This window comes from Pagrus pagrus (genome assembly GCF_965226575.1).
Source record: "Pagrus pagrus genome assembly, chromosome: 11".
NCBI classification, from domain to species: Eukaryota; Metazoa; Chordata; class Actinopteri; order Spariformes; family Sparidae; genus Pagrus; species Pagrus pagrus.
Genome location: NC_140195.1, coordinates 12,747,188 through 12,891,366, shown reverse-complemented (window position 1 = coordinate 12,891,366; position 144,179 = coordinate 12,747,188). Strand labels below are relative to the sequence as shown.

The window sequence follows — 144,179 nt, the reverse complement described above, 5'->3', positions numbered from 1 at the left end:
GAGCCAAACTGTCTCGACACCCAATCAGACTCGAGAATGATAATATTCGCGACCTGACAGATAGAAGACAGAGTTGTCAGGAAACTCCGGAGAGACGTGTCGGGGAGGATGTGTACATGCAAGTGTAAACGGTTCATTTTGCAGTGTGTTAGCCAAGCAGGTGTTCCCATTAACAAGTGAGCTCCGAGGGGGGATCGGGACGAGGAAAACTGGCAGAGAGATAGAGACAGAGAAGTGAATGGAGTACAAGGTTTGCTAACAGGGAACAAATGTGTCTTTATGGAGCGTTTGCCCTCTTTCGTGTATTTCTAGAGGGTGTACTCCAGATGAGATAACTTACTGTACAGTTTATTGTCATGCTGTCAGAAACACACACATGAGGGAGTAGTACGCTCCTTCCCCAAAGCAGAATAACCTGCTACCACACAGTTCAGCCCACAACCTGCATGGGAGGACTGAACACCACCTACATACCAGCAGGCTTACACACACACACACACACACACACACACACACACACACACACAGCAAAGAGGCAAGTGTCACGAGCGGCGAACCTGCCTACCACCTAAAACCAAACCCCTCTGTTTGTTTTTCTCACCCTCTTTTTTTGCACCTTACCACACCTCCAAACTCACACACCGCGTACGTGTGGACAAAATTCAGCGTTACAACCTCCAACACCTTCAACAAACACCGGCGCGCAAAGTTTGGCTTTGAGCGAGAGAAAAAAAAACCTAAAGGTAAATTTAACTCGCTGATCCTGTTTAATCAATTCTAAAAAGGCTCCATTCATGAGAGATAACACGAGTGGAAAAGTGCTTTGAATCCTCCGTTGCAATCCCACGAGCGCACGAGCAGCTAATATTTTTTCCATCTTTCGGCCGATCTCGCCTACACTCCCTCCTCCACTCATCCTTGTAGCTGTTGTCTTGGTCTGTATTATATTTTCCCCGCGGAACACGCAGATGGAGAAGGTGCTGACACACACGCACACACGCACACACACACTCATCCACACATTCATGTCCACTGCTCCTCTTAACTGTAATAACTACACATCCCCACCTCGGGGAAGCAACCTCAGTGGGGGCCACACCCCGCAGACACAAAGCATCCCGGGAGATAATCCATGCCAAGGTGGCGAGTTTATTTGTTTTAATGCTATGGTTGGTGGATATGCCATCTTCTGCTCGTGAGGACACAATGTGCGCAGATGGATGAGCATGCAAACGCGCACGCACAAGACTAATTGAATTACTGAATAAAAGACTTTGGAGGGTTTACTCTGTAGTAGGAAGGACAAAACAACCAGACAAATCCAGCGAGGCCTATAAGACAATTTGGAAAAAATCACTAGATGGTCTCTTAATCCCAAAGATCCAGTTAGCTACTTTCAAACAAAGGGAAAATGTCTTCAAAGATCTGACTGGCTGTTGAAGTTACAACCAAAGGCGACTCGCCGGGTTCTGTAACGTTCCTCGAAAATAACTTAATACAAACACTCATTAGCAGATTCCACCCTAAGCCTCCTGCAAACCGGTTGGCACTTTCATTAAAGTTACTACAACAATGGCTGAGTGTCTTCTCCACTGATGGCTTTCATTTGAAACAGCAAGGCTATAATAAGGTGCAACAATTAAAAAGCCTTATATAAAGAAAGAGCTCCCTTTGTCAATCTTAAGTTTCTGAAAAAGTTTGGAAACCCCCCCCCCCCCCCCCCCCCCCACCACCACCACCACCATCACCATCACAGCCACCAGTGCAAAGATAATCATTAGAGAGGAGGGAGACACTGATCATCTGATGAAGACACACCTGGCTGCAGAGGATCAAGTGGGGTTGTTCCCCCTCCTCGCATGGTAAAGCATGGTAGAAAATGGAGGAAGACGGAACTGACCGGTTTGAGAGGGCAGACAGCAGACATGTACACACACACACACACACACACACACACAGCTCAGGAGGAGGCAGACAGAGAAGCGGCGAGGGAGAGACGCTTTCAGCTCCAGTCGCCAGTGAACAGAAAACACTTGACGCCACACTTTTCAACTCTCAATACGGATCAGATGATGATCAACAACTACTACACACAAGAACATAAAAATGACCCGAGAGCACCATCTGCAAACAAAATCACCCCCCCACCCTCTCTCTACTCTGTCTTGTCTGGTCCTCTCGGGTTGGGTGTTGACGCAGCAGAAATTTCCAGCTGGAGAAATCCCCCTTTTGGAGGTTAATCGAGGGGAGAAGGAGGAGGAGGGTTTAAGCCCTTGTCTTTCAGCCCGTGAGCGCTTTCATTTTGAATCCCCTCCAGACGGCCGCACGGCGCATCAGCCCCGTGTTTCGTGTGGCACGATATCTGTGCGTGGCAATTTCCCTCGGGCCGATGTGGCAATGAGGTTGTCATGCTGTCCAAAAAAAAAAAAAGAAAAACTTTAACCAGGATCCGCCGGTGGGTTTCATTAAACCGGGATGAACCCCGGCAGAGAATGACTCATGTGTCTGCAAGTGTCACAAAATCCACCTGAGCACACGGAGGAGAGGGGTCTCCTGAAAAGTGTGTTCATTCATTCAGGATGATATTCTGCGAACTTGGGAGGGTTTTTCTCAGCATTGTCATCGGATCGTGGAGCAGTTTCGTTAAAGCGCACGCGAGAAAACACAAATCAGTCGCGTTTTTATTTAATTTATTTTTTTGTATATATTTTTTCTTCCTTCTTAAATTGCCTGTGTTCCCTCATCAGCTTCCATAATGTGTGAAATGTACAAATGTGCGAAATCCCGTCCGCGGGATGACAGCTTCTCCAAATATCAACAAGCGCAATAGACAGCTGGCTGTCACGTATGGAACAGGTAGGCGTACTTTCAGACTGTCGCCTGCTCACTCGCTCGGGTATTTAGCTGTCAAAATACACTCGCGCCGTGGCCAACGTGATGCCAACGGAGTGGAATCAGAAGAAGAAGAAAAAGAAGAAGAAGAAGACAGACACACAGGCCTTCGTACAGTAGCTTTTTCCCCCTCTCTCTCGCGCCCCCCCGATGGCCAACGATTGCGAAGAGTTGCATTGTGTCATGTCTCCAACCTGTGCGCGCCCACCAACTATCAGCTGGAGACGCGATGGCTCCGCGAGCCGGAGAAAACTAATTGTTGACATGATATAAAGGCATGGGAAATCCTGCCGCGTCCGCCGCCGTCATCTTCAGTGAAAGCCTCGAACATGTGAGGCTCAAACGCTGTACAATAAAACACTACTAATATAATGAGGAAGTCAGACATACCTGTTACCCCATGGGGTCTGGGGTGGACGCGGTGTCGGTCCTTCGGAGTCCAATCTGCCTGTGACAGCCTGAGAGAAGAAAGGAGGGGATGTCCAAAGCGCTAGGTACTGTCCTTCCTCTCCTCTGTGTGCTTTTCTTGAAGTGTTATTCCCCCTGTTTTCTCCCACTCCCCGCTCTTCTTCCTCCACCAGCCCCTTTTTTTTTCTTTCTCTCCCTCCCCTGCTTTTCCGTGTCTTGGTATCAGGAGCCTCCCCCTCCTCCTCCTCCTCCTCTTCTGTGCATGTCTCTCTCTCTCTCTCTCTCTCTCTCTCTCTCCGTCTCTCTCTATCTCACTCTCCCCCTACACACTCTCTCTCCGTGTCCCCGTATCTCCTCTCTCTCTCTCTCTCTCGCCCTCTCTCTCTCTCTGGGCAGAGTCAGGAAATGAGACAACGTGAACGCACACACCGCGCGTATCCATCTGATCTAGGACGAGTCCCACTCTCATCAGAGACACTCACATTTTATATAGTGATAGTGAAAAAAAAAAACGATATTAATAATATAAATCCTAAATCTAATATCAATAATAAAGATGTGTGTGTGTTGTGATGTAAGCAGGGGGGGCTGTCATGAGTCCTGTGTGGCTCATGGGGGCTTCTGGCTTGTGCGTCTGTTGCCATAGGGCTCAGTGAGGACCAGGGGCTAACTGTAACTTACCCCCTCTTGTGGCAACAACAAGAAAACACCTCAGCCAGTCACATACAGTACAGAGGAGAGGAGTGACATTTACGGGTCTGACACTGTACGGGCTGGAAAACACCTTTGAGAGGCATGTGATGTGCAGCATGCAGGCCAAATTTTGACAGAAAGTCTGGGGTAATTCCACAAAAGCCAGATCTCTCCCTCTGACGCTGGATGGATTTTTCTTTTTAACGCTTTGTTTTCAAGTTACGGGGGGAAATCATGAGGCGACAAAGTGTTTTTGAAGCTCGTGAAAGAGAATAAAAGAGAGGAAGATGTGGGAAGCGGTGTGTGTTTCTTTAACAGATACAAAACACGTATTGTAATAGGACTTCCTGATATTATACGGTCTGGACTGTACCTGAAGGCGAAGAGTAAGAGGGTGGGTATTATCAGCTAAATATTCGTATGATATTCAAAGTAAAAGTACCCTGTGACTCATATGTTTTGAATGAAGACATTTCAAGAGATTATCTAGACTTATGCATTCATTTAAGCAGCTTTCTCTGATTGTAGCTGATCAAGGTGGAGCTGTTTCAGCCACTTCATATAAAGTTTAGCCTGGTGGTTTTCAGCCCAGGGGTCACGACCCTCTGCAGGGTCAGAAAGTCGTGATATGATTGACAGGGAAGGTAAAAACAGTTACGCAAATGTATGTTCATTTTTCTCATCTTTGTTCTGTTTTGAAGTGTTGAATATTTATTTAAAGGATAAGTTCACCCCAAAATGAAAATTCAATCCCTATCTACTCACCTCCACGCAGCAAAACAGCGCTGCACAAATCTTCCAAACGACTGAAGTAGATGGGGACTTGTTTGAAAAGGTTATTAAAAATAACAGAAACAAGCATAAAGTGGCTCCGTACAGCTCGTCCGGCGTAATCCGAGTCTCACGGCCGCGCTCGTGCACCCACATCAGACGTGGTTTTCGCTAACACTTTTAGCTCAGCAGCTACAGTGAAGATTTTGGTTCATGAGAGGATGAAAATAGTATTTTTACAAATCGATCTGGGATCTCTGGGCTTCTGGAGACTTGGATTGCAGTAGACAAGCTGGATGGAGCCATTTTATGCTTTTTTCAGTTGCTTTTTTAAAAAGCGTTTGAAGAGAAGTTGAGCAGGAAAAAATCACTCTTTGTGTCATTATGGGGTGTCTTTGTTGACAATGTGTTGTATTTAATTAGTTTATCATGTGTTTTTCTAACAAGGTCATAAACAGGAGAGCAACTAGCGAGTATATCTGTCAGATAAATGTCGTGAAGTAAAAGTACAATATGTTTCCTCTGATATGTAGCATCATAAAATGTATACCTTCAAGTACTTCACTTTAGCACTTCAGTACAACACTAGAGTAAATGTGCTTTGTTTGTAAGTGAGTGTGAGTTTGAGTTCATATAGTTCCTCCTTGTGTGTGAACGTCTGCAGTAATGAGGAACTGTGGGGGGGCTTGTTTCTTAGGAAATGAGAGCATCAGCGCTGTGACCAGGAATCGTTGTAGGTTTGAGGAAGTGGGAAAAAGTTAATGCGGAAGAGAGCGGGTGGCACAGCAAAACATGCAGTGTGTGTGTGTGTGTGTGTGTGTGTGTGTGTGTGTGGAGAGAGAGTGATGTGTGGCATGACGCAGCAGGGGGTAGAGCCGTGCCTCCATCAGTCTGGGAAGTTGGCTGCCGAGGGCTGGATAACGGAGAATGTCAGGCCATGTGGATTAAGGCTGTAGGTCTGTAATGCCCAGGCACAGATCTCTCTCTCGCTCTCTCTCTCTCACACACACGCACACACACACACACACACACACTCTCCCTCTCTCTCTCTCTCGGAGTAGGGTCCGCAAACACAATCCCCGCCTGAAACAAGCTGCTTTACTCAAAGCTGTGCTCCCTCACGCCAACGTGGCCTTCCAATCCGCCTGACACGACAATCCTGACCCCGGCCTTCTCTACAACACCTCCTCAAACCCTCCCCTCCCTCCCTCGCTCCCTCCCTCCCTCACTCTCTCTCTCCCTCTGTCTGCTCATGGATGGGTTTAGGCATCATTAGGCCACTTACACATGTATTCAGTCCTAGGAACACTCATCACGGCAATCCACTCAGGAGAGAGAGGAGAGGTATGAGGGGAAAGCGAGAATTCTGTACGGTGGTGCCCCTGTGTGTGTTTGTGTTTGTGTGTGTGTGTGTGTGTGTGTGTGTGCGGTACTTGTGTTCACAAAGAGTCCTTGAAACACAAGGTGATGGGTGTGTTGCGGTGTGTTTGCATTGACGAAGGGGGTCAGTGAATCAGGCTGAATTGCTGCCGCGCACCAAAAGGGACAGTCACTCTTCCGGTGTGTTCTGCATTCCCCCACTTGAGTTTAACTTGATGAAAGTCAGCATGTTGTTGTCAGTTTTTTAAAGTTTGTCACCGAGGCCAGAGCGACTGCATAAAAAGAAAACAGACACAGATAAGAGAAGCGCGCGCACGTTTTTTTTTTGCTCGGCGCAGGAAGCGAGACCAGGTCCGTTCATGACGGCTCGTGTTTGAACGGCAACAAACGGATGAGGTATGTAAACGCACTTTAGGAAAACTTTTTGAAGTCAAGCATTAATTTGCTCTCCTGGAGTGCCCCCCTGCTGAGGAACGCAGCGGCGTAATTGGTCACATCGAATTAAACAGCAAAAAAATCTACAACTGTCATAAAAATAGCACAAGGCGCTTTCAAAGCCCCATCCACTACCCTTCACTATCAATTTACCAAGGGGAACAGCTGTGTGCTGCTTGTGCCATCCTAGCCCTGCTTGTATAGAAAGCAGAGCCTGCAGCTGAAAGCACACTATCTCTACCAGGTGCAGGCAGGGGATGGGGGAAGGCTTTACAAAGGAATATTTGGCACAAGGTGTGAGGCAACAATATGTGTGAAGGTGCAGCTTAGTGATACTCAAATCAGTATCGGGAAACGACAAGGCTTTTTATAAAGAGTCCTCCCTCGGAGAGAAAGAGCAAATTAAGAGTATGGGAGGCAATGGTAGGGAAGGAGGAGAGGACGGAAAAAAAATTGAGGGGCAAGAGGAATGGAAGGAAGGAAGGACAGCATTAATAAAGGAGGAAAGGAATCCAAAGAATGAGCAGATTTCTCAAAGAAAGTGCAAATGAATGAATTCCAATGAAGAATGTCACCGGGAGAAGCAGAATGAATCGAGGTTATTGGATTTAAAGGATGTATAATCATCTGGAGGATAGAGAAAATGTGTTTGTGCTCGCTGCCCACACATTTTGTTCCTGTGTGAAGGCGACATGCAAGGGGGGAGGACGAGGGGAGGGAGGGGAGCGGGTGGGCCGGGGCTGTTCACGCCACTGCCTGTCCTCGTGTCACCCATAGGACTTCCTGTCCTCCCTACAGCGGCGGGCCTTTGTGTCCATTGTATGCATATGATGGAAAGATGCCTCTGGACGAGGATGCAGATAGCGCGCTAGTCATCCCTCAAGTCGTTGTGTTTTTTGATAAGGACGACTCCTGGCTGACCTCGCCGTGTCCATCTGAATGTGTGCAGAAAACACATGTATTTTCCCCAGTTCAGGGCAGGAATAATCTTCCTCGCGAATAAAAAAATGGGCAGACTTAAATTCAGGCTTTTCATGGCCTGGATTTCTGAGGTTTCAGCCCCTGTCTGCCTCACTCTAACCCTCCGAGCCACTTTACTTCAGGGGAATTCAGATCTTTCCCTGTTTATCATATACTGGCTCTCAGTGTTATGAGTCTTACATTAGACCGCCCTCTCTCCCTCTGCATCTCGCTATCTCCGTCTCTCTTTCTGCATGTCTACCCTCTTGATCCCTTCCTCCACTATCCTACCCCCCTCCAAATCTCATTTACTCTATTGGAAGTAGTAGGAGAAAAGAGAGAGAGAGAGAGGAGTACAAAACAACCTTCTCTTCCCCGAAGCAAGAACATCTTCTTATTGTGGAGGTCACCGTCTCAGTGCAGCCCCACGCTCTGAACACTACTCTGCTTGTTTTAATGATGCACAGAGCGGAGGGAGAGGGAGGGAGGAAAAGAAAGAGAGAGAGAGAAGGAGACTTACAGAGAAGGAGAGAGAGAGAAGAGGGGAGTAGATGGAGATGGGCGGATTGGGCTATTTTTTTTTTTTTTTTTCAACCGACTCGGTTCACCCCCACCCCCTCTCCTACCTTCCCTCCCCCTCTTCAGCACAGAAAGTGCACCTCTCTTTCCACATCCATCTTGAAAGGTTCTTCTAAGCTGTCTAACCTCTCAGCAATATTATATATTATTGCTTGCCTCAACCCACACTGAAACCTGGGTTGCTATGCTACAATAATATGACCTCTCATCTCCTCTCCTCCACTGCATTTCCTTCCCATTGCTTCCTCTCATTTTTGCAGGGAGGCAGGGGGAAGGGGTTAACAGCATTCCCCGTTCAGCCTCCCCCCCATCAGGCCCCTCTGTCTCTTTAATGACCTCCTTGGGCTCAGTGCCGTGGTTTGATTTGACCCCGCTGACCGTGTGGGGTCACGACCCCATTTCATACCACAACAAATTATCTTTGACCTTTATGGAGGGACTAGATCTTATTTGTGTTATTCACCATCTATCTATGCTATTATGAACAGTATGTCCAGCATCTATCTATCTATCTATCTATCTATCTATGTATCTATCTATCTATCTATCTATCTATCCATCATCATGATGAACGTACAGAGGGTTATCATCTGATTCTGCAGCTCCATGAAGCTTTATGGAGCTTTAGTTTCAGCTCATTGTTTAGCTGTCCGGACCCAAAATTACTGTTTTGGTTCACTTTCACCACTCTCGTAACAATGTTTACGGTCAAAGCAGGCAGCCGTTTGCAGTGAAAAATCTCGCCAAACTGCAGACACAGTAGTTGCATTTTAGTAGTTCAGTAGTTTGCTTTTTAAACTGTAACTATGGAGTTGGTAGAGACCAAAAACAGAGCTAAAAACGGGTAAACACTGGACTTACATTCACCAGTTGGCCGGATACACAGCTCGAAGGTAATGATAATATTGTCCCATAACTCCTGGATGAGTAAAAAAGTAGTAGTTAGCAGGTAGTGAGAGTAATTCCACAAACCGATAGCTACTGGTGCACCAGCGCCACAGACTTTAAAAACTCCAGTATTATGTATAATAAAGAGATATTTAGCTGGAGGCTTAAAGTCAGAATATGTATGTCAGAACTGGACATCTGTTGAGTTCATACACCAACAAATAGGGCCAGCATATGACCAGAGTTACTGCTAACTGTACTCTGTTTATACTTCCATAACTGTAGCTACTGTTAGCTTGTTAGCTCAGTTAGCCATGCAGCTAGCCAGAATTCCAGGGGAGTGTTGATGTTTACACTGCTAGCACAGGAGCCTTGGTCCGCTAGGCGATAGAGGTTTTCAGGCCCTGTGGCTAGCGGGTAAGCATGCTAACTTCAGTAGATATGCTATTTCTTCACATTCTGTTGATAATTTTAGTTAATGGACTCTAAATCAGCTAAATCAGCATTTGGCAAGGGCTCGAAGTTGAACTACACAGATAGTAGCAAAAATATACACTTAAGGTATTTAAAGAAAAGAACAGCCCGTCTCTCCCTTTTTAAAATGTAAAATCATTCTAAGATAATGAGTAACTAAAGCTGTTAGATAACTAAAGTGGAGGAAAAAGTCCAACATTTTCCTCTGAAATATCAAGTTTAAGTACAAAGTGGCATAAAATGGAAATACTCAAGTATAGTACAAGTACCTCAAATTCTACAGTGTAGAACACATTCCCAAAGATACTCAATTACTTTGCACCACTGCTACCTACCTACCATCATTGTCCTCTTTCTTTCTGCAGAAAATAATTTGAAAATGATGGTGATAGAGATATAGATAGATACGGGCTGATATGAGCTGCTGGTTCTGAAACTCTCAACCCAAATCATAATGCACAGCCAAAATTCCCTGTTACATCATCCAATCCCTTCCTCCTCCTCCTCGTTCTCTCCCTCTGCCATCCTCTTCTTTCTCTCTTATCTCTGCTGGCCCCGTCTCTTGGGGGTCGTTCGTTTTTGTCATAATCACCTTGGAGATTGGGGACCGGTGCCCATGGCAGAGCTGAGCTGAGCGGAGGAGAGGAGAGGAGGAAAAGAGGATGAGAAAGACAGAGAGAAAGAGTCGGGGGTGGGGGGGGGATGATGAGATGAGCAGTGGAGGACAGTCTTGTGTGGGGGGGGGTGGCAGTTGACGGCTTGTCTGGCTCAGCCCTGGCTAATGTGAGGGGACAGCCTTGGCTTTGCCTTAACCACACTCGCGCCGTCGATGCCAGGCGGAGCGGGGTGGAGAGAATAGACGGATGAAACGCTCTCCTTTTCAGCGCTGCCTTCTCCCGCCCGCACTGACTGCATTTGGAGGCGCGTGGGGCCCCAATGTCACACCCTGTAGGTGTTTAAGCTGCTTACTTACACCAACAAGAGAAAGAGATGAGGCAATAGAAGACAGGGAGACAGAAAGGGAGAAGGAGCTGCAGAGAGGATGAGAGAGCGGGAGAATGGGAGAGAGTTAGAAGAGGATGGGGGCGGAGGTCACGGTTGTGGGAGGTTGTAATGTGTAAGTATACCAGTTTGACTGTCTTCACGCCGAGGAAGGGTTGTCTTATGTGGGGGGATTTTCATCACTCATTATGCTGGAGTGTCTGTCATGTTTCTGAGCGTGACGATTATACTGTACTGAGAAACCGGAGGAAGCCGAGTCATCAGGACGATAATGTGATAAGTGTTTTTCCTCCAGCTCCACCCTGCTGACTCTTCTTCGCTCTGACTTAAAACATTTCCAAGATTTTTTGAGGAGGAGAGACTGACTGGGAAGGCGTGGGATGCACCAGTCAGGAGATGCTTTTCATCGGGGAAGAGGAGGAGGGGGTGGGGGTCGCGGCGTGTTGTGTGCGTTTCCAAAAAATCCTATCTTGCTGTCAGGCGTATGTGTGTTCAGGCCTCGTCTCGCTGAGGTGTGAGGGGGTGACGATGACGCATGCCGGCGGGGGCAGGGTGTGATAAGGGTGGACACAAGTAAAGGCTTTTGTTAGGATCATTTAGGCCCCGCCATGTAAGAATAGACACTCGCAAACAAGGGAAGGGTCAGAGGGCGACGGCCGGACAAAGACGACTCGCAGCGGCACACGCGTTCGACATTGTGCGCTCGCTGGCTTTCTCTGTGAGCTGCCCTCGCTGTTTTAACTCTGATATTCTGTCCTCTCAGCAGCCTCCGTGTTGTTGCATGCTGGGTAGGTTCTCAGACACTCCCTCCTCAGGTCACTGGCTCTGTTTGTCCTAGCCCTCCTTTTCCTTCAAGCCTCCCTCCCCTCCAACTCCTCTCTGCCTCTCCTCCTCGCCTGACCAGTTCCTCTAATTTGGTTTCTAATTTTTTTTTCCCCTGTACCTCATCTCCTCTCCCTTCAGCTATGTGGGGGTAAAGTACGGCCCCTCCCCTTGGCGCTGTTTGTGTTTGCTCTGCGAGTGAGTGAGTATGTGTGTGTGTGTGTGTGTGTGTGTATTCACACTGTACACACCCGCTTGTATGTAAATCCCCTAAAGTGCTCTTTTTTTTTTTTTAGCTGCGCAGTCCTTCTTCGAAATGATGATTTAACACCGAAGGCCTTCGGGAAAAACAAGCATCACACATGCGACTCATGGTTAACGTGCAGTGGGCTTATGTCATGTGTAGACACAGACACACACACGCACACACACACACACACACACACACACAGAAATGAAACAGAGACAAGCACAGACAAGTGTTTTAAATGTGAGACGCAAGTCAGACTACAGTCGTATTTTGTTATACATCTGAGGCCGACTCATTCTTTTTTTTTTCAAACATCAACCTGACATTGTCTGCTGTGTTTGCGTGTGTGTGTGTGTGCTGGAGAGAGAGAGAAATAGAAATTGAGCTCAGCGTGGCGGTAGAGCTTACAGTAAATGGAGACATTTAGGAAAGCAGCAGATAGACAGACACAAACACACAGATCAAAGAGGTTCGAGCATTACAGTACACTGGGGAACAAAAGGAATAGAGAGAAAGAGACTCAGAGACGGAGAGAGAGAGAGAGAGGGAGGATGTGAGTGAAGGTGAATAGAAACCCCAATCAATACGCCATCCAAGAACAGCTTGAGCCAGCGAAGGAGCGGAGACTCTGAAAGAAGGGAGAGAGGGAAAAGTGGGTCAAATAATGAGACGGAAGGATGAGCGTTTGCACGGAGGACAGAGAGGAGGAGAAGGTTGGACAGAGATGTGATAGAGCAAGAGCGGGGTCAGCAGAGAGGGAGAACGAGGGATTCACGAGCTCCCGACCCCGGCTGACCCCGCAGCCAGGAGGGCCCGAGGAGAGCAGGGCAAAGGAAGGGATGGGAGGGAAGGTCTTGGGGGAGGTTATATTGATGTGTGGGGGGGGGGAGTGGGATGTAATGTGTTGAAGAGGGTGAGGGTCAGGGGGGTTGGGGGTCAGCCGATCATCCAAGGACAACATGGAGGTCTCTTCAAAAAACAAAAACCTGACAACATGCGGTCCGTCACTGTAAAGTAAAATGGAGTTCACCTCCATCCTCACATCTGTCTCATGCACCTGTTTATCTGTTTACACACAAACCACTCCGATAACTGACTGTCTTCGAGCATCTTGTGTACGTCACGCACACACTTGGCTGGAGTACAGTTGGCGCTGTTTTTCATTGAGAGCAATTTACACCGAACTGCAGTCATTCACTTTTAAATGAAAGAACGCTGCCGTTTTACAGTCACGTCTGATTCTCTCGAGAGATTTAAACGATCCCGCAATGCAACATAATTAGAAGATTAGTCGTCATTAATCAAGTGCCAACAATCACGATCCACTGATAAGGCTGGGCAACTGCCCCGCGAAGGGCCCCGAAAGCTCCAGGCCTGCTGTGTCAACTAAAGAGTTAATTTTTTTGAACTCTAATCACGCGGTCCTGTCTCGAAGAGGGTACCGGTTCCCATTTGGCACACGCGGCAAATCAGGGGCCAGCTTGTATTCAGGCACTGAAGAGGTTTATGAGAGTGGGAGGAGCAGAGGGTTGATCGGTGCCCCTGTGCGCATTAATCCATCCAGTAGGAAAATCACAGGTGTAAATAATAGAATTAATGATGGCTGAATTCCATTTAGCTGCCTCAGTTTCAGGGTGCTTTATTGCATATGCTGTCTCTCTGTCACGCTGTCGTGCCTTTCTGAGACACTTAAATAGAACAGTGAACAGAGTCACGGTTAATGTTATTAGTAACACCTGCGCTTTTCTTTACGACAAGACAGAATGTCGACTGTGAAAAAGGCCTGCTGTGCTTTCACTGACAGAAAAAGTGGTTATTTGTGGTACAGAACAGGTATAACCGACCGAAAGCAGTGTGTGATATTGTTTTTGATTTGCCGAATGACTCACTGTATTCATCTGACACTGCCAGACGACACGTACTGTAGTCAGGTATGTATGGTACCAATCAGTGAAGGTTTAGCCTCTCCAATCCCGAGCTTTGATAACTGGCATTGAAATCTACCTGAAGGTCTGGTGGTTAAAACTCACACCGTGTTCTTTTAACGTAATCGTTTTGATGGTGGTGAGGGACCTTTGTTGTATGTCACAGCCTCTCTCTCTGTCTATACACTCACTGTAAGCTGTCCAATTAAGGTGAAATGGCAAAAAAAAAAAAAAAAAAAATCTGCAGTTATAAAGGGAATGCAGCGCTGCACCCACAGGGCCGTTTCTTACATCAAATTTAGAAACTAGTTTTAGTTTGGGTACATTTGTCTCCAGAACATCTGCCAGGTTTTTTCAGTCTGAAACACAGAAGCATAGTCCAGCCAGGGAAGTTTGCTGCTGCTGCCATGACGGATATTCAGCCAAAAAGTGCCAAAACTGTTCAAAAATACTTTAATACAGCACGATGTTAAAGGTGCAATACGTAAGAATTGGACACCTTGAATTCATACTCATACTAGAGTAACTAGTAACTACTGCTGACTGTACTCTGATTATACATCCATGACTGTAGCTGCTGTTAGCTTGTTAGCTCAGTTAGCCATACAGCTAGTCAGACTATGGGGAAGGTTCTGCACTGCTGGGAGAAACAGGATGTCAGACCCTGTGGCTAGCATGTTTAGCATGCTAACTTCAATAGATAAGTGATGAAATTATCTCTCAGTGTCGTTACTACTACATTTTATTATCCTATAATATTCAGATTTTTAGGTAGGGCGCCTTACTACTGTATATATTTTGTTGTGATGGCTAATTGATATGTAGCTGCAAGTAGCAACTTATGGGTCAAACCTTTTTGTGCTCAACAGAAGGAGGCAGCTCAGTAGGTCAAAATTAAAACCACAAGCAGCAGTAAGTTGTTTTCAGGCTTCACAAAGCTGAGTAAAGTCACTTCAGCTAGTTTAATTCTCTCCAAAGGAGTGAGACAGGGCGCCCCATGTACTGAGGTTGTGTCCTCGCTGCAGTGACCCAGGGTTTGAATCCGACCTGTTGCCCTTAGCTGCATGTCATCCCCCATCTCTCTCAACCCGTTTCCAGTCACTCTTCAGTTGTACTTTCCAGCAAAGCCAGACAAAGGCCAGAAAAAAAGAAAAGAAACAAAAGGAGTGAGACAAATCACGCACTTGTATTATCATCAATAAGCTTGCGGCATTTCAATGTGCGCTCTCAAATTTCTGCCTTTTGCCCCTTCCCCCTTTGGCAGATGCGAATGAAACTCTCAGAACTTCCAGATTGCTCTAAGACAACTTGATTTATCGCCAATTTCCTGCTGAGCTCCACCCTTTGCAAAACTTTTTGATTGATGATGGTCATGTTTTTTGACCGATCTCGCTCTTTATTGTAGAATTGTGTAGCTCAGTCCCCCAAGGCTGCATACAAAATGTGATGGTCATATGGTCAAAAATCTGAAAAATTAGATGTCATAATATTGTTTTTCAGTCTATTCAAATTTTTAAAAATTGCACACTTTTAAGGTCCAACTGTCTCTTTTGAGAGCCTGACTGGTGTGTCAAATTTCAAGTCAATCAAACTCAGTATGTGGGTGTCCCGGCATTTCCATTTCCATTTTTTGGAATGTGAATTATCAATTCTGGTCATGTGTCTTCGGAGGCTCATGACCACCATTTCCAGTTAAGATTGTCCTCTTGACAGCAACAAAATGTAACTTCCTGGAGTGAGATAGTTGATCGGTGAGTCTCATCTGCAGATTCTCAAATACTGATGCTCTGAGTTGGCAGCTCGGGTTGGACGCAACCCAAAGCGTCATTTGATGACCTGCGGACGAGACTCAACAATCACTCATCTTTCTGCGGGAAGTCACATTTTATTGCTTTAAGTTGGGTTATTAACACATCTGAGTCTTTCTGGTGTCTCTCTTGTCAAGAAATACAGTATGTACACTATGGATAGACATCCTGCTGTAACAATAATCACTGGAGTGTGTCATAATCTATCATACAGTAAATATTGCTTAAAATAAAGCCTATTTTAAAATAATTCATACACAAGTTAATAAGTTTGTTTATTGACTTAAATATCACAATACATACATAACTTTACATGATCAAATACAAACATTATTTCATGTACAGTGCAGTTCTGTCAGAGCATAAACAACAGTCATGTAACCAAGACTCTCCTGTCTCTGCCAATGAATAGATAAGATCAGGTAAGTTACACTCAAATTTCTATTGACTCTTGTAAGTCTGACATTGTAAAGTACTGGTGTTTCATTCTGTATGTTAGTATCAGTACAAAGAGCGGAGTAAAAGTTGTGCTTTGGCAGGCTAATGCTAGGCATGATATACAGGGTAGAAATAAACTGTCGATGATATTGACTGAAATGTCTTTTCCTACGCCCGTGTGCACTTTTCTCTCTATCAATTCAAATCAATACATGTAGCAGGATGTCGAGTATTACTGTACGAGTGTTTAGCGTAATGACCACGAGCAACATTCCTCCCTCTGTTGCACTTCACGTACCTCCATCCTTTTCTCCCACACCCTTAATTTCAACTCTCCCTCCCTCTTCCCATCTCTTCTCTCATCCCTACTCCCTCCTCCTCTCTCTCTCTCTCTCTCTCACACACACACACACACACACACACACACTCTCCCTTTCTTCAGCCTCCTCGCAGTCCAGATGGCCTAGCTGCCCCCACACTCACTCCCCCACATACACTCACTCCATGCACTCCACCCCACTCCTCCTCTCCCCAACGGGAACAGCACTCCCTTTAGAGGAGTGGACCTCAACCACCAACCCGACACCCCCACCCCCAAAACACCACTACCACCGTGCGCACGCATTCACAATGTATACGCACACCTCCCCACACACACACACACACACTCTTCAACACATCTCTACTGTCCCTCCACAGACCACAGGCTTATATACGCCCACTCGCATACACACTGACACAGAAGATCTCGTTCAGAATTCTGCTCTTCTGCAGCTTAATGTCTGATCAGAGCGTAGTAGGAACGCTGGTACGGTACAGTAAGAAGTGGCCCTTTTTGATGTGCCTTGAATTTGTTGTTTTATTGTTTTAGTCATTTCATTCAACCACACACAAACACGAAATAAAAGATAATTCAATCTCTTCTGACAAAGGGGAATTTTGGGAACTCCAACCCAGTCGTCGAGATAAAACGTTGACGTTTAACGTTCCTGTAAACCGCTGATACGTTCACATTTGTGTGAATCATCGGCAGTACCGTATTCACATTTGTAAAAAACATGTCAGATCACGTTCACATTAGATGTCTATGACCTGGCTTTCATTTCTGGAGCTGGAGAGGCTGGTGATGGAGCTACTGTACAGGCGAGAAGGCTGCCAAGCCAGTGGCCACAGTGTGAGACAGGGTGAAACCACTGGATATTTTTGAGGAGGGACTACGACATATCAACATTTTTAAGTGTGACATCAATGCATATTTTGAAGGAGAGCTGGGGACAATTTCCAGCTGTGTTTGTGGGACAAATAATGGATATTTTTGATGCAAAGTTGGGACATCTCCAGCTGTGCTTGTGTAATCCAAAATGGGTATTATAAGCCAGAACACGACCTTTTCCCAACCCTATCCAAATGTATTTTGTGCCTAAACCTATCCAGAACAAAAAAACAGCGATGTTGCAACAAAGTTGAACACAAAGACATGTAAAGTTTCAAAATATCTGTGGCTTGCAGAAAGATACAATGCCAACATTTATTCTGGAGATTAGGTCGGGGAAATATCACAGACATCATTCAGCGGTGACTCAGCTGTTGCCGAGCAGAGACAAGATCTTCAGGGTGTCTTTCAATGAGATGTACGTTATTGGTGATACGATGAGAAACTAGCACCGGGAGGAATGACGAGTGCAGACCTACCTGCGTAGCCACGATGGCGTAAGCACACACATGCCTACGTACAGTTGTGTTCACTTCTCTTTCTGACTGGAGCTCCTGAGAGAAACTGAGAGATGGTTGTGAGGGCAGAGAGAGGTGTAACTACTACAATGTGAGGGAAGAGGACTATTGTTGGAGAGTGTGTGTCTATGTGTGTGTGTGTGTGTCGGTTGGCCAGGGAATAAAGGAGAAAGAGGGAGAGTTGGCGTATGAGCCGTGTTTTCTAGGGCCTGGTGTGTGATGGTGGTGGTGGTGTGAGGGGGTGTAGGCAAGGGGAGGAGGGTGTGGTTAACGGTTATAGTGCTCACAGGAAGCCGTGAGGCAGGGAAAGGGGAAGTGAACCACCCCCACACTGTTCCAAGGCCGCGGCGGCGCTCTCCTCGGGGCTGGAACTAACTGACCTCAGCTCGCAGCTCCCACCACACCTTTTAACCCTCACACACACACACGCACACACACACACGATGATGCATGGTCACTTGCTCGCATTAACAGCGATTGCCAAAGTAGATGTCAAACATCACACACCTATTTGTCACATGCACGTACAGAACAGCCCACGCTACGATAACTAGATAGTGACATCAAATTGAAGATGATTAAATATTTATTGCCATGTATTTATTATCTCAAGTCATTTTCATGTCTCCAGTTATTGAGTTTAGTTTTGTGGCAAAAGCAAAGGCGTCTGGAAGGCAGAAAGGCTTCCAGATGCTTCCTATGAATACATTTGTTGGAAATTGGCTAAAATATGCAAAAACACTGGTATGTTTCTCTACTTTAAATAAGAAAAGCTCTAAAACTCTTAAAGCTACAACAGATTATCTGATAATGTGCTTTCCTTTAGAACTTCGCCAGAAATATGACGAAATTCTTCACACGCACACATCAATTCGAGCACCTTTCCTCTTTCTTCCTTGACACGAGCCGACCTGAACTTCCTCCCTGAGCCTCTGACTGCGCTGCATGCCAGCCACCCTGGATCGGACTTGGCCATCGCGATCTGGCTTTCCAGTCCACGCGCATCCTCTTTCAGCTCATTCATTCCCGGCCAACTGACCCCAGGCGACGTGGCTCAAAACGCCTCAACCCTGGCCGGCTGACTCACAAACACGACGCTGCGGGGCAGCAAAGGTTAATGCCGGGAGAGCTAGCATGAAAAGGCACACGTAGACACACACACACACACATAAAACACACACACTCTTGGTGCTTTCCTTCAATTCAAGCATTTATTAATAATTGAGATAAACAAGAAAACATGAAGGCAGTTGACAAAGACAAACCTTTCCCCTTCCATTAGATAAAAGTAAGTGTGTGATATAATATGAGAGTCAGTGTTCACCCATGTGACCCTGGTCATCCTGCTTGCACATAATGTTACCGTGGTGACCGGGTTTAATCTCTCCGCAGAGAGCTGCATCCCAATCTGACCCTTGACCCTGATGAAAGAAAGGTCACAAGGGTCACACACTCCTCTGGTCCATTTTCTACACGAGCACTTTCCTCTGAAAGGCTGTTTGTAAAATGGGATTTCACGGGCAACAGAAAGCTGACGTGAATGCGTTTATTTGTAACAAAGTTGTCTTGATTCAATTACTGCAAACCAGACTGAAGATGAGTGAGATCGCGGCTGGAGGGGAACAAAACCGACAAAGCTTGCGACGCTCCATTGTCCTTTGAATATCGGCAGGGCTGCGACACGGTGCACCTGCTGTCACTTTAGACCCTTTTCAGAATCAAACACAGACTTTATGAAGGGGAGTTGTTCCTGAAAATCAAAATAGGCCAACATAACCAATAAAGGACTTTTATAGCGCACAAAACCACAAGCACATGTCGTACAGCTGTGCAGCAGCTTACATCCGTTCAGTTTTTAATCAGTCAGGCACTCATACAAACATCCCAAATACAAACATATTTCCTTGCATTTGCTCCACAAATATATCATGTAAAAAATAATAACACAAAGGCAAAGTAAAGTAATCACACATGTCTAAAACAGGAAACAGGAAAACATTTAAAAAATGAAATCTAGAATCTATATACATGCAGTTTATTTACAGTCTAGAGACAGAAACTCTATTTGCAAAATGATAGTTTTGAGATTGGATATACGAGTTTGAAATGATGTGGACCGTGCTGCAGAGAAAGAAGGGAAATGTATGACTTGTATGGAAGTGGCAAGAGCAAAATTGGATGACATGTGCAACCGATAATTAAACCAGTAATTAAATTGAATAACAGCAGAGTTGGAATCTCTAATGCTGAATCCAGTTATGTGAAATATGTGACAGTAACGAGGGATGTGCAACCCATAAGACAATAATACATTTAAGGTCACATCAGTATTTACGCTCTCTTTTTAAAAAAATCACGACATGCCTCATCTTTGCATCAGGAAAATGCCAAAGATGCCCACATATATTTAGAGGTTACATGTATTTTCCTATTTTCCTACTTTACAAACTCTCTGAGGAGGAAAATCATTTCAAAATCGTGAAGTGTTTTCACACCTTGTATGGAAACATTTGCAGGGTAAGTTTGTGAAAACAGAATAGGGAGCGATCGCGCTTAAATCGAATTTAATACAGAAAAGATCAGACTGTATATATCAAGGTTCTTTCCATTTCATTTTGCATTTTATTTTATACCGATGATTTTTAGACTGAATTATATATCAATCTGAGTGAGAGGTGAGAGTGTAAAATGAAATTGCGTTTTGTCCACTTGAATGGGTTTGCACATGCCACTGTGCTGACCTCATAAGAAATAACTTTTTAAAAAATGTCCTTCCTGGAGTTGAATGCCTGCCGACTCTCTGTTATGTTCAATTCACTTGTGAAAAAATATTTTCGCACAACTTTTGATTTTAATAAAAACTTCAGAAAGCAAAGAGAGAAAAGGCGACGACTCTCCGAGCTGACATGCTGAGCGACCAGACATTTTTTAAAGTCTTTCAAAGAATAAAAGGAGACTGAAGAGACACATCTGTGCAAGATCACGCATCTGAAAGTATTGTCTTTGGGCCATTTTTAAGAAAAAGAATAATGTATACCTCTTCAACAACTAGCTACCTTCAAGTAGCCAAAAAAACACACGTAATTATTTTATTTCATCTTGTTTTATTATATTTTAAAAAGCGTTACATTTTCACGTATCACCGATTTTGTAATCTTTACATATATGAAGAATTAGTAAATGTTTGAGCTACGTTTTAGCAAAGAAGGGGGAAAAAAGACAATAAATGAGTAAATAATTGGTTGGTTTCAAAACTCTGATTGACTGACTGATTTTACTTTTTAGCTTTTTACGACACTTACTGTGAAACCTACCGTAAAATGTGTTTCTTGAAACCAAATCAAATCAAAGGTGCGTACGGTAGCTGTGAAGCCAGAATACTATATTTGGAATGGATTTGAAAAGTTACACAGAATTTGTTCAAATTGTTTGTAGTAAAGTAAGAAAACAATATAATATTTCCCACCCTGCCTTTGTAGATTTGCGTACACGTCCCGTACACACTTTGTAAATATTAATACTCCTAATAAATAATGTAATAATGTATGTATAAATATATGAATACACTTTTTTTCACCCTGCACCTTAGGATTTCTTGTGAATGCATCATCGTTTTTTAGTCTAAAACGATATGACTGTGTACAGATATATTTTCTGCAGACGTTGAATAAAAACAGCAGAGCATGTGATCAAATAACATTCTTCACAACAGTGTTGGGAGGTTCATCACTAACAAAAATAGTATTTTTGTCTCGGTGCTTTAAGATAATATCACATTTTACCTCTGGCTGTTTGCCAGTTGTTACAATATAAAATCAGCGCGTGAGGCGAGCTTCAACACGTCTGTTTTCTCCTGTTTGCAGGAATGAAGTCGTTCTTTTCACTCTGACCTTAGAACAGAATCACTGAATTGAGGCGATTGAGCTCTGAGATTTAAATCAAAATTATCAAAGTAATTTCCACAAGCAGCAGCGGCCTCTGCTCTCTGGTAAGTGTGTGCATTGCTCCCTCTGCTGGTACAGAGGCAGTTTTCTGTGAGAGGAAAGTGTTGCTTTCTACAGTGTATCTCATCATTAAAACATCAGACTTCTGAGTGAGGGGAAGAGATTCTGTCAAAGCTCATTTATTTTGAACATTGTTATTTATTATAAGTGATAAAAAAGAGAAATATTCGCCATAACTCTGATGTACTATATTCAAGTTCATTCGATATGTTAAAGGGGAACCGGATTTAATCGGCTTTGCAGATTTCGACGATAAAGTCGGTCAATTTTAACCATGAAATGAAGTATTCATGAGTTAAACAATAAAGTACTAAAAAAAGTATTCTAGTTGTCTATCTGATGAGCAGATAATTCTGAATATCAAAACATATGCAGCACAGTCCAGACAGGTTTCAGGGATTTTTGCTGTTCCTCCTCATAATCTGTTGAGGTGAGTTTGCGTTTCATGGGCTGACGAACCTGAGATTGAGCCTGAAATCACCATTCTCAGGTTGGACAGTCCTAGAAAGAACCACTCAAGAGTTTAAGCAGGACTCGGTGTGCTCAAGAGCCTCAGCAGCTGTGTCCACGGAGAGGCAACTCGTACCTTGACCAAAAACACCTGATGGAAAGGACAGAAAATATGTCTGTTTTAGGATACTTTTAGTCCAGATGTGTTTACACATCTGCAAATGTGCACCTTGCGGGTGGTACGCTGTTGGGTGTCACCGTTTTCTACATAATTTAAAAAAAATCTAGATGCACAAATATCCACTGTAAAGCCATATAAAAAGTTGATACTGTTGGTCACTAACATTGCTAATCACCATCATCTGAAAGTTGTGTTTTTTAAACTAATCCGTCATCCTATTATTTTAGATTGTGTGCTGCGTGCACATTCACAGACGTTAGAGGAATTTGGCGCCAGAAACAATATTTATCCAGTGAGAATAAAAACCGGGAAAATACTCTCAAAATCATAGTGAACTACTTTAAAAGATTTAGTTAGGAACAGTGATTTTCAATAATTGTGGTACTCTAATTTCACTTCCTCCTGTAAAAAAAGAGATTTTAATAGGTCTTAATGTTTAAAGGAAGATACAAACACAAATATAATATCTCATTTCAATAAAATGGAGGTTTAAATCTAATGACGTGCTCCAAGAGCCACAATTAACTGCGTTTCAGTAACACATCTGGCTCATATTTGTGCAAATGCTTCTCATTCAGAAAACACTGAGCACAATGTAAGAAGGTTAACACCACGTCTGGCTCGCTGTTGTTAGCTAACCTGCACTGAAACCACTCAGAGAGCAATTAAACACTCAGCCAACGGAGCCCTAATGCACACACTGCATCTCATACTAAAAACATCTAAATCACCCCGGCCTGACTTTATGAGGACGGTCCGGTCTCTTAGAAATGTTCCTCTCATGATAAACTATGCAGATGGGGGAGAGAGAGAGAGAGAGAGAGAGAGACAGAAAGAGAGAAAAGGAGGAGAAGGAGGGAGAGAAAGGAAAAGACAATGCTGTGCCCTCTTCAACCGACTAATCCAAACCCTCTTCACATGATTCAGAAATACTTCACTGTCTGAATAATTCATCCTTGACTATCTGCATTAAAGCCACTGTATTGTGTTGGCCTACTCACACCATCACTTCACATTTACAATCCAGACACTCCCTGCCAGATAGCACATTAACCCAACAAATAACAACCATAAATACATAGTTACTCTCCATGTTTCCTCCCTTTCATCTCGCAAACAACACTCACTGAGAAGTGTGTCTTACCCACACGGCACGGCAGACCCTGTGACTCCTCAGACCCAGCCGAGCAGTCTTCATCACGTCAGAGTCGAGACCCAAAAGAAGGCACACAGGAAGAGAGCAGAGCAACCTGGAGCTGAGCTTGTGACATGAGGATGTAAAAGAAGCACAGGTCGCTGAGTTAGAAAAAAAAAAAAAGGCCACTCCTGCTTACTTTACTAAGCTGTGACCTCATCGTGCTCTGTACTACAAGACACACCACCTTCCTGTTTGTCAGTGCTGGTGGTAAACTTTCCATTGACATCTCCATTCAAAAGGCAATATGAACATTTGACGCATGTTGCTGTGAAATATATAAAAAAAACAACCGCACTCAATTGTAAATACCCAGTTTAGCTTGTGTGTGTGAGAGAGAGAGGGACTAATACAAAATGCTTTGACTTGAAAATCAATAGCAGGCAGACTTTGGCATTTATTGCATATTTAAGCCAACTCAAAATTAAATGAATTCTTAGCATTTTAATCAAAAGACAAAAAAAGTTCAAGTTTCAAAATGTGTACCAGCTGCATATTTAGCACAGGATAAACTAGAGTAGGCTGAGAATTAAAATGGTGCTTCTGAGCCTCCTGATATTCTTAGCTCTTGCACGTCTTTTGCCTGTCCTTCTCACACCTCCTCCCTCAGAAAAAAAGAAAAAAGAAAAGATGCCTCTTGTGGGTCAATATCTGCCTAATAGGCTGCCGGTTCGTAATTGTCCATCAGCCTCATCAAATGAGTGTCAATCATACTTTACCGCGGCTGGCGTCTTGACAGCTGTCAGAGTGATAATTATGGAAAGTGATGGAAGATATCAAGGTTCCTTTCCATGAGAAGAGGACAACCACAATATCCTTCCTGTTCAGTTTCAAAGTGGAGGTAATGCATTTCGGTCTTGAAATAGTTGATATAAAAAAACGCAGGTGACTCAAACACGAGTTTACTTTTAAGTGCTGTGTATGTGTTCTAATGCCTCGATCGTATTGTCCGCTATGACTCAGATGCGACCCACAATTTACATTTGACATTAATGAAATAAGGCGCTGAATGCATTTTAAAAGCTGTATTGCACTTTTATTAAATATATATATATATATAAAAAAACATGCAGCAGAAATGGCAAACACAAAACAGCACGCAGTCAAACACTGAGGCTGCAAACACAATTGATGGATTCTCAGTACAGAATGACTCACTCCCAGTTGTATTCAGCAGTATGCACATGCTGTACAGTAGAAGGTGACTGAATGGAAATGGATTGGTGAGTAGAAACAGTACTTGTAGCTAATGTCACAACAAGTTTGCAGTTATATTTTCACTTCAGTTTTTTTCCCCCTTAATTGTTAGAATAAATAAAGTTTTTTAACAAATAATATGTTGAATTTTTTACGACATTGTAACTCAGAGAACATAATGATATCAAAAATTAACTTAATATGCAAAACTCCTTCAGACGTCTGGACCAAATGGATGAATATTGTGGAGTGCCAAACATCTGGCAAACTGTCAACATGTCTCTACAAAGAACAAGGCAATATTTAACAGGCACAACTTTAGCAGACAGATCTCATTTCATTTCAATACTGAAACCAAATAGAAAGATCAGATACGGACAGGACCATGGTATTTGCACCTGTTCTGAGTTTTTATACATCCTCGACTCAACAGCCCTTTTTTGTTGAAAACAAACAATCTGCTGCAAGACATAAATCAGGGCGTCTGAAATCAACACTTAATCTGTGTTGGTTTAACTCGGATGACCCATTTTCACAGCAGTAAAAGACGTACGACTTGCCTGCCGACTGGTCAGGTCTATCCATATCCAAATATGTAAATGAAGGATGTGCTGCATAAATATACACGACGAGTGCATACTCTTAGCTGTATAATGAAAAAATGGTTTTCAACACCCATTTCAACTGGTTAGGTCAGCATCCACAGAGAAGGAAAAGAGTGAACCAGAGAGCTAAAAAAAAAAAAGACAGTTACACCTACACATTTTCCGATTGAATGGTCCTTCAGAAAGTGCTCGTGGCGATAGAAGTTGAGCAACATGAGTTCGTGTTCTGATTTAACTTTTGTGAAAGTTGCAAGGAAGGTACGGGGTAAAAATAACCTTAAAAGTTTTTCTTTTCTTTTCTTTTCTTTTCTTTTCTTTTACTGCATGTGCAAATTCACATTCAGTTGTGTCGTCCACAGTTTTAGGCGTAAGGCGAGATATATCCTTCAAAGCGACGAGCCTGCAGATTTCAAAAGAGATTGTCACAATTTAAACGCTCAAATAAAACATTTAGACTTACAGTAGTTACATACTGTACATATAAAAATATTTCAGAATTTATAACACAACCATCCACAACAGCATTTACATAAGATAAAATAATATAATTTAACATGTCAACAAGGTGGCTCTTTGCTTTGTCCGTCTTCAGTTTCTTTTTCAGGGCCCATTGTTTGCACTTGATGCCCAAACAGACGCAAAGAATATGTCCTCATATTGTCCTCTGATAGGCACAGCCCTGTTTCACCCAACAAGACAGTACACTCCATGAGAAAAATATTATAATCATAGTCCATAAAACAACAGTTTGATCAGTAACTGGGCTCATCCATCTCCTCGTCGCTCCAGTCAGGTGGTGCATCTGTTCCAAAGTATCGATCCCCGAAGTTTCCTATGATGACAAAAAAATTGTGTCAACATTAATTTAAACTAAAAATCATAGTTGACATCATGTATAAACAAAGCAGGTTATTTTTGTGCAATAATCCAAAATATCTTCTCTCCGTTGCTCACCTATGCCAGGTATGATGTGGAAGAGGTCATTGACCTTCTTGTCCACAGCTGTTGTGATGATTTTGACCTGTGGGAATGCATAGGCCACCGAATGGACTCCCATTTCTGCCATGAGCAAAGACACCAGCAGGATCTTGTCTTCCTGGACATCATGGTCCTGAAAAATAAAAACACATCCATGAAAATAAGCTACACGAGGACAGCAATTCATTGCAGACAACGTGGACTTGTAATCGATCGGGCGCACCCACCAGCAGGACTCGAACGGCCATCATGGCAGCAGCTCCAGTCGACACAGTACAGTCCATCAGAATCACGTGATCCTCGCCGATGTCTTTTGGTAGACGCAGGTAATGAAGCTGAGAATGTTTAGAGAGAGGATATGGGTTAATACCAACATGTAACCTACATGACCAGTACTGTCCTGTAGCTGTAACATTGGTGGCACGATGCAGAAATCTTTAAACCTGAGAATCTCCAAGTTAGGACATACAGATTCTTAAAAAGTATGAAAATGACGAACTACAAAAAAAATTACTCTGAGATATTATTAAAGAACGTCTTAAAGGTCCAGTGTGTAGGATTCAGGGGCACATAGTGGTGTGTTTGCAGATTGCAACCAACTGAACATGCATTCCCTATGTTGGCCGTTATAAACCGAAACATGCTTATATTCCTGGCTACTGCAACAACGATGCAACAAACCCAACAATTCTAAGTCTTGGGTGATTACACATTAATGAAAACATAATTATTAATATTATTTTCCATTTCTGCCCCTAAATTCTATATACTGGACATTTAATGTCATCAAGCACATTTCTTTTGACACATTTAAGACTTTAAGGGTGTTTATATATTTCCTATAAGTTAAATCTGTACCTCTGGTTCTCCTGTGTCCTGGTTGGTCTGGATGAGGATCTTGCCGATGCGGACGTCTTTGCAGACGGCCCTCAGAGCCGGCTCCATGGTCTCCCCGGCTCGAAGGATGGACACGCCTGTTATCTGAAGAAAAACAAAGAGAAGAAAGAAAAAATTAACAGAGGTTAATTGCATCAGTTTGGGTAGAGACAAACACTTCTGAATGGTCTTTAAAATAAAAAAATTAAAGGGTTGTGGAGACGTCAGGCTGTAAATGGAGTTCACTCACCCTCTTCCCGTGGAAAGTCCTGCCTTCATAATCCTCTCCCTGGGGGGTCTGGACTACGTGGACCTGAGATAATATTAAAAATCAGAACAGTGTGAGTACAATGCTGATAGCTGTTGTGTGCTATAGAAGTCAAGGAAATAGTTTGTGATCAATTGTGGTGAATTTCAAACTGTCAGTCACGTGTGTGTTTGTGTAATACAAACGTGAAGCTTATGGTTAAGGTATGGAAACTTTCCATTGTGGTGACTTGATCATTTTCCATTCTCATGCGTCCGTCTATCTGACTGTCATTTTTAGCAAATAAGCGCTCATTCTTTTTCCACCAATCTTTCTACATTTCAGAGCACCAAAATAAACTGTATTGCTGTGTCTTGTCAGCTTTTGTCTATCATTCAGTTATCTTGTGCTTTCTTTCTCCTACACATGTCTCTGTCTACGCTCTGGTATCTAATGTTTCAGTGTTAATGTTCTACTTATTACAAAGGATTACAGAACCTTCATGCAGTGCTGTGAATTAATTAACAGTGGATGTCAGTATTAAACACCTGCGAGGGGAGGAAGGAGAGCGCCCGCTCGATCAACAGACGCATCAGTCTCTTGGAGTAGAAGATGAACTCATCGCGGCTGGTTTCCTTGTTTCTAAATGTGGGTGATTAGGAGAAGAACAATACAAGATTTAGCTGCTGTTCACTGCACAGGGTTTAGCTGTTCATGTAACAAATGAGATCTCACAGTTTTTACCTGATAATGGTGTGCATGCCCCTGACCTGGGGTGTGCTCTCCAGAACACTGAGGGTCTGGGGGAGGGGTTGGGCCTGGTGTGCAGAAGCCAAGGCTGCCCTGTAACCACGGCAACAAATAGTAGAGCGGGGGTGGTGTAGGGTGAGACGAGTGGGAAGAGGGAAGATGGGCAGACACATGAATACAACACACGTAAAAACAATAAGTGCAACTGACGCTTCTCTGCACGCGTGTGTACAATACGTGTGCACAGTCAGAAAACACACACAAACAGACAAACACACACACACAGAAGTGTAAGTACATGCAAAACCTATCACATATTTTTCTGGAGTAGTTAAAGCACAGTTGATCATGGTAGTGTGTAACCACTGTAATATGATTACTTGGGAAAAAGCAAACGCACAACATTACAAAACACACAGTGCCAGTGTGAGTGTTTCAGTGGAAAATTACAACAGCACAGAGACCATGATGATGGAAAAGAAGTTAGAGAGATTCTTGGAAAGGTCAAGAAATAAAACAGATCTGTTTAAAAAATATGCATAATATATTAAATAAATTCTGCCTCATTTAAATAAAAGAATGATGGTTATTTTCCATGATAGGTCTCTACTACTTGCAATAATTCCCCCAGACTCCACACACTAAATGATTAGGTCTGAATATCTAGTTGGCCGAGGTCTACCCTGGGCTCTATAGAGGAACAGACACACTCAGTGATGCAGTCACGTTGACACTACATGTATCCACGATGTCACTGAGATAAACATTAGCCAGATGCAAAAAAAAAAAAAAAAAGAGAGAAATCATAGCAAATCTGCTCACATATCCCAGCGAAGTTTCCTCTATGGGGAGAGTTTTTTTGACAGACAACAACAGACACAACAGAGTGTGACACACACACAGAAAAAAAAAACATATAAGAGGAGGAAAAAATGAGAAGAGACACAACATCAGGTGGATGGAGGGATTATCACACACAGTGAAAAGTGTGACAGCCGAGACTTGAAAATGTCAAATGTCTCGGAAGTACTCTAAGCACCGAGGTAAACTGCCGTTTCAAGTAAAATAATTTTTCCTGTTATCAAGTAGTTTAAATATCATGGTTCAGAGAAGAGGCTATGCTTTAAAAGATCTTATTACAGATGCTAGAGTAAAAGAGAGAGCATTTTCTTAACAGATTTTGAGATCTATACATGTGCACGATGCATCCATTGTGTGTTTGCGTGGGAGGTGCGCAAGCTATCGTGTGGCTGTCACTCTTTCACCGTGTAGAAGACTAAAGGTTGGTATTTCAGCTCACAGGCCCCAGCACATCCTGTGTCTAAAGACAGACACCAAGCTCACTTCCTCTCTCTCTCTGTCTCAGATACTGTGGCCGACATTCAATGGAAAAACTCAGCACTTTGTAGTAGGGTATTGGAAACTTTCTCTGTGGCTGAGGTAGATAATAGTCAACAATAGCTGCAGCGAGAGCTTCCTCCCTCTCGCTTTCTGTTATAGTCATTCTCTCTCTCTTATTCTTGTTGCCCCTGAAAGGAGGGGTCAGTGACTTGACTCATTGGTGTATTTTTAGACACAGAAGGCAGGAAGAGTGTGAGTTGTCATTTCTCTAGAATGTAGAGAGAAGGAAAACCAACGTCTTTGCATCAAATGCTGGCTGCACCACACCAAATCCAACGTTTTCGTCTTGATTCGACTTCTAAATGTTGAAATTTCACGCAGTTTTTATATTCACTCAATGCAGTTGTGGAGTCAGTCTTTACCATATTTTGGCACAGTCTCGTACTGTTATGACTGATCACTAATTCAGTATATTTGCTCTATAGGCACAACAGTGCCGCCTGGTGATGTGCCACGGCAGCCAGCAGATCAGTGGAAAGTAGAGGTTGGTTTTGCTGGCCTCTTTTCCTCTCTCTCCCAGTAAGAAGCAGAACAAGTGGGGAACTGGACAGATGGTGAGGAGAGAATGATAGACAGGATAAAGGCCACTCTACCTGACGCTGAGCTCGCGCTGTGAGCCATGGAGGGGATTTGGGGTGGAGGGGAAGTGGTGGGGGAGAGAGTGAGAGAGCAGTCCATCAGCAGCATGTGTGTTAATGTGTGCTTGTGTGTGTGTGTGTGTGTGTGTGTGTGTGTGTGTGTAAAGTGGGGCGGGAACAAAGCAAACTGCATGGTGGCACAAAGTGCTCCCCACGAGCAAAAGTGTGCCTTCGGTGACATTTAGTGCATGTTGCACAACCAATCCAAAAGTGGAAACAGCACACTCTGGTTCAGTAGTCAAAAGAGCTTATTCTGACGAGGAAGCAGAACGAACCACTGAGCGAGGATTTCAAATAATTATGTATTAGGATTTACTCTTCCACAGTAATAAATGTTATATTACCAATTCAACATAATAAACTTTTAACCCCCCTAACCTAAAAGGAAATGTCTTGAAATGTGTTTGATATGGATAAATATCAATCATTGTTTCCTTTAATAAAAGCTTCAACTGTCTAGACACTAAATTAATCTTAAAGAAGTTCAACCAAATATGACAATCCAGTCAATATCTCCGCGGTTGGAAGAAGTCAGGTGAAGTTCTGTTGTCCACAAAACATTTCTGGAGCTTCACAGCAAAACAGGGCTGCAGTGTTCTCCTAAACAACTGAAGTAGCTGGGGACTTGTCTTAAAACGATCAAACGATTGAAAACGTTCATTGTAATCCAAGTCTATAGAAGCAAGAATCTTCACCGTACTTGCTAAGCTAAAAACGTTAGCCTGCGCGCCATTTAAAGAGCGTGCACAAGCTCTGGAGACTTCTGGCTTCGGGAGACAACAAACCCTCACCCGACTCTCCATCCGCATGGGGACAAGTAGATAATGACTGAATTTTCATTTTTGGATGAACTTATCCCTTAAAATGTTCTCTCTTGATTTTTGTCAGCCACCCCCTCATTTGAACTGGTGTACCAATATTCACATTCATAACAGTTGGACTTGTACGACATATTAATATAAGAAGCACAGAAACCTAACCTTCAGATTCAGACTCTTATCAGATAATGACTATCAAGTATTGATTCTGTGTCCTACCAGAGCTGTAACTGTGATCAGGATTAGTAAAGTATTAATTTGCTAAATTTAGACCCCAGTAAGACACAGAAAGCATGAGGGGACTCTCTAGTTGTCACTTCACACCAAACTAATAAAAAACCTGAGAAAACATTATTATTCTGGTCCAAATTGCAATATTTTCCCCTGAAACAAATGTTAGTGACTACACATAATGACTGCTATCACAATGCTTAACATAATAATCTATTTATCTGTCAAACTGTCTGGAGCAATCAGGCACATTCATCCTCACATTTCTATCCACTAGAGGGAGTGATGGAGCTTGTAATTACTGACAAATAATAAGGGCTGGCTGCAACTACACTCAGCAAATCATCCCAACAGTATACTAAATATCTTTTCAGCTTTAAAATTAAATTGAACAGAAACAAACAAAAATCACATCAGGTGGTTTGACTGAAGGGCTATAATTCACCGTTATGACACATTCTCTGTATGTGTGTGTCTGTGTGTGTGTGTGTGTGACAGTATGCCTGTAGGTCTGTAAGTGTGATTTCTCTTACCTCCTCCAGCTGACTGTGGACATGCTGCACGATCAAATCGATGGCCACCATGTTGCCACCACCTGACAGAAAGAAAACACAAAAACAAAGTTAATTCTCTAGTTCAACAGCAGTAAAATATTGGAAAGTTGCCTAAATTACAAACAAAATAAATTACTGTTCTGTGTCACTGTTCGTAGACAGTAATTACACGACTGCCATTTCCCTCCGAAATCACACTTACTGCTGTGTTCCTTGTTTTAAGTCCTACAAACGTAGGTAATCTGACAAATAATTAAAATTTTATCGCTTCCTGATTGATCAGCAACTAAAAAGACAATGGTTAGTGAAAATCTGGAGAGACGTAGGGCCGTATTTCAAGGTAAAAAACTTATTTGATAGCGTGTCCCACTGTTTACAAGAGATCATTTTCCACGACATTTTCAGTGATGATCTAGCTGGTATGACAGACACGGGTGGCGGTCATACACTAATATGTTCCTCTCTGTGGAAATTTATAATGAAATAAATAACTAAAATGAACTGGTAACTGGTAACTACTAAGTGGTTTCCTGCCAGGTTAGCCAGCAGTGCCAAACAATTACATTTGAAACATAATGTAACATTATTTGGAGTTTCGGCCACTTAAATTGTAACGTTATATTAATGTCACCAGCCTGCGTTGCTGCTGTGTGATGTGACTTGGGGGTGTGTTCACAGCGGGCAGCCTACTCAAAATACTCTTGTCCATTACTAATGTTACCATTTGAATGTTAATATGATTCTTCACATAACTTTGCCCTTTCAGAAGACAATGCCATGTGTTTTGGGGAGCTGTGAGTGAAAATAGGAAAATGTTTCAATAATTTTCCAGGACAACACAAGATTTTTCAGGACATTTTGCTTTTTCTCTCATTTTCCACGTGTTTTCCATGACTGGAAAATTGGTCTACTGTTTTACAGGTTTTCCAGGATTAATGGGAACCCTGTTCTGTTAGACAACAGCTAACATCAGCTGTCAACCTCAACTTCCTAGCTAACATTACGATTTGATAGTTTTATTTGATACAATTGGGAAGTCGTAAATAAAATATCAACACACATCTTGGAGTAAATTACACTGGATGTAATCAAAGGAAGTGGTTGCATGCTAACTTTTGCTGAAGTGTTGTTTTTCCTTGAAATATAGGCTGATGATCCTCCAATTTTCACTATCCACCATCTTTTCAGTCACTAATCATCTGGTAAGTGGGAAAGTAACAACAATTTGGCAGGTTCCTGATGTTTATACTGCTTACAACCTGGAACACAGCAGCATGACATTATGCCAGCATTTGAGCTTCCCACCCTGAGGGTGACATCAGAGAGAAATGGCTGACATGTGAATATAGTCTATTGAGTTCATTCCTTTCTATATTAAGAGTATGACAGTACTTGTTAAGTGATGTTAAACCTGTATACATATATGTAAACGTATGTGTATGTTGTATGCACGCACCACGTGGCACCACAATATCAGCCAGGCGCATGGTGGGTTCAATGTACTGCTCAAATGCCGGCTTGACAAACTTGTTGTACTGTTTGATGACGCCTTCAATGTCTCTGCCTCTCTCTGTAATATCCCTCCTCAGCCGACGCACCAGCCGGATGTCAGAGTCTGTGTCAACAAAAATCTTCATGTCCAGCAGCTGACAAGAGAACATGAAACAGAGAGAACAGGTTAAGCTGATGGAAAGGTTCATAACACACAACGAGGACCAGGCTAAATATACCTTCTTCATTCTTTTTGTAACTCATTCTGAGCATAATTGTGCTTACAGTTGTGTCATGATATACTATTAATGTTAAGATATTTGTTTACTGTGCTTGGAAAATGTGTCTTGAATGAGTCTGATATGAATAAATGCCAAGATTAACCATGACAAGGATAATTAACTTTTGATACGCAGTTTTCTTTTTAAATTAATGATCACATTGGAGTGTGTGGTGACTCCTAATTAATCTTTATAATGGATTCTGTTTATTTTTGTTCGCAGGGACCTCATTATGACAGGTTTAACCTACTTCTGTCCCAAAAGCAAGATTAAAAGGCCAACATGTTTTTAATTACGTAAAGTACAGTTTCTTATCAAGTAAGTAGTAGATGAAAAAGTGTTTTTGACTCGTAAATAATAACTCTAATATCAATAAACATTTTACAGCATCTGAAAGAAACGACCTTGTTGCATTAGTTTGTACATTAAAATACTTATCAATCAATTAAAAAGTAATACGCTTGGATAGAGGATAAATCCATTACAAATGTGACATTTTGCAGTGAAAAAAAAACTGGTGGACAAAGTATGTGGTGCAGACTCTTTCTCAATCACTTTAACCATATCTTTGGCAGTTCTGTGCAGCAAGGTGTTGGCCTTTATCAAAATATATGTATATAAATATCGATATGTATAGTTTGAATTCAGTGTTTTGAACTTATTTACTTAAAATTCGCTTACATTTCAATCATGGATTGAACATTTAAAACACTCGATAAGCTAGTTTTTGCATAAACGGCACAGGTGTAAGTGAATAAAATGAAAAAAAGCCCCCTCCCAGGAAAGCACAGAAAAATATGGTCGTCCACGTGTACAGATAAAAATAAACCTGACACCAGCACCTTCCACTGACCAGCTGAACATGTCAAAGGACAATAACCTTGCCCTACCTGCAGGAGCTTTTTATCTGCGAAGGCCATGATTCCCTCAAAGATGATAACACTGGCTCCATATACGGTTTTCTGTAGGGGACACACGTGCATGTAGTATTACAGGATAACGTACATAGACAGCACATGGACATACAGACAATACATGCCTAAGCATTTTGCAACTGATGAGAAAACATCTAACTGTACTTAATGGATACTCAATTATAAAAAACAGAAGACAGAATTCACAATAATGGTTTGTCAGTGACCATCTGGAGTAGCAGATTTGCAATGTGACTCTAAACCTCTAGCAAGGGAGATTAAAACCCTCTTAGGTAATCGAGAAACTGAGATTATATTCAGTAATTCTGACATGCTACTCATTAATTTACGAAGTTCAATGCCATGTGTTTGGACGTGTGCATTCATCCTTACCCACTCCTTCTGTCTCCCATGAGTTGTAAAGTCATACACAGGGATTTTCACGCTCTTGCCCTGTTTGAGCTTGCGCAGGGTGTGTGTCAGCAGATCAAAGTCAAAGGCATCGGGGTGGTCAAAGTTATAGTCGTTACTGGCAGCCAGAGTCTGCTCTTCTGGGGACAGGACCTGAAGATTGCAGCAAATATTGTAATCACATACTTTGCAGCAAACTTCACACAATAATGATTTCCAAGCACAACAAAAATGATTTCCCACGATAACAATTGTACAGTAAGAAAAAAAAAAGACTTATAAAACAATGTTACATGAATGCATTTAAATAAAACAAGTACACATGCTTTAATATTGGTTGTTAGACATAATTTACATAAGCTTGTGCAAAAACACAGATCGCTCTTCAGGAGCAGTTGAAGTTGGGAGGCCTAAATTTAGGAGATCATCATGTGCCACTGTGACGTCTGTACCAGGTGGTGTGTGTGTCTGTGTGTGTGCCCTTAGGGTAGTTAAGTATTAAAGCTCCAGATCTGGTATTTGGCAGTTTCAGAACAGCAACACCCCCTTCTCAAGTGAACCCATTACACACTTAATTTGATAAACCAGTGTAGCTGGCTCTCTGGGGACTGTGTTCAAACATGAGATACCCCCAACAGAAAAACGTAAGATATTAATTTTAAAAAGACATAAATACTAAATGAAATGTTTTGGATGCCAACCTCTGGTATCGCAGCGTGGTGAGAGCTATAGTGCCACTGGCCAGTGGTAAATCCCTCCTTCTCTGTACAGTCTAAACCACTGCTGTCAGATTGTGACGGGATTACATAACCGCAGAGTGGGTGGAGGTATAGAGGGGCAAGAATGATGGCTCTTGCTTGATTGCTCTCCACCACTCTTTTTCTCTCCCCATTCCACTCACCACTGTGCTTCTCTTTTAACTCATCCGCCTTCTAATATTATCCTGTCTCCTTTTTCTCCAGTCACTCGTCTTATCCCCATTTTCCCTCTGGGATCCAAAAGGCAATCCTATTTTCTCTCTTTCACTCTTGTCTTCTGCACTTAGTCTCACTCTTTCAAACATTTCCTTCAGGCCACTGGGAGGTTAGCAGCCATACGAGACAGAGTTGAAGTATTAATAATAATAAGGAAGAAATTATTTCTTGGACTCATTTCATGTCAAGATTTTATCTGAGAGCATTTGGATTGACATAAAGATGTGGAAAAACATGTCAAAATTCAGGTTACCTATATAGTAAAAGGCATCCAGTGTCTTAACCTGTCATTACAACATTTACAAACATGTGTGTCTGCATGCAAATGGACACAAACCATCAATACATACCGACTGTACTGCACAAACACACACACACACACACCTTGTAAAAGGAGTCCATTGACAGCAGTACAACCCATGGAACATCCAAAGCTTCAATTATCTTCCGCGCCACGGTTGTTTTTCCTGAAGCGCTGCCGCCACACAGACCTGTGACAGCACATTTACATGAAGGCATTGAGTAACAGTATTTTGCATACATGTTTAAAGGCACATGAAAGTACATGAAGTAAAATACCTTTGCTTGGTGGGAACTTACTGTACAAGTACTAGCTTGATAGCCTTTTGTATTTGCTTTAGGCTACCGCATGTATAGAGGCAGGAAGAAACAGAGACCAGGACTTCAGAACGTCCTGTTCCCTATGTACAATACTTGCCGGTGGCAAAAGAGCCACCTCTAACTCAGTTAAAATGTCAATAATGAGAGTGAAAGGGCTTGTCAATACCCATTAGCAGTAAAGGCGGTGATTGCTTATTTCTGCAAAAAGGCACTTCTTATCTGCTTGTAGTATTAAAGGTGATCTACCTAGTTTTGGGGAAGACATTCAAGAGAAGAGAAAAATCTTCACTGATTGATTTTCATGCCCTGCTTTTTCCTTCGGTTTTGAGAACTCAGATGTATTGACACTGTGTGTGTTTATATGGATTCAGATGTACAGTATGTCATTGCCAAGTTATGGGAGAATGTACTCGAAAGAAAATGAAAGATATAACAGGATCTCCTTAAGTGTCCTACCAATGACGAAGGCATCTTTGGACTGTGTTCCATGCTCGTTGTACCAGGGCGGGCGGCCAGCTGTGTAGATGGTTCGTTTGGAGGTGCGTAGGAGAGGAGGCTCAGATTTGCACTGGCTGGTGGTCCTTTTCCTGGGTGAAAGGCCTGTGCTGCTTACCGAGGGGAGAAGCCGGTCCAAAGATCCCTCACCACCTCCACTGTAAAACAACAAACAAACAACAGAAGATGACATTAATGTTGACAATTTTGCTGGTGTATATTTGACAGAACTGTTAGAAGCAGGGCTGCACAATATTGGAACAAAACTGACATTGTAATATTTTGGTTTTCTGCAATATTTATTGCGATATGAAAAATACAGAAGTTTCCTCCAAATAACCTGAGGAGCTCTATTTGGAAAAAAATAATCACTCTAGAATGACAGGGCTGTTTTGTAGGGGAGTGCATTTTATCAACCAACCAATGCAGGCCATGTTTTGTTGGATAAAATGATCAAGAATGATTGAGGCTCACAACCATGTATGCAAGATTCATTAAATTGGACTAAATCATGCAATGTTAAACAGACGTCTGTAAAATGAGAACGATGCAAGTTGTAGCATGAAGAAGCATTTGAGTTCTCTAGTTTACTTGACATTGCACATCCTGTGATGTGACTATTGCACATACGCACGTTGCAATGTCGATGCTGAAACGATATATTGTGCAGCCCTAGTTAGAAGTTACTGGTCTGCAGCTCTGTACACATTAAAAAGAGCAATTTCTTGTTTGTGGTTTTGACTTGAATACAGTACTATCATTATAAACAGTTACGTCATATCAAGTGGTAAATAACTGAGGAGCTTTTGGTCACAGTATGATGGGGATTTTCATTTAACTTCATTAACTACGCAATGAAAGATAGCACACAACCATAGTGTAACCAAATTAGTTTGTAATTGCCCTTGTGTCAAGAGTAGAATTTGAACAGTGGTGAAACTATCATTACAACGTGGTGAGAGACAGTCATGACACTAAGACACACATGTAATCTTTAATTAAAAAAAAAAAAAATGCTTTCTCATTGTCTTATCAATGTGTGATGAATGATTGCTGACACTAAGACAGACAGTTAGGGCACCTAACAGTGAGGTGGACTTACACGAACAGTGGCCCAGTTACCTGACAGTAAACAAGACTGACCTAGAGTTGTGTTGCCTCCTGTCATGGGTTAATGTTCAGTTTTTACATGTTCAACAGGTGAGCTTTGTTCAGTCTACAGAAAGACTGCTGAAGGTACCAAAGTTCAATTCATAGTATGTTAACTAGGTGGAAAACTCAATGCAAACTCAATGCAAACTCAATTACATGACTAAAGTTCTGCAGAGGCTTTTGCAAGTGAATCATGTATAAATGCAATGTGTTGAGGGTTGTACCAATGACTAAGACCAATAGATATGTGTAAAATGTGCTATCAAAACATAAGAAGATAAAATAGGGCCTCATAAACAAATGACAAGATGCTCATTCAAAACAGGTATGTGACTCTTGTGGGAACCAGGTACAGAGGGAATTTGCGTAGACTATTCAAACAAGACACAATGGTTAAACACTTCTGCGCAACACAAAGTTACTTAAGTTCCATTAAGAGAAGTTTATGTGACACATTAAGCAAGTGTCTTGACACTTTTCAAAGTTGTCACCATATTTGGAAATGTAGTTAGTCATTGCTCCACCCAGAGAAAAAAAAGTTGTTTTTTTTCTGTTACATTTTAAGACAAAACTAAAGAAGAGTTAGCCTGAACAATGGTTGTAGCTCATTAAGATTCAGAGCAGAGGACAACAGTACAAAGAACTGGTCTAACCCATTGCTGAGTAACCTGTTTAGAATTCAACTTAACAACTCAACTACTTCTGGAAAAACAGCTTTGCCTCTCTCGCAAAAGTCTGGAGGCGTCTGTGCTGCATTATCTATGCAAAATAATAGCCTGAAGAAAAAAAAAAAACAATTGCACAATGTCAGTGAAGCCATCACTTATAATTCACTGATGCCATAAACAATGAATTGCACTATAAATATCGCAAAACAAGAAGCATCACCAAAGCAAAAAAAAAAAGTTTGTTTAGCAAGTCTAACCTGGTAACAGTTGCTAGCAACACTTACTGCAGTATCCGAGCCATCCACACTTCACCCAGTGACGACTGTAAAGATCCAGATGCCATATCTATAGTAGGCAGCTTGAGAGAACAGACCTAGATAGTCCTCTGTCTATTTCTCTGTTATTCATTCATCTCTTGGCTCTCTCATGTTTATATGGGCCATACACCTCCCCAGGTGGAGTCTCAAGAGGTCAGAGGTGAAGCAAACAAGAGAGAGCAAAGATTTATCTTATCGCAGCAGGGTCACCTGAGCTAGGGAGCGGGCTAAGACTGAGAGAACACATATACTGTGCATGAGGCACAGCACACTCCAGCAGTGTTATCAGTTAAAACCAAACCAGGGTGCCATAAAAGATTAGCCTAGTTGACTGTGCCGAATCATACCCTTGTTCAGTGGTTACAGTGCTGATAAACATTACATAAACGCATCTATGAATGCAACTTTGTGAATAGAAAAGGTTGTAAAGAGGCCACAGTGGAAGGTACCTAAGACCAGATGGCCAGAGCAGACATGGGGACCATAAGCCTCAATGGTCTGCAGGAGTCAGTGAAAAGGTAAACAAGACAAAGCATCATAACTTACACTACTTGTTCTTTCTTTTGTCCTCTTACCTTTGTGGAGGGTCTTTACAAAAAGGATTTTAAGACAAAACAATATATAATGGCATTTATTTGACAAAAGTCAACCTTAAATCAACAGAGCACGACTTCTCAACCTGCATGAACTTGCAACTTCTCAGCTGCATGACGGGTGGGTGATACAGTTGAAATCAATATTCAAGTACAATGCCTATTAATTAGGCCTGTCTGGAGAACGACTTTTGTTGACGATATACCGTCTCAGAACTAATAGTGACAAACTACATTTGTCATTTTAAGAATATTTTTTGCATAAAATTATAATATTAATCTAACATAATGCTAGCACACCCTTTCAAAAAGCAATGAAGTTGTACTATAAGATATGTAAGATCAATCTATTGCCAAAATATCTTGTCAGGTCAAGTAATAATATGAATATTTTTTAATATCTATAGATACAAATATATACTGTATATATTGATATGGCATATTCCTGAAAACAATATGTAAGTAATAATGTTATTGTTTATCTAAATTATACTGCAATATTGCATCAGATAAAACTCCTCAGACACCTAAACCAAACTCACCCAACTACTTACTTTAGGTTACAATTCGTGTTGAATCATTTATCATATCATCACAGTATTATATTACACCGAAACTTGTGGTATCAGTACAAAAGCATGATTAAAGTCAGTGACAAAAACATGTGTGTTACTAAGTGACAGATGCAAACTTTCCCAAAGCATGTCAACAAAAACTGATATACTCCAGAGACCAATAGGCTGGAGTGGCTATTCTGTTTATCCACATTCTGAAGAGAAAACATTTAACTCTCTCACAGGGTCAAATAAACAAACAATCAAATGATAAGTGCACTTGAGAATACAAGAATTAAAAAAAAAATTGAAATATATAAATAAATAAAATTCACTTACCTGCCATCAGATCTAAGAGTCCAACAGCCAGATATTCTAGCTCCTGAGTAAGCCGGTAGCGAGTTCATAACTACAGAAAAGTATAAGGGAGGTTCCCACTGTGTGCACAGACCTATGTTATTGCCAGTAGGTATACTCTGTATTCATATATACACTCAAGCACAATATAGCTTAACAGCACTGCCCTCTGGTATAACCCATCGAGAGAGACAGACAGATAGAGGTTGGGCAATATTAAAGGGATAAGCTTAGATGAGAAACGAAACTTTAGACATCTGTTTAGCTTTCTGTTTCTGCCATTCAGTGGAGTAATGGAGGGAGAGAGAAGGCACTGCAGCTTGGTAGAGAGAGAGCACACTCAGTGTGAAACTACAGCGCAGCTTTTCCCTCCTCTTTCACTCGCACTCCACTCCTCCCCTCAGTCGTCCGGCCAACAAATGTAAGAGGATAACCACCCCTCCAGATTATGTTCATTAGGTGATATTAATAGCATCAGGTTTGAGCCAGACCTTCCCACTCCAGGCACACACACACACACACACACACACAAACACACACATGCCAAGCTTGGGTCAACTGTCTTTGACAGTCAGTGTCGCAATATGTGGCTGGAGGTGAAAGCGGGACCAGAAGAGAGCGACAGAGACGCCAAGAGACAAACTGGTGGGGGAAAAAACAGGAAAAAAAGAGAAGGGATAGACAAACAGTGAGCTATTATTCTCCTCCGATGTTGACGCAGTTGACTGAATTTACAAGAGAGACGCTTCAGGCAGCTTTAGGGAGGTGAAGATAGGGAGAAATGGAGAGGAGAGAGAGGGAGAACACAACAGAGGGGAAGGGCAGAGGGGAGGCAATGTGCTTTTCCCCTGCAGGGACTTGCCATGTCTCTATGTGCCTTACACCAGAGTCTGGAGACGTCAGCACGACAGCAAACACACACACTCACAATCACAATCACAATCACACACATACACACACATACAGAGCGATGTCACCTCCCTAACTTCACTCACAGTGAAGAGTGGGGAATAAACAGCATGATGAAACCCAACACTACCTCTGCTGCTCTGTCAGCTGACAGTTGGAGGAACAGCCCAAGGATGTGCAACACGTAAACACACACATGCAAACACTGACACTCACTCCCAGGCCACACAGTGTACGGACAAACAAATCATTATTCCCAGAGATCAGAGGAGACATACTAATTGTTTTGCAGCGCATCAAAAACAAACTAAAGAACAAAGCAGGCCACAGCTTCAGAGCCACACTGCTTGAAGAAGCAACTAGATACGATTTAAACCGACGCGTAAAGCATTTGCAAATATTTGGAGTTTGGACTTGACAAGACTTAATTTCTGTTTACTTCCTCGTTAAAACCATAGGGGATAGACACAAGGGATTTCAGTGTTTTTCTCTAATCTTCAATGTAGTTTTGGGAGTGCCGCTGTTGCTTTAAACTGCAGTCAGAAGACAGCTGCAAAGCAAGAAAGCACCATCGAAACAAGAAGCCTGAACTGGTTGCTATGCCAAACATTCAGCTATCTGTCGATGGCTACAGAGACGCACAGAAGGGTTACAGGCCTGAGCCGAAGTAAAACTTACTTATATTGTAAGTACAATAAGAGAGATATATTAAACACGGCATATAATGTGGAACCAATGCCTCTTATGACTCATTTAAGCTTTCATAATTTAGACATTATATAAAATGAATGTCTTAAATGACAAATGACAGTGACATCACCCAGACACTAAATGCTAAAAAAAAAAAAAAGCTCATCTATTTCAGACACTAGGACAGAGTTATGTAAGTAGCTATATATACATAGGGCGGACAAAAAAACTGAAATGCTAGATAAAATCTTTGCAAAGCTTTTAGTGATTGATTTCTGTTTCGAGTTGTTGATTCACTTGGTAATAGATACATTTTATGTTAGATTTAGGGCTGCAACTAATGTTTATTTTCTTTGTTGATTATTTTCTCGATTAATCGATTAGTTGTTCGGTCTATAACATGTCAAAGAATTGCCTTGTGTGTCCACAACCCAAAGATTTTAAGTTTAATGTGGAAGAGGAGGAAAGACACCAGAAAATATTAGCATTTAAAAAGGTGGAAACATTACTTATGTCAATTAATCGATTATCAAAAAAGTTGGCGATTAATTTAACAGTTGACATCCAATCGATTAATTGCTGTAGCTCTAGTTGGATTAGATTGTATTCACCTGTCAATTGTGTTCACAGATTTCACATCATCCAAATATATTTCCAAGCTTTACTCACATCACTTTGAGCTCTGTTTTGCACCTACATTCAGGTTCTGTCATGTAAGTGAGTACAACTTTAATGCTTGTGCTACCGGTCTGGTGAGTCTATGAAACAGGAACTAACCCTCAGTGGGAAGACCAATGCAGTAACACCCTCTTGTGGCTCAACAGGGTACCGGGCTGAAGGCTGGTTTTAATGTGGGTGGATACAGAGACAGCTGAATAACTGGGTGAATGTGACAGTGTGACATCGCTATGTATTATCCCCGCTACAGTATTAGTCATCTTATGCAAATGCTTGACACAACTTCCCCATGAGTGCAGGGCTTATGTCTGTGAAAAATGAGCACGTTGCAGTGCCAGCAGAAAACGCCATGCCATGCTTCTCACTTCTGTTAACCTGAAAGCTGTCTTTCTCCTCTTTACAGGCTAATTATTTCTGTCTAGCTAGCTACATCCGATACAAGCTAGCCTAGCATGTTTGGGGTAACGTTAACGGTTGCTAAATACTCTCATTCTGTTTAAGAAAAATGACAATGAAGTTGTGATAGGAGGGCACCTCGTGTAAAATGACAACTGTTATGACAAAGTGAGAGTGGACAAAGCGACGAACTAAGAGCAGGCCGAGCTTGTCCGACATCTGTAATAAACTAACAACTACACAGTAACTTCCTGGCTGCAATTACAGCGACATGTTACTTTTATATAGGCCTAACATAACGATTCACTGACTATCCACTTAGTCAGACAGTGTGATATACAGGTCGTGTTTCCTTAAAGATGCTTAACCAAACTGCGAGTGAAAATGTTAGAAAAAGTCGCCAAAAAAATCGTCCTGTGATGCCAGTGGTTTACGAATCGCACCCAAAATGTTACCTGCTCGATATAGAGGAAGTTTTCTCTTCGTTCTCCATCTTTGCGAGCCTTTCTTCCCTGCTAACGCCAGACTTCGCTATTCTGTTGACAATCAGGTGCAGGGAGCACAGTTAGCGCTGAGGCATCATGGGGCCTGTAGGCGTGTCCTAGTTCATCATTATAAGGCTACACTGGTATCGCCCCCGCGGATGGACTTCAAGCCCCAGAATGCATCTGTTCCGTTCTTTCGATGTACGGCAAACAGCATGTACAGTATCACAAGCAGGCATACAGGGCCTTTCCTGAAGCTGGTAGTGGGGTGACGTTCAACAGGCCACGTGTGAGATTTTTGATCTGAGTACTTATTTATATCATTTCAGTGTTATTTTATTACATAAATATACATATTGTTTTGTAACATTTTTGTGTAATATGTCATAAATATATATCATAATAATAAAACAATTTGTAAGATACAACACACTTAAAAGTCAAGTACAACTAAAGAAGGACATTAAATGTACAGATACAGGAATAGGCTGCCGTCAGCCGTAGTAAAGCCTACATAACAATGATACAAGCCTGCATGTAAATTTGAAATACTTAACACACTCTTTAACACTGTGAGACCCGCATGAAGCTATGAATGCCTAATTATTCACTTTTATAATCTCATTTTAGCAATAAACCTTTTTCACATTTGACATTTTTGGCATGTCACGCCATCAGGAAAAATCACAGGTGTTATTTAATTAAAAATTGCTTCCTTTCATTCAGTTGTGTCAGCCAGCACGCACAAAACAGAAATGTGGAAACTGGCACTAAAGAGTACTGCTGTTATTATTCTCATTAGGTGCACCTGTGTTTAAAAAGTCGGAAAAAAGAATATTATCTCCTAGCAATACATCCATTGTAACTTTACTCTAGATAGCAGTTATCAGAACTAACTTCAGAGCTGACACAGTTAACACAAAATTAGTCAACAAACTTTTATTAATTAGTTGAGGGATACTAATGCACAGGTAATACAACAAGTTTGGGAGGAAAACTGTAACAGTTCAGACTCAAAGGAGGTGTTGATGCCTCCTATGTTAGGTTCTATACAGCTTAATTTCAGATATGGAAATCTTTAATACATCATTAGTCACCTGTTACCTATATATCATAACCAGTTATAAGCTACAACATCATCTCTTAAAACTCTCAACAGTTTCATCACGATGGCCCCGACGACAGAGGCGGATGCCATTTTCCTGCTTTTGAAGTAGGTAGCATACAAACCCAACCACTGTTGTCCAAATAAAAAGGTTAAATTCTCAGGCTGTCTAAGGGGCTTTCCAAGGACTAACCTTGGTTTTGGAAATAACATTGCTGACAAAGGGAAGACACTTGAGCCTGCTGTTTCCCCAGGTACAAAAGTCACACCACACACAGTCAGGGTAACTAGAAAGCTCCAACAACACTCCTAATTCAAGCCTATTTCATGGTATAGTAAGTGCACTAAATACAGAAACAAACACACATACATATGCCTTGTTGTCCCATATTGAATAGGTAATAATAAAGGACTCTCTCAATGTGTTTGTCATCGTGTACTGAAAAAGCTCAATTTATGTGCATCATCAAAATGGATAAAATAACAGTGTATGCCGACACATAGGCCTACAATGTTCTTTGTGGTCTACAAATTCTTCAACCTTTTTTTTTTTAGATTTCATAATATGTAAAAAGCATTTTCAAAGCAACAAATAAAAGAAGGGGGAGTGAAAAAAGCCATACAATTTTGAGAAGACACATCAATATCAAAATATCAGCAAGCCAACAAAACCAGCTAAATATGGTGTATTGCTGTACTCTCTAAACATGTTGCAGTTAGCTCACACTGCGGGATAGATATGTGTTGTCCACATCATAGGAAGACAGATAGTAAAGGGTGTGATAAAATATAAAATACCCACTGTTAAAAGCAGTGCCTAACTATCATATTGCAACACCAAAGCTTGTCAGGTAAACACAGTCAATGTGACGTTATTAATGAAACGAGTAACAAGCAGCTGATGAACTGATTCTGTGCCACAGCATAACACTCAACGCAAAGTGTTACCATTTCTGACATCCAGTCATTACAAAGGTGCTAACTGTTTTATACACACACGCGCACAGACGCACACACACACGCGCACACACACAAGGTCCGGACAACTCATATTGAAAAGGTCCGAGGACCGATCAGTGCTTGTCTAACTTATCTCCATCAGTTTAACCTGGATAGATAAAGGTCCATCCCGTTAACAGAGACAGACACATGCATAATCATCCCCACCTGAATAAACTCCATCAGTTGATTAATGATGGAGGAATTCAGCTCAAATCTTTGCTTTACAATATAAAAGGTCACGGCGCAGGGATGACACCACCTGGGACACATAAACTTCAAATTTCCTTGAAAATGTTCCGCTGACATCAGTGCTTGATTCAAAATGATGACATTGACATTTTGTTGGTGCAAAAAATTCAGAGGACTTGCCAGAAAGGAGAAAATGGCAGGATGGATTAATGGACCCACTGATGTACCAGGTCCTTAAGGTAGAGTGGCAAGTAAAGCACCCTTATTATCTCACCAGAATATCCTCACATCACAACTTTATCCCAAAGCTATCAGATTGCTATCTAGGTAATACACACAAGAGAATATAAAATAGATTTATGAGCTGTCTTTTTTCTTAAGCAAGCTAGTCTTTAACTTTATGGACATAGACTGCAAATATAAATCAAATATTTATGAGTTGTTTTTTTTTTCATTTGCTCAAATTGTTAATATATAATTGTGGATTCAAGTATCTACTTTAAACATGTTAAAGTGAAAATATTCTGATTGCACAGATTTTAGATTTGAAAAGATGTGTAGTAATATTGGAGTATTATTGTTTTTTTAAAATCTGAAGCTAAACTAACATTAGAGCAGCCTTAAGATTCAACAAGACCTGTTATGGCTTTATGTGGTGAGTCATAATTATACGGTCATGTTGGATTACAGAAACCACCTAGAAAGAGTTAACCATGCTGCTCATTACCCATGAAAAAGACAAATTTAATTTTTTTTCTCTAGTCTCAGTAAAATATTCCCGTTCCTGTTGCCTGACGGACAGTAGGTTAGGTTGAATACCCCTGGAGTGCAAAAATACAAGAGGGGAGCGAGAGGGGTTAAGGGTTAAAGTGCAAGGCAATAACTTTGAGCATCCAGGAATTTATTCATATACATCATTATATGTGAATCTTCATTTGCAATTTTTTTTCTGTTTAATAAAAGATTATTTTCCTCAACCTCTCTATAAAAGATAGTATTTTTATTCTCTCCTCAGCTCTTTGATTCAAGCTAAAGCAGTAGCCAAAATATGGCCTCTTTTAAAATGGTGTCACATCATTTGATTGTGCTGCAATGGTGCAACAAGCTTCACACAAAATTCATCCTTCTGTCCAACATTTAGCTTTGCCAGTCCTATTTTAGACAGGATACTTCAAGTTTTTTTTTGTGTGTTTAAAATCAATTAAACAATGCCATCTCAAGTGTTATTGTGACTAACTTAAAAATCTCAAACAATCACCTTTTTGGGTATTCTGCTTATTAACTTCAGTGTAAAACAACAGTGGAAATAATCGTTTGACACTTAATTTGGGTCGTCAAAGCAGACACCTTTCATCCTCGCGTGATTCGGATAAAATAAAAACAAATGTCACTGAAATGATAGCCACACAGCTGTAGGGAAAACAGAGTGAAATATGGTTAACGACTGACCAACATTTTAGCTTATATGACATTTGCTAACTTGAAACATGAAAGGTTAAAAAACAAAACAAAAAAAAAAACAAGGACTAAAAGTAAAACTGGAAAGAAATTTTAAAAATCAACTTCGAAACATTGCACTACAGCACACACTGCAAAAATTGTGATTGCTCATGATCTAATTGGACGTGTCAGGCTTGAAAATGACAGATGGCATCATTGCTTTGAGTATATAGATATATAGATATAGATAATGTTTATGTACACAGTACAGTATATCTGTGAAAAAAAATGTGAAAACACTAGCTATCATTAAATGACTTCACCATGCTAATAGAATATCCTTTTTCAAACCTCTTAAACACAACATGAATCTCGTACAGAGAATTACTCTGCATTTGTTTGGGATACTACCTCTGTTTAAAAAACGCTATCCACGTGGAAGTCAGGATTTGCATCTGGGCTGACTACTGACACCCCTGCTGTGAGTACAGAAGCTGAAATGTGTGCCTTAAAAGGGGGACAAAAAGTGGAATGGAGAAATAAAACACTACTGTCACATGAGTATTGTTAATAACAGTAGAAATATTAACTCTGGGGTTTCAAACCAAGATTGAAGTCTCTAGTAAATGTTTTACTTCCTAATGGTTGATTCAACTTTCTTCTCAGTGCCAAGTCCTTGTGTTGAGGTCCTTTAGCTTCCTGGCGTAACATTTACAGTAAGCATCCTCTCTGGCTCCTGGGTCGACAAAAGCAGAGCTACTCTGACAACGACAGCCTCTTGGGTTTGCTTCGTCTAGCGGCAGAGGGCATGGGCTGTCTGTTTTGGCCTGAATTAGCACTGTCCGTTGGGTCGGGGATCAGGGTTGGGGACTGTGTTGGGCCCGAAGAAGGGCTCGCAGCAGGGGTTGAGTTTTGAGTAGTGGTGGGTGCGTCAGTTTTTGTCTGGAGGGGGGCAACCACAGGAGGGCGCTCTTTGGGCTTGCGGCCCCTCTTCTTACCAGTGGTGGCACCGTTCCTCACCTCGGCTTTGATCCCATTGTTCTCCGGGCCTTTACTCTTGCTACTGGAGACCACCTGACTGGCTGCTGCACGAAACCAGTTCTAAGTAATTAAAACACACCATTAGTAATCAGCTTAATCTCTGAAGAAGAAACAGGAGCATATTTCTACTGTAATTAGCATGGCAAACAACCATGTCTGAATACAGTAATATGGAGCCCCTGAAGTCCCATAAGATGGGAATTATTCAAGAAGCTGTTAAAGTGTGGGAAATTATATGTGTTCTTTACTGCGCTTCAATTTTTCCGCACTTGTTTGGACAACATAGGCATCTTGTTTCACCACAAGTAACACTTAACGTAGGGTGTTATAGGGCTGATGTCAAGGTGTTGGTGTTGTTTCTAGAACATCCTAACCAATGCTGCTCCAGGAACATCATTTAAACTTACGAAACAGCAAGGAAAACCACATATGGGTCTCTCAGGAGATCAGGGTTCTTATCCTATTTGGAACTTATTCCAGTCCATGTTTTCCCCAAGTTGCTGTGCTGTGACATTACAAAAACGTGATTGTTTCAATGACGGTCCTGGAGCAACATTAATTAGGATGTCCCATGATATCAAATCATCCGTATACACTGTGGAAAAGCTGTTTTTACTGTATATTAATGGATTTCAGTGAAACAAAAAAAAATGAGATTTTTGAAGTTTTGAGCTGAGACTGACCCACCTGTGAGTGTGTCTTACTGATGTGGTACTTCACACCGCTCTCTGAGCTAAACTCCTTCTGACAGATCAGACACGTGTACTTCCCCAGTTCTCCACCACCCTGCAACACACACAGATAGACACACAGTGTATACATGTTATTCAGCTTAAAACAATATCCACAGCAACGCATGCCTGGTGATTCTGCAGCCATTATTATTAACACCACAGCATGTCACCTGTTACACACCAGATTACCTGTAGATATGAGTTAACAGCAGGAGCCAGATGTAAAACCAATGCGTACGCCTTTACCCATAGATAAACTGGTAATTATAAAGGAAGAATGTGTGGTAAGAATATGCACCTCACACATATATCAGACCATGTGTACACATGTTTTTCAAGGGATAGCTGCAGTTGAAACGATGAAGTGGACATGAAATATGAGGTGAGAGATGTAACCTCAGGGTAAAACATTGTTTGTTTACGTTATTTGAAAATTTGACCGCAGCGTACGCAGCATTCAGTAAAAGCAGAGAAGCGCATTTATAAACTAAATTTAAAATTATCCCTCCCTCCCTGCTAATGATTGTTTCATTTCATCCTGAATTGCGAAGCACTTGTAAGGTCTGTTTCAATATGAGCTCAATATATTAATCACTGATCATCCATCTGACGTTTAATAATGATGACTAGGATATTACCGCGATGATGGTTTACAGGTACATGTGCGTGCACAGCATTAATAATATTCAAAGCTTTGCGTCATGGATGTGCTTAATGGCAGCTGCTCTGGTGCAAACATGGTCGATTAAACTTCGTATTTTCTGTTCTTCTAGCTCTAATGACGAGTGGAACCGGCACATGTAGCTATATGCAAACGGATGTTTAATGGCATTCCTAAATCCATGATTTAGAAATGAAGCCTGTGCACGTGCGCCTGTTTCCACAATGACTCATATTTATAAAAAATATTCAGGTCAGATCATCTGGCTACAAAAGTTAGAGAGCAAAATGTGCATTCCTCTTCTCATACCTTTCAGGTCACATTGCTGTAATGTGTTTGTCAGCTTCATGCTGTTTTCACATCAGGTTAGCAAAGTCCTTTACGACTTAATTACATTTTCTTTGAAGTCTCTTTTTTGCGGTCGTGTTTATTGTTGTGCTGTCTTGTATTTTATTGTAGAGTAGATTGTAGAGTAGAAGTAGATTGCAGAGGCAAAGTACACATGCAAAAGAATGATTAACCAAAAATAGAAGTCACGATGAGAACAATCGTGACCTGCCTATGAACTACAGTACGAATCTAGGTTAAAATTCTGTGGGAATTCCACTTGTGTGCGTGTGCGTTGCTAAAGAGGCAAATGTAATCAGGTCAGTGGCTGTGCTGCAGGTGAGTGTTTGTACCTGGCTGCAGTTGGCGAGGTGAGCTTTCAGTCCTGACACACTGGAATAGACAGCTTCACAGTTCTGAGATGAAAGAGAAACAAACAAATATTCCTGTGAAATCAACAGCCTCAACAAAATCAACACATCTTTGAATCAACATTTTGTTAAGTTCAAATACGGAAGGTGATTTCCTACAGATGGTGACACATTAAACCAGTCAATGCTCTTTACTTCATTGGTGCAGCAGATGAAGCCCTTCTCCTTGACTTGGTTCTTCCACGTCTCTAATAGCTCTGGGCTGAAGTTGGGGAGACCCGGTCGGGTGTAGTTTAACTATGAAAAAAGAGAACATTTACATATTCACATCAGTTAAAGACATTCCAGTATTCTTGGTAGTGTTATAGTTTTCAAGTGTGTGTATAAAAAAGAAAGACTGAGGGACATATTCATCTGTTGATGGCACTTGCACCTGGTGTTTCTGTGGAGCCTTTTCATGTAAATGTTGGCTTTGATGTGTGTCAGTGTGTAATCCCATTTGTACTTGTGCGAATGTGCTCATGTCTGCAAGGAATGTGGATCATGTGTGGCCAGTGCGTCCACTCTCTGTCCTCACCCTCTTGCTATCAGGCACCAGGTCATCCTTGATGCGGCGCTTGGTGCCCCAGTCTTTCGCCAGCTCATCCTCGGCTATCTCCTGCAGGTGGAACACCGCCACCTGAGCTGACCGGCGCCTCACTCTGCCACTGGGGGTCCGTTCAAAGTCATCCCCCTGGCTCTGGTTCTGTGCTGCTTTTTCTTTGCCTCGCCCCCTCTCCTTTTCCTTTTCCCTGTCGTTGTCCCTGGCTTCTCTTTCCTTCTCCTTAAGCTGGACGGATGGTGCTTTCTCCTGCCAATCCTTCTTCTCAGGCTGGCTTTGCTCCTTCTTGCCTCCTGACGGAGATTCCTCAGAGACAACCTGGAGGAGCAGTAGTGGAAAATGTGGATAAACTTAGCTACTTATTACAGTAAAACATAGGAAACAGTAAAAAAAAAAGTCTGCCTGCTATAATGACGATCTTACCCTCTCTTTGCCGGTGTTGTTGTTGGTGTCAGTGATATTGTCCTTGTTGTGGTTGGTAGTGGCTGTCATGGTGGTGGTAACAGTCGGGGAGTGTTCGGTACGCACATGATAGTCTCTGCCAGCCTTGGAGCGGTAGGTTTTTCCACAGCGCTGGCACAGAAACACAGGCTTCTCATCGTCAGAGAACTCTCCCCCACAACGTTTCTGGTGGTACTGGTACCCCATCAGACTGGAAAAGTGGGCTGAACAGCCCTGTATATGTGTGTGTGTGTGTGTGTGTGTGTTGTGTGATCGTGTGAGGCCGGTGACAGAAATGAGACAGAATGAAAACACACATTAAGCAGGAAATTGGGTAAGTGGCACAAAGTGTAGGTTTAATGGAACGATAGTACAGCAGTTGGTCAATATTTTGCGGCTACTGTTAAAAAAGACAGAGATAACAGGAGGAAACTGCTCATTTTTCAGTGTGAGGACATGTCACAGTAGAGAGTCTATTTTTTGCAGCTCTCTCTGCCTTTTTGCACTCTAGTGTGAGTAATGGGAAGCAGAGTGTTGATGTGGTTTTGGGCAACATGTCAAGAACAAGGCATAAAGGAAAAAGGAGAGAGAGAGAGGTAAAAGGAGGCAGACACAAAAAGAGGAGCCTGAGGAAAAGGGAGAAACCAAATCGAAACTGGCAGATGTGGAGAGAGGAAAATGTGACATGAAAGACAGAAAAGTCGGGCAATGGAAATGAAGGACACTAGAAAGCAGGAGTAGTAAAGAATGAGAGAAAGGAAAAGAGAAAAAGGGACACAGGAAGAAAGAGGGGGTGCATACCTCAGTAGGACACTTGATTCGTCCCATCTGTTTGAGCACTAGGCGCAGCCTTTCTCTCTCCTTGTGCGTGTCGCCCGTCTGGCCTTCGCTCCCCGAGGGCTGAAGGGGAACAAACACAACGTCGCGTAAGCGTGTCCCACCACGTCAACTCCCCCTCCCTCCTGACTTGGAAAAAAAAATGGTGATGAAAATGTGTTTTCCATCTCATGTGTTCACACTGTGCCAGGATCATTAAATGGTTTCATGGTGAGACTGTTACTCAAGGCATGTTTATGACAACTGTCAAACTCGTGTTTTCACTCGACCGTGGGCTTGTGCCAAACCCCAGCCAAGACCAGAACAACAGATGGCGGGGCTGCCAGGGAGGAGAAAGAAGAGAAGTGCAGGGGACTGGAGAGAGTCTGGACTTAGTGAGGAATCCCAGTGGAGCGAACTTCATGTGTTTTCTCATGTGTTAACACAAAGAGAAAGGACTGAGATGACTGAGACACAACCTTAGTTTTCTGTAAAGGTAAGAAGTGGACGGGAAACTGTGACAGAGCGTAACTCCTTCGAGTAAATCATCCTCAAGCCAGCAGGCAAGAGAACAGACACCAGCTCAGCCACTGATTTACACTGGGGGCATGAAACGACATCAGCATGTATTCTTAATGCCTCTATCGGAGACAGAAAGAGCGCAAAAGAGCAAGCGCAGGAGAAAGAGAGTGAGACAATAGGCGGCAGTATCACAGTAGCAACAGCAACATCAAGGTCAAACTCAGTGGGTGACCCCTGTCCTTCTGTCAGCCCTCTGTGTTTTCCCCACATTGCACTCGGGCTGTGCCACGTGACCACACTGAGAACATAATGGTCCTGAGGTTAGTGGAAATGCCAAGTCAAATCATATACAAAAAGCACATCAAACTTCATAAGTCATAACATATAAACAATAGAAAGGTAACACAACCAGCAACATTAACAAAAACTAATGAAAAAAACAGGCAGAAAAAGTAGTATATAAACTATACTATAAAAACTAAACTATAAAAATATATTAAGATACTGTACCAACTACCATTGGACAATACAATACTGTGTCTCAGTGCATTTACAGAAACAACATCTCTGTGAATATGTCCTAAGAAGACCAAGACTGTCAGCACTTGCTGTGTACTGTGGACAAAAACGCACAAGCCAAAAAAAAACAACAACATGTATATGAATAAATATAAAATGTCCTCAATGACCTGTTTGGTCGAAAACCTGACCCAAAACACACTTTAACATGCAAAAAAACCCCCAAGTGTATAACACCGGTCACACCTGCAAATGATCAAAGCCTTCTTTGATCAGCACAATCACAGACGCCAACACAGGATGAACACAGTGACGGCTGTCACAAATGTTTTAACTAATCTAAAAAACATGTTCAGTACCTTGCTGAGGAAAACTACCTTTGAGCATCTGACTTTTAACACACACACATAGTTGGTGTCTTTGCTCTGCAAGACTGGACTGCTGCCAGTAACGTCAGAGCACAACAGGTCCATACTGAAGACAAATGGCTGTATCAAACAGTTTAACCAGGCTGACACAGACGGTACAGCCATCTATCATCACTTTTAAACTGACAGTGACACCTAAAGCCCTTCACACACGTATACGTGCATGTTCACAAGCTGTATAATATCATATACCATTGGAAAGAAAGCTCACGTAAACACAAACACTAATGCCGCATGCTGCAAGGTTTGACGCACGTACGTTCATTAATCTTTCATGATACTTTTTGAAACAGGCAGTGTTGAATTATTCAGCAAACTTCATAGCAGTACCATTGCTCTAATGCAGGAGTGTCATGATAATATCTTAATGAAGCTATCTGCTGTCAGAGTTAAGACAGCTGCGGGAAGAAATGTGAGTACTTCAAGGACAAGAATACAAGTTCAAATGTATGATCCTTTACGAACCCCCGAGATCAGATTTTTAGAGAAGGGCATAGCAGCTGACGATGAATATTCAAAAGATAAAATGTAGTATAGCTCATGGGAAACGGATGCATTCCTAAATGTGTATATGTGTACATGCAGGACAACCGTCACCAAACACCGTGAAAGCTGACACTAGCAGTAGTGTATGGTGGATGTCCATACATAGAGTCACAAGTGCAAGTTTGACCTCCTACTGAGTGGATGTAGTGCTTTGGTGTGGTGTCCAGTAACTAACTACCCTGGTCAGTATGTCAGTGTGACAGTGGTGAAACACAAGATATCTGTGTTCCAAAAGCATCCTCATCTGGACTCCTGAGTGATGGATGAGGGAACAGATCGGGTCAAAAATAAAACTTAATGGAATCGTTATTAAACGCAAACTTTAGAAATTACTAGCTCATATGTATGCATGTGTGTGATGTACCTTGGTGGTGTGTTCAGCCATGGTGTGGTAGTTGAGGCCGGCCTTGGACCTAAATTGTTTGTGGCACTGCTGGCACTTCAGAGCATCCTGGAGCTGCAGGGGTTGAAGGCCAGATAGAGTATCAGATAACATTTCTATGAAAGGAAACTTACAAGTAACCCTCTCTTTATGGTGATAAAGTTCCTACACATTTTCCATGGTCTGATTCAAGCACTTTTCATGCATTTTCAAGGTACATTTTAAAGCTTTTTCAGAACCTCACAGCTGTGGTAAATTAGATCATACAAAAAAAAAGTCTACAATGTATATACTTAAAATTATTATTCAAACTGGCATTAAATTTGATATGATTGTACAAACAACCAAGTTTCATGTTTCAAAATGTGTCATCCTAGCCTGGCTGGGACAATATAAAACATTTTATTACGAACATAATGAGGATACAGTTTCAAGCACTTTATCCAAAATTCAAGCACTTTTCACACCTTGAAAACGCTACATTAAAATGTAGGTATTTTCCAGCACCTGTACAAACCCCTTTGGCTAACTCTTTATTGGATCTATAAAAATGGCAACCTTTCATCTATAACCTAATATTGTTTGTTACTGGTGCACAATTGTGGTCAAGATAAAGCACAAAGGACCAGAAAAGCCAATTTAACACATAGTGTTCTTTCTCGTAGATTTCTCTCCACACCTCAGTATTGATCTGGAGGTGTTTTGATGGTGAGTGACCCAGCGGTAATGTGGTGATTCTGTCATTGCTTAATGGCAGACTGTCACTTTAATAGAGTCATACGGGCCACTGGGCCAAAGAGCCATTAAAATGGCTGTAGGAACACGTCTCTCTGAGGGCCTCCAGGCTGCTGCGCCACTCCTGCTGGGTTGTTCTTGGGAAAAGCTCAATATAATGTAGTTGGATTAACTTCTTCTGCACTTCACTTCTAATTCATTTTTTACGATTGACCACAATTGAGTGCAATGCAAATGAACCACATGCTTATACCGTGTCCATCCCCATGATTCATTTCACTGATATTAGCTTTCCTATCAGAGCAGATGAGTAAAGACTATTACATGAGAAAACTGGTTGGGATTACTGTACTGAGATACTGCCTAATGGTATTTCTGAGGACTTCAATCAATATCATTTCAGTAAAGGCTCCCTAGACTCTGCACAATGGGGTCCTCAGGGACAGGTATCTAATAACACTGCAAAGTTATAATATCGTGTGTAAACTATCCTCTAGGTTTAGAAAGCTTTATTTTATAATCAGAATAAAGTTTGATAGCACTTTTGGCTCACAAAAGTTTTGTCAGTGTGTAAACTGATATTACATGATGGTTTAATATGGACATGTTGAATTTACAGCAGGCAGCTTCCTCCAGATGTAAAACCAGTGGTAAACAGCTTGTACCGAAGTGTTTGTCAGGTAAACTTTTTTTTTGTTTCACAGAAAGCTCTGCGAGAGCGCACTCACTCGCTCCCAGTTTGATGGACAGCGTTACTGCCGACTGACCTTCTGGCAAATCTCCATGTGTTTCTTGAGGCCGTGGATTGTTTTCCTGGTGACGATGGAGCAGGTCGGACACACCACTTCCCCTCGCTCTGAGATCGCTCGCTGCCATTGAGTGTCAGGAACAGCACCTTAGAAACATGCGAAAGCGGTGTTACTCCCAGTTAGCCTATCAAATAATGCTGGTGTGCCTTGTGGTTGGGTCAGATAACTTTGAAGTCAGTTACTAAATAGAAATTACATGGTACATTTTAGTAACATATTCCAAAGGATTACAAAAGAATTGTAATCTAATCTGAATACATTTAGATTACTTTAAAATCAAAAATTTAAAATGTTGCACATTATAATAAAAAAAGGATGCAGCGAGTACCACAAATATTATTTTTTCTCTTTAAACATTTTAAACCATTTACCTCTACAAAAAGCAGTAATATGCTTTTAATGAGTCAATAGGGAATTGGTTATTATGGTTGGTTGTCACTAAAGTTTCATAATTTTAAAATGACCATATTTTAAAGAATTTATCAATGTACTGTATGTAAACGATGTAATAATTTTTTCAAATATATTTTGGACTGATTATACTTACTTATTTTTTGTAATCTGAATACTTAAAACAGACTACATGTCATCTATTACTATCCAAACCTGCTGGCATGGTTGTGTACTTAGGATTCCTGATTCCTTGATTTACCTCTTAATTTTATGCTAGATTTAGCAGAGCTAATGTGTAGTTAGTGAGTGTAAATAATCTCTGATTGATTCCCTGTCAGATATTACAGTAGTCAATTTAAAATGTCAGTCAATTAACCAATCAGCTGATAGGCAGAAAATATCTGCAATTTTGATGATCAGTTAATAATTAAGTTCAAATTTAAATCAAATTTAAAAATTAGTCCCAATTAAAAACTGAGTATTTGGTGCTGTTGTCTGTTTTATATTGTTTTATTGATTGAACAACAACAACCTGAAGGCATCACATTCCCTTCTGGGAAATTGTGAGCAGCATTTTTCATAACTCTCTGACATTTTATACATTAAATTAACTGACACCTCAATCAATGATGAAAATAATCACTGGTTGTAGCCCTGAATCACTATTTTGTGATAGTTATAATGTATCATATTCAGGTTGCAAAATTCCAGGATTATTCAAGTAGAAACATTCCATGGGAATTATCAGGAATTTATGGAAATGTATGGTAAATAACAGGAATAAAATATGACTATGTCATATGCAGAAAGAAATAAAGACAAAACACTTTTACCATATTATAAGCAGAAATGTTTATAATCCATTGTTATAAATATTAAGAAAAAAAAATCAACAATTCAGTTGGGTTGAACTTTAATTAAATGCAGCTCACTCCAGTAATATAATCAAGTGATTGGAAGCCTGTAGTTCTTGGCTCAGACTGTGCAAAAGTGTTGGCAGTAGTGGAGGATGCACACTTGATGGGAGAATGCACCGTGCATGCAGAGGGTTGTAATTTCTTTCCTCTTGAATGGGACGCTGAAAAAATATCTGTACGTGTGATGAAAGAGTGTGTTTAAAATTCAATAAAATGGGCATACTTTTGTCCAAAACATGCTGTTAGTGTTGCTTTTTATGTGTATTCCCCCCCATTAATAAATACTCTTGCTGTTAAACGGTACAATGTTTATATTGAAATTATTGGAAACCTTCCAGAGAATTTCTGAGAATTTTAATTGGAAATGTATCAACCCTTTTACAACCCTATTTAGGCCTAAGAAAAGTTCTTTAAAGTAATAACGTTTGGGCTTTTGTTGACTTAAAAATTGGGTCAAGTCCTACATTTTTATGAGCAAACTGACTTATTAAAAAACTGAGAAGGTGTTCACCAGAGCTCGTTGTGGCTGGGTCTTTCTTCGACGACTGACTTGCCGTCGGTCTTCTCTGGGGCTCCTCGCTAAACCCACTCCCCTCTGATCTCTTCGCACGGCCCGCCTTCAGCTTCTCCTCCACCTTAGTCATACCTACAACAAACACACGCACATAGAAACACAGTCATGGTAGTAATTAATACTCCCATTGAAAGTATTCAAGGTAAAGTGAGAGATACCAGCAAGGGATAGATTGAGGACAATGCTGAACAAGAGAAGTACTAAAAAAAGGGAAGTTGATACAGGGTGTTAGAAAATAGAAAACCGCTCAAAAGAGAGAGAGAAAAATGAGAGAAGGGGGTTGTTTGAGTTCGACTGAATCAGTGACAGGCAGACTGAAAAAGAGCGAGAGCGAGCAGTGAGTCCTGCAATCTGTGGATGAAGTGTTTGATAAGTAGTTTGCAGCCCTGTGTATGCTATATGAGTCACTGAGCATTTTCATATGAATGAGACAGAAAGAGAGAGAGACGGGAAAAGCTCTGTGTGACTGTGCGAGCGCGATGCGTGCTTGGTGTGTGAGTCGCTGATTCATTTAGCCGGATATGAAACACCTCTACAGTTGCCACATTAGCACTGTTAAACGACCAGTACCATTGATCAGCAGCAGTAGGGAGCGTTCACAATCGCTCAAGCAGCCAATTTAGTAGAAGTTCTTCTGAATAAGCCCTCAACCCACAATTCTCGTAACTATCTTCAATCAGTAGTACATATGTCCTCCCATGGTTTTTCATTATTCAGTAAATTATCGTATGGATCCTGTGGCTTGCTGTATTGTCAGTAAACAATGATGCATCAGCCAGTACATAGTAACAAACTCTACTTCATTAATAATATCACACCCACAGGAGATTACTCCATATAGTTGCTTGATTGTTATGGGTAAGTGTTCATTAGAAAATGTGGCTTTAGTGTTTCCCACACATAGACATTACTTGGTCAGGCGCCCCAGGTATATTTGGTTGCCCAATTTTTTGTAAACTGTTGTTAAAACTGTTGTAAGAAATGTAAGAAATCACAAACGCGAGGTGAGGTTTTTAGGCAATGTTTTAAAACATATTGCTGACGGCAACAGAGCAGACACAGACTGGGAGAGAAACAGGGAGGCGAGGCAAGCCATTGTGTGCATTAAGGTGGACAATTAATTCTGAAAAAGATTTTTAAGTCTCGTTCTCGGGTCGTTAAATACTAAAGCTTTATGCTGTTTTTACCTTTCAGTCCAAATGTTCCGGATATAGAAGGCTGCTCTCCCGTAAATTTCTTAGGCGTTTTCTGCTTCCGTCCTAGCTCAAGAGAAACACACAGAGCAAGGCAGGGTCAAACGCATACAAGCATTTAACGAGAACATGAGATCTGTGACACAAAGAGTAGTAAACTGTAATCTTACTGTGCCTCATTCGCTCCGGGTCTTCGTCAGGGTACGGAGGGGGAAGGCTGCCCCCCTCGCTCTCACTGCCGCCCGCATCTGACGACGTGCTTTGGGACTGCGACTGCTGGGACTGAGGCTGGACCGGCTGCGACTGGTGAATCTGCTGTGAAGGCTGGCTGTGGCTGTGCTGTTTCCTCTCACTCTTCTGGTGGGCCAGCTCCCCATTCTGAGAGGGCGTGGACACCTCGTGGGTCTTTTTCACTTTGAAGAACACCGGAGAGGGAGGACTGTTCTCCATGGGCCTGAAATCACAGAGCGAGGGAGGACAATTTTCGGGCAGTCAGCATTATGACGTTACGAGTACACTTATGTGGCTCGGTGTGGGTGGGAATTTGAGCTCTAAATCCCAGTCACCTTTTCTTGGTGTTAAACTTGACAGGGGTCTTTTGAAGCTTAGGCTGCTCGTCCTTGGGCTCCATACTGACCCTGTCTGGGTGGTTCCAGAGCTTGTGCTTCTGCAGGCGCACCTTTGTGGCAAACACTGCCTCGCAGTAGGGGCAGCCGTGACTCAGCTTTTCAGCTACGGTGGCCTGAAGCAAACACAGACATGAGGAGAGGGGATTTAAACTGAGCTCCCTCCCTAGGCACAATGAAATGACAGTGGGTAGCTTTTACTGGAAGACTTCAACTGACTAATCACAGGTTCCTGAAACAACAGCTTATGTAATTATCACTTAATATTTGGGGTGTGAGCGTTACAAATTCTCTGGAGGTTTAAACTCGGATTTAACTTTACAGCTAATTTATCACCAACTGCAATCGTCCTTCTTTTGGTGCTTTTCTCCAATAACTTTACTGTGATGAAGTCTATACTGAATCACAAAGTAGAAGTAGCCGCATAGCGGGAAAGAACATAGGTAAGTGACTCACCCCCTGGCAACGTTGATAGTGGTACTTGACGCCATAGATGCTGGGAAACTCTAACCAGCAGCCTGAACACGGACACTTAACCCTGGAGCGACGCTTAAACTCTTCCTTCCATTGTACTATCATATGGGCCTGCTCGGGGGTCAGGAAGAGAGAGTTCAATACAGGCAAAGATTATTGCTATACTGTGCTTTATATATTGTGCATAATCATAGGGAGCTGCCTACTCTGTGCAGGAGAAAAATGAAGCCCACTTCAAACACCCAGTCAGTTCAAAGAGATACTCACAGGGATGCTTCTCAGTTCCTGCACTTCTGCTTTAGGACGACCTTTCCTCTTCCCCTCTGCTGGCTCATCACATACCGGACCTGGCAAAATGAGAGGCAAAGCCATATGTTAGTGCAGATACCGCCAGTGCTTTACATTCACTGAATGGAACATTTTAATTACAAGTAGGACGGAAAGTAATTGCAAAGAATATAATATTGTGATTATTTCAACAGATATGCTGTAAGAGTCACGATTTTGCTTGAAGGAGCATTTTTTGCATTACGCTGAAAAAAATATTAAAATCATGCGTTTTTTGCGGGGGTTTGAACAGAACAAGCTTGTTCCTTTATGTCAAAAGACTGTGATTTGTAGGTCGGTGCATCTCTGTAGCAACACAATGCTTTATTCATAATAGCATTTTCTTCTCACAAGAAGCTGACTCAAAGTGCTTGACTCAAACTGTTAAGTCAAGAGGTCGGTGTGTTTACCCGCAAAATTACAGCTCGAAAACAGCAGATAACAGACATTACTAGAGCTACTGTGTGAGTTAATAGATTGAGTCAAGCATAGAGAACACTGCCAACAGAGCCAACCGATCATGGCGCAGTGGGGTTGGTCTTGGAAGAAGTCGAGTGGGATCTATAATAACGGTATTATGGCACATTTTACCTTTATGAAAAAATTGCAGCTCCTCCGATTTGGATATATTTGGATTTGGATGCAATTAATTGTGCAGCCCTAATTACGAGGGCTAACGTGATGATCGAGAATCATAGAAACTTTCAGAGTGTGCCATGTTCTTGATCCAAAGTGTGGAAACTTTGCCTTAGACTTAGCACTTCTAGATATAGTCAAGATATTTCACAAAGCTCCACAAGTAACCAGCATAAATAACCCAAAATGCCTGAAATACATTCACATTTTAAAACCAAATATGGACATAAACACGTAAAACCAAAACAAATGCTGTATATACAGGAAGTGGGCAAGTTTTAGGATGTGTAAACCATGTTTTGGGACCTAAATCCGCTGACTTGCCTTCCTTTTGGGGACAAAACACAAGTCATCATAACATAAATCATTCAATTTTAGTGTAAGACTTGGTTTGAGGTGAGGTTGAGTCAGAAGGGTTCAGGTTAGACAAGTAGACATTAAAGTTAGGGTTAGTCAGTCCGTTGGAATTAATGTAAGTCAATGTAACGTCTCTGAACTGAAGTGATGGAAACACAACTGTGTGTGTGAGAGAAAGAGGGCAGTGAAGGCCTTCAGTTGAGCCAAACAGATCAGCTATAAAATGCTAGCGCCTGTGTGAACCACTGACACAGCACCCAGCAGACCGACTGCCTCAGCTCTCTCTCTCTTTCCTCCCTCCATCTCTCTGCTGTTCTCACCCCGTGTGTGGCTTTCTCACTTTCCCTTCTTTTCCCCTCCCCACACCCTTCCTCATCTTTCTCCATGTGAACTTCAGGCGGTGCGCTGGCTCATTACTGCTCTCTTCTCTGCTACAATTAGACCTCTGCACTATCAGCCCTGCACTCCTCTATACAGTCCCACTTGAGAAAGGGAGGGAAGATGGGGAGAGCTGAGGATGAGTGTGTGCATGTGGAAGGGGGGGGGGGGTGGAAAAGCGAGGGGAGGGGAGGGGAGGGGAGGAAGGGAAGGGAGAGAGGAGAGAATTGCAGAGGCAGATGACTTCTTCCTCTGACCAAGCAGAATACTGAATGACAGTGCTGCAGGTAGGAGCTGAGGCTGTATTCTCCCCCTCAGAATGATATATCTTTACATGTGCTCTCATCTCCCCTGCATTGATCTGCCAAGACCAGATAGTCGCAGCAGAAACAAGGCGAGCACTGCTTCTGTAGAGCCTATTCAGTCATATCAGATCTAGAGAGCGTCAAAGGGAGACTACTCGAAGTAGAGATGATAATCCTTTGTTGTGAAGTGGAATGCAGCAGTGTTCTTGCACAGGCTTTCTTTTGAATCTTTTCAACTCCTCCACACTTAGGTACATGACATTATTTCTGCCTTAGAGAAGATGATTTGGAGGGGAAAACCACTGTTAGGGCACTTATTATTATTTGTATTGCTCATAAGGTACCTGCAGTTCAGCGTGTTGAGTATTTGGAGAGGGACACATCATTTGTTGTGTTGGCTTTGCTGTGCCACACATTGGATTTGATACGAAGCAATTAAAGTGCCAACTTTCAGCTATGAGGATGTTTACTGCTTTCTTCTTCTGCAAGCAGCAACAGGATGCACGCATGCCCATTTGTGGCGGGCCCAAACTGGATCAGAGCACTCTGTGTGCCTTCCAGGATTATCAAAATGGTTGGGGGATTTTTCATCAAATAAATGAATTGACTTCCTGCCATCGCTGCTCATACGAAAACAGGTCATGATGGCAAAAGGATAGCCTTAAACCGAAATAACCATCTCCATGTGTCAGTACTGCTAATGTGTATAAAAAGACAGTCTAACCCTAACCTGACGTGACATGATGTTTTACTACGCGGTAACAACGCTCCTTTTTTACCTCATTTGTCTTGTTTTTGTTTCTCACTCAAGCGGAGACACAAACACAGGCTGACGGATTATATGTAATCTTTTACTTCAGACTGGCAATAATAAGGTAGAAAAGAAAAATACGGCGAGGCTGAATAAAATCGAATGAGGAGCAGCGCGGCGTTGCTGGCTGTGTTTGGGAATAGTTCATGACACAAGGTGTAAACACACGCATAAAAAGCGCACACTGATACACACAAACAAGCACACAAAACCATTACCAGTACGTGCGGGTGTGATGTGTGTGCATAGATATGAGTGTATTAATATTCTCCAGGCGACGGAGCATTTCTCTATTAGCTGTCTGGGTAGCAGCTGGAGAGGTGATGCAGTCGGCGGTGCAGCTCTTGTGCTGAGGAGGAAATTGAGCATGCATTCTAATTCCTGTCTTAGAAAATAAAGGTCTTGTAAAAGAAAGGCATAATTAATGAATTCTGCTCTTGGGGAAAGATATGTTCTTGTTGCTATGGGAATAAGATCCACTTGTTTTAGTTACCACTATCAGAGGCCTCTTTTCAGCGAGCAGAACAATTAGGACCTCGTGTAGAAGGCTATGATGCAAATAGGCTTGTGTGCACGCGAGCCAAGGCAGTGCAGGTGCAAACGTACAGTAAAAATGAAATACGAAGCAGCACACTCGTATTTCCTGGGGTGAAATATGCAAACGTGAGAAAACGTGTTAAGTTTCTTTTACTTTGCTTCGCTTGCTCTGAGAACGAGTGGCGCACTCTGCCGCTCAGACGCTCCAGCAATCACAACCATTGTCTTTGTATGAAACAAAGCAGGCCCATTGTGTCAAATCTAAACCCCCGGTTCTCAGGCACAGGCCACGGGGATAAAACAGCTGTTCAACTAATGTCAGAGTATGACTCGCTCCCAGCTGTCTGCAACTGTTGCTCCACACTGCTTAATCCTTACAGAAGAGAAGACAAGAGGAGAGAGAAGAAGAGAAGAGTCAGGACCCAGGAGTGCAGGCAGCTGCCTAATGATCTCAAATAACCTCTGAGTTCTCCTAGCTACGCCTGCAACTGCTCCCCCTGAGTGCAAGGGTGCACACATTACCCACAAACACACACACACACGCACCAGCACACGCACAGAACAGTCATTTGTTTTCCTCGACAAACACTCACACAGGAGCCTTTGTCTGCGCCTGCCACAGTGGGGTTTAGGCATACTGTAGTTTAGAAAGACAACGCACACGAGCACAAACAGCACTGACACAACTGCATGGACAGAAGAGTCAGTATCACCACTTCCTCAATCTCAACAGACAGTAGATGGAGACACTGATACACCTGGAAACACTACAGGGTAAACACACAGAGTTTAACTGTTTCCTTCACGTGTAAGGTATCCTGGTTGGACCTTTCTGTCATCTCTGTTTCTACTTCTTTCGCTTCCATTTGCACTTTCACCTCTTCTTCTCTCTCGCACATTCTCTGTTAAGCCCACAACTCTGACTACTTCCTATTTTCCTACGCTTTATTTCATCCCTTACTCTAATTCCCTCCCTTCTCTCTCTCTCTCTCTCTCTCTCTACACACACACACACACACACACACGGAGAGAGTAGAAATCTTTCCATCATATACGCACCTCTTTTTGGAGACGTCCCCATACGTCCCTCCCAGTCAGGCCTGATTCCAGACAGTGAGTAAGAAGAAGAAGAGAGGTGGAGCAGCACCAGAACAGTCTTGCTACCCAGACACTGACTAACTGAAAGAAAACCAGACTCTCTCAGTGAGTGGGGCTCTCACCCTCTGTCTTTGTTTTTTTTCCTTTCTCTCTCTCTCTCTCCCTCTCTCTCTTCCTGCTCTCTCTCACTCAAATTCTGTATGACTGTGCATCTGTTCTGACTTCTGACACAGATACTTATTGAGGCATTCAAACAAACAAGTTTTTCTTTTCAATTTAAAAAAAGAAAATGTTGTGGAAAAAACTGCAAAGTACAAAGTACTTTTATCTGCCATTTCACTACCTCCAGCAGTAAAATGAAATCACTCTGCAAACGAGCAAAAACCGAAAACAATCAATGAACACCATTATCTGCTGGGGTTATACAGTATCATCCAGAATGAAATGAGCTACTCGCGTCACGCTACTTTCAATGATCTTTAGTGGGTCTGTAAGTTGGCTAATGGCACTTTGGGGCTCGACGTAACAACAATTGCAACAATTAATCAATAAGTTGTCAACTATTAAAATTAATCACAAACTCTTTTGATGATCGTGTTATTTATTTAGTTTATTTAAAATAAGGAAAAAAGAGAAAATCTCAAAATGCTGTGTCCAGCTTCTTATATGTAAATATTTTCTGGTTTTCTTTACTCATCTGTGACAGTAACCTAAATAACTTGGGATTGTGGAAGAAACGTGACATTTGAGGACCTTGGAAAACATTTTTCACAATTTTCTGACATTTTATGGACCAAACAACTCACCGATTAATCAAGAAAAAGATCAAACTGATTAATTGACAATGAAAATGATCATTAGTCACAGCCATGGACAACATATTTTCCAGGTATGTTGATTATTTCCTCGTTTTAAGTCCACCTGAAATCACATTTAATCATCCCTTTTTGTGGTCAAATAAAATGTTGGCATTTTTTTAAACACTAAAAACGTGCTATCATTATCTAAGTACTGTTAACTGTTTTTTGTTGATTACCAAAAGGATCAAAATATCAGAGATGCTTCTTTTAGTCTCAGCCGGCTGAGAGTCAGTGTCTGTGTTTGAGCAGCTGGCAGGCTGACTGCTGCTCCAGTGTTACACTGGAGGGAACAAAGTAAAGAAATTTGCGCTGTAGCCTACATGTCACGGACACAAGCATCTAACCAGACATTTGCAGATATGTTTAGATGATTAAAGTGCTGTAGCTGACCAGCAGCTGATTAGCTTTCTAGCTCGCAAACTGACGTAAGCAGTGGTAACTGCTTGTTCAGCCGCTCGTATACAAGTTAAGGTACAGGAAGAGATATGTGTTCATTTTTCAAGTCATATTAGAGGGAGAAGGCAGGAAAGTTAATGTGGTATGTTGTTAAAAGCTGCTGTCTGGGTCAGTGTGACCATCTGCTCTACCTCTGACAGAAGTATCTGCTTTACGCTAGATTTCTTTGGCTGTATCATAATAAGCTAACTGTATACAATATACAAGTTGCTGGTAGATTTGCTCCCCAGCCAAAAAATAATGAATAAATATCTATTGAATGATAAAATTTTACCAGCCACTCCCTGATACATTTTTACCGGTCACTGGAAAGTACCAAGTCAAATAAATGTTATCTTATTTATACAGCCCAGTATCACAATCATAAATCATTTCACATTCACTTGTCTTGTCAATCCTGTCATTGTGATAAGGAAAAACTCCCCAAAATCCATTCAGCAGAGAAAACCTCAGGAGGATCGACAGAGCAGGGATCCCCCTTCAAGGATTGACCAGCATGCAACAGATATCGTGCAGGCTCTGCATGCCACGAGTCATAGAGTTATTCAAGTAACCCGGCGGAAGTTCATGTATTTTTTCATAGAGCATTACATAAATCCCAGAAAACCAAAACATCACCCTGCCAGTTTTTACTAATATCGTGCAGCCCTACCAAACAGGCCCGCCTCCTCCGGCAGTAAATTAACTTGGATTCTATTATGCTAGCACACAGGCCTTGTTATATTTATCTTTTTGTTTAATTTCCTCAATGTTATGTTAATTTATTCCCTGTCGTATCGTATATCGAAAATGTTCAAGGTATTGTATTGAAGTTAAAAATCCCAGTATGGTCACAACACTAAACCACACAGACCAGTGGTAGACTATCCGTTTACTAGCGCCACTTAAGCACACTTACAGCAGCCAAATCAAAGAAAAGAGCTCAGGCTTGAGAATCCCGCTACATATTCTGGTGACTCAGAGCACCTTGACAGCCTCTTCAGACCTGCATTGATTTTACAGCCTTCCACATCGGCTGCATGCTTCATATTATTGGAAACCTAATCTATCACCTGATGCCCATTTGGCTCAGGGCCAATAGTGTGTTTAGTGACATCCAATCACAACAGCTTTGGATGACTGGCCACATGTGGTATGTGGTCAGTGAATTCCTGGGGGATGATCGTTTTAAATATGAGACTGACTGAACAGAAAAACATACATACATCGTGGTGGAATTTCGCATTTATGCACCGATGCATGTTGCAGTGTACACGTAGTGCATATACCAGCAGCCATGAAAAAAGGCCTGTGTTTATGCAACAGCACATACAGTATAAGAGAGCCAGACAGACAATGCCTGCTCCAGACTGTTTGCAGTGGCCTCCTTATGGACAGTGACTCACCAACTCAATCTCTCTCCTCTCCCATTTCCCTGTACTCCTTCTCATCTGCCATCCTCAAGCCTGCCAAATAAAGGTGTGACAAAGATGACAAAGGACTCTCCTCAAAACGAGATGCAGCGTCAGGCTGAGAAAAGCACCAGAATTGAATTTCATCCCAAAACAAACATTCTCCGATCTATAGCTCTTTATCGATTCCATCTTTTGGTATTGGGAGACTCAAAGCATCACAAGATGAGAACTATGAAAAATACGAAATATGAGACGTGAGGAGAGTGAGGATGGGAAGTGGGTGAGAGTAGGGTGAAGAAGAGGGTTGCGGGGACTGGATGGAAGGTGGCAGGGATGGTGCGGCTGGAGGCCCTGGTGATTCACTGCGGCTGATAATGCTGCCTAATAAGTGAGACAAGGGAGAGATGAGATGAGGAATGGGACAACAAATGAGCGAGAGGAAGTGTGAGAAAGCAATAGTTGGAGGGGAAGAGCGCGAGACTGCTGCTGAGGCAAATATGCAGGGTCAGCAGATGGCGTCTGCGGGCTGCAACGAAGGTCCTGCAGTCAGAGTAGTGGACTGTCATTTTTCAGAGCACACATGCCAGAATGCACAAACGCACACGCAGACATGCAAACACAAACAAAAACATTTACATTCACACACAGCCACAATCATATGAACCTATGCACACCTCCCCCCATACTTATAGAGACAGCACACTGCACACAGTACGCCCAATGGAAAGATTGTGTCCTGAGATCAGGTAGAGTACTGCACCACTCTCCAACAAAGCCAGAAGATGGTCAAACACACACACACACACAGGCCTAGACTCATTTATGCTTGCATTAATGTTTGCATAAAGGGCTTGCCTAAAGCATTTGGCAGGACAGCATTAGCTCTGTCCAAACACTTTCACTTTAGGTTGTTAAACAGCTCAGTTCGCTGCTGGAGAAGAAAAAAATGACAAAACCAAAGCTCTAATAAGATGTTAATGTGAAAAAAATGTGAGAGCAAGGAAAAGAATGAGAGAGCGAAAGAGAGTGAGAGCAAGTCACCCTCAAGGACCACATCCGTTGCTGCAAAGTTGTCTGGTGTGGCAAGGTGACAGCTCAACCACACCGCTCTAGGAAAGCACACAAACCCCATTTGCCTTTGTTTCCATGTGTAAAAGCAAAGAGGGATTTCAGGAAACCACAAGTACAAAAAAAATAACCAGCCCAGCCAGACAGGATTTCTTCATTGTTACATCATGCAAAGTTTCCGACAAGGACGTTTACCGACCAACATGAGAACTGATAAATCAACGAGGTGTGAGAGCCTAAACTTTCCCTGGACATGGAACGAGGGCACATGCTGTGGTACCTGGTTATGTGAAGAGCACATTGTGCACAATGTGCATAGACAGAGCACTGCAAAAAAAAAAATACAATCCACAGGGAGCCTTAGATATTGATGCCTTTGTTTCCCAAAAACGAGGCTCACAGCCCCCCTGGGAAAGACACGCTAGCACCGGGCTCATTATGATTAGCAGTATAGCATCCCTCTTCATAATTAGCTATAGAAAGCCCGAGCCAGTCACTGATGAGTGATAAGATAAGGAGGCCGGATTTGCTGTTTAAAAAAGGTAAAGCATTTTGATATAGAAAGTGTTTTGCTGGAGGAACAACAGAATGTCCAATCACAGTGAATGAATACCTTTCTGCTTTCGCCTCAGCTACATCTGAGTGAATCATAACACACACCAGGTTTAGCGAAGTGGATCGGGAATACAAATGCCACTGTAATTGAGTGCCTTTTTGAAATGAAAATGTAAAATTCCCCAGCCATTCCTTATACTCCGCTTCATGTGTAAATCGATTCCGTCTGTTGCACCAGGTTCTGCATTTTTTCCACGAAAGCCTTGTTTTTTTTCCCCCTGAAGGTTGCTGCTGGATGTTCTTAGAGAATCTTCAAACCTCATAATCACATAAAAACTCAGTCCACTAATAACAGCTAAGCTTCTCTAAAGGCTAGGGAAACCCCTGGTAATGTTCCAGATAAGAGCAACTTTCCAGCCAAACAGGACAATTTTTCAACTACAACGTGGTGGAATGTAGATTTTTATCTTGTGCAATCAAACTGTGCTGGAAGCTGTCCTTAGAACAGACTTAACAAACACAGGCTCTTTAGCACAGACTTGCAGTCTCAAAAAACACTGATATAATTACTGTACTGGTATTTTTAAAAGGCTTTACTTTAATGAGAGTCTAGGGCTGCAAAATTAATCCCAATATGGCCAAGTGCAATATCCAAATCGCAGGAGCTGCAATTTTTTGATAAAGCTAAAATGTGTCACAACATACTATAATAAAGGGAGCACTGTGGTGCCACAGAGGTGCCCCGGCCTTCATATCATAATTCTCCAGATGTAAGGAAACATTCTTGTTGGGTACAAATTAGCATTCCCACAAAAGTTTTGGCTCGTACAGCGATCACAATATCTGTCAAAAGAACTCACGAGTCAAAGCAGATCAACTGTGAAAAACGAAAATGAAATAGGCAAGCAGTAGAAGTCGAGTCTAAAGTTACCAAAAAAAGTCCCATAAAGACCGGGACCAAGCCACCGCCATCTGTGATAGCATTAACTGACGCACACACACACACCCAGACACACACACACACACACACACACACACATACACAATCATCGGCAGTACTCTCATTAGTGAACCTAAGCCAAGCCTGTTTCTTTCAATTCTAGCCCTCAGCCTCAATCCTCCCCACCTTCTCTGTGCAGATTGATTTATAAACACGTCTTCTTTATTGAGTCATAAAGTATAAAAAAAAAAATCTATAAAACATAAAACTCTTGAGAGGCTGCTGAGAAAAAACTGCCATTCAAAAACACTGTGTTGTGTTACAATGAATTCTTTAGAGCAGAAACAGCAGGCAGCCTGTATACAATGAGGAGCTGGAGACAAGACTGTGAGCCTGTGCTATACTGCTAACTATCAGACAATCAGGCGGATAAAGATACCAAATTAAGACGGTTTAAGAAATGGATTCGCAGTTAAGTGAGAATGAACTGTTACATGCTTTCCTACACTCTCTCTCTTGTATTACTATCCACGGCGAGCAACCGCACTCACACGGACAAATGCGTGCACCCACACAGACATGCAAATCCGGCCTACAGGATTGAACATTAACACGGAAAGAAAACAAATTGAAGCACCTAGTCCACTGTTTGTTGCTGTGTGTGCGTCTGGGAATGAGAGGCTATTTTGTAGCAACCAAAACAACTGGGTCGTATTAGACCAGCCCCGGTTTTCCAGCTCTGCCTCACTCCATTAACAAAGTCATGATGATCTGCTGGTTATTGGATTGAAACATAATTCCCCAGTCCGGCTCGCTCTTTCCAAAATCTTCCATCTCCATCCAGATGGCTCGGGGTTTCACTCATGTCAATGCTTGGCACTACTTGTTTGTTTGGTTTCCTCACTGTAAGGCAGGCGGAGGAAAAATGTTGTCGTTTCCAGGCCCTTCTGTGGCAAGAGGGGTAGGATTACATTGAGGCTGGGGGACCACTGATTCTTTGTAAAATACAACCCATTCAAAAAAGCAGCAGGGACAGTTATTTGTTTAGTATGGTGATCAAATCCTTGAAAGGCAACATTAAAGTTCTGAGCAGCCAGTGAGGAATCACAAAAGTCTAGCCGATGGAAAGTCAACTGGGTCTGGAGATAAATGTGTTAGCAAGTCATGTTGTATACAAACAACATTCTTTACACTTCATCACTGCATAAAATTCACCCTGGAAGCCGTCCAGGAGCAGACCTGGATCATACAAACAAAATCTCTCCTCATTCACACGTTTGGAACAACTTGTTAAGAACATTGCACCGCGATCTGATGTTGGTGTGTTGGTGTTTTTAACTCCAACATCATAATTAAGTGGAAACAGACACCCCACTGTTAGCGTTTCTAAGTGCTATTATTGTTTGCGCTGCGGTCGCAACGATATCTGGATCACTTTCCGTTTTCCTCAGAGTAGCAACTACCATCAACACAGGACAAAACACGAGTTTATTCATTCATCAGCCTATAAGAGAGACGGATAGAAATGGTGCCAGGCTGCCACCACTAAGCTTTCGTGTCAGGGATTTTGTGAAGCAAAGTTTACAGGGAACCAACCTAACCGCAGATGGTGACACTATTCAATAGCCATTATATTATGCAATACACATTTACTTCATAAGTTAAAGAGCAAAACACGTGTCTATTGCCAGTTTAAAGGAACTTGGGGCCGGATTTGTGAAAAAAATAAACATGCATTTTAAGTTTTTTCATGCTAATGGGTGATGAAGCGTTCAAAACCAAAAAGAATGAGCCCACCCACGTATCTCTCCATTGCCTTGAACAGGCTGTGTGCTGCATAATATACTGCAATTCGTGGTTTTATCAGCGGCATGTCGTGAGTCAAAACGACATTACGACCAAAGCCGGGCCGGCACCCGAATACACATCGGATACGCGTTTGACTCATGGAGGCAGCTTCAACTTGAATTGGGACTGAAAACAGATGCTGACATGGCTCATTTCCTAATAACCAGGTAAGAAAACATTACAGGTCATGTTTAGAGCTTGATTTGAAAATCATATGAGATCACGAGGACTCGGAGTGACCTAACGCGCAAAGTAGCGTTAGCTGCAAACATGTAACTTAGTCCACCGCTGTGTAACACTGAATAGTTACAGACTGCTTATTTTCCACGGTCCTTTAGTCTGAAACTGAATAGTTAGAAATATGTCCCTTTATATGGGACCGAAAGCCCAACCTGTTAACCAGGAGGTGACGTTAGCAGCTGGCTGTAGCCACAGACTAACGGTTTGTTTGTGTCTGTGTAGTAAGATTAGCCGCTTACACACAGCAATCCCGTATCAGAGACGATATTTTTGTCCCCCAATATGCTGTCTTTGCTTTCGCCTGTGCCTTTCAGACTGCATCAACCGTCAACGTAAATTGCTGCGCTTGTGTGTCGCTACACACAGCGAGCCGGCTTCCCGGCTGCTTCGTGTGTGTAGGGGATAAGGCATCAGCTGCACTGCTGTGACGAGTTGATGCGCGCTAACACGCGCCGGCTTGGCTGATGGCTGCAGTTACCCTAACGGCCGCAACGGCCGTCGTGTCACTATTGAGTCTTATTTCTTGATCCTGCCCCAAGTTCCTTTAACCCTGCTCCAGGACTTTCAATGAAACTGATCAGTCACGTTTTTATGATTTCAAAGCTTCGCGACTCAAAAAGACCGGAAAGACGTGCACATGGGAGACAAAAGTTTATTTCTGTATCAGTCTATAAAGGAGACGGATACAGTATCACCAGTCAGCCTTTATTGTCCTGGGAGACTTTGTGCCCGATAGAAGAAAAAATTGTATAAAAGTTTATAGTCTGAAACGGTCTAAATGCTGATGGTGTCATTATCCAGTAAAAACTTTAACAATAACAATAGCTATCATATTGTACAATCCACATTTACTTCATAGTATGGTAAAGCAGAAGACGTCTCCATTGCGAGATTTTTTGTCATAACTTTGCGACTCAGAAAAAAAGGCCAGAAAAGTACATACATGGGAAAAGTTATCCATCTAACATTAGTTGTAATTGTGAAAGGGTCTATTTTAACCCACATCATCTTTCTCTTAACCACAAACCAGGTAGTTTTGTTGCCTAAACCTAACCACACTAAAAATAATAATAATAATAATAATAATAAGTCAACAATAGAATAAAGTCTCCTGGGTGAAAATCCTGTGTTTAACCCACTCATCCACACAAACCTGCTCACTATGTGGACTTTGTCGCTTTGATGATGAACGTCCTGGAGCAACATTAATTCTGTTGTTGTTATGATGTTGGAACAATCCCAACAGAGTGATATCAGTTAAACCCTAAAGGCACCACGCTGTTTTTATTTAACGACATGCGGTGACTCGTCACTTACTGTGTTTGTTGTTGTTTTCTGGGCCTGGTGTGGTTCTGACAGGCTCCTGAGGATGTCCATGCTTGGGGGTCCGGCCCCTTGGCAGCCCTGACGAAGACAGCTTCCCGAGCCTGGGGCCACTTGGGCTCTCCATGCCTGCAATGGGGTAGAGACACACAGGAGATATACTGTAGATAGCTGGAGGCAATATTGGGATGCTTTCTGCCGCTCATTAATCCTGTTCCGTTGCTTGTCAAAACATTATTATTAGCAATGTCCACCGCATCAATACCCCGTAATAATGCCGTCTCCTTGTTCTACGGTGCACTTTCTTCATGATGGCCATCGGTGCCGCCGGACTGAAGGTTATCTGAGTGGAGGCGCACACATCATCACTGGTAGTAATGAGGGTGCGACCTTCCATGTTTCATTTCAAAATCAATATTCTCACTTACACGCTAACTCCATGCTCTGGCCATTAAACAAAAGGTGAGTCAAAGAGAGAGACAGGGGACACAAAGCTCCTTTTCCCGAACAGCCCTGCCTTCTGTCTCTAATATTAAATCTAGTCTCTCCATCAGGTCACAAGTTTTCTGCGCTTTATGTGAAGGCTAATCCTCGTTTGTTGACTGCTAGATAGATTACACAGCACAGGCCACCGATCCATTATAAATGCCATGCTACTATTAGCCATAGTAAGCCTTGGTTGTCACTTTTGGGCTCCGCGTGCGCAACCCTGAGTCCCGACCAGCATGGGACAGTCTAATGGATGAAGGCTGACAATCGCTAATTATGCTAAGTGGGACTGATTAGGATCCAACATGCTTTCTCTTAGCACACATTCATGTCACTCTCCTAATGAATTACAACAGCACACAAAGGGTCACCCAGCGGGGGTCACTCAGTGTCTGTTTACACGCCATGCTATTCACTTTACATTGAGCGTTGATGGCTCATCCATCAAGGCGATAATGTGCACAGAGTTTTGTTGATAGATTTTCACTTTTAAAAAAGGCACGGTGAGCTCGCTGCACGATGCAAGCTGCAGAAATATCTCACACACACACACACAGACAAGTAGACACCTTCCTTTTCCTGTACGATGTGTGAAGATAGCTACTCACGAGCATGTAAGGGCTTAAAATAAACAAATGTGTCGAGAAAGACGAAGAAGTATCCGCCCGTGACCTCTATGTGCATTTTCGAGCTTTCCTCTAATATTCTGCAGGATGTAGCACTTTTTTTGAGTTGTGCTGTTACATGTGTACAGTAAACAAAACAAACACTGCAGCTGTGTTTTTATGAAAAAGAAAAAAAAAAAAGACCTCTACTAGTAAACGACAGTCCTACATTACCATACATTTAGCTAGACACAACAAAACCTGGTGACACCCACTCACATCTCCTCCTCACACAATCTGCTGACAACCCAACCTGGAAATAAGTATTTTAGCTCCGCACGTGGCACACTGCCATGCTGTGTGTGTGTGTGTGTGTGTGTGTGTGTGTGTGTGTGTGTGTCAACTACAACAAGGTTACAGAGTTCCCCTCATGTGGTAAAGTAAAACACACTGCTACACTTTCTTCTGGTCGGCCACACCTACCTGAAGTGTCGGGCAGTCACCCAGCACCAGGGGCCGGGTGGCCCCGGGTCACCCACGTGAGGGAGGAGGAGGAGGAGGAGGAGGGGGGGGGGTGGGGGTCAGGAGACAGGCACCTAAAAGTGGGCGTTTTTTCACCAATGTTATGTTACATGGCAATCACACCTGCTGTGCGTCAAGGACCGGTCACACTGGGGTTGGGGGGCCTGAAAGGAAGCGGACGGTCGTCACCGTCGTCCGGTTCCCCCCCCCCCTCCACTCTGCAGACGACGACGAGGTGGAAGCAAAAAAAAAACACAGAGCAGGGCAGGAGAAGCGAAATGACAATCTCGTGCGTACATGAAAAAGAAAATCCCGGATACTTTCACCTTATTCCCAGTTTCCAACAGCCTTGCCCCCCTCCCTCCTCCTCCTCCTTTCCTGCATTAATATGTAAAACCACGAGGCACTTCTTCAACCTCTTGTCTTCTCGTCAAACGCTCCAGAAATATTAGAAATAGCCCGGAAAGATAGGTAGGTCCGCGACTCCTTGAGGAAAAATATTAGAATACAGGATGGTTTATATAGGCAGTGAAGCAAAATGGCGACTTTATTACGAAGGAGGAGTAAAAAAAAAAAAAAAAAAAAAAAAAAAAAAATCCTTGCGCTGGCTGGAGCTGAAGGGAGGCACAAAAATATGTTTAGTGCAGTAATTTCGACGGCAGCGACACAGTTGGTGAGAGTAAAAGAAAACGAAGCGAAGGAAAATGAGCAGAAACGCCAAATCTCGGTCGCTGTGGGTTCACTCCTCGGCTCCTTACCTCGGGATTATTTCGGGTTTTTTTTTTTTTTATACGGATATTATCTCGGCGGCGGCCGTGTACAGTATTACAGTAATGTGTGTTAGGTCATGCGCGTATCCACTCCACCTTTGACAGTTGCAACTACAGTCTTGAAGCAACTTGCAAACTCTCGCGTTATTATTATCGTCGACATCGAGCACGTTAATATTGGGCTTTTCTGTCTTGATAAAACCCCGCTGCGATACCGACTCGTGCTGCTCCTCCGACGTAACGGCGCTCGTTCCTGACGAAGAAGAAGAAGAAGAAAAAAGGGTCAGGGCTTAAATTCCTTAAATCAACCTTCGCCAAGTATTTTAATCTAGTTGCTGCTAAATGATCTCCCCGTGCGTCCTCCAGCCCCGTAGCAGATCAGTCAGGGGAAGATGATCAAAGTCCAGGCAGTGGCAGTGGCAGGCTATTCTTTGTCACTGTAGGCCAGTCACTGCAAGTAGCTGTCTCCAAAAAACCCCTGGAATAACAAATATGTCCCAAATTTGCTTAAAGCTGGTGAGTTTAAAGCGAGAACCCCCCTCCTCTCCCCCCCACACACACTACTTGTTAAGCATTACACATATAAAACCAGGCCTTTATAATAACCTGTTCCCCAATCCCCAAATTCAAGGTCAATATTTATGCACGAGGTATCAATCCTATTCGTGTTAAAAGCACCTGATAATTAGGACGACACTCCATACAATATTGGATTTTTAATTGCTTCAAGTTGAGTCTCCTGGCATTTCCCCCATTCAAGTGGGCTAATAATAAATGTTAAACATATGGTGTGGAGCCACGTCCTCCCTGTGCCACAGCTCACTAAATGAATCATTCATGGTGTCAGTGCCACCTCGCTCGGTCTGAGCAAAAACAACAGAGGGGTCTCTCTTAGTGTTTGATTGGTGCCAGTCATCATGACCTAATATTTCCTATTAGTGGAAAATCATCTGAAACCATGATGTAATGTGCGTGTGTGTGTGAAAACAGTTCCCGGTGTCGCCGCTGGGGGGCAGCAGAGTCTCATTTTTTGTACTGAGGGATGTGTGAGCCCACAGTATCACGTGTGTTTTAATAACTTGAAATGCATTGTCGCGATTATCACCTTTAAATAAAAGAGGACGTAACCTTTTTTTTTTCAAATTAAAATGCACAAAATCAAGGGACAAGTGAGAAAGATGAGATTATTTGTGTAAAGGAGACGTGTCATACTAATTTTCAGGTTCATATTTTCTATTTTGGGTTGCTGCTAGAATAGGTTTACTTGTATTAATACTCAAAAAACACGTCAGTTTGCTCCTTCTGTCCAGTGCAGCAGCTCTGTATTCCCCCTCTGTCTGAAATGCTCTGTTTTAGTTCCTGTCTCTTTAAGGCCCGCCTCCTGAATACCCAATCTCCTCCGATTGGTCAGCTCACACACGCCTGAGCCAGCACCGCTAACAGAGCAACTGCGCTAAATCAGTTCTTACGTGGCAAACTAGCCGCTAGACATAAATTGTGCAAATATGTGACACGGTGATGTAGTGTGATGTCACAAAGTTATCACATTGAAGGCGGGGCTACTGGCGGGGCGTTTCAGGAGCAGTGTTTCCTGTGGGAGAGAGGAGCCTCTGTTGGTGTGGACTTTCACCTTTTTAACTTTCAAGATCTTTTACATGCACAAGAACCTATATAAAACACCGAAGGAAAGGAATACATGAAAACGCATAATAGGTCCCCTTTAATAACAATATTAGACTATATATTAACAAGACAGTGTTTAATTTTATTGCAGATTTCTAGATTTTTAATGACCAGTCCATATTTGTCTGCATTAATCCTCCACTAGGGGGCAGTGCTATCCTGTGATCGGGAGCAGCTTTAACATGAATCATGGCCCCCTGTAGCATATTTGTCACTTTAAAATGTGTATTTGATTTTCAAGGCATTGTCATGTGCACATAAACTTGGGACTGCTTTAACCTCAGTATACTGGAGGCGATGATCAGCTGGATCCCGACACACCCGAGCCTGAGGGGTGATTCACTCTCGACCAAGTGACAACTGCCATTCTCCTGCACAGCGTGTCCACCTGATAAAAGTTTTAATCTTCCTCCTGCTCTCTCTAATGGCTGCTGATGAATAGTTCACGCGGGGCCTTGTTTGACCCATGATTAATCCTCTTACCGGGGTGGTGATTTATGTTCCCGCTCGTCCTCTGCTGAGTGAGCAAAAGGCTATTTAATGGTTTTTAAAACTGGCCAGGTGGAGTGGTCTGTGCCCTAAAAGGCACTTGATGAGTCCATCTAGCAGTTGATTGTGTTATATATCTTTTGACCTTTTCAGTGAAATTTGAGTGAGCACACATGCACTTTTTTCCCATATTGACTTGCTTTGTAATACTGTATATTAAGGCTTGGGCACAGGCCAGAAAAATTACAGTCTTCAGCTGTTTATGTCGTTGAGCAGCTCACTGGCAGCTGCTAAAGGGCTCCTCAGAACAGGCTGATGAGTGCGGACAGAGTGTTTCTCATTCTATATCAGTGCTGTCAGTGGACTGAGATGCAGCTGATCAAAGGCACGAGCAGATAACGATAAACAAGCTGAATGGAGAGTCTCGGCGTTTGGGTGTTTTTAGAGAATAATGATGGAAGACAAGCTTTCAAAAAGGAAGACACCTCATAATAAACAGTAACCAATTAACTGCACCATCCAACCATCTGCTCCGTGGATTTATTCAGGGTTGAGAAGGCCACTGTTCACTGGATCTGTTTATCATGCATGTGCCTTGTTATCAACTGGTGAGATGCTTCATGTCTCTCAGTAATTGGGTCCCAGTGTGTGTGTGTGTGTGTGTGTGTGTGTATGTGAGCTAAAGACAGAGACAAAGCATGTGTGTCTCTTTAGACAGGCAGCACTGTTTTGCATACAGAGTTGTACATGATTTAACTTGTGGATCCTGGGTGACGGGTCAGAGCACAGGTTTGAGACGTATTCACAAATTCTTTTCTTTCTTTCTTTCTTTCTTACTAGGAGCACATGCAAACATGCACTATTTAAGGTAATAACTGATGAATGAATGAAGGAATTACTGGTAGAAAAAGCAAACAGCAAGGAACAAAAAGTCGAGGGAACGTGGTAGAGAATGAAAATAAAAGAGAGAACAAGACGGAGAAAAGAGGAACAAGTATCCACAAGAGCTGTGCAGCATTTCTTGGTTATGGACCACAGGCTATCTCGGGACACCTGTGGGACTTGTGGAGAGGACCACTGAGGTGAATCACTTTTGTGCCACTTAAATGGAAGCAGATGGTTTTCTGTGTGTGTGTGTGTGTGTGTGTGTGTGTGCATGTGAAAAATGGAGACATAAAAGAACGCAGGGGAAAGATTGATCATGTAATATTTCTTTATACACTTGTGAATTGCTTTTTTTTCAATGATTGTGCCCCAACTAAGTGTGTCAGAGAAGAATGGGGAAAAGAGATAAATGTGGCAGAGGTTATTACAGCTGAACATACATTGGTTCCATTAATCAAAAGTCTAATTCTACTCATTTTATCCCTCACCGTCTCAATGTTGTCACTGCTGCTGCTGTTTACTTTGGGAAAGTCAAATGCTGCATTTATTTTGGTCTATTTTCAAATTTCCCAAGTATATAAACCAGCTATCCTTCCCCACAGAGACATGGCTATTTTCAGACGACACTCTATCACTTCAGCTATGAGGATGGGAAAAAAACTGACTCTCTAAAACGGGGGAGAACAACAATTTAAACATGTTTCCAAAGATGGTAAGAAGAAACAATTTCTGTCATGGAAAAAACTTTGGTTTTAAAAATGAGTGAGACAGAGGGTTCACTTTTGGTTTTAAGGGTCCAGTGTGTAGGATTTATGGAGAACTATTAGCAGAAATGGAATACAATGTTCAGTTTTATGTTTTAATTAGGGTATAATCACCTGAAATTAAGAATTGATGTGTTTTTGTTACCCTACAATGAGCCTTTTGTATCTACAGAGGGAGCTGGTCCTCTTCCATGGAATCCACCATGTAGCGTTGCCATGTTTCTATGGTAGCCCAGAAAGGACAAACCAAACCCTGGCTCTAGAGAGGGCCTTTGCATTTCTTAGTGGCCACCATAGGGGAGGGAGAGACGAGGGGTATTTTGTTTGTTGCAATCTGCAACCTCACCACTAGATGCCACTAAATCCTACACGCAGGACCTTTAAGTTGAGTTTATATTGTCCTTGCTTATTTCTGATGAGGGTATTTTGTTGCTTCAGTGTAACTTTTGTATCAAATATGTCCGTGTGTTTCAATGTCTGCTTACCTGGCTCTATAATAAGAACCAACAATTAAAACAATTAAAAGCATAATAGTAACACAATGTGAAAATCAGGACCAACAATGTCAATTAGTTTATTCTAAAAAGACAACTTCCATCACGTTCCATACCGCACATCTTCACATCTGTAAAGCAGATAAATATTTTTCATTTTTCCTTTCTGCATTTCAAACATTTCATCAATCATCTGACAAAGTAACTCAAAAGTGTCAATATTTACAGTACATCAAAAATAATACAGTGTGTTTTCTCCCTTTTAACAGTCAATTACTCACATTACCCCAAGACTCCTTGTCACGGGACAGATGGAAGGATGCTTCTGTTTGTTCCAGGTTTATTTATTTACGTAATTTATTTATTTACGAGACTTAAACGTCGACGTCATACATAGCTGTCTGCTGCTGTCTCGAGTGACATCAAAGGTGCTCGCTTCAGTTAGGCCGGGAATCTTGCATCTGGGTAGCTGTCATCGCATTGTGATTTGTGTCACACCAGTGACAGAAAGTGGGCGGAATACAACAGAGACTTGTCCTTTTCTTAGTACTTGTGCGCGAGAGATGACATAAAGTATACAGTCATAGCGCACACTCTCAGGACAGAAGCTATGAGGCTGGCAAATGCAGCAGCTGTAACAGGCAAAATGTACATAACCCTCATACAGACACTCATACTTGCATCTCAACTCATTAAAAAAGATTTATTAATATTTACCCCATACAGTGCTACACCTCTCCACCTTTCATGATTTAAATTATTGCTTTATAAAGCATAATCAGTGATTATCATATTAGAGGGTAACTCCAATTTTACAATTTTACACATTAAAGTGTGTTTATAGGTCTGCGAGAGTATGGCTGCAGGTGTGAAAAAGTAATATAAAGCCTTTTGTGGCTGCAGAGAAAGCTGCATGCAATCTGATAATCTGCCTCCAGTGATGTCACTTTGTGGCTAAGTTGCATTGTGGGTAATATAGCCACTAGGTTTTGAGAAGCAGTCCGCTGGTCTGGCACTGCATTGAGTATATTGATCAAAATCACTAAAGCAAAAACCAGAGATATTGGCTTTTTTATTCCACAGATTCTTCTTCCTTATTAAAACCTGGTGCCTTCATTACCCACAATGCCACGTACCAACTGAGTGACATCATTGGAGGCAATTATCAGATTACATGCAGCTTCCTCTGGAGCGACCAAATGCTTTATACTACTTTTTTCACATATGGAGCATTACTCACCAAGACCTGTAAACACACTTAAAAGTGTAAAATTGATGGCGTTACCCTTTAACTCTAAGACGTCAGGATCCACTCCATTAATAAAAGACTAAGGTACTGTTACAGTATACGCAGATTTACAGTTATTCTACAACGCTCAGACTGTATATATAGACTTCATATTTCTAGTTTCTCGCTGAAATACTGCAGATCAGTCACAATACAAAAAGACTGATTGTTGGAATGACATTCGGCTTTAAGTGTTGTTGCTGATGCTCCAAACCTACAATTTCCAGAGTGAAGTCCTGAGAGGAAAATGCAGTGTGACCCATGGGTGAGGAATTGATTTATATTATTGGTATAAGTCAGTCGGTGTGGGAGTTGGAGATCCACTGGAAGTTTCCTTCACTTCAGATCCAGTGGCCGATCGTCATGGGATCATCATGGGTTCACATGATATGTTGATGTTGAACCATAACCAAAGTTTTTCATGTAAGCCTTTCACCAGAAGAGAGAGAAAAGACTATAGGACGTGTGCACATGTAAAGAATATGTCAAAAAAGTGTGTTGTTTCACCAGTTCTGTCAAAAATCAGTCTGATCCACATGAGATAGGAAACCAAAGGGAGATTTGACGTGATCAAAAATATACCAGTGATAGGCCTACATCATCACTGGTGTCATGAATCTTACATCTTATCACTATGTTACAGTGGGTACCCCTGCCTTGAGCGCGGCTTTGTCTCTTTCTCAATGTCTGTAAACCAGATTGGCCGTGTTGAATGGGAATCCTCCAGACTGGCTGCTGGCATGTAGTCTATAGGCCTGTCCTCTCCCCTTTCACTCCTTGTTTCTCTGCTCACATATCTGAAGACAGCAGCTCTTCCATGGCTCCTGGAGATGTATTGTGACAGGGGGATGAAGGAAAGGGTCTGCCAAATGGATCCAGGGATGAGCTAAGAGAAGTTTCCAAAGGAGGCTGCAGAGAGAGAGAAAGGAGGTGTTATTGTGTTACAATTTGGATTCCCATGGATACAAAAGGCAGAAAAATTATGTCCTCACATCATGTCCTATAAACCATATTCACACGGTGGCCATTTTACTCTGATGTCATGCTCCGGGTGGGATAATGATACGTGTCCCAGGTTGCAAGTGATATCAACAAATCATTATGATTTCAAAGCTTCCTGATCGGTGTGTGTCCAACGTGTGCTTTGATATTTTTTAATTAATTTACAGCTCTCCTGTTGTATTGTGTACAAACAGTCACGTTAACTAGCAAGTGGTTAAATGCTAATGTTAGCGGTTTTCTAAAGAAAGCTAACAGGTCAACAGACAGTCTCTGCATTTAGCAATGCTCCCACCATGGCTGTGGTTGCAAAAACACAGGCAGAGGTGATAAGGAAACACGTTGGGCGGTGCCTGCTCAGGGCTGTGAGTGCTGACCAATCAGAGCAGACTGGGCACTTTAGGCGACGGGGCCTTAAAGAGACAGGCATTTAAACATTTTCTAGTAGACAACCGAAATAAAAGTATGAACTGGAAAATGAGCATATTATGGAACCTTTAATGCAAGTTTGTACCGTTTGGTAAAACTCTCTTGCTTCACTTTCATCTAAGAGCCTTTTTCAAAGCACACAAATGCAGCTCAAAACCTTCCTGAATCTGTATGGGACACCTTACTCCCCCCCGACTCTACTGGATTATCAAGTAACCTGCGTGGCTGTCCTCTTTTCATGTAACACGCTGCACTCCATCACAGAGTAACAACCTCTATAACAGCCAATAATTTAGTATGAAACACTAGCTGACTGAATAAGTAAGAGAGTCATGGTAGTGCATGAGGATTGCTGCGATACCTGTGACGCAGGTAGACAGAAAGACACTGAAATAGTGGCATACAGAGGATGAAACTCCTCAAAATATCCGATATGCGCTGTAGTTAACTTGTTATAAAGCTTCAGAGCAAAGGGAAGAAATTATGACATTTACTTAATCAGCAGGTAGTAACAAGCCTTTTTTTTCTCAAAGTCATTATCTCTTTTTCTCCCTCTCGAAACAACAGATGCGACCAGGTGGCCTCCCTGACAACCAGCCAGTTCGTTCCATCCTGAAATGACACCAAGTGTCAGTGGGAAGGCGGACTTTTCTCTCCCAGACTGTTGGCATTTCAGCCCTCCTCTCCTGATAGCTGGGGAAGATGCGCCACCTGTCTCTAGACACAGACAGATGTAACGCGGCACAAGACTGAACCTGAACCAGGAAGCGATACAGAGGGAGAGAGAGAAGGAGGGAGAGAAAGAAAGAGAGAGAGAGAGAGACAGGAGGATGGAGAGGCATTGATATGACTTGAGGCTTGTACAGACAACCGCTTCTCTGATAGAAATCCTTTTAAATGAGCTCCCAATGGAGTCCTCAGAGCCTAGGTGCAGCAGAGGAGAGGCGGTGGGAAAGAGAGGGGGGGTTGAACAGCAACTAGGCAAAATTTGCGCTGAGGAGAACTGACATGTTCCTCCTTTTCCCCTGTCTGTCACGCTCAGAGTTTTATTCATATTCTAATGCAGAGCTTCAGTTCAGCTGGCAGACGCCACATGGAGCTCTGAGTAAAGCTCTGCATGGATGGGCAACATCACAGGAGCGTTCAGAGGAACAAGGCTGGCAAGACAGTCCCTCACGACAGCATCTTTTGAGGTGGGGTAGGGGTCAAGGCCCGCATTGGGGTTATTCGCAACGTCATCCTGTTTCAGCTAATTACCGCCGAGAATCTGATACGCGGCAGATGGCTAGACACAAAGGCATAGACCGACTTTGATGAAAATTTGATGCGTTGAGAAGGAAGAAAGAGCTGACAGTTCATTATAAAGATATACCAATAACCAGAGGCTGAGAAGCAGAAGAAGGGCAGATACCCCACTAGGCTCTGATCTGAATCCTCCCTCCCAAAGCTTTCCAGATGTTACAACAACCCCTACGTGGTTCACACTACCCTGAGAGAGCAGTGGCTTTGGGCTGTGGAAGACATCAGCCTTACCTTTCACTGACTGACTGATATAACAACAGCCTAGGCTCCTGAAAATTCATGAAATACTGTGTCGAAAAAAATACAAATACAACATTCATGCACAAAAGGGAATAGCTTTCCCTTCCATGAAAGGATTATGTGCAAGAGAAAACACGAACAACAGACTGTGAAACAATGCAAACAGCGAAGGTTAATGTGGTGGAGGGACCTTTATACTGTATGTACATTTGCATTCAACTTTGATGCTCTGCTTTGAATTTCCACACTGCATTACTTTTCAACCGTTAGCGACTTTCAAGTTCGAATAAGTTTTGTTATCTAACCATGAAGTGTAACTTTGCCCCGAGTTTAAAGTGATAAGAGAAAAAAATATGTTTTGAGGTTCACGCTCTCTGTGGAATTGAAGAGTGGCTGTAAAAGGTTTATAGTTTGTTGGAGTTGGAGCAGAGGATGGATTTCAAAAGTTTGTCTCTGATAATGTGTGTATCAAAACTTCACTACAGGTGTTTTAGCGAAAATGTGACGGTCGCTATTCTCTGTGTAGGATGAAAAAAGGGGATAACATTCAAAAAGCTTTAAGCGCAACATGACACTTTTTTCTTAATCAAGGTTTTTTATTAACCTAATTTTTTCTCTTCTCCATGAGTCCATGAGAAATTCCTCCAAAGCGCCTAAAAGTCTACAACGCAGTGCTGTGTGTTGTTTAAATGATCACGTTCATAAAATCATGGTTCCCTTCATGTATTCTGTGGTGCTTATTAAGAAGTCAGTGAGAACTATCTGGCAGCTCTGATAAAATATACTGATGTGTCTGTTCATTAGGGAAGGGGGAAAAAGTGTTACTTTTCGACTGTTACTGAGAACAAAACACATTTAAATTCAACTTAAAAAGAGCAACCCAGATTTAGTATTACGCTTCCATAAAGAGGGACTTGTGAGTGAGCTGATACAATGGATAATAAAAGTTGGCGCAGCAGAGACCGAGATATCCTGACTTTTAGTCCTTACTACGGGCCAAGCTCCAAAGATGCTGCATCCTACAATTTCCATAACGCAACTCAAAAGCATGTTTCCATCTCTGCACCTTACAATTTGTGTCAATTATGTCAAATATTTTCTGTTTAAAGACTAATTCAAGAAAATGGGTTATTATTTCTGCCTTTAGAAAGCTTCCAACATTATCTAATATATTATACTTATAGGGTTCATAGCACACATCAATTATACTTGTGAGGTGTACTTGTCACTAGCCTCAACAGCGTCGGCAGGTAATATTTACGCCTTGTGAGTCTGTGTGTCATTATGGCAGTCTAAGTGCGGTCCTGGAGATACTTATTGCAGCGGGGACTAACACAAATGCCATTTTGAGTGCTCTGGCAGGTGTTTATTTGCCTGTCAGCGGCCAGATTTTTGTCAGCGCGATAGCATCCCAACCGTGCAAGACACAGTTACAGACTTCACAGGTGTGTGGTTGAGATCGGTATGAAGCTTGAGTTTGAAGTTGGGCACGGTCTGAGCAAGGCTGGAAGTATGGGGTTCGCCCTCCCCACATTTTGCGCCCTTGGCCTACATTTGTGTTGATGCAGTCATGAAACTTTACAGGCGTGAAGTTGAGATCAAAATGAAGTTTGAACATAAGTGTGATCCAACACATCAGCACTGAGGACTCATGTTATAATGTGATACTCATGGGTTGGAACAGCCTGACGGGCATCGCGGCTGGTGTGATCCCATCTCAAGCAGGTCTCTTGTATGTACTTATTTTCATTTCTGTATTGACAATGACCTGTTGAAGTACTTGTAAGGAGTGTCTCTGCATTTCTTCCATGTCTGATGAGTAGCTTGCACATGAAACACCACACGGAGGTAATGTATGTTCACAGGGGCATTACACAGCGTCGCCACTCTATTTTTTTCTGAGGGCTGCGTAGTCCTCGACGTGATGAGTGAGCTGACCTTTATGTGTAAAATCTGTGGACTGCCCTTTAATACAAATTTAATTCCGTTGTTAAATCCGTTCCCAAGAATCATTCCATTTACTAATCAAATTGTCGGTAAAACACAGAGCTGAGCTGCATAAACAACTTTCTGCATTTTCTGTGAAACCAAAAAATATCACTATCTCTTTTAGTCACAGACACGTCCTATTTTGAACTCATTTTTTCCTCGGGTATTGTGTGGAGAACAACATTTTCAACAATAATTTGCAACAGAAGTAATGTGATTCCATGTTGAGTGTGAAATGCTATTACAGTGCTTTGAGCAAGTGAGCCTGCTTCAGACAGATTAGCATGAAGCAGAAAGTAGGGCCCCACAGCCAGGGAATAAAGGAGCTATCAGACCTATCAGAAGCTTTCTTTCGCTATCCATGTTCCTTCATTAACCTCCTCGCCCGCCTCATTTCTCTATCTCTGTGATCTGTTGATTTCATCCTCTGTATTTTTCCTCTATCCTTTAAACATCTCACCTTCAATCCGTGCCCTCATTTTTTTATTGCTTGCTATTCTTCCTTTTCTGCTCTATCCCTTTTTAAATCTTATCCTTCAGGTGTTTCTGCACTCTTTTCTATCATTCGCCCTTTTAATTTTGTCTCAAATGTTTTACTTTTTTTACAAAAGAGAGACACAGAGAGGGCTGTTATTGCTCGTAAAGGTTTAAGAAATCACTTATGGAAACATTTTACAAAGCTGCTGGTGTGAATAATACGAGGGTCTTGTTAGGGTCGTGTTATACTGTGCTGTCATGGCTCTGTTCACAGACAAACTCCCATCACATTCAGCCTTATTCGAATTTTCATCCTCTTTTCAACAGTTATTGTGAGATCAATATTTAATTTTTGGTAAATCTATTGCAGCTAGATCAGAACTGACAAGGCGGTATGACACACGGCTTTACTAAATCACACCAGAATTGTAAATGTATTGGTAGAGTCGCTCTGGGAAAATAGCTGGACGGGTGTGTTAGGGTTGAGTGGAGTAAAGCATGAACCAACAGCCTGTGCGCTGCTTCTTAAACATGAGCTTGACAGCAAATCCTGCAGGTGCATTAGCCACTCTTCAGCTCTTTCTTCCTCACCTCTAGCTCTCATCTGTCCTTTCCACCATCACTATGCTTCTCCACACATACAGTATCACCTACAATTTGCTCGTCATAAAATCAGTACCTTCTCTCCATGGAAGTGGAGGAGTGCAGGAGTCTGCGGCCATGCTAGTAGCTCTGTGAGGCTGCACTCAGGCACACCAGTGTTTTTAGCCAAATGTGAACATCTTGAACATGCTAACAAGGACAATGCCAACATGCTGATATTTTGGAGGTATGCTTAAGCGTGTTAGCATACTAACATTTTGTAATTAGCACCAAACACAATAACTACCGGGGCTGATGTGAATTTCAGCAAAAGACCACTCATAAATCATTCTGTGAGGATCCTGAACATGTGTTTTCAATTTCATGGTAATCCATCCAATAGCTGTTGAGATATTTCATTCAGCCAACCTCATGGTTGCTCAAGAGGAAAAGTTGGAAGATCATCAAAGTCAATGGGCTTAATCCTCTGTTGACCATGAATGTCTGTAAAAAAATGTACGTGGCAATCCATCATGTACATGTTACCATATTTCACTACATTTATAATAATGTAGTGAAAAGTCATTAGGGTTCATCTTCTGGGCACCATGCATATCTACCAAATTGTAATGGAAGCAATCCAACAGCTGTTGAGACATTTCATTAAAAAACAAAAATGCCAACCTCATGGTGGCACTAGAGTAAAAGTTAGAGGACAATCAGAGTCAATGGGCTTCATCCTCTGGGGACCATGAATGTCTGTACAAAATTTACGTGGCAATCCATCAAGTACATGTTAACATATTTCCCAACATACATATGTGATCATTTGACTTGCTGGTGGCACTAAAAGAAAAGTCAGTGGATCATCAAAGTTGTTAGGGTTCCCCTCTCAGGGCATCATGTATATCTACCAAATTTAATGGCAATCCATCCAACAGTTGTTGAGACATTTCACTAAAAAACAAAAATGTCAACCTGGAGGAGGCACTACAGGAAATGCTAGAGGATCATCAAAGTCAGGAGGGTTCATCCTCTGGGGACCATAAATGTCTGTCCCAAGTTCATGGCAATCTATCCAGTTGTTGTCAAGATATTTCACTTGTTAAGAGAAATTTCATGCCAACAGACTGAACTTTTTTGCGACCTCATTCACGTCGAGGTCAAGTTGTCTGAAAGAATATGCTGAGATGCAGACGCTTGGGTGAGACTGCATGAACTTTGAACTGAACTGAAGTGTCAGGACTGACATTTAATGCTAAACAGTTTTTTTAATGCTCCAGTCCACACTCAGACCTTCATCACCTCTGCCCTCATCTACCACCTTAACACCACCTCATCACACTTCTCATTTAATTTTCAGCACTGAAGCAAGCCCCATTATCACTCCAGATGCTTACCACCCTGTTCTGCCTTTATCACCTCTGAATACCCTCCACCCCTGTGAGCCTCAGGTGTTTTATGAGGCCACCAAATTAGCTTGCCCTTATAGCTTAAAGTCAGAGCCTGGTGAACTGGCAAATTACATTAGCATTGCTCTATTAATAGAAGTGTCCAACAGCAATTAAATTATGTCTCCTTACCAGTAAATTGCATTCCATCTTCCAATTTAATCCAGTTTAATTCAATTCAACATGCTTGGTTGGCATGTATGTCGTAAAAGTTTGAGTATCCTGGTCATCCACTGGTTAAAGCAGCTGTGACATCCCTGGTTTGACTCTGATCAAGTCCCTTTGTCGCATATCATCCCCATTTCATCCCTGTTATGTTTCCTCTCACTCTCTTGCCAAATGTCAAAAGATAATCTCAAAAGTCAGAACAAGCGATATCCAAAAGATATTCAGTTCACCTGTTGCTTCGCAGTGCTGATCTGTTTCTATCACCACTAGCTCAAGGAGGGTTGTTTGGTTTTTCGGTGCTTAAAGTTTATTTTCCTGTGTAGCTTTTGAAAATGCTCTGTTTAAAACTATTTTACTGAGCTATTCAGTGACTTCAGATTATTATATTTTCAAATGCCATCTTACAGTCGGGAGCCCATTTCTAAGCCTTATTGATGGATCCCGCATTTGCTCCATCTTTTATTTCACTTACATTTATATGTCTCCCTCTCTCACACGCTTTTCATATCACAGTGGGATTGTGGTACTCTCACCAAATTTGTGGCTCAGATACGCAGTTGATGTTGTGTCTACAAAAACACTTTCAGGTCCTAAAGTTGGGTCCAAAGAAATATTATAACGGGCATCAAACCCAGAGTTATTTATATAATTTCTGTCAGGCACTTACGTCGGTGAAAACTCTCTTGCATGAATGATCAGAGAGTGAGAGTGTGAGCTTGTTGGATTGCAAAGACCACTTCATTCAGTTGTTTGAGTGTAGCGGCTGATTGTAAGAGCCCTCACACCACCAGCTCTTAATGATCATTTGATGGCACAAGTCCATTGCTCTGCCTGAACTAACAAAATATTCTTTTTTGGTCTGACCCACTTATGTCACAGGAGAGTGGACCATTTAGAGAAAATGGTTATGCGGTTTCTTTTCCCTTTTCTTGCAGAAATGGTTGTGCTCTTCAGGCTGCGACATGAATAAGACGAGAACAGTAAAACCTCCAGACGCTTTTCCCTCCTTGTTTGAGAACTGAATTACTAGGCAGCGCATTGGGGACAACTGAAGCAACAAGCACGCTGCAATTTCCCTTAAGTGCTGCAGATCCCCTCTCACTGGTGACATGAGCTCAGCCAGGATTCTGCTGCAGCTGAATGTAGGTCATGATCTTGAAGACTGTGGTGCCCAAAGGAAAACAAAGGAGTGAAATAGCTGGAAGGTGCTCAGTGCATTTCGTTCTGAATACGAAATCATGAAAAAAGAAACATTTCACCTATTGAAACCTTAAATATGCCTTTATTAGGGTGTATAAACATTGAAGAGTTCCAAAAAAAATTTCATATTTGCAATACATGAATTTGGAGGATTTTTCTTTTGATCAATCAGTAGTCTGAGACCCATAAATCTGAGACACCAGTCAGAGTACGTCGATTTTGCATTTGTTTCGAGCATGACACTATTTATTTCTTTACAAGTGATAAATTTAGCTCAACAATTTTAATAAAAAGTTGAATCTTTGAAAAAATGTCCATGAATTGCTGAATATCTATGCTTTTATGGCAGCATATGCTCAAGCAGGCATGGACCCCACAAGTTTGTGTAAAACCTGATGACTCATGTTATCACAGCACTATTTTATTCAAAGCCTCATGGGATGTCCCAAAATGCTTTGCTTTCTCAGAAACATACTCAAAACAACTAGGGACCAACATATTGCTGAGTTACAGCTCACTGCTGCTAATGTCAGCTGCTGTTAGCCAGTTATCTCCATTAGCTGTGAAGCTAGCAGTCCGGACTGGAAGGTGAGATAACCAGGGAAGGAGCTTTGGACTGGGAAGGACCAGGGTTAGCTGGTTAGCGTGCTTACTTCAGTAGACATCTCAACAACACAACTCACATCGTTTTGTTGGTTTTAGTACAGTTTAATAAATGTTTTCAGCTAAAACTACATACTAAGATATTCTGAAATTCATGAACATTTTTACAAGATTCAACTTTTCCCTCAAACTGTATATTATCATTTGTAACTGCGATAAAGAAGCATTTTGACTAGTGTTTTTCGACCCTACTGTATGTAGTATTTATTCGCAGAGAACATTTTGTTGCAAAACTGAAGAGCATTTCATTTTCAATTCTAGGGAAAGGTAATTGTGTGGACATTTCACTTTGATTACTCGTAGCAATCAATGAACACAGAAAACAACCACCTACAACAACCTCTACAACAGCCACAACAGGCTTGCAAGAAGCAAGCACCATCAAACCTCTGAAACCAGGTCAGCAGTGATTGACTGAGCCAGTTTATTGATAGGTAGATAATAAAAGTGTTTACCGAAGTCATCATTCAGAGGCAGGGCAGCAAATCAAGAGCTGCCATCAATAAAATCGCACACAGCCACAAACAATTTGATGTCCAACTCCACGTTTGTCCCAGCAGGCATGCGTGGTCTCAGACTGCCTCCTTCCAATTTAACCAAACCAGACTGCTCTCCGCCTGTTTGTCACTTTCTTTATCTTCCCCCTTTTCTCACAAAAACACAATTACTCATAGAAACACACAGAAACATGGGTGCTCTCTCTCTCACACACACACACACACCATGTTATTACTTACTTCTACTAAGGAGCTGCAAGTTGCGGACCTCTTCTCTGACCTGCAGCTGGAGGACTTGTTGGAGGACCTCCTGCCTCAGCGTCTCCTGGACGATTCCCATCCTCTCCAGCTTCTCCCCGTTCAGACGCAGCAACGCCCGTCCTGTCAGGTGGAGGAGGGGTACATGGATCAGGTTTTCCGCTAATTTAGAACATCTTTCCCCGCAATTATTATTACCAATAGGGGCTGATCAATTTCGTTCAGTTTCATTTTGTCATTTCAGTGAACCAGATGATTGCTAATTTTATTCATGAACAGCCCGGTGTGAAACAGCGGTAAACAGACTCACTTTGATTAGCTCTCCACACTGGATGTAGGATCAAATCCCCCTAGACTACAGATAGAGTTACACTGAAGATAGATTTAACTCCCTGGTGTTCGACAATATTTTTTTTCACCAGACACCCCCTCTTAAAACTGATTCTACATTTTCAAGTTTCTATGTAGTCAAAATCCATGTTTATCTTTCTCTATATCTCACCTATACACCAGTATCAGGCCAACAATGGTAAAAAAAAAAGTTGTTTTGTAGGTATTTTTAATTTAGAATTTGTGACTTACTAGAAAAGTACACGCTGTCATAATATGTCTGCAAAACTCTGGACAGATAGCTTTACTTGTTGCTGAGGTCACACTACTGCTATCAAACTGCTGCTAAAGGTTGCTATCGTTAGCTAGTTCGCGGTCCTATACACTGACTCGGCACAGTAGCATGCATAACACACATTTAGCAATTTTGGCTACCGCAGACGTCAATCAATATCTGCCATATTATATCTCCCATGCTTCACAGACATGCCTTTCACGGGGATATAAGACTTTAACTAATCTACTGCATGTGCTGAGAACATGTTTGCAACTGTATATATGACATTTTCTGTGCACATAGGCAAGGTGCATTTATATTGTTCAGTCGGCGTATTATTTCCAAGAGTAAGGTGTTCATTTCCTGTTTAGTACAGCAGCCTTCCAGTCGCTAACAGTAAAGGGGCTGGCATGGGGAGGATGGCTCAGTGGCTCAGGCTGGCTGAGTTTTACTACAGAGTTTGGCAGTTGACCCGTGGGGACACACATTTAACATACCATTACCCACAGTAAACAGCTTTTACAACCAAGTTGCTTACACAAACACAAAGGAAATATGAAAAACTTGAACATGCACATGTGGTAATACAGTCGCTCTCTCTCACACACACACGATAGTTACTAAAGGTGAGGGAGCTATGTCCTTCACCACTGCAGACAGAAGAGGAATCCATCATACCTGCAGCAGCCCAAATCATAATTAGACTCATTACTCATGCAGCTCACTCTCCATTTCATTCCATTCATTCCCATTTCCTTCCAGCAGACATCAGTACACCCTCTGTATCTCTGTCTTTCCCTCTGTTTCTGTACAGTACCTGCGCATAATGAATGCACTGCAGAGGCAAAGTCCCCCAACTTATATATGCATGCATGTATAGTATGTGCATGCTTCAGACAGATAATAAACAGTGTCTCTCTCAGGCTTTCTCTCTCATCTAGCTAATGGGACACAATCATTAAAGCATGTTTGTTCTGCCTTTATTTAGCCACAGCAGCTAATAAGCATGTCTTTCAGAGTTCAAGAGAAGAGAAGAAGGCCAGAAATTAACACAAAGAGAAGAGACAATTAGTAAATGAAAGGATAATTAGACTCCTTTGTCGTTTTTCTGAGCCCATGAAATATAAATACCCTTCATAAAGAGTCAAAAGTCATGTTTCATTAAATGCTGTAGGGCAGAGAACAGATCTGCGCGTAATGGTGGGACAGAGGCAGGTCTGTTGTGATCCTCAGTGGACCCAATGCCTGAGCTAAGTGCCTCTGAAACCATCTGTAAAAACTAATGTAACATGCCCCAAGCTATAGTATTCCCAACATCATTACCTTAGAAGAACTGGTAAAATGTAAAGTGATAGCACTGCATCAGTTCTTTGCCCACGTTCCCTAAAACTGATACTAACACAATGAGTATTTATAGTTGTGCTGAACAGCCACACACAGAGGTGGGGTGAATTTAAGCTGTTTATTTTTTAAAACAATTGAGCTTAATGGCATTTCTTGCATGTGCTGTGATTTAACTGAAGAGAAACTTGTTTTTGCACCTTTATTCCTGTTGCAATCATTTACATAATGTGTTAAGAAATTAAATTAAAATCTTCTGTTGGGTGCACGTAAATGCAACCGGTCTAACATGTAGTCTGGTGTACTGGGTCGGTTTAAACTCGATAACAACGCGCATTTTGAGATAGCATGTACTGTAATTGTACAAATAGAAATTGACATAAATAATTGTGTAAAGAATTAAAAACAGAAGGCTCACGGTTCAAACCCTGCCAGCAATCGCTGTGTGAAGTGGGTGAAAAAGCTGGATTGCTGGTTTACAGAAAATTGGAGAAATTGTTGGTACAGAGGCCCCTAATTCAAATATCATTAAGATGTGGGTGGAGGGGGTTTCTGAAGCTCTTTGATCAGCCGACAAGCAACTTCTGTCGATGTATAATGGCCCTTTAACACTTTCATAGTCCACTGCAGGAACCTTTTTTTCCCCACATCAGTTTCAACTGCTGGATTTCTAGACAGTCTTTCCATGTTTTCAAATGTATGACTCATCCGCTGACCATTGCACTCTTACAAAACAAACTGCAGCTCCGCCTCTTCTTCCGTTTTCTTCTTTTATGTTGCTGCCTGGCTGTTCATATCGCAGTTTACGCATATACCTCTGGAGGTAAACTGAAGTAGGATTTCAGCTTGAAAAAAAATAAACATTGAACGTAATAAGAAATTCAGTATTGAATCTCAATCTCAGGAGGAGCAACTGAAGAAGTCAAGTTTTGGTTATGAAGACCAGTTTATTTCGTCTCGGGACACAACACCGAGGAAACTTTTGTTAGCAAAGCTTTTGTTAAGTAAAGTGATTGATTCTTTGTGGGCAGCAGACGGACTGCTGAACGTTTCATCAGGAAGCAGTTATAATTATGATTTTTGTTTCTCAACCCAACTCTTTGAGATACGTTTAGTCTTTGAGATATGATATATAGCTCTCACTCAAGCTATAGCAAGCCAAATGAGAACATAACTGTCAGCCAGCCCTTGTCTTGCAACCAGATGGGCTGGAACAATACAGACAATAGCTACCTCTACTGTGGGCACGTCTCCACTCCCTGGGAGACAAAGCCATGACAAACCCGTTAGCTTTCATCATGGTTTAATGGATATGTGTATGTGTGTGTACATGTGGTTTAAAGGCACATTATTTACTTTCCCTCAGAGTCCAGGTGCTCTCTGTTTCTAGCACACAGAGTGGAACAACCCATTTCATGTGAGCACAACCGTCTTGGGGAATACAACAACCATAATTTTCCATTTATTTTGTGCTCAGTTTCAGTAATCTTTTTACACACACTTCGCCACGTACACACTCATCAACCTCTTCACTCCATCTCCCCTACAGCCCCCTTGTGTGTGCTTCACAACAGCAGTACCAGTATGTCCTAGAAAAACCACTGTCCTTGGTCTGGGTGTGCATGTGTGTGTGTGTGTGTGTGTGCGTGTGTACAAATGAGACAAAGCAGATGAATGGAGCTCAAATCAATTCCCCTCAGACAGACTTAATACAGCTCCTAATAATTGCCTGCAGATAGGGAAAGTAGTGCTGTCAAAGGGAGAAAAGAGACACAAAAACAAAAGCTGTTCGCTTTTCTCAATTTGGCTTCAAAATAAATTGCTTATTAACAATGTCTGTGGGCAAATGGGAAGCAGTTCCACCCTGACTAGGACAGTAATGACACTTAAGACTGTCTGAAAAGCTATCCAGGAGGGACGAAGCTAAAGACTTCCTTATGAAAGAACAACCTTTAGATTAAACCTTTGATAGCAGACCAGTCCAGTCCAGGCTGCCCCTGGAGGCAAACTGTATTACACTGGTTGTTTATACAGTAACAATAAGGTAAGTATGTCACCCTGCAGCCACATATATTAACTTTACTTCACCTTCAGTATACGTTCTATGCTGTGTGTTCCTCCCTCCTATCTGTCTCATCTGTAATTCACAGCCGCTGTACAATTGTGACCTGCATCGATATATTACCTTGACAAAGGAAAAAAAAGGATAATTACAATCCAGGCATCAACAGCTGGAATGCAATCAAGATCACATCTGGAGGTCTCACATCTTAGTCTGTAAATGCTTCTATAAAGCTTGCAGCCATGAGAAAGTATCTGCACATGAGCCGAGGACAGCAGGTGACAGTTTATCGACTGTCTGACAGCTGAAGTCTTCGAACCTGCTGACCTACAGCACGCTGGCAATTTCTTATCACAGTGTGAACAGAACGTAGACAACAGCAGCAAAAAAGTAATGCATCTAGAAAAAGAAGAAAAACACCTGGCATGACCATTTTTCTGAGAACTCATCTAGTTAAAGATCCCTTCACTGATACTAGTTGAAAACCAGGCTTCTGTCACTAAATCACAAACACACTATGCGTCCGTTTTCACTGTGAGGCGTGTAACTTCCACAATCTGCCAGTACTGGAGCATAATCCGACTTATTACTCATTACAGGACACAACTTCAGATCCTTAAAGCAACAATATGTAACTTCTGAATGATGGAATAAGACATTTGTTCTTTTTCGCAATTAAAAAGTTGCTCTCATGAGCAGTGAAGCACACTTTTGCTCTTTTAATACATATACTCCACTAATTTAACACATTAAAAAGTGTGTTAAAGGGTCTTGGAGAGTACTACTGCATATGTGAAAAAAGTCTTTTGTGGCTCCAGAGAAAGCTGTTTGTAAGTGATGTGATGTCAGTCAGCAGCTAATTTGCATTATGGGTAATGTAGCTGCCAGGTTTCGAAAAAGAAGAAGAATGAGGTGATATCTCTCTCAGGTTGTGCTGTATTGATGTTGATGTTTTGTTTTTAAACTGTCCATAATGAGTCCAACATTATTATACAAGTGCAATGTGAGACCAGCGGATGCTTTTCAAAACCTGCTGCCCAAGTTACCCACAATGCAGCTGAGCCACTAAGTGACTTCACTGAAGGCACTTTATCAGGTTACATGCAGCTTCCTCTTGAGCCACAAAAGGCTTTATACTACATTCAAAATGTAAAATAACTTATCAGGCTAAATACCCCTTTCAGATACACCAAGCAGACAATTTGAGAAGCCAAATGACCAAAATGCATCCGCTTTGTTAACCTACAATCCCTCTCCATCGCCCCCAAAGTCACTCAGACTGCTGACAAAGACGTCATCCTATCCGGACCAATGACTGATGAATTACAGATAATTATTACATTTTGACAGAGCCTTTCTATTTTAACTGGCACAGCTTTTCTAGCCTTTACAGCGCTAACGGCCCAGGAAACTCGGAGACCAATTGCATGCGTTGTAAATCACTCTGATTGATGCTACTAAGCCACTCAAATCTGTTGTTCAGCATTATGATTCGAGTCAGACACACAGATGAGAGACGAGTCGGCGAAAACAGTACTTTTAATCAACAATGGAGTCTTACACATCAAGTCTTCCCAAAAATCAGCTGAGGTCATATATAAGACCATGGTGATTATTAAAAGTGGCATTGTGATGGCCACTGCTAGACTCAAATCTGACTGAGGGAACAGGAAATAAAATATTTTGTATGGCATTGAATCATGATCCAAGTTAGAAATTATAATGTTCTGGAGGAAATAACTGGACATTTTTATCATCCTGCCGTTCTGTCAGTTTCATCTTGGATCTTAATGTTCTCTAGCCGGGGGGTCCACCTGTTAAAAATTAACAAATCTCCTGACTACACCTATGATATACTACTAAAAGGAGGAGAAATCACAGGTGTAATACAGTATAGGAGACTTTATTCATCACAAACTTGGTGATGGAAAAGTATTCTAATCACATTGCACACAGTCTGACGGTCTGAATCCTGCTTCTAACCTGAGCCGACCTGAATCATCTACATTTTATCTACTATTACGAACAACTATTGGAATAAAACCAGACACAACAATACCAACAGTCGTGATAAAATGGATACAAAAGGACAAAAGACGATAGTGTGTATTTTATGTAAAAGCAAGAAACCCTGAATAAGCTGCACTGGTCTCCTCAGGCATCTTGTTCCACTGAAATGATGCCGCCACTGAGAAACGCAATTACTGTTGGGTCACTGAACTAAGATGATATAGACTCAGAATCCATTTCTCCACCGTTGGCGAGATTCTGCATCTTTCCGGTATGAAAAACACAGCAGACTTGTTTTTAGTGATGTGATTTTCTGATACTCTCCATATGCATCCACAACAAAAAAGACATATTCGCCCAACATTTGCACAAGAAAACACAGGAGCTAAAAAAACGAGGCGAAACGGAATCCAGCTGGACATCAGCAAGTGAATACACAAGGATAATTATATCCAAGCCGAGCTCTGTCTCCTTCTCTCCGTTTGAGAATACATAAATAAAAATGATCAGATCAGAGCCGCTGTATCTGTGACGGCGGCTGCTTTGTTAACCCTGAAACCAGTGCGTGTGTGTGTATGTGTCTGCGTGCGCCTGTGTGTGTTTGTCTGCGTGCTAATGTAAGTGAGTGGTGGCTGACCCCACGGCACAAAGCAGCAATCTGTCTTCTGAGAGAAAGAAGAAACTGTTCTACCGTCTGGTCTGTCAAGGCTGGGGAGGTGTGTGAATAAATGTGTATTTGTGTCTGTGAGTACATTTATATGCACCTGCTCATGGGTGTCGTGGTTTATGCGCTCTTGCATGCATTTGGGTGGGCTCGCGACGAACAAACGTGTGTGTACGTGGGTGGGGGTGTTGTTTGAACTCGAAACACGATAACCCACAATTTCCATTTTTTCCGCAGCTTTCCCTTTCTTCTCCCAAAATAGGCTGCACTCCTTTCGTTACCTCACATGAATGCCTTTTAAATCTCCTTTGGAGAGATTTGGGTGTAAACCTGTTTCCAGTTGAAAAAGCTAAGCTGTGGAACCACGAACCTAAAAATAAAACTCGTGTGACACTCGGTAAGCCTTTTATGGTATTGGTTTGCAATGTCTTAGTCTATAGGAGCATCGCTGCTGTGCTTATTAAAAGGGGCAGAGGTCAATGAACGATGTATCGATGCATGTCACCGTCAAGTGTCTGAAAACTTTGCAACAATTTACGCTGCAACTTTATGTTTCTTTGGCTTCAGCTTTCAATATTTTGTGTGACAATACTGTGCTTATGGTCTGGTTAGGTTTAGGCAAATTAGATCAGGAAATGATCACTTTTGCCTAAAAATATAGCTGCTTTAGTCGCCACAGACACAGCAGGAGATTTCCCGAGATCTTGTTAAATACACAGTTTTTTCAAATATGCAGTGGTGTCGTTACCTCTCATCAAAATTGACAGCCTTCTTGCCTTGTGGGGTGCCATGGTGCTTGTACCTTTGCTGTGTGTGTCGTCCCCCCATTGCCAAAAACAAAACTTAAAAAAAGCCTTCTTGCCGCAGACAGAGGGGGAACACTGAACACCAGGCCAGTTGTCTCAGGGGTCACTGGAGGGCCCAAAAGGGCTCTCTAACCCTTAAAATATTCTGCTGGAGGGGCCTGAGGAGATCATCTTGTTCTGTGCATGAGCAAGACTATCGGTGGCTCTGATCCCCTCCTCCTCGAAATATGGACGTCAAGTCATAAACATGCAATAATATTTTACAAAATGTCACTATGGTACAGATGACATGCACAAAGGTAACCTTATCAGTGGTTTCATGCAACTTGATGTGCTGTGTACGGTACCTGTGATGGCGTGATGGGAGAAGGCCTCTACATAGGTCAGGTAGTTGTGAGGACAGTGTTTCTTAAGCCACTTGCAGACGTCCTGCTGAGTCCACAGCACCACAGGTTTGGACAGACTGGACAGAGTCGGACTGGTGTGATACACAGTGAAGGCTTCGCCCGGACGCAACTGGAAAACACACAAGAAGCAACTTTATAATAACTTCATGGAAGCACTGTGTGTAGGTGCAGTATTAGCAAGAAGGGAGCCAGTGTGTGTATGTCTGTGTGTGTGTGTGTGTGTGTGTGTGTGTCTGTGTTTATTTGTGTTTTAATTCCCTGAGGTAATATACAATGCAAGTTGGAACATCGCTTTTTTTTATTGCCTTTTTTCAGATAATCACACTGTAATTGCTCCACAGCAGCTTACTTAAATATACAACACGCTGGATTTTCTCATTAATTTGAAATTAGCTGGGATGATGTGTGCTAATGCTACAGCTCGCAACAAAATCCCTCCTGGTAGTGTGGTGAATCGCACGTAGAAAATGTGCAGAGTGCAAATAGAGTCATGTAATGGAAGACAGCTTATTAAGGGTCTGTACAGTATCGTGTGTTGCCTGAAGCGTGAGGCTGTGTGAGAAAGAGCGCACCTTATCTTTAACTGCTTAAAATCTTTGCAAAAGGTTACAGTCTCCCCTCGTGTAAAACAAATGGAACTCGCATAATGAGCTCAAACGTTGCCCAAATGAACAGCGAACATACGGTTTAAAAGCTCGTAGGCACGGGAGGGCAAACAGATGCTGTTCTTTGATTAAACAGGAGCAGACAGTTTTTCACCTTTAAACCCTAATTTAGAGAGGCGAACGTAAAGCTGCTATTTCACCACATTCTCCCACACATGTGGCACCTCGCCCCTCTGTCAACAACACACCCCGATGTGGTAATTACATTCTATATTGTGTCGGTGTAGTATTGTGGCTGGTCTGCTCTTCTTCCAGAGGTAATTTCTCCTGACAGCAGTACCTTCATTATGCAGTCAGTCAGCGCGGCATTTGTTTGATTCTGTCATCTGTATCTTTCAACTATGTGAGCGCACATCTTCATTTCTCTTACAGTTAATTTCTTACACGTCCCTCTGACCCCGACCGTCGTCAGACAGCAGCTCGGCTTTTCTTTGTGTCACGGCCATGTGCGGGGAATTAATACGGACGTTAATAGAGTCACAAACAGTTCATATGGGCTGAGAACACAACCACTCCTTGTCCCCTCAGCCCTCTCTCTCTCTTGTGGGACGTACTCTCATATCTAATCCATTCATTCATGCTCTGACTGAGCCAACTCCAACAACAAAGGCTTTGGCTGATTTTCAACAGAAAAACACAGAACTGCTGCCAGACGTTCCACTCCATAACCGACTGCATTTAATGCGATTATGTATGCTGAAATGTCATACACACAAATGCAACTTGCACACACTCTTGTAGCTTAATGGCCAATGTTCTCCCCGCTGCTTCTCGTTAATGGCACAGAGACAGGCTCCCAGAACACCTTCACATGTCAATATGTGACGGACACAGGTTTATAACTGTTACGTCTTTGCCTGATGCTGTAACGAGATCTACTGCTGTCAGTTTAAACCAATCAGCCCTATCAAGTTCTGGCTGATCCATCGGCTAAGTGCGTTCTGCTTTGTAGGCCTTAATTGAAAACAACTCCATAGCTCCGCTCCAGTGTCTTTGTTCGTTTCCTAATTGCACACATGCTTCTAACTCGACTCAATGGAGCACCGAAGCCATTTTAATAACCCAAATTTACTGCCGGCCCCCATCATTAATTGTGATTGAGTTGGGAGCGAGTGTGGACAAGAGAGGATCAAAATGCTCCCTCATCTTTGGATAGCCATAACGTGTTCCCGCAGTGAGGCTACAGTCCTGCTGATTTAGTCCCTATCGTCTCTTCAGGCCTCATATTGGCATAGCTGTACAAATATTAGAGTGAGTGGAGGCTGCGAAGGCCTGGGCAATCATTAAGGGTGATAAATTTATGAAGACAAATAGATCTTTGTGCAAACCAAGTCAAAGGCAACGGGACCTGCTGTTTGCACTCTCATCACCAAACAGAAAGGTGTTTGGTAATTTGGTGTTTACAATATGGGAGCAAATGAGCTAAAGGCCATCTCACTTTCACATATTGTTTATTAAAGCAACATTCTGGGAAATGCGCCTGAGGAGATGGTCACCACTCTCATATCCGTACAGTAATTATAAAGGTGGGAACAGGGAAAGAGCTTGACTGGCTTCTTGTAAACAGAGCCGAGCTCGCTGTTTCCTATTGTTTCCAGTCTTTATGCTACGCTAGGCTAACTGGCTGATAGCTGTACACTCACGTTTACCCTATACAGACATAAGCATATTTTCCAAAATACAAATAAACAGGCCTCTTCAACTACTTTCAAAGCACTCTCTTTCTACTTTGTTTATTAGTTTGCACAATTGAAAAAGAAACATTAGGCTATATATATATATAAAAGTTTCAAGATTCATAATAATCCAGGGACATACATGTTTAATAAAACACATTTTAAAATAGTGTTGATGCAACCATCTGCAATACCTTATCTTAAATAGTGACTGAGCTACATGGCATTGCATCACCACAGAAGCAATAAAATAAAGTGCTTTAGATCCACTGAGGCATAATTCAGTAGCCATAACAATTCTGGGAAATAGATACAGATCTCTGCATATTTCATGACACACATTATTTGACAGTTATTTAACCGTGCAGTGTATGTCACGGGAAACTGAATGAACTACAAAGACAGACAAAGAATGACAAAAAGAAAGAGGAGACAGTGCGCAGGGGAGTGGGGTACTCTTTGAGTGAATAATGGCCTTCGCCGTCAAGAAGCCAGACAGAAGGGGAAATGGAACGATAGCTTCCCATCATCCCTCCTTCTCTCCTCTTCCTCCCTCTCTCCGCCCGCACTGCTCTTCGGCCATCCATCAGACTGTATCTCCTCTGGCCAGTTCTCTGCCGTCCCCATTCACTCTTTACTACCTCCCCCACTCCTCCCGAGACCTACTTCTGTCCAGCGGGAGGAGCTCCCTCATTTATTAAGTACAGGAGAGGTGGGGGGGGGGAGATGGCGCTGCGGGGAAGGGGAGGCAGAGGCAAAGGGAAGGCTGTATGTGCAGCGGAAGTCTAATGAGAGGTGGAGGACAGAGGGGATGAAGGGAAAGAGGGGAAGGTAATGGATATGCAGTGATATGTTGTAGTCAGCACCAAAAATCTCTGGGAAAGAAAGTTAAAGTCCCCCTAAAGTCAAGCATATTTAACTGGTGCTTATATAACTGGGATTTAAAATGGAAATATTTGAGTATGTCTTTTTCATGTTTACATACATTCTTATCAAATTACCTTTAAGGGGGCTCTATGTAACAATTTGTAGCTGTGTACATATGAAAAATGAGACATTAATGCTGCTGGAACATGGATTTTTTTTGTGAAGGACTTGGATTTTTACACTTTAAAGGTGCTATATGTAAGAATCAAGATGTCAAAACATTAAAAAATTAACTTATGGTGTCAAAAGAATGTGACGAAATACAAATTTTGGAGTCAGGTCTTAAAAGTCTTTGTATTTAGTTGTATAGATATCTATATCAGATATCGTCCTTTCTCAAACTGCTCAGAGCTCCTAGTTCAGACCACCCTCTGCACGGCTAACTGAGCTAAGTAGCTAAGTGTTAGCAGCAGTTATATGTAGTTAATGTAGTTACCCACATTTGTTTGGAGTACGAACTCAACGCGTGGCCAATTCTTACATTTTGCACCTTTAAAGGTGCAGGTAAGAGGAATAGCTTGTATCTTGTGGCCATAACCAGGCTAGCTGTTTCCTGCTCATTATGCAAACTAGTTGTAGCTTCATAGCTTTGTATCTTTGTGTATATGAAGGTAGGATCTTCCCTTATAACTCTCTTATAATTGCTGTGTTGAAGAAACAACTTCTCTGCCGTCTTGCTTCCTCACATCCTTTATCCTCTTCCTACTCCACATACTCTGACTTTCCCTCTCTGCACTTCTCTATTGATCATTCTGTTTGTATCCTCGAACAGCTTATTTGTCCTTCCCTGCTTACTTTGTTCTATCATGTCTCTTACCCCCCCGCTCCCTGCTTGCTCCTCATAAATTTTATCCTCTGCCTGCCTGACACTAGCCCTCCTCCCTCCCTGTCCTCCCTTTCTTGTTTCCTCCCTTCGATCGCTCTTCTGCCTTGACTCCTGTGCACCGAGCTACTTTTTGTCTATAGAAGTGCCTGTGTTGCTCTCTCTGTCTCTGTGTTTTTGAGTGTGGGTGCATGCCCTGCCTCTCAGAGTTTCTGAGGCGGGGATTAGCCAAAAGTCAGGGGAGCGTGGGGAATCCTTAAAATTCACTCTTTGTGACCAATAACGCCTCTCTTCCTATGCCTTCCTCTGTCTCTGCACATTCACACCCTGCTTGAGATTGATCAATGATGCCACGCCAATTAGCAGTAGAAATCTGAATGTGTGTGTGTGTGTGAGTGAGTGAATCTATGTTTTATAATCAGCACATCATGTCCTGTACCTCACACCTGCCTTCCCCTCTCTGCATCTTTTCTTGCTGTCACTTTATTTCTCCACAGGATACTAAACACTCCTCCTCTATCTTCTCTGTGTGCTCTGCTGTCTCACCTCACAACTCTCTTTTTCTATCTCTCCATCTACTGTACCCATCTATCGCTTGCTCTGCTGTCATCGGAGTCAGATCTTCAATCTGTCTCCCCGTATCTCAGAGACCCTGACAGATCCTGACACATGATCCTTTATATCTTCTTCACACCTCTCTGCCTCTCTTCTCATTTCATCGTACTTCTCATCCCGCTCCGCTCGGTAACACCGAATCCTCCCCCTTGTCCCTGGCAGTGTCTGTAGCCTCACTTAGGCCTCTTGTGTCTCCCACTGCTCAGTCTAGCCTTGTGCATGTGTGTGTTTGAGTGTGTCATTGTGGTTCTGAAAATGTCTCTTTTCTGATCATCTACTTGACTCTTCCTGTACAAAAGAGTGTGTGTAGGTCTGTTGGCCTGAGTTGGCATCTTTCAACTCTGGCTTTCCTCGGGACTCGGAGTTTGTAAACGTCTTGCACTCATGTGAGACATGTAAGCAGACTTTGAGTGGGAGGACAAAGGACCAGATGGGAAGCTTTCTATGTAGCATGAATCAAACATGTGTCTCGGACAGAGCAAGGCATCACTAAGTGGCAGGACAAGGACAATACAGGCTAAAGCATTTCTGCCTCGCAGCCCAGCAGTTCTCTTATTTTTTTTCTCTCTGCTGTGCCTTTCAAACCTCTGTTCTCCACTGCATCATCACTGCACCAGCACGGCCATCTGTTACCGAGGCACTGCTTCTGAGGTAATGCCTCTGAGGTAATGCTTCTGAGGTAATGCTTCTGAAAAGTCCCTCCAGAAAATATGCAATTTCTCATTACCTTCAGTGACATATGACAAAAAATGATTGGGATTAAAGTTTTGAAAAAGTTCAGGCAAATAAAAATACTAAAGGTTTTTGGAGATCGCCAACGAAAAGCCCCCGATCAGAGGCATATCCGCAATGAACTATTCAAAGACACAATTCAGATTTATAACAACAATGCTAACATCAAGCAGGCGCTTGATGCTCACTACCGTATATGCTTGTGTTAGGATGCTAACATTTTCTACAAAGGGCAGCAGAGGGTGAATGGCAGTTTTAGCTCAGTTGAGCAGGTTTTTGATCACAAACCATATCATTGGACAAATTGAGCTTCTGATCTGACGATGGTGCCGGGTCAGGAGACCAGCATAGTGATTAGAAACATCCTTAAGGGGATGTGATTATCTGAATCAAATTTCATAGCAATCCATCCAGTAGTTAAAACATTTCACTCAAAACTTCAAATCTCCTCCTCATAAAGGCACTACGGGAAAAGTCAGGGCATCACAGCAGTCAGTAGGAGTCATCCTCTGGGCACCGTGGATGTCACAGTTAGAAGGTCTCATCCTCTGGGGACCATGAATGTCTGTACAAAACGTTGTGCCAATCCTTTCAGTAGACGTTAAGATATTTCATTGGTAAAGAGAAAATTTAGCTCTAGCTCTATAGTGGAAAAGTCAAGGATCATCACAGTTAGGAGGTCTCATCCTCTGGGGACCATGAATGCCTGTGTATAGTTTCAAGGCAATCTATCCAAAAGCTGTTCAGATATTTCAGTCTGGATATTATGTATGCATGTTGGTGGATATATGACGTAGAGCAACATACTGACACCTTGTTGATGTCAGTGCACATTTGGGTGAGTTTGTTAGCTTAATGGCATCATTTAATTACCAAAGCAGAAGGTTCACAACAAGAGTAACTAACAGAGGATCCCATATTCTGATCCATTTGTGTGGCTAAAATAATGAGCTTGACTGGAGACGACTACCTTAAAAATCTAAAGTGTGTCATACTGAGTTGAAGGAGTGGTTCAAGTTACAAGGCCCTGTGGTGTGTATTTGTGTGTGTTTTCCCTGTTCAGTTCCCAGCTTCGTGACGGTGTCAGCTGAAAAGGTCAGCCGCTGTGTTCTGTAATGAGGAGGGAAAAATAATCACAGACTGCTCTTTCTCATTCGCCCACCCAGCATGGCAAATTAGAGAAATAAGGGCCTTACTTCCTGTAACAGGCTTGGTTCTGATGTCGGGAAAGAAGGCACAGTGCGCTGTTGCTTTCTAAATTGCGTCTCTGTTATTTCACCTATTCCCCAGTCTCATCTAAAGGTTCACCCGCAATCTGTGTGTCAGACAGCGAAATGAGCCGACCACAGACCCCTCCTCTCACCCCATCTGGCTACCCAAACAACAGCCAATTCAGGGATAGCACAGAGGGTGCGCCAAGTACACAATGAGTCATTATTTGGAAAAATCCCATTAGCGGTAAGTCTGCATACAGGTCCACCTGCAGCAATGTAGCAACACAAATGAGAATATAACCTTTATTTTAACAAATCATTTAGTTGGCTGTTATTAAGTTTGTGGCTGCCGGTGGCATCATTTCGCCTGTTTACAGAACAAATCAACTTGGTTTAAACACCAACTTTACACCCTCTAGTGCAGCAATCAGCCTTATTACCTCCACCAAGGAAGTCATTTCTTTGCTTGTGTCCGTTTGTTGGTTGGTTTGCCAAGGTGCCGACCCCCTCATCAGGAGCAATTTGCTCAAGGATACTTCGACTTGCAGCCGGGGGTTCTGAGGAATCAACCCAGCTACCTTCTGATTACTGGACGACCCGTTCTACCTTCTCAGCCACAGCTGCCCCTACAAATATTGCATGTACTGTTCAAATAGGTACATCTGCGTCCATTTACGCGTCCCTGTACTTGATCAGAACTTTGTTTTATTCCTTAAAAGCCTAACCAGGGACTGCACATAAGCCATAGCCAGAAGTACTATAAACACAGTTGCATTTATTTAGATGAAACAGTGCCTACATGCATCGTCCCTGTCAAATAAACTGATAAATAAAATACTGCAACATCATGCAGGGGATGTCGGCCATGTTTTCACACACATGAACACCAGTGCTGTTACTATATCTCTCGTCTCCACAGACTGTCTGGTCTGCATCCACATATTTGTGCGTGCGTGCAGGAGTTTGAATAGCGGAGCATAATGTGTTTTATTAGCTTTTCTTAAACAGATAAGGACCATTCCCCAGGTCCCACCTTAAATACAGAGGCTGAGCTGTGTTTCACTTAACTGCTTGTGCACACATCAGCTGTAATGAGGGAGCCGGTGTAATGGAGAATAATCTAATCAGCACTCCTGAGAGTACAGTGCACACAGACACCAGTCCACACAACCTGCAAACACACATGCACGCCTATTAATACAGATCCCTGAAAGCACAGATGCAAAAAATGGACATTGGGAAATTCTGTGAATGCACATGCGCGCGCACACACACTCACACACACACACACACACACACACACACACACACACACACACACACACACACACACACACACCCACACAAACACATCAGAGAGAGCTGGACTGCTCTCCCAGTTGTTGAATAATGCATAATGAGGCTTGTTGCCACAAGGAAATGATAAGCCTTACTTCTCATGGTATAGAGGAGGTTTAATTATCCAGTCTGTGTGTAATCACATGGAAACAGCTTCCCACTTGTCTTTTTATTAAGCCTTTTATAGCTTTTATAGCTGAGGGGGCACTCTTTTATGAATTATTGAACAATCCTGCAGTGCATATGTACATCTTACAGCCTTACAGTAGCCAACTTTCTTAAACGCATAGGAGAGACGAAACAAATGACCTCCACTGGGCTCTCTGTTCTCTTTCATGTGAGGAGAAAGGAAGCTGTTGTGTCATATGCTGCTTTAGGTCAAACACAGGCAGAATGCCTTAAAATAGATTTATTTTCCTCCTTTCTGCCTCTCCCGTGCTACACAGATGGGATCCCATTTTGCAGAAGAGCGATGTGTACTAGTAAATGATGCTCTGGCTGCTATTCTTACATTATACCGCTGAGACATTGAGCCACCAAGCAGGCATTCCTCAACAAAAACAATAACCACTGTCGGTTCTGTTATGCTGAGCTTAGGGGATAAACACACGTGGGATTTTTACAGAAAAAGACACAATCAACTGTGTATTCCTGAGTCTATTTTCTATACAGTATGTGCTCCTTTGTGCAAGCAACGTTACATCACAAGTTGTGAGGTAACACATTTCGTACCTCTCCTCCATTACATAACCAGTTTCTCTCTGGTGGTTAACATGACAGGCTCAGGTGAGACCAGCCAACATTTGTACAAGATAAAACCATTAGACTTCCTGTTACTGCTGAGATTTGACAGCTAGACACGCAGCACCGACGGCAATGCACTAAATGTTCTGTCTTGTCTCTCTGATGATAACAGATTATCTGCCTTATCTGGCTCTTTTCCCCCACCCAAGTCAGGACAGCTTCATCACAACTCTCTTCTCTGACACGCTGCTCTGAATTTACAAAGCTTTTATGACTTACCAGTTAATTTGTGCCGGACGATATTAAATTACAGCAAAGCTCCCCTCAAGGGAAATAATGTTTTCTCAACTAAGCTGCTAAAAATACTTCTTACAACATTAAATAAGTTGTGTTATACTTAGTCAGACATAGTCACTCTAGTTAGAATTCATGGCAAAAGTCTTTTTTTTATATCCTGATGAGAAGAAATCACAAATGAAATGACACTGATTTGAGTTTTATCTTTTATCTTTTAGTGGACATATGATGAGAAACTTTCACAACTTTGCTTTGGTTTGTCAGCTCATAGTGCTATTGAAGGTTTTATATATCTTCTTGAATTAATCTGAAAAGCTTGATCACAAATAACGATAAAGAAAAAAAATAGTAAAAAAATACTAAAAGCTAAAGAAGAATAGTCAAAAACATAAATTCCAAGAGGAAAATTATGCCTTGAAATGGCAAAAAACAACAACACTAGCCAAATGTGGAATTGGCTGAACTGACCCCAAGCAGCTGCAAAATGTGATTAAAGTGGAAACTCTTAAAATAGATTGTGGTAAAAATAAGGCTTGTTTTCTTTTCCTATGCTGCTGTGATTGCCCAGTGGCTGGAATTTATTCCTTTTGAAAAATCAGTGACAGATTATGCGCAAAGCATTTCACAGCAGGGAAACCAAGTATGGTCTGGGCCTCAGAAGCTTTCTTCTCTTTCCATGTTTTTTATGGTCCAACCTGCCCAATTCTGAGCTGTCTCTCGCAGACTGAATGACTTATTTCCTAGGCGAGAAAAAAAACACACATTTGAAAGTCATTCACATGCAGGGAAAAACCCTTCTCCACACTGCCTCTGGTCTGTTTGTATGGGCGTCTTTATACCTGGATGCCCTCTGTGCCGGGCTGCTGCAGCAGCTTGACGGTGCGTGTGTGTGCTGTCTTCTGGCCGCGGCCGTCGTGCCAGGTCAGGTTGCTGCCTCCGGCGCGACGCGGCAGCTGGTAGCTCAGCTCCTCAGCGGACACCGTGTGCTCCAGGGAGGCACGGCAAAAACTGAAGCTGGACGCCGCTGAAAGGAAGAAGAAGAGGAGAGAAACAACAGAATGAGACAAGAAGTGGGGGAAGAACAAACACTGACTTTGTCTTGTCTTTGTTTGAGAGGTGTGCATGAACTGTGCAACAGGAGCACTAAAAAAAACTACAAAATAAATAATTGATAATCCTCTGAGAGCTTAACAGGCTGCGTTCACTCTAGATTACATGCTCTGTGTATTGACTCTCATACAGCTACAAACAGATGGCTGTTTTGGTGACGCTGGTGGGCAAAGATGCTGATCTCCAATTATGGTGAGTGCATATACACAGAGACAGCGCATGATTTTTGGAATTGTGTCTTTCCTGCTAGATTAGCCCTAGATTATTTAAATCCTCCATCATGAATATTTGTTTTTTTTCTCTTCTCTCTCTCTCCATTTATCCTTTTCTCCTTCCCTCCCTGGGCCGAGTGTTAGCTGCGAGACAGCGAAGCAGGACAAGTTGTCAATGCAAGGTCAGAGCCACGGGGCATCGTCTGCAGTTCATGTCAAGTTGAACAGGCTACTGTGCCGTGATCGGTCATCTGTGAGAGTTGGTTCGAAGCGGGAAAAACACAGCCATCGCTCCCCTTATCTAAAGTAGGCACTGATTCATTTATAATGTGAGTGATAGAAGAGGATTTGACTGCACATCAGGCAGACAGAATCGAAAGGAGGCAGTAGAAGGGAGCAGAAAAAGGTCAAGGGAATACATGAAAGGAAGCGAAACAGAGACGGAGACACTTCAGCTTTCATGGCAAAGTATCACTGTAGCAGAAGAGGCATGTAAGCAGAGGTGGCAAAGAGCGCACATTGTTTACTCAAGTAGAAATAGAGATGGGAAAAAAAGGTGTAAGTAGAAGTACAGGCTCTGATACGCTCACGTCATATTAATGTAATTCAAACATTATTAAACTTAAAGGTAGAATCAGCAGGATTTGTCCAAGCTGTTCGTAAATGCACCAGAAACACAGCTGATTGTTGTGCCAGGCAGAGAAGGTTGTACTCAGTATTGTGATGCTGGGAAGGAGGCGTGCAATGATGCAAAAGACGAGAGGAGATCATTACTATTACTAACAAGCTGCAGGGTCGCAGTGCACGTAAAGAACTCTCCAACTGCCTGCGTTAACTGGATTTCTCCCTCAAATCCCCGGCTTCATGTCTGCATGTAAAGGCAGTCACTGAGAGAGAGACAGAATTACTGATGATAGAGCGAGAAGTAGAACAAGACTTAATAAATGTTTCATTCAACACTTTTATATAAGAAAAAAAAGTCTCGTTCACAACAGCGTCAGAGCATTCTTTGAGGAAAGCCTCAATTAATCTCCTGCAAACGACTTCTTAATTTCTTTTCTCCTCCTCGGGGAACAGAATTTTAAGAAAGAGAGATTGGATTCATCCGAATGTGGTACCTCAAGTTATATAAAGTGTTTTCGATGTGTTCATCTATTTGTCTCTTTATTATTATGTCCCCTTTTGGGCACCATCTTCCCATACACGCTGATATCTGCTGTCAGAAAATGGTGGTCAACGCAAACAAAACAAATAAAAACCAGGCCGTTCCTTTCCATCAACAAGCCTTCCCAGACGTATTTTAGTATTCGTATTTTAGAGCTACACCTGGCTGCCTTTGAGAGGAGTCGGGGAGTGAAGAGTCTGCTCAAGTGAGCACAGCTGAATACAGAGTTCACGCAGCCATGATGGAGGAATAAAAAAGAGGGTGCAGATGATAAACAACAAAGGCCTGTCAGGAAATCAGTGATGTGTAACCTTTTCTGCCTCTCTCCCCTCGTGCGCCGCTTTCTTTTCCCCACACTCCGGCTTTCCCAATTTCTATACGTTGCTACTTCTGGAATCTTCTTATGCAGCAGTATCTTTCTTGTTTCCCTCGCCTCTTTCTGGTTGTCAGGTCTTCGGGGTCGTCGGGACAAACCGAGCCCAGCCCTGATGTAATTACTGCCAGTCAGACTGAGGGGGGCGGAGACAGGAGGAAGGAACGTGGGAAGCTAAGCGCCTTGCAACCCTAAAGACCTGCCAATCTCACAGAGAGAGACAAGAGAAAGCACAAAGGCGAGCGTAAGGCCGACAAGAAATAGAGAGCGAGAGCGCTTCGCTGTAAATTAGCCCCAGATCCGTGCAAACTGATCAAACTGTAGCGAGGAGAAAGAGCTCGGGGAGACGCGTTAATAGACCACAGAACAACTTAATTTCACGAGCTAATACAAACAGAGCATCCCAATTATTAGACTGAGGCGTCCTTATAAACCTCACTGTGAAGATGAATTGCAGCGTCGTGGCATCCCACTTCCACTGAAATCTCAATCTCTGCCACACCGTCAGACCTCGCCACCTCCAGCAGTCATAAAACGAAGACAAAGGGCCCATTTTGCAAGCTTCGATGGACTCGGTCGTCTTAACCTCCTGGCACAGGACACGGCTGAGAATTCAGAATCAGCCAAAGACGATTAAAAATCCATACCTTCAAACCTCCAAACGTCTCTTTTGAAGTGACATTGAATGTGCTGGTTACTTTTAAAGTCAGAAAGCTTTTACGAAAATACATCTTTGCCTTTCTGAAACGATGCTTACCGCTCAGCAGGAGGGGTTTTCTGTCACCTTTCCTTGTCTGTCTCAACATGCATTTGATCAGCCTGGACTCCTGCCAAACCCCCCCCGTCCTATTTGTCAGTAACTGGTGTTGTATTATCTCTCGCCGCCCTTGCCGGCGACTTTTATCACCTCCAGTCAAGGGAGGTGGGAGAAAGGATGATGAAGGGTGGAAGGAGAGAGGCAGAGGGAAAAGCGAAAGGCATGACGTGCGTCTTCTGAGTTACAGTCGGTGATCAGAAAGGAAATAAGAAGATATGATTGTCGATGAATTTTCATTCATCTGGTTAACCCAGGTGAGAAAGGAGATTCAGGAGACCTTTTTAATGAAGCTCCGTCGACGAGAACAGGCTCAAGAGTACATCCAGCAACAAAGTGTATTACTATACCTAGTTCTGAAGGACACTTCCCGGTCTGTGAAATACTCTGTGGAAACTTGCTTTCCTAAGTCGAGCTGTAATTGATGGGGGAATATTGGAGTTTGGTCTATCATGGAGCCAGTGCATCTCTCATATGAGATATAGTGAAGGTTAGATGTAAGAGGAACTGAGTGTGACCTCGGCTGTCTGGGAGACTGCACCTTATCTCCCCAGCAGCTCAAAACAACCGTTCTGAGATACAGCGCAGGGAGCGGGAAGAGGCAACTCTGCACACACAGAGCATGACCTCAGCGTAACTTCACCTCCGGGGTGAGCAGAGTGGGAGATGTATATCGACAAATGTACGACTACGAACTTATGAGACATAACATATGGAAATTCCTTTATGATGATGTAGTTTCACGCTCTGAAATGTGTAACTTCAGCCTCACACACTGAGAAAAAAAGGTGGAAGGAAAGAGCGAGAACTGTTAGTTGCCAAAATGAAGGGCAAAGTGTCAGACAGGTGTTTGTGTGTGTGCAGAGGGTAGGTAGGCCAACACGAATCAGCCCAGTGAAGTGTAACCTCATATCACCTCCTCTAGACGGAGCAGCATATCTGCTGCGCAGAGTGGCGGCTAAATCTCAGAGGTATTCCCTTTTGAAAAGGTAATTAAGCTGCTAGGTACGGCACCTTGGAAGGTCGTTCCAAGCCAAATCCCGCAGTAGATTAACATGGCATCATTGGACATTACTCATTTGACTTCAAAAGCGGTGCATCTAAATTAGTCCGAGTGGACTATTTTGCTGTGTAGGCTTTTTTGTGGAAGTTTGATTTTTGCATGACCTTGGCATTAACTTCAGGCCGCACGTGTGTGTGTGTGTGTGTGTGTGTGTTTGTGTGTGTGTGTGTGTGTGTGTGTGTGTGCATGTGTGTGCGTGTGCGTGTGTGTGTTTGCCTCTTGCATGAAGGATAAGGGAAGTGGTCTGGCTAATCCACTTCATTTCAGGCGTCACAGGGAGGGTGCCATGGTGCAGTTCAGCAGCATGATATTGGCATCCACTCCCTCCCTGCTGAGCACCTCTTATTCAACTCGAAGATAAAAATTTCTATTTACAGTCCAAGTTTTATATGAAAGAGGAGAGAGAGAGAGAGAGAGAGAGGGGGGAAAAAATCACACTCAGCCTCATTCCTCTGTAATCTGCAAGGGGGTGAAACTTCATCATGCAGTGATTTCATGCCTGTGTAACACATTAAACCTGAAGTTCTAAATATAGCATTAAACAGACCAATGCTGCCAACTTACACTATGTAAAGCACATCCACCGATGAGCCAGATTTGTTGCACCTATAGTATGTTGGGGGTAAAGCGAGAGGCTATTTACAACTCTTCCACTCCACCAGACCCGGTCTTAACCCCAGGAATGAGCCATGAAATTACTCCATTTTGAAAAAGCAGAGGGGGAGAAAAGAAGTATTCTGGTTGGAAGCTTTAAAAATAAATATAAAACCAAGAACCCCAGGGGTTTTTCCCATGATGCATTGCAGTCTATTACCCGTACTGACATGAGACTCTGTCACAGAGGCTGGGGCTGAGGTTTACCTCTCACAAACTATCAGTATCACCGGAGCATGCAGATAGGGAAATGGGAGTAAACAATAGACATCCACAACACAGACTGATTGAAGATAACAACACACCAACTCTCATCAGGACACAAACAAGGGAACGGCCAACTGAATCTGTGCGTATGATTGTGTGTGTCAGCGAACGCCGGCATGCTCATGCATACGTGAATGTGACTCACGATGCCAGCATGAGGAGTCACATATCCACACATCTGTATAATCCCTGACTGCTTTCATTTATGCCAGTGGATCAGAGTAAAGCTGCGAGGGAGTCTGTGTATGGATGGAGGGTGAATTCTGATTTAAAATGCAGGGCTCACAATGCAGGGTGTAGCTCAAAACACAGGTGGAGTAGATATTTCTGTTATGACACTGATAATAACTGTACAGGTCCATCTGCACCCTGAAAGCACAAAGCAGACAACAAAAACAAAGGTGGGAATGAGAGATACCAGGCCGACGATTGCTTCCTCTTCCCATGTGGAAATTCTGATAGACATCACATATAAACGTATGTACTGAATGGTGTCTCTGCCCCCCATCACTTGTTTCTGCACTATGTAACTTCAGTGAGAGGGGAGGATCCCAGCGATACATACATGTTTACTTAAGTTTTCAACATATAACATTGTTATGACGTAATGAGTTCTATTTGTAGTCAACACCTACGTTACGTCTGACAAATTGTTGACATAATGCACTCAGAAACTGCCAGGGGGCGCCAAATCATACAAAATGCCAATGTCTACATAATGTTGCTTTAACATGAGAAAGTATGATTTTCAAAAGTGAAAAGGTTCACATGTGATGTTTTTCGTAAAAGCAAAATGTGAAAATTTGTAAAAAAAATTCATTTATATATGGCGAAGCAAATTTCACCTGATTTAATTTGCCATGGATTGCTTCCACATGTGGAAAAACAAAAACGATTTTGAATGTATAAAGTGTACATGAAATACTATGCTTAAAAAAAAGAAAATCAAACATTTTTAAAAATGTCCACTTTACATGAGACATTATTTTATTTTCACATGTTCAAATGTTATCACACAAGTGAAAATATTTGATCCACATGTGAAATTGTGATTTCCAAATGTGAAAATGTGGGATTCACATGTGACAATGTAAATGTCGCAGGATTTCATTTGCCATGTTTTGTTTCCAAAGGTGGAAACTCTGATCCACATGTGAAAAAAAGTCAAAGTCAATCACATATAGACATAAGTAATTCACATGTGCCAATGTAGATTTGTTGTGTGAATAGGGTTATGTTTGTTGTGTGGAAATGAAAATGGGGAATTGATGTATTTTCACATGTTGACATTTTATTTCACAGCCAATCACATGTAATATATTCAATCAAATGAAAAGGCAAGTTTCAAATGACATTTTGGCAAAACAAACATTAGCAGGTGAATATTTGGGAATTCACTTGTGATGAAGCAAATTTCACGTGATTTCACTTTGCCATGTTTTGTTTCCACATGCAACAATTCTTATTCACATGTGACTTAAAGTCAAATACTAATGAATATATTTCCAGTTTGCATGTGAGATTATTTAATTTTTTCTAAATTTCAAACCTGAAAATAGCCAAACATGTGTGAAAAGTCAGGTTTCACGTGTGACATTTTTGTAAAGACCCTTTGCGGCAGCGGTGTGAGGTAGAATGAGGACTGCAAGGTCCTGCACTGAGGACAGGGTGACTTTTACGTCTCCACTCTGGCCCCCACCGCACTTCCACAGAGACAGACAGAACTATTGATTATCCATCACTGTGTCAAAGAACATACAATTACAGATCACTTAAGATAGAACACACACGCGGAGAAAGGCAGCGCCCAAACACAGTCCAGCTAAACTCCTCCACCTGAGGCCGCTGGCTGTCATGTCCACTTCTGCTCAAAGGAACTCGCTACATGCCTCACACAAGAGGAGAAAAAGGAAGAATGACACAGACAAAGGGATGCTTTACAAGGGTCTGGCTCGGTCATGCCCTCATAACAGGATGAAGGAATGAAGCCTGCGGTAAATGTGGGAACAGAGACACGTAAAAATTGGCAAACTGACGAGTCACAGAGGAGAAAATAGATGGAAAATTACGCTTCAGAGCAGACTATTAATATTAATTGCATCAGGAAATGAAGGAGGAGAAGGAGGGAGTGAAACGATGAGTAGATGAGATCTGTTGTTTTCTCCCCTTCACCGCCGAGCCCTTATATGATGACAGTGGGAGGACAGATTAGATCTCGCTGACAATCGATAATTCAGAGCGAAAGTCAGGGGGAAGGGAGGAGGAGGATGGAGAGGGAGGGGAGGGACGCGGCCGAGTAATAGGATGTGAGGTCTGATCAGGCTTGATCAAATTGGGGAGCTGGCAAGATCACTGGATGCCTTCGCATGTGCCAGGTTACCTCGAGCTTCCAGCCCATTCGGCAAAATCAAATGTCGGCATTGTACGTTTCTGCAGGCCACATTTGTGTGTTTCATGTGTATCATATCAACATTTCAACCTGGCTGGATCACCACGGTTATTACAGATTCCAATATTTCTCTCCTTCATTTAATATTCATGAGTTTGGTTTCTTTCAAGTAGTGCTAAATCCTGATTGGTGCGCAGAAGTATGTGGTATGTCCAACTTCAGATCAGTGAGAAGGGCACAGACAGAAATCATGTGAGATAACCAAGACTTCCCCTCTGCGGAAGAATGGATGATTTACCAACCACTGTACTGATGTTGTGATTCGGCAAATTTGATCCTAACACTGTGCGCCCATCCACACACAGAAAAAATAAACAGCTGTCTTTCTAAGTAGTATTAGAAGTACCAGAAGTACCAGAGATCTTTAAGGACACATGCTGTCTGTGTACATGTGCATGATCTTGTCTTGAGATATTGAACTTTTATTGGACAAGCCACCCAAACTGGTAACGTAATTGAGTTAATTAATCTGTTCACACACATCCACCACACTGTTAACATTCACAGCTCATGAAAAACTGACAAATCCATCTGAATGCACCTGTTTAGGACTTAAATGAATCGAGATGTCAGACGGAGCACGGAATTGGGAAAATTACATTAAAAGGTCGCGCAGGACGAGCATAACTTAATGAATGTTTAAACAGTTTTTAATTCAATATGGCACTGGCATCCACAAGCAAGCGGTATAAAGGTTAGGCTAACCGCTCTGATTGGTTGAATAATTTGATTCTGCGAAAGGTCAAAGGCGGGAAGTTAAACTGATCAAACGCAACACCCGTTCAAAATTTTCATCTTTGGCTTGCAGATTCACAATTCGAGATTCGAGACGTTTAGGTGCGGTAAAAGTGAGAGAATGTTCTGTTCCTCTGTGTTGAATTACAGTCGTTTTAGCTGTCACGTAATATGCCTCAGCTTTCAAACCTGGTCTGTCATGACGACCGTCCTCCACTGTATTCTACTGGAACGACACCAAAAAGGACGTGGGGAGACGAAAGGAAGAGAAGCACACAACTTCTCAGCTTAGACAAGATTGCCTTTTTAAAATATTTAGTGTTTGTTTACAGCTGTTCCCCTGAGTGGCAAAGTGATCTGTCTGAGTGGATTAACGGATGTTTGGGTACATAATATTTTAAAGCTCTGAAACACTCCGTTTGCATATTAGCTTTGCACAGCTGCCTTGATGAAGGCGCCCATCTCAATTAACAGCAGGAAATAAGGAATTTAGCAGGTTACCACAAAAATAATGTCTGCACGCATTTCACTATGAAAGTCTAATCTTTTGATTTTCCACGTGCAATTTACGCTGATCGTTTGGAAGCAGGAGCTATAAGCTATGAGCCAGATGGTCTGCTAATTAAGTCTAAAGTGATTCAAGCAATCAGACAAACAGGTTTTTACCATTATCTTTTTTTCTTTTTTTTTTCTGAACTGGAATTAAAGAAGCAATTTACACAAGCAACACATGGCATGCTAAGTTCCCTGAGAGCACAACACAAGTACCTTCAGCGATCGCCTGTAAGGCCGTCCGGCAGGGATCCACCACACTGATCATAGAGAAATTCCGTTTTACTCGCACATTATAATACAAGGAGATCGACGCCATCTGCAGAGGTTAAACTTGCGGACTGAGGGGGAGTAACTCTCGCTCATGCTCACACAACTCTAATGAGAGGGGACTACAGTTCATTGTGATTGTCGCATGTGGTCTGTAAATCGATGTGGTGCACTCACGCTGCGGCCTGGTGAGGGAACGGGGATGCGGTTGGGTTCAGCACTCAATACTTTATTGAGCGTCCTTAAGCCATGACACAAGTACCCTACTTTGTTTGCGCATGTGTGTCAGCGCTCATAGACCTCTGTGACATATCAGAGAGGAAATGTCTGAGCGACGGAGCGTGGCAAAATTAACAACCGGTCGATGGCACAAAATTTGTGCCCACACACACGCACACTCTCGCACAAACAAACACAAAGGTTATCGAGCACCGAGGGGTTTGCAAACAATGAATTGAAAAAATGACCGTTGTGAGTTAGTTGATAATCTGCTCTACACCATCCTTGCATTCACACAAAGAGCCCAGGATGAGGGGATAAAAGAAAATAAAGAGCGATGAAAAAGAGGAGGAAATAGGCTTATAGAATGGGCGGAGAGCTGGTGGGAAAAAAAGATAAAAGTTAATGCTCCACAGAAGCTGAGAGGTAAACAGAGAGAAAGGCACACAGGGGAGAGAGGAGGGAGATGTGCCAATGAGTTGGAAGCCGAGGTAGATAGAGAGAGTATGGAAATTGCAGACAGGGAGCTGGTTTGTAGATTCGCATGCAGCATGAATGATTAGAAACAGCAGTGGTGGTAGTTATGGTGGAAATACTTCTCAGAGATTCGAAAAGTTTTTTTGTGCTCCTGTGTGATGTGATCCAAGAGGCTGCCTCTAATCTTCCCCTGAGGGACGGGGAAGAAGAGAAAGAGAGAAGAAAGGTGGGTAAAAGATGCAAAGGTTGTGGCGGGGGGCCACACAGAGAGGCTTAGGCAATACCACTGAGACAGGTGAGAGGAAGATTGCAGCGCTGCCACTGGCAAAGAACTATCAAACAGAGACATTAAAATAACTCTGCTCCATTTCCTCTATGCCTGATTTCAATGAGCAACAGAAGATGCAAGCCCAAAACTTCGCCAGCAGTCTACTTCCTTTTGAAGTGTGCAGTCTTCGTGTGAGTTTGAAAGAGATGTGACGGGATTTTCTCAGCAGCTGCAGCAGCAGCAGGTGTCTGTAGTTGGAGTGAAGGGTTTGTGTGAACAATACAGTCGGGAGCTTTTTTGTGAAACAAATTAGCTCACACCTGGGGGCAACTGCCCATTCTCCCCATCCCTGTATCCACTCCATGCAGGTCCTACCTGTCTCTCCCGGTCTCTGCAGCATGCTGTGCTGATTGGGGGTCTGTCTCCCCAAGCTTAATTGCCATGTTATCAGCTCCACTCCTGCACTGCCACTTCGCCCAGGCCTTTCAGTCAGACAGCAAGACGGACACGCCAATTACCCTCCTCTGCGCACTCACTTGTTCCTGCTCACTCACATGGTTTCCTAAGGCTGTGCTGTCAGGTAACGTAGCAGACGGCAGCTGGTACAAAACGGGCAGTAAGGGATGAAACAGGGAAGCGAATCAAAGCTCTTTGTAGCCCTTATACACACATGCAGACAAATACACACATCAATACACATAAAGTCCCAGCAGGAGCTTCTTGTCCAGGCCGAAAGATCCCAGGGGAACCTTTCTGCTCCCCTCCTCCTCTTAATCCTTTAAACACACTCGCACCGTCTCATCTCTTCTCTCATTCTTACCCTCTCCCTCTACTTCTTTCCCCATGTTGCTTTCCCGTAGATGCACCGTTCCAAATTTTCGGAAAATACCCTAATTCTCTTCCTTTCTTTGCCTAGAGTTATGAGAAAATTGACAACACTCTTGTGTCTGTGCACCGAATATGAATCCAGAGCCGGCAGGTGATTAGCTTAGCTCATGATAATGTGTTAATTAGGGAGCTTTAGAGGTGCTCGTACTGCAGGTACCTTTGAACACAGCCAGGCTAGCCCCTGGCAGGAGCTTCATATTTTTTATACGGACATAAGACTAATGTTAATCTTCAAATCGAACTTTCTATATGCGAATAAGGGTTTTTACCAAAATATAAAAATCCTTTTATATGGAGTTAACGGGCACTTAAGCTGTTCTAGCTCAACTAAATGTTTCACTCCAGCAGGAATAGGGTTAGTACAGGAACTATTTTAATTAAAGGAGACCTATTACGCATTGTCGTTTGTTTCAGCATTTCATATAGGTTCTTGTGCATGTAAAAGATCCTGAAAGTTTAAAAGGTCAAACAGAAGCTCCTCTCTCCCACATAAAACCCTGCTCCTGCAACGCCTCGTCAGTAGTCCCGCCTTAAATTCTGTGACATCACGCTATGTCACCATGTCACATATTTGCATAATTTATGCTTGGCTGCTAGTTTGCGACGTAAGAACTGATTTAGCGCAGCTGCTCTGTTGTTGTTAGTGGTGCTGGGTCAGGCGTGTGTGAACTGACCAATCTGAGGAGACAGGCCTTAAAGAGACAGGAGCTAAAACAGAGTGTTTCAGACAGAGGGGGAGTATTAGAAAAATAATGTGTTTTTTTAGCACTAAAGCAAGTAAACCTATTCTAGCAGTAACCCAAAATACAATTTTGAACCCGAAGATTAGCATAATATTTTTCCTTTTGATATTCGCTCGAATGTTTAAGTTACATGTAAGGAGTCCAGCTTCTCAAGTGTGAAGATTTGTTGCTTTTCTCAATGTTACATTGTTTTAATTGCATATACAGAATTCCAGGTATCGACCTTTGTGTGATGGTTGAGAAAATGTCCCCAGTACTTCTTACTATTTCACATTTTACAGACTAAATGCTAGATCGATTAACTAAGAAAGAAACCATGAATCAATAACAAAAATGATTTATAATTCATCTCCAAACACATCAGAATCGCACAGACAACACTCATATCGTATTTCATATAGTGCCAGCATCAAATGTTTGTGTTCCTCTGTGAAGTTAATGGCCACTTTGACTTATTCATGTGATTGGACCATTCACAGCTACAATAGTAAATCTCTGTACTGTGTAAAACATTCGCTACAGTAATAGTCAGTGTAATTGGGTGATTTAGAATCTACTTCCTTCACCAATTTACTGGGGCAAATACATCACTGTGCCCTATCAATGTCAGGTTTTCAAACACTATTAGCTCTCTATTGATAACTCCTAATGTTGATGGTGCCAGATGTTCTATAGACAGCACAGTGAAGTAGAGGTTGCTCGGGGCTCCTCGTACCGACCCTACAATTAATCAACCTCAGCGTGTGTGTGACCACGTCAACCAATGTGTGCGCTTGCTTGTTAACGCTGACACCGCCACTTATATGGTGTGTGTGTGTGTGTGTGTGTGGGGCGATTTCAGCTGTTCTGTTCCAACAGAGCAGCGTCAAACCAGTTCTCATTCTCACTCTCTCTTCCACTCCACTAAACCATTTCCTTATTATCACCCAGACGTCTCATACAGTCACACACATGTACACACACACACACACAAATGTACACACTCCAATTATCCCACATACACATCATGTTAACAATGAGACATTAATAGCATGCATGAGCAACCCCGCTTACTGGCTTTTCCTCTTTCTACCCCACGCACGTACACACACACACACACACACACACACACTCCCACGTCTGTGCTTTACATCCACTCATATTAATGCACTGGCTGATTGTGGGCCATTTTTACTTTAGATGAGAGAGGACAAGAAAGAGGTGCTTTATTATCCGACACTTAATTATTTCACTTTCAGCCAAATTGGGTGCACCTCAAGCCCATCCCTCCTGATATCCCTCAGGAGGGTAGCCGCACTTTCCTCTGCAGTCACCAATTATGTTGGCCTCTAAACCAGTTTCAAAAGTTTCAAAAGATCTGTCACATCTCTGGTGATCCCTTCTGAAAGGTTTTACTCCATCCACTGATGACACAGAGATTCTCGCAAACTTAAAACGGGACTTGTGTCAGTTTTCATTCCCAGCTGAAAATTGTTGCCACAGTTGGTGACTCAGCTCGCGAGTCCAAATGTGCGCGCATGTGCATAGACTGCATGCATATATGTAGCTTGTGCTATGTGTGTAGAAGTACGTGTGTGTGTGCTTGTGTGTGTCGGCCCCTGCCAACACCCAACGCCTGCAGAGCACCAGTGACCTGATATGTAGGGCGAGACCGAAACGCTGGGATGACAGCTTAGAGCCCGCCCCCACTAACTCTGACTGACAGCCCTGTAACCTCGGCTGCCTCCCGCGACAATAGTTTGGTCTTGCTACCACTTTAACGTCTGTCATTCCAGGCTCAATATAACTATTTCTGGGGCAAAGTTCTATAAATGCATCTTAACAGGACCGGAGGACAAGACAAAAGCAGACGAAGTGGAATAAAGAAATCACTGCTTTTTAGGGCGATATATTGAGACGCTGACAAACTGATGGCTGTTTATCCCTTAAAGCGACTGTCAAGATCTGCAAAAGTCTTACAACGCCCCCGGTGCGTGTACACAGTCAAAGCATACATGGCTGTACACGTATCACTCCGAGCTTTTTCTGTCTGTCTTTCAGTCCTGCAGCCTTTGTGACCCACACAGCACTTAGGCAATCACATCCCGCTGCTTCTATCTCCCACTTTTGCGGGGCAAATCCTTCTTAATCTACGGATAAGGTACAACAGCCACATGTCTCAGTGGATTTCAACTAAATCAGGTCAAAGGGGTGCAGACACTCAAAAGGGCATTTTTGTACACAAAGACTGCAGAGTCGCAGTCAGTTTTCCCACTGCTTGAGGTAAAGGAACCAAAGTAAAGTATTAAAACGACAAGAAATCCAAAAGAAAACTAAAAGAGGAATTTTAATTTAGCTACAGATCTCGAATTCCAAATCAAGAAACAGATCAAAATCAAATAAAATCATATTTCTTTTTGTAAAATATGATCAGCAGATGCTGTATAACAGATTCCGGCTTTGTAGCCCCAATCTCTTTTTGCGAATGAATCATTTAATAGAAAGTCAGGAGGGGTTGCATGAGGTAGTGGGTTACTTTTAGGCTAAAAGGGATCTCCTCTGCTCAGCCTGCAGGACATTTTCTGGGCTGTGACATCAAGAAAATCAGAGTCAGAGTCAGCTCCTACTTGCGGCTGAAAGGCAGATAATCTACACGCAAACGTGTCACATTAAAGTACTCACAAATGTCCATATAGTCTGAGCGTGTTGTAAATCTCTGCAGTATACAGTCACCATGGTGTGAGGCATTCCTTGATAGTGCCATATGGCTGTTATACAGCTCAGCCAGAGATTCCCCTGGGCTCAGTGAGTCTGGGTGGGAGAAAGGGAAAAGCTTGTGAAGTGAAAATCTCACATTTTTAATGAGCATGCAAAGGATTGTGGGACTGGGAAGGGACTTTTTAGGAACATTGCAGAAAAATAAGGGCATGAGATAGACCTGAGAATGAAGTGCAGCTGAGGAGAAAACCTGAAAAACAGGCAACGAATGCAGCGAGTGTGCGAGGAAAAGCCGAAGACTGTTAGTTCCAGAGGTTAAAGAGAGTTGAGCTGCACTTAAACAACTCTCTCCCCACCTCCGCTGTGGAACTGACACGCTGACACTTGGCTGCCTATTGACATGGTAAATTGAGGGCCCATTTGATCAGCACTGTGACAGCCAGCCTCCATAGACCCTGTCAGGGCTGAATATTCACAGGGCGCGATTACGACACACATCAGGGGGACAAAGCAGGAGCGGAGAAGAATGTGCACAAAGTAAGTAAGGAGTAGAAGGTGAGGCGCATAGAGGTGTTTTTATAAAGGTATGAAATATAGGCTGGAGGAGTGCATAGAAGAGGCTGATAAGAAGGGGGGGAGACAGAAAGCAAAATTGATTTCTATTTTTGGAGGAGGTATGACCGATGAGGCTAAAACATGTTCAATTTCAAAGTCACACACACACAAACAGTGCTGTATATGCATATAAACAATAGCCACAGATCATGCTATTAGATTGCAAGTGGCAGTGTAATTGCTATTGCAGCGGATGAACGTGACTTGTGCTCCTGAGTGCGCAAGGATGTCTGCCTTGTTATGGTGTAGCTGCAGCCATTAGCCATTTGGTTTAATGGGCAATCTGAACCACAGGCTCCACTGACCCCCGGTACTCGGTAGGAGGAGCGGGCCAACCTATTAACAAGGAGTGAAAAGCTCCAAGCTTACCCTATCACACGAGGCCACACTTAATTAGACTGTTTGTTTAGCAGGCTCTAATGGGAGGGATAGCGAGTGGGGGGAAAGGTTCAGCGCTCTCCTTGAAACTTCAGGCTGAAAGACATCTGGCCAAGGATGAGACGGCGGACACGGGGATATTAGGAGCACGGTCTCATCGCGTTTTCTCTGCACAGGAGTTAATGATGAGGAGAAACAATGGACAATATTCATAAATGGCAAATTGAATGATTATGATTCGGCTAACGCAATTATGGCGTAAAATGAAAGTAAACAAATCCTTTATCTGAAAAGCCAAAACACATTGATTAAGCTGATTGAGCATGTGCGGCAGGGAGAAATACAGCGAGAAGGATGGCTTAAGAGTTTGTGTATTAAGTAACAACAGTGTTGTACATGAGGGATACAACCCCTGTATGAAATTATACCTAATTAGTGCAATCCTTCAGAAAAATTACATCTCTCTTCTTCATCCGTCCCTGCACCCTTTCAGCCCCTCTCCCTCGATCCCTCTCCCTACGCAGAAGGCTAATTAAAGCAGAGAAATTGGATATGGGCCTGTGCGCACTCTAATTCAGAGAGAGAAAAGAAGCAAGGAGGGGGGAGGAGGTGGTGCGGGGGGAGAAGTCGGACCCAACACAAGGGCGCTGGATCAGAACGGTGAAGCCTTGTCATTTCTGGAAGTATTAAAGGGATGGCAAGGTTAGCGGTGAGGGCAGAGAGGATGAGACAGTTGAAGTGTGACGCCTCAGAACAGAATCCAAAATCCAGCACACTCTGCTCCTGTTAATCCACTGCTGATTTATACCGCAGCAGGACTCTCCTCTTTTACCACTTCATCAATCTCTGAAAGGCCTGTAGGACCGGAGTGTAAATGTTTATCTACTGAATCATCCTCTGTCGAGCCCACCCCTGCGCTCTGGGTCAGGGGTCGTGACAGTTGGCGGACGGTCAGAGAGGACCACTTGACAAGTCCATTAGATCAATAACTCATTGAACGTGTTCTCCATCAACACCAACTCTGATGGATGTGTGAGTTTAAATGAATTGATTATTGTATTAGTAGTGAGCAGTGTTGAGTGCCCTAATCCTGTATTATGCATGAGTTCCTCCGACGATAATTGCTGTCCATCACAATTTCGGTCTTCATTCTATTATTTCCATTTGGCCAAAATAACAAGATTTTGCTCACCATTTTAACTGATGAGATCTGGAGAAGGAGCAACATCACCATAAACAATTCAGAAAGGGTAGGAAACCCTGCCAGTTTTACACATTAATGTATGTTTACAGAATGCAGTGAGCACAACTGCATATGTGCAAAAGGTTGTATAATATATACTATAATATTTCGAATAAACTGCCTCAGGTGATGTCATTTGAGGTCGCATCGATTGGGGAGGAAGACCTCTGTAGCCTGCACCTCATTTTTGATTGAGGCTCCAGGTTACCTTAACAATTACTAGAACAACACCCCTGAATCTCTAACCGAACTGCTGTCGAGTTGCATTGTGGGTAGGGCTGCAACTCGCGGTTTGGATTGTATCATTTTTCTGATCAGCAAAAAGAAAACATTGGGCTAGGGTCAACCTAATTTTAAAAATGCTCTCCTTTGGCTATGATGTCGTCGCTTCTCTCTGTCTGTAGTCACCAACATTGATGTATTATACTTATTATTATATACATGTAAGTATTATTTAGGGCTACATCATTTTTAGGCTATATCCCCAGCTTTAGTATTGTTATTAACTGATGTATTATTTATCTTGTATCTGTTTGTATATGTACTGTATTATCAGCTCTTATATATCCATGGTCACCACACCACACTGCTAACACATGATGAGTAACAGCCTATTAACAGTGAAGGCTTCTGTGCTTGGCAGGCTAGGAGACACAAGAGCCGCTCGGATGAGACGGGAGCCAAAGGGGAGGCACAAGATATTACTGACGCTGCAATAAACGTCATAATCTTATGATCTACCTCTACGATGACACCAACAAAAGTGCCCAAGTCACATTTCACCGGACAGAAGCGAGAGTGATGATGCATCTGTCTCGTCTATGCTTTTTTACCTGCAACTCTTCATTGAGATAATTGTTACTTAGTAATCGTAACAGTGGCAGTGAAAGTGTATTTCACCACAATGATCGTTAAATGTAACTTTAATCTGCAGTTTGCATGCATGTTCAACTGTGGGGTGCAACCTGTATGGATCACGGATCAACTAACACTGATTGTGCTTAATGTTGGTACCTTCCTTTGACAACAGTATGTGGAGTAAAAAAGACAATATCTATTATGTTGCATCTATTTTGATTGTTTTTGTTTGAAACTATCCAGTGTGAGTGAGATATGCTCAAAGGGTTCAATGTTAAATTAGTGAAGAAATCTTCGAAGTCGCACAATCATACAGCACTTAAACCAACTCTTCGTTTAGCCACGCTTTTTTAGAAGAGAAAACAAAGACAAACTGTAAAATGTTTATGCATCATGGATTACAGACTAACTGTTGCCTTGTTTCCAACCTGTCTGATCATCTGAACGTGTATGGTCCTTACAGCATGGCCACCATGTTCCCCAATGTCACTAAAACTAGTAGAAAAGATGTAAAAGCTAAACAAATGAGTACCAGGTTTTGATAAAAATCACTTATCCTTCAATATGTCACTCATCTGAGGGAACAATCTATGAGCACTTTTCATGTCAAGGCTGCTGTCAAAACATTTAGAGAGTTTCAGACAAACAAATCCCTCTCTGTCCCTCGCTATCTCTGTCCATTTAGTCTTTACTCCTCTTTCTGCAAGTCTAAAATCCACGGGTTCAGGCCAGGTGCAGCTGCAGAGCTGCGGTGGATCAGAGAGTTGATGATGGATGACAGGAGGGTTTGTGTGCATGTGTGCGTTGAAGAGGATTCTCGGTGCATTATATTGAGTGACACACTCCCTGCTGGGAGGAAGCAGGGGATGATGATGGACAGGGGAAAGAGGTTAACAGCTTGCATGCTCTCCCACACGCAAACACACAAATAAAATCATGGCATGATCCATCCCGAGAGGGTTAACACACCATTACCATATTACTTTACTACGGAGGCCAGAAACACATTTGGCTCCGACTCCAATTGCGCCAAATGGACGCTGTCTCCAGCAGGCGACGTAACACATGCCAGGAATACAACAAAGGGTGTATTTATCTGTGTAAAGCTAACAATCCACACCCCCGTCTCCCCCCAGCGTCCCACCCACTGAGGGGGTTGGCTTCCCTTCTGCTTTTTCTGCATGTTCACATAAACAAACAAAAACACACACACACACGGACCAAAACACAAGCACGCGCTCACACGCACGCGTACAGATTGGAATCCTAGGAGCGCCCCGCTGGAAAGGGGCAATTATTTCACGGCTGACTGAGCCCGCGACTGTGTGACCTGATCAGAAGAAAGGGTGTGTTTGTGTGCTGTGGGGGTTTTTTGGGGGAAAGGGTTAACGATGGTCTAGACTAGAGGGTTGACAGTTCTTGGGCTTAAAAAAGATCAATGCTGAAGATGTTGTTATTTCTGAATAACAAAACAGATGAGACTTTTTTTTAAAAAAAAACATCTTCCAAAAATTATGGCTTCTAAGATTACCACAAACAAGAAAGTCATTATATTCCTCTGGAGGCAGTTTTCATAGAAGCATCACTTCATTTTTGTGTCATTTATGCCTACTTTAAAAGGAAGCAAATCCTATTAAATCTTCTTTTACTCCCAGACATCCACTCCATCCACATTTCTCCACATCTGTTATCTCCCTTCCTATTCGCATGTCCATCATGTAGACATCCAAAATCGACCCTGCTACAGCGGACTGTCCACCCACATGCTCGGAGAGACAAATAAATAGGCTGTTTTTGGAGTCTGATCCAGCTGTGCGCTTGTCTCCCTGTTCGCCTGTCAGGTTGATGGCGAGCACATATGTCTAGCAGTATACGGATGGATGGAAGCCACCCTGGAATTCTCTGCAACAACCCAAATCTTTGGATCTCCTGCACGCTGAGCTTATTCAGGCCTGCCTCTGTGAGTGGACACACACACACACACTGCGTTGACCCCATGTCTACCCTTGATGTGAACAGTGGATGGGCCACGCCGCTCACTCTCTCTTCCTCCTCTGAAAAAAAAGAAATGTGTTCCTCCTGGATGTTGTGCGCTGGACAATAGAGTGGCCCGGTAGCATAATTTGTACGGCTGCTTATCTCAGATATAACAATACGGCCAGATGTCCTGGGCGATTTAAGCAACCGTCTGATGAATTTTATCCACTCTGAATAGCCAAACGTGGAGGGAACATAATTATATGGCGTGACTCTCTGTTTAGCAGGCAGCAAGAAGGAAAATGTAATTTTCTCAGCAATTTACATGAAGATGAGACAAAAAATGTCTATTATGCCATTTAAAATGCAGATCACCTCTTGTAATTGATAGTGTTACGGGCTTGTAGCCAGCAGCCCACCTAACAATGAAACCGCGACCTCCTGTCAAATGGAAATCAATGCGAACATTACCAATCAACTCAGCTATTATACTGTGCATACCTGCGCCTAAAACGTCAACGGGTAACAAATGACGTCCAGGATCTCACTCAGAACAATGTGGAGTTGATTTTGCTGTCACTCCATTTTGAGAGAGAAGTGATGAATTGTTCCCGGCGACCGTTCTCGTTCAGCTCTAACACAGAACATTTTGAAAAAATTTGAAATCTCAGACAAAATCCTCTCAAATAAGAGCGCCTTAACCTGCGTCTGTGCACGAGGACTGTCGGTGAATCTAATTGTTTCCTGCTCCTGTAAAATCAAGCCTTGTTTATGATCTTTAAACAGCGCTTCAGTCTTTCCAGACCAACACTCTTTAAAGTTTAAGTGGCACACTGTCAGGGTGGCCCAAACGCCCAGGGCACTGAGTAAATTAATGATGCTTAAGTAAACTATGGATTAATTATAGATAGCCCAATGTGTCACTGGGCATGCATGCATATCTGACTGAGTGTCCTACCTGCAGCCATGCTAATGAAGAGCTAACCTGCTTCAGTAGACAAAGGACAGATGGAGAACACACTTGACACCACACTGGTGCTCTCACAGGCAGTATTGCCCTTGAGCACAGAAGGGCTCTGATTAGGCTTCACTTAAGTATGTTAGCCTGGAGCAAACACTGGCCTGCCAAACAATGGGAGGAGAAAGATGCAGGACAACAACAACGACAGCAGCAACAACTATGGTACAAACAGTCAGAACATACTTTGAGCTTTCAAGGCAAAGCGTAATTATGGCTAATCAGCTTTGGGAAACCAGGCGAGGTTTCTCAGAGGCTTGTAAACAGACATTTATTTTAAGATGAGGCTGAATTTGACCTAATCTGGTAAAGATGTTTTGATCTTAACACATTCTCTTGTAACTATTTTTGATCATTTAGTGTTTTTCCAGCTTTAACGATCCCCTCCACACATGTATCAAAGCATACGCACATGGACGTGGTTTTAAAAGAAAAAAATATATAACTAGTATGTTAAAATCCTTAAAATAGCCACTTTCCCTTCTCCCACAATATAAATTCCAGAATATATATGGATATGCAAATATTTTCCACTTCTCACGTTTACATTTCAACTAATATATTGCCCCTTTAACTGCGGGGCACAGGATATGACTGTTAAGAATCATGTGCACTGGAGGCTTCAAGTTTTGACATCATACTTGTGTATCCTGAATACTGGACCAGGATTGGCTTCCAAACTATTTGTGATGTCCCAAATCACGCTCGTAGTCCCGCCTCTTAAAATGTTCACTTTCAGCAATAAATGTGAAAACAGCTTTCTGGTGGCAAACATCCCACATATCATTCTACACAGTGAAGCTCAAACATTCAACTGTAGGAACAAAAAGAAAAACGTATTTCTGACTGGAGGGGGGCTTTAAAATGTTTTTTCTGTTTTCTGTTATAATTAATTGAAAATATTTGGGGGGTTTTGGACTGTTGATCAAACAAAACAAGCAATTTGAAAATGTAATCTTGGGCTTCAGAAACTATTCAATACTTTCTGACACTTGATAGACCAAACATGAATCAATTAGCTGAGATTCATCATATTGATCTGCAAATAATAGCTACTTGCAGCCCTAATCCAAACAAACAAAAGAGAAAAATACATTTTTCTACTCCACACTCCAAAAAGTGATGCCGCTTTTTAAATCAGAATTGTAATTACATATGAATCGTTCAGTGTTTTCCATTTTCAGTTGATGGATGATGGTTAGGGTGTGAGTTTAGTTATGGTTTTTGCTTTCAATACTGTACAAACAAAAAAAAACTTCAAAACAAAGCAAACAGAAACACTCCCTGGGTTTCCGCTCCTCTGATTTCATACATAAAAGAAGAATATGTTCATTTTGAATAAAAGAGCACCTCCGTTTACAGCATTTAGTCTCCATTATTAGTCAAACAAAAGAACGAGGAACAAAGACTGCTGCTTCATTGTTGTATTCCTGAGCTGAGCTGTAATTTACCCAGGTGAGGCATTCGCTGGCCCACAAATAACCACTGTCAAGAAACACTAAACTTCCAGCACAGCGAAGAATTTGTGGGCTGCTTAACTACAACGAATATTACAATATTCGGAGAAACATCGCGTCGATGAAACGCTCATCCCGTGGATGCGTTTCAGCTGCGACTGCGTGGGTTCGCTCATAAGTTTCAGAGTGGATTATGTCAAATACAAGTTGCCCTGACAGAAAAATGTGAAGTCACACTTTGTCTTGACAGCATCTGGAATCTTGTCCGAACAACTCTGATGTTTGTTTGTTTTGTTTTGTTTTGGGGTTTTTTGTAGTCTGGGTCAATCCAAAATCAAGAAAATTACATATATAGTCTTTAAATAGCTGCATTTACTCCGATTTACAGTAAGGCTTTAGATCAACCAGCATCTATTACATTTTAACGCATGTCCCTCAGGCTACTGTATGCATATACAGCTGAGGTCTAGTGGTGCATATAACATTAAGAAGTGCTGTGAGGTCACTGTGAAGTCGTTATAAGGTGCCACAATAACTGTGGGGCTTGTTATAGTGAGGGCAATAGAAAGCGCTCTTACCGTCCACAGCCATGGTCGGTCTCAGCGTGTATCTCTCCGTGGTGTCAACAGGACTCTCCCATTCTTCTGCCAGATGGATGAAATGCACTGAGTGTGAGGATAAAGAGCGCTTCTTACCCTCTTTAACCTCCTATGTGAGCATGGAGGCAGCTCTCTGCGCTGTAGACGCGCTGAGAGATAGAAAATAAAATTTAAAAAAAAAGAAACCTGGATCACTCTGTCCCTCTCTGCCGGTTCACGGCCATTTGTTGTCCGGGACGCCGGGACCGGTCCGATATGAAGCGGCTCCTTCTGCTCAATCTCCGCCCCCCTCTCCTCCGCACCTGACCGCCGAGAGACAAAAGGTCACTACGCCCCGACACCAGCTGTTACGCGATCCAGAGGAGATACTGCTCTCTCTCTCTCTCCCTCTCTCTCCCTCTCTCCCTCTCTCTCGCTCTCTCTCTCTTTCTCTCACTCGCTCTCTCTCTCTCTTTCTCTCCCTCTCTCTCTCTCTCTCTCTCTCTCTCTCTCTCTCACACACACACACACTCCTCACGCCCCATTTTATCATTATGGCAACCATATTTTTTTAACTATATATTCCAGAAAGGTATTTTCATATAACTCCCAATGAGTTTTTTTTTATTGTATTTTTTTTTTCTTTTTTTTTTTTTTTGTGTTTGTTTGTTTTACTATTTTTTTTTTACACATAGATGACAGCATCTCAAATTAAAGTTGCTGTCACACAATAACACTGAATTTTGAATTTTGGGGTCAAGTTCATTGGTGAAAATCACTGCACATGTGGCAGGTGACAGAACTGAGCAATCAGTGTGTAAAACACCCATTTTTTCATCAAATTGCTGCAACCCAAAAAAAAAAAAAAAGATTTTTACAATCTGTAATATGGTTTCAGATTAAGTGAGCTGTCTGTCACTGAATAAATTATAATAGTCAAGTCCCTCCTCTGGGTGTGGCTGCGACCGCAGAATTGCTGCACATCCCCACAATCAAATGCCCTGTGATCCAACACTGAGTACACACTGGCTGTGTCAAAAGCAAGAAACACAAAGATTTACACAAAACTCAATTAGCGATTAAAATATATCATCAAATGGCATGTAGTTAGGTAAAGGTAATTCTAATCTAAATATAATATCAAAATGAAATTATGGTTTTTGTCAATCCCAGTGTAGTCCTCATATTGTCTGTCCTCCACAGCGGTGGTAACATGGACAATATTACTTCAGTGTGACTGAACTCATTCTGATTAGAGATTCAAACTTAACCGTTTATAATGATGCTAAATAAAGTGATTAGATAAGATGTGTGTTCACATGCCCCAAAGTCGTTCCAACTGCCGATAGCGTCTAATCTCTTCTACGGAAGAAGAAGAAAGTACTCTGGCTGCATTTTGACTTAGCCATTTAATCAGCAGCCTTCAAAACTTTCCAGTGGTTTTTGATTTGGTCAGTGGTTCAGTGGATTCTGGCTTCGTTCATCTTTTTTGAACAACTCGTTTCAAGCGTTTCTACCATCAAGGCCTTCAACAATCCTTCAATCTGTTATCTCCAGTCTTTTGTTGTATCTCCAACAAAAAACTGGCCAAGGACCAGTTCTGTTTTGCTACTGCCAAGTCACCTAATGTCAGCCCCATGTGATGTGAACTTGCACAAAAAGGATATATTTATTCCAACCACAGAGAAACAATCAGATTATGCATTGACATGGTTATTAGGCACTAATATTTTCCTATTCAGATCAGCAACTCCAACAAAGGTGTTTGCATGAGGCGTTTTTTATTCTGACCGGGCTATTATTCTGATTGTTAGTGGAATATTAGGGTCCATGTAAACGCAGTTAATGACTTTATTCTCTATTGGTTGTGATAAAATCTTCAATTTTGGAAATGCAGGCTGAGGTAAGACCAGTGTTGATAGGGGCAAGGAGCACACGCCTCCTAAAGTTTTCAGTTTAACAGAGTTCTTCTGAAATACTCACATTTGAGTCTGACTGAAAGTAAAGCACAGAAAGAAGTCCCCTAGGCACCTTTTTATCAGAACTTTAACTGCACACTGTGTACCGTGTCGTTTCATTTTTGCAGGTTGCAGACTTGCATTCACTATAACCTCGCTATGCAAACAAGCCAAATCAGAAGTGAGCCCCGTCTCAGACAAACACAAACAAACCTACACGCGCTCATGAATGCAGCAAATAAGTCAGCCGGCACGACAATATGGATCAGCTATGCTCTTTGTGTTTACTTTGAGTCAGACTCAGAAACAAGCGCTTCGATGGTTTCAGTAGATTTCTGTTTTCTTCAAGGCTGGAGAAGAGTTGCACTCCTTGACACAAAAGTTTCTCATTTCTCGACTGGAAATGTTATATTGCATATCCATAAAGTTTGGGGCCTTACAATTTTCTTTTATTAAAAAAAGGTCAATATTGAAGCAGAGGAGGTTGAGATATCCTGACTTTTATACCCTTTTCACACTGGGCAAAAAAACCCAGTTACTCCCAGCTCCTATCGGCTGAAATGGAAACACAATACCCGGGTTGACACTAATTTTCGCCCCTTTTCATGTTCACGTGTGTTAAAGTTAAGGCTGCTGGTTTGGTAATCCTCCCATCCTTCTCTGTTCAAGAACCTCTCGAACATCGTACAATCGGCACTGAGTTTGGAATAAAGACTGAAGTAAAAGACAAAGTCCCACCATTGTGCTGTCGCTGACTTTATTTGCGCTACATGAGCATCGCCAGCTGCCTGATCGGTACTGCGCATGTGCAACTCTCAACAGAGATGAGAAAGATGCAAGATGTGTCGCTCCTTAGCAACTTCCATCAACAGCTCCGGAAAAAACGATGTGTCTGATTCAGAATTATACTGATTAAGGCTATTTAAAACAAGGTTAACATCTTCTGGATGTAGTCTGACCTGCTGCTTTCTGCTGTTCTCTGTTTTCTCCGCCGCTTTTGTGATGACAAAACTTGACACACAAGAGAAAGCAAACAGAAAGACAAACTCGATTAGGAAAGGGGTAAGTTGCTTCTTTTTAGCAGGCTTACACGCATTTACAAAACCCGCGTGTACATGCAAATTTTAGTGTAAAAGTGGTATTCTTCCCCTGAATGGCTTAGCTCCTACAGCGCTGGAACCTCATCAACTGTCATCTGAAGAACGACAATATCACCGGTTTCACACCCTCAGTATGTACAGTAGCTGCACGTTCAATAATTTAAAGTCTCACGCCCAACCTGAGATAACCCTGATGATGTCATCAAGGTTATCTCAGGTTGCGCTCCTCTAAGACTTTAGAGAGCTCCCTCTAGAACTCCTTCCACAAGACATACAGCTGCTGTTATGCGCTGAAAGTCACTCTCCAACATGGATAAACTGCCTTGTGTTGTGTACAAACAGCAGAGGTTCCCCTTTAAGGTTTCCAATGAGTAGAAAAGTCAGGAGCATGTGTGGGCTACCATCTCTGTAAACACGTGGTCTTTGCATGAACCAAGAAACAGAAAGAAGGAGGAGATCCACTGGATGCTTGCAGAAAAGCCTAAAAACAGCCGTCCCTCGGCAGACACCCACGTCAGCCGCTATTTGCCCGTCAAACAGCCGAGCTCCACTTCAAAGCAGAGAATTTGGGAGCAAGTTGTGAGCAAGTCTTTGTCAATGTAATCTCACAACATACCCGGCTAATTGATTCTGCTGGCGTTCAGATGCAGTCGGGCTGCTCAGCGCTGCAGCTTTTTTTTTGTAACACAGAAAATATGGGTCCCTAACAGACTTCAAGATGGTCCATTGGTAGGATGCTGCTGGAGGATGAGGGCCCTCCCTGAAGCACTGCATCATCAAAGGGCATACAGTGAGGAACAAAGGACTAGCTGGTCCGTCGGGGGCTTCACCAGAACACATGCTGACTGGGAGCGAAAGCGCTACCCACTCACCCTTACATGCACAAAGATGCCAGATGCGTATGCCCTGCCATCTCAAACACACACACCCGTGGTCTCAGACACACATTTGCACGCACTCGCTGACACTCTCGGAGACGGGGCTTAATTTAGAAGTGTGCTACTGTGTGCCTGTAAGGACAATTTGTCCTGTAAAAAATTGAGCGGTGAAAGCTTGTATCTTTAATTCAGAGGCCGGTCAGTGCAGTGAATAATGAATGAAAATGGGACCTGCAGAGATCAAGGGGTAAGACTCGCTGAGCACCGTCCAGTGGGGTGTCAGGTGGTGGAGTCGCAGCAGCTAAAACACGAGCATCTCCTGCGAAAAAAAAGCAATGTTTGTACGCCGGCACAGCGCAGATAAACAAGAGGGAAGAGGAGCTCGAGGGAATGGAAAGATGTTATTGTTTTATACCTCTGTAGATGTTCATTTGTTACTGTGTAGTCAGGAGTCTCCACTGGGATTCGGCTCAAGCACCTCGGTGATAAGCAGCTGCGGAAGAGAAGAGTGACGGTCTCTCCACGAGGCCTGTACATTACATCTTGTAACTAACAGACGATGCTATTAAACTTTTATTGTCAGTGTTAGACCGTCACATATGGCCTGTCCTCCTCCTGCCAAGAGACCTTGATTCTTTTGCCTGCACAACACACACTCATAGATTAATGCATGCAGCACACACTCACACAAAAAAAACACTGTTTTATTTGACGGAAAAACTGCTGTACTACACACACACAAATCAGTATGTTTGTATTGCTAACAGATTGCGGCTGATTCGATGGTGACAAAGAAATGTCATGGAGCTCTCTCTCTCTCTCTCTCTCTCTCTCTCTCTCTCTCTCTCTCTCGAGCACTTCCTCAAGAGACATAGAGCAGCTATTGATACTGGAGTGTGGCATCAGCCTTGCCAAAGCTGGTGTCATGGTGAATGGCTGTCCCTGAGACGGCAGTTAGAAATAATGGTGCCAAACAGGACAGAAAAACTGGAGAGAAAAGAGCAGTTGAGGACGGACCGGACCAACCTCTGGCGCATCTAAATGCCTGGAAACAGGAGATTCAAAGAGGTTTGGATTTCAATAGAACATAAGCATTCTCTTCTGCCTGTACTTAATCTGATCTGAAAGAGAGGGGCTCTTTCAGGTGGAAGTGAAAGCAATCTAATGAATTCCCACAGGAAGCCATTTGCTCCACTGAGATGAGAGCCGATGATAGAGAGGAATCCACTTTATAGTGTTAAGTTGTGGCCCTGAGCTGTTTTCCTAATCGGAGACCTGAGGGAGTTTTCTGTAATTCTGTGCACATATTGTGGAGAGGTTCTCCTTTGAAAAAGCTGCGTCCCCTCTCTGGACTCATGCAGGCTGTGGAGCAAAAGATGACAGAACCTATTTGAGAGATATATTCCCTTCGCCACTCCCTGATCATCACCTCTTGTCTCCCCGCTCCGCATCCTGCGTGTGTGTGTGTGTGGGGGGTGGGTGTGTGTGTGTGTGTGTGTGCTTTTGTGTGTGCAATGTATTTGAGCTTTTTTCTTCTTCTTCTGTGTGTGTGCATGCATGTGTATGCACATATGTGCAGGGAGGGAGGGATGGGAAAGGAAAGTGATTCTCATTCCACTCACTCTCTGATGGTGACCTCACTGTTATGCAAATGACCACAGCGTAACAGACAGTGTCTGAAGCTGAGCTGTGCTACTAACACACAAACTCTCTCTCTTTCTCATACAAAATACACAAACAATGACACTATATGCAGGCTGTTTCAAGTACATCTATCTATCTATCTATCTATCTATCTATCTATCTATCTATCTATCTATCTCTGATTCCTTCCTTTCCTTTCATTGTGGCACAAAACCAAATGCTCTAGTTGTGTGTTAATGTGTGTGTCACAGGGTAAGACAGAAAGACAGAAAGAGATGGGAAAGTGATGGGGAGAATGGAGTCAGTGGCGGACTCAGGATGTTTGAGGGGCTGGGGTGAGAAAAATAAAAAGGGCACCACATGTGCGCAGGGGGGCAGCAGGGCGCAGAATGTCATGATATATCTATAACGAAGAAAATGAAGTAGTAAATGAAGTGGAGTAAATGAAAGGATAAAGATATTAAATAAAGATGCTTCCTTGCACAAACATGCTAAGCACGCCCTTTTGATTTTGTATCAGAAATAACATGATGTTTTTTGGGGTCCTCTTGTCTCCTCAGAGGGAAAGGTCACTGCAAATCAACAAAAATTTACTCCAAGTGATGATCTTTCTCTCTATGATGACACATGAGGGGGGGGGGGGGGGGGCGTCTCTTACGGGATGTCAATGTCCCCATCCACAGGGCACAAGAGGTCGCCAAATGGTTTAATGAGTCATGTGCTACGGGCTTTGCGCTCATCAGATGTGAACACAGCTTTGGGAGATTGTGGAACATTGAACAAAACATAAAGTGAGGGAACATCTTTTCTTTAAATGCTGATTCATTCGATCGTAAAGTTCAATATACTTTAAGAATCAATGCCGAGGACGAATGAAAATGTTCTGGCAGCTTATGACAATTTATGTGGGTTGTTCCTTCACTGTCGTTTACTGTAATAACCTCCGAGGAGGTTATGTTTGCACCCCGTTTGTCAGCAGTATTACACAGAAAGCTCCTGAACGGATTTCAACAAAACTTGGATGGCCCAGAATAGACCCCATTAACTTTTAGTACACATCCGGATGAAGGGATGGATGTTTTTCACTTTCTTTTAACATTTTGAGAGAGGGCATTTTTTGACATTTTCGTTAATTTCTCAGGGAATGATGCATGGATCTTGATTTTAAAAAGTCAGGCATATTTAGGTGGCGAGTGAGCACAGTTGAATGCAGATCCAAATAAAAATCTGGGTCTAGTGTATTTAAATATGTTTATTTGATACTGGATTAGGCTTGATTGAATTAAAGGGGAGCCTTGGTGGAGGTATGTGCTCAACTGAATGTCATTCTAGTTTTTAAGCTGTCTCTATCTCTGGCAGTTTGGATGTAGTTGGACCGGAAGAACAGTTCAGCATGTAAAGTCAAACAGTAATAACTTCTTTCCACACCGGCTGAGAAAAAACATAATCACAGTTGCTCAGATGGTAAAGTGGTAGTACTGATTGTTGTACTTATCAGCCCCTTTGGCGAAGCACATATTGCCTGCTCACAGTCAGAGCTGGCCAAACCTAAAAATAAAGACACTCTGTAAAAAAAACACAGCTAATGAAAACAGAAAAAACCCCGCGAGTCATGAAGAAAAGAAGAGCAAAATTTGCATCATCATCTCTTCTCACCTCGAGTCTCATGTTTGAAAGTCCGTGCCTGTCAATTTAGTGGTCATTCTCGTCTTTCTCTAGAGATGGTACCTTTTGAGGATGATTGCTTTACTGTGAGTGATTTTGCTGTCTTTTTCCAGGGATTTTCTCTTGATAAAATGAGAGGTTCTCTGACTCACACACCCACACAATGCCAAACTGTGTGTCAAAATAACAGTTTTCATTGCCTTTACAAGCAGAACACACCGAAATGTTAAGAACAGAGTAAAATCAGGCTTCAAATAAACTCAAAGGGTAACCTTTTTGTGGCTCCAGAGAAAGCTGTGTGTGATCTGATAAATTGCACCCAGGGGTGTCACTCAGTGGAAGTTACATTGGGGGAAATGTTTCCAAAAGTTCTTGATTTCAATTTCAGCATTGATTATGGGAACAACAGAAATAGCCTCCATTAATACAATGCAACTAGTTTCTAAATATACAGAATAACAGTATACTTAAAGAAAATATACTTTAAAACTGGAACATAACTTTTTGTTTTAATCCTCTCCCTGCTGTTACCCACAGCCACTAATGGCGGCTGATTTCAGAGCAGTACATTAAAATAATCATCTCTCTCAGTGCTATTTCATTGTATTATCTTCTTCACAAGGGAGCGATTCTCTGAATACAGAACCCCTTAAAAATGTGAATAAATTTCACATCGCTCCTTGGCTGAATTAAGACAATTCAAAGACGGATCTTCTGCCATTAAACGGCAGACAAGAGCACAGCGCTACGTTCGCTTCATCTCTATGTATATGAAAAAAAGACATCTTTGCGTCGGGTCTCCAGGGAAGATTCTGACTGGAGAGGATCCAGGTTTATTCAAGCTGCATACTTCTGAGTAATGGCAGGATGCTCAGTCACTCTCTCTCTCTCTCTCTCTCTCTGTCAGTCCCTCCCTACTTCAATTTAAAATCATCTCCTCTCTCTTTCATCCTTTGAATCTGTGCAAACCCAGGCAGTGTAAGAGTCTCCTCTCCTCTCATGAAACACAGGGTCAGAGAAAAAGACAGGGAACGCATCACGGCCTGTCTAAATAACCGGGCTAAATACCAGTCTCACTCAAACAACAGGTCAGGAGAACAGCTGCAGTCAATAATCTCATTTATCCGCTCAGCCATCAGGGAAACAAATCAGCTCCACTTTGGATCATGCTAGCTGTCAGACTTTTAATGTGATAAATATGAAAACCTCCTGCTAATCCAGTGTCAGTGTCACTTGCTCTCCCTATGTGAATGTTTACATGTGGAAATGTAACATGGCAGCAAAGGGATGAAAGTGAAAAGTAAAGTGGATGCTATAGAGCTGGAGAGTATAGATCAATGCATTAGGATTCACAACACAAGTCTACCATCTTTTTCTCTTTTGTACAGTGTCTCAGATCTTGCCCGAGACTAATTACTGGACCGTCCTGATTCAAAGCTTTGCTGTTGTTGCACTAAGCTCAGTGGATCAATGAAATTCCATTTGAGCATCTGTTGCCCAAAACGACTCCGGTCAGCCACTCCTGAAGGAAGGCCCCGATAGCAATTTACCGTTGTCCTTTCCCAAGGACGCTTCTCTTTGTTTCAGAATAATACACACTTAGTAATCAGCACCAAATAAACTAAATTAATCCTCCCAGGACTTTCTTCTATGTATGAAGTCAGGCTTTGTGAACGTAGACTGCTTTCAACTAAGAGATGGTAATTGAGCTTAGCACGTGTGTGTAATAGTGAAAAATGATGATGCCCGTGTCCTATTTTCCTTTTTTTTCCCTTCGCCCACATTGTATTGTTGAATATAATTAGCTAAAATTAACTCACAATGCAGCTCAGGCGACATGAATGATGTGTCTGTGTTTCTTTGTGTTTGTAGGTGTGTGTTTGTAGGTGATATCAATAAAACTGTCATCTCGACACATCTCCTCCTGTGCTTCCTTCTTGCACACGGCAGCGTCCGTTCAGTCAGCATTTGCTGCAACATTCCAGCTTTTAATTCATGGTATCTTCTTACAGATGGCTCCCGGCTTCATCCATGCAGCTCCAGCCACACTCTACATCTGCATTTATTATCACACCCTGTACGGACATCTTCTGTGACGGATAGGACAGATAGTCCAGTCGTCCTCCCCTCTATCTCGTGTCATATGCACTGAATAAACAGATTAAATGGAGTCATGCATCCATGCACACTGCCACACACATGAATGGATAAACTTGCAGAGGCATGCAGATTACTCCATGCTGGCACGGAAATACACACACTATGATACACACACAGTAACCCAGATATGATTCGCCTCGTTTATATAACATTTCAATTCACTAATTACACATTTTCTCACACATCAGTTTATCGCCACATCACAAATTAAAGTATTATCCATAAAAATGAGGGATATTATTTTGTGACTGTCCTTCATCCAAAATCCAATTCTATCCAAATGAAGTGATTATTCATTAAAAAAGAAAAAGGCTTAGCCATTATAAGATTGTTTTTGCTCACATAGACAAACCACACTAATAGCTTACTCTCAGAAATCATTATTATTATTTTCCCCCTCAGCATAATAGAAAAGTACAAGTGGACTGTCAATCATACTTCCACTTCCCATTAAGATCTCTTACATATTAATTCTGAAAACTATCCCAAAACTGTCATTTCAGTGCAAATCGGATGTAAAACCATACACAATTTGTTGACATTGACAGCAGCCACTTTTAGTTTGCTATGTCATGGCGCTATGTCTATAATGCAGGTAAACTAGAAAAAAAGGACTTTTCTTTTTTCTTTTTTTTTATCCGGAACTTCATTCTCCATTCTCTTTCCAGCTCACAGCTGCATTTACAAGAAGCATTGCCAAATGTTTAATGGCAGCGCTTCAAAGGGAATGATTATTGTACCATCTCTGGCGAGACCACAGGCGGCCCTCATGACCCCCAAACAGAGATCTGATACCTTCTGGTGCCACAATTGTACATTTTAATGTGTGTGCGTCTCTGCGTGGTGGCAGATTCCTGCTGAATGTGTTTATGTTTATCGAAACACACTTTGTTACCAAAATACAGGTTGTCAGTTTATGTATTTTGCACTGTTGTTACTACCCATATATTAGTCGCAGATGAGGTAAATGGGCCCGTTCTTGCGCCAGTTCATCCTGTGCTTGGACCAGGCTCTGAAGCATTTTATGATTATTTATATTGGCCAGTATTGCTAATGATTTATTCATCACTAATGAGACTGACCTGGATCACTCATCCATGGCTCAGCACTATTATAGGCACACTGACATGTAATCTGTGGTTTTCTTTACTGCCTCTCCCTTGTATGTGAATTCGAGCCGAACGTTATGCCAGTTTCTATGTGTGATTATAAAAATCGCTCAGCTGAAATGAAATGATAATTTAAATAATCAGAGGAAAGTAAAAGAGGCTGCGTGTAAGAGATGAAATCAAGGCTCGAGTTGAGCTCCATGTTTAAATTGGTCCTCGGCTGGGTGAGCTATGTGTCTTCTAATGTGTCTGACAGTCCATTTTCATCATAACCTTCTTCTCCCAGGAGTGAAATAATGTCTGCCCTCCAGGCGATGTAAATGAAGAAAAATGTATGGGCCTGGGCTGAGACTCAGACTCTGGGTTAAGTTAAACCTGATTCAAACTAATTGATGTATGGCTTCACTTCATCTCAAGAGATGAAACCCAGAAATGTCACTTTAGAATGTAATTACCTTTATTGCAGTCTCCCGCCTCATGTTCGAATATAGACTCTCCAACATGAATATTTTTAACTCATAACACGGATACGGCGAGTTATCGCTGTACTACATTAATGTTTGTCAGAATGTCTCACATGGATGACATGTCTAAATGTTGAACACTAGAGTGTGATGCAGTTTTGGCACAATAACAATGATTTTTCTGTGGAGTGCGTACTGGTATGAGCCTTGTTTAAGCCCTGAGATTATGAAGAATCGGGAGGTTGGTTTGAATCGGGCAGTATGCAACCTTCAGGGCCTGAGTTTTTATGTAGACACGTCAGCTGTGTCATGCATCCTGTGACTGGAATCAGAGGTCCATTTATGACAACCAACGGGGGAAATTAAATAATCTCATAAAATTCACAAGGAGCACATTATGCTGAGCACTAAATTGAATTTAATTACCAGGCCTGTCGTGTATGCCTTTGAAGTTTGTATTAATGCCCTCAAGAAAATTAATTATGAGAATATTACAGTAAAGTAGAATGATGTACAATGAAAATGAAGTTGAAAAATCTTCATGAACTAAATCCAGACATTACACTCTAGAAACATGAAGAACAATGACATGAAGTGACAATAACTCACTGCAAGAAGTCCCATTAGGAATAATAATCCATTAAGCCTACAGGTCTGCTTTAAATGTGACTGATTGCTGTGTTTCAGTAGGCCTTTTATTTTCCAGGATGTGGCGCCCTCCTGTGGCAAGTGTGGCAAACTGCTATTAATATGAAACATGCAAAAATATCCTAAGCAGGTAATTTAAATAACACTTTCACGGTGCGAAAGATGGAGAATGAGCACGTTGCATAAACAACACGAACGATTTAAAAACTAAATGAATATCAGAAAGGAAGTGAAGATACATAAACCTCCCCGTCCTGTGGGGGCGCTGTTACAAACGCCAGCGGTTATCTCGAGCAGCACGGGGGTCGCTGTTTGCTGGGAACGGAAGTGCGACTGTTGTTCATCCGGCAAGTGTGTCCTCTCGTCGGTGCAACGATGGCCAGCGGTGGAGGGAAACAAGCGACTAAAATTGTCTCCAAATCGTCTGCGGGAGGCACCGGGGCGGCGGGGGCTGGCGGCGGGCCCCCGATAATGCCCCTCGCCTCTCCGCTCATGGGGAAGAAGAAGAAGCCGTTTCTGGGCATGCCCGCCCCGCTCGGATACGTGCCCGGTCTGGGCAGAGGGTAAGCTAACGTGCCAAGCTAGCTCGCTCGCTAGCTACGACTACTTCTCTTGCTTGTAAGCTAGCTTGATGTCATTTAGATAAAGTTGGTGGCTAGCAAAGTATCTTGCTTCGTAATAGGCGTATGCTGTCAACTGAGCTGGTGAGAAGAGACTTAAATTGTAGTCAAGTCTGGTCCAGTTTGCCTGCAAAG

The 144,179-nt window shown here is 42.4% G+C and overlaps 5 protein-coding genes across 13 annotated transcripts in view; 1 reads left to right on the top strand and 4 right to left on the bottom strand.

Annotated features, from left to right (window-relative positions):
• The window catches only part of zbtb46 (zinc finger and BTB domain containing 46), a 63,302-nt gene extending 59,786 nt beyond the window's left edge, over positions 1–3,516 (bottom strand). For 2 of the 3 annotated variants that reach the window (XM_084365569.1, XM_084365570.1), the window contains exon 1: positions 3,283–3,512. The gene's annotated coding sequence lies outside the window, so the exon portion shown is untranslated. Of the gene's footprint in view, positions 1–3,282 lie in introns of all 3 variants that reach the window. The other variant, XM_084365571.1, reaches the window with a different exon arrangement.
• Positions 3,517–24,306: 20,790 nt separating this feature from the next.
• On the bottom strand, positions 24,307–40,754 carry uckl1b (uridine-cytidine kinase 1-like 1b). Of its 2 annotated transcripts, none has more exons than XM_084367971.1 (15): positions 40,392–40,754; positions 36,730–36,926; positions 36,037–36,143; positions 34,661–34,831; positions 34,244–34,315; positions 33,038–33,227; positions 31,561–31,622; positions 28,762–28,781; positions 27,934–28,032; positions 27,738–27,831; positions 27,193–27,255; positions 26,925–27,047; positions 26,294–26,401; positions 26,043–26,199; positions 24,307–25,920 (listed from the first exon to the last, which is right to left on the bottom strand). In XM_084367971.1, the coding sequence occupies exons 1-15, from the start codon at positions 40,457–40,459 to the stop codon at positions 25,841–25,843; spliced, it is 1,611 nt and encodes a 536-aa protein (XP_084224097.1). In that variant the 5' UTR covers positions 40,460–40,754; the 3' UTR covers positions 24,307–25,840. The 2 variants fall into 2 exon arrangements, with proteins under 2 accessions (XP_084224097.1, XP_084224098.1); XM_084367972.1 differs by lacking the exon at positions 28,762–28,781 and adding an exon at positions 29,934–29,950 and having other exon boundaries at positions 40,392–40,753.
• Positions 40,755–44,491: 3,737 nt separating this feature from the next.
• znf512b (zinc finger protein 512B) lies at positions 44,492–76,296 on the bottom strand. 5 transcript variants are annotated; one of them, XM_084367387.1, is made up of 17 exons: positions 75,124–76,296; positions 73,541–73,675; positions 60,681–60,760; positions 60,396–60,524; positions 59,880–60,055; positions 59,484–59,767; positions 59,308–59,379; positions 58,058–58,192; positions 56,195–56,322; positions 54,675–54,767; positions 52,281–52,379; positions 51,462–51,713; positions 51,015–51,356; positions 50,633–50,734; positions 50,420–50,482; positions 49,032–49,130; positions 44,492–48,404 (listed from the first exon to the last, which is right to left on the bottom strand). In XM_084367387.1, exons 2-17 carry the CDS (start codon positions 73,671–73,673, stop codon positions 48,060–48,062), a joined length of 2,532 nt encoding a protein of 843 aa, XP_084223513.1. In that variant the 5' UTR covers positions 73,674–73,675; positions 75,124–76,296; the 3' UTR covers positions 44,492–48,059. The 5 variants fall into 5 exon arrangements, with proteins under 5 accessions (XP_084223513.1, XP_084223514.1, XP_084223516.1 ...); XM_084367388.1 differs by having other exon boundaries at positions 51,462–51,611; XM_084367390.1 differs by lacking the exon at positions 60,396–60,524 and having other exon boundaries at positions 75,124–76,295.
• Positions 76,297–80,311: 4,015 nt separating this feature from the next.
• On the bottom strand, positions 80,312–132,180 carry LOC311265641 (sterile alpha motif domain-containing protein 10-like). 2 transcript variants are annotated; one of them, XM_084367523.1, is made up of 6 exons: positions 131,799–132,180; positions 123,639–123,767; positions 109,558–109,742; positions 99,628–99,796; positions 91,773–91,913; positions 80,312–82,444 (listed from the first exon to the last, which is right to left on the bottom strand). In XM_084367523.1, exons 1-6 carry the CDS (start codon positions 131,809–131,811, stop codon positions 82,422–82,424), a joined length of 660 nt encoding a protein of 219 aa, XP_084223649.1. In that variant the 5' UTR covers positions 131,812–132,180; the 3' UTR covers positions 80,312–82,421. The 2 variants fall into 2 exon arrangements, with proteins under 2 accessions (XP_084223649.1, XP_084223650.1); XM_084367524.1 differs by lacking the exon at positions 123,639–123,767.
• Positions 132,181–143,767: 11,587 nt separating this feature from the next.
• prpf6 (PRP6 pre-mRNA processing factor 6 homolog) overlaps positions 143,768–144,179 on the top strand; it is a 13,391-nt gene continuing 12,979 nt past the window's right edge. The window contains exon 1 of the mRNA XM_084366072.1: positions 143,768–143,987. Coding sequence (XP_084222198.1) covers positions 143,800–143,987 — 188 coding nt within the window. The 5' untranslated portion in view covers positions 143,768–143,799. The remainder of the gene's footprint in view (positions 143,988–144,179) is intronic.

Excerpts from the sequence above, each read along its gene's own strand:
- uckl1b (XM_084367971.1), bottom strand. The coding sequence starts at position 40,459 with ATGAACTCGCTACCGGCTTACTCAGGAGCTAGAATATCTGGCTGTTGG. Across the intron at positions 27,832-27,933 it reads GGCATGCACACCATTATCAG|AAACAAGGAAACCAGCCGCG; the intron begins GTAAAAACTGTG and ends ACCCACATTTAG. Across the intron at positions 26,402-26,924 it reads AGGACACAGGAGAACCAGAG|CTTCATTACCTGCGTCTACC; the intron begins GTACAGATTTAA and ends AAACATTCTCAG.
- znf512b (XM_084367387.1), bottom strand. The coding sequence starts at position 73,673 with ATGGAGAGCCCAAGTGGCCCCAGGCTCGGGAAGCTGTCTTCGTCAGGG. Across the intron at positions 60,525-60,680 it reads AGGAACTGAGAAGCATCCCT|GCCCATATGATAGTACAATG; the intron begins GTGAGTATCTCT and ends ACCCCCGAGCAG. Across the intron at positions 59,380-59,483 it reads CCCGGAGCGAATGAGGCACA|GACGGAAGCAGAAAACGCCT; the intron begins GTAAGATTACAG and ends CTCTTGAGCTAG.
- LOC311265641 (XM_084367523.1), bottom strand. Across the intron at positions 109,743-123,638 it reads CTCAGACTATATGGACATTT|CGGCGTCCAGCTTCAGTTTT; the intron begins GTGAGTACTTTA and ends TCTTCCTTTCAG. Across the intron at positions 82,445-91,772 it reads CTTGCAGCTCCTTAGTAGAA|CCTCCTTTGGAAACTTCTCT; the intron begins GTAAGTAATAAC and ends CTCTCTCTGCAG.